This window comes from Salvelinus fontinalis, chromosome 38 (assembly GCF_029448725.1).
Source record: "Salvelinus fontinalis isolate EN_2023a chromosome 38, ASM2944872v1, whole genome shotgun sequence".
Classification (NCBI taxonomy): Eukaryota; Metazoa; Chordata; class Actinopteri; order Salmoniformes; family Salmonidae; genus Salvelinus; species Salvelinus fontinalis.
Genome location: NC_074702.1, coordinates 14,438,364 through 14,582,542, shown reverse-complemented (window position 1 = coordinate 14,582,542; position 144,179 = coordinate 14,438,364). Strand labels below are relative to the sequence as shown.

Here is a 144,179-nt window from a genome sequence, read left to right as displayed (position 1 = left end):
AGACTGGGTCACGGTTACTGAGGGGAGACAGAGGGAATGAAAAACTTAGTTGGTTTCAGGAACTAAGGGAAAGCACTGATAACTTTTAAAGTAAATAAAACACTTAACAGAGAATTGTTGTGTTGATCCAGGGTTGATACAAGGGCGGAGTCAAGTATAAAAGGGGGGATGGTCTAGGATAGGATGTGGCCTATCAGATGTGGCCTATCAGATAATAATAATACATTTTTTTTTTTAAATATATATATAGCGTTCCCAACTTACTTGGCGGAGACGAGTATGGTAACTAAAAAATTAGGTCAAGATATTCTTCCTAGAGTTGGGTTCCTAGGATAATAATGGATGACATTCTAGCTAATCAAAAATAACAGATAGAATGACAGAGGTTCTAGCAGAACACATTAAAAAACTGTTTGTTAACCAAACCTGTATGTCCAAGATTTTATGCTCTACAGGAGAACTACAGGAGGGGATTACCGACATGATTGGACCAGGGGACTGGATCTGGGTCCAATCACCTGAGGAGAATAGGTGGAATGCAGCCCCATTGGGAGGGGCCAGACCAAGCACTCCTTGTGACTGCATTCACAGTGAGAATAACTGAAAAGAGCTACCTGAGGGCATTTCACACTTGTGGGAGGGTAGGACACTGACACTGTCAAACAATCACAGGGGTAGGAGCAGAACCAGAACCAACAGGGTACTGGGGGCTGACTCTTACTGAAGATTCCCTTATACCCGACCTTTCCCCGCTGTGAGCGTTCATAGAAGTGAAGGTGTGGCTTGGCCTCTGGCGGTTGATATGTTCTCTGGGAGAGGGTGGGGCTTTACTGGGGCGCTGATTGGTCTGAGCTGTCTAATTGTGGGAGCCATATTCCTAAATACACCACACCCCACCTGAGTATGCAGAAGGTGGTAACTTGACCCATGGTTTCGATGATGAGAATTTTGTATTAATCAAGCATAAGAGATCCCTTGATCTGGATAGACAGGAAGTTAGAGTGGAGGTTAGGAAGGATGTGTCAATTGAGTTTTATGTAGACCAAAAGGGGTCTCTGACTCCTGGGCAGTCTAGGACTAAGAGCCATTATAGAATTTAGGCTGTGAAGGTCCCCGTGTGGTTCATGGACACATGGACTCTCTCCTCTGCTCTCATCCTTCTAGACCTATCGGCTGCCTTCGATACTGTGAACCATCAGATCCTCCTCTCCACCCTCTCCGAGTTGGGCATCTCCGGCGCGGCCCACGCTTGGATTGCGTCCTACCTGACAGGTCGCTCCTACCAGGTGGCGTGGCAAGAATCTGTCTCCTCACCACGCGCTCTCACCACTGGTGTCCCCCAGGGCTCTGTTCTAGGCCCTCTCCTATTCTCGCTATACACCAAGTCACTTGGCTCTGTCATAACCTCACATGGTCTCTCCTATCATTGCTATGCAGACGACACACAATTAATCTTCTCCTTTCCCCCTTCTGATGACCAGGTGGCGAATCGCATCTCTGCATGTCTGGCACACATATCAGTGTGGATGACGGATCACCACCTCAAGCTGAACCTCGGCAAGACGGAGCTGCTCTTCCTCCCGGGGAAGGACTGCCCGTTCCATGATCTCGCCTACACGGTTGACAACTCCATTGTGTCCTCCTCCCAGAGCGCTAAGAACCTTGGCGTGATCCTGGACAACACCCTGTCGTTCTCAACTAACATCAAGGCGGTGGCCCGTTCCTGTAGGTTCATGCTCTACAACATCCGCAGAGTACGACCCTGCCTCACACAGGAAGCGGCGCAGGTCCTAATCCAGGCACTTGTCATCTCCCGTCTGGATTACTGCAACTCGCTGTTGGCTGGGCTCCCTGCCTGTGCCATTAAACCCCTACAACTCATCCAGAACGCCGCAGCCCGTCTGGTGTTCAACCTCCCCAAGTTCTCTCACGTCACCCCGCTCCTCCGCTCTCTCCACTGGCTTCCAGTTGAAGCTCGCATCCGCTACAAGACCATGGTGCTTGCCTACGGAGCTGTGAGGGGAACGGCACCTCAGTACCTTCAGGCTCTGATCAGGCCCTACACCCAAACAAGGGCACTGCGTTCATCCACCTCTGGCCTGCTCGCCTCCCTACCACTGAGGAAGTACAGTTCCCGCTCAGCCCAGTCAAAACTGTTCGCTGCTCTGGCACCCCAATGGTGGAACAAACTCCCTCACGACGCCAGGACAGCGGAGTCAATCACCACCTTCCGGAGACACCTGAAACCCCACCTCTTCAAGGAATACCTAGGATAGGATAAAGCAATCCTTCTGCCCCCCCCCCCCCCCCCCCCCCCTTAAAAGATCTTGATGCACTATTGTAAAGTGGCTGTTCCACTGGATGTCATAAGGTGAATGCACCAATTTGTAAGTCGCTCTGGATAAGAGCGTCTGCTAAATGACTTAAATGTAAATGTAAATGTAATGTCATAGCTCACACAGAGAGAGAGGGCTATGTAAACCCATACATCCAATTTAGGAACAGATGGAGTATAGTAAGGGTTGGAGTTTCTGACTGTGTTCCCGAGCAGAGGAAGTATTGTATAAAGGTATGAATTAACATTAAAACGGTAAAGTCCCAGGATTTCGGGTTATGGTATGTTGGTTTCGACCAGTTTTCAACTGATACTATGGTACCATTCCAGGTGGCAGAGGTTAGAGCTGGTAAGAAGACTATGGTCGGCCAGAGTTCAATTCATCTCCCTAACGCCACGGACATTCCTAGTATAAACATCCAGGGTAAAGGACCTGTACGAATAGTTCAGACAATTACCTTAGAGAAGTGATAGAGGTGGAGACTGGGTTTGGGGATTCCAACTTTGGTTAAAATGTCTGTGCTACTGCCAAACCACAGCTGACCACCATCTCCTTTCCATTTGATGGAATTGATATACTCAGGGGAATGGCCGGTATGATAAAGCTGTTCATGAAGGCAGGGAAGCCAGACAATGACAGTTGCTTTGATCTGCATAACCTTTATCCCCATGTGCCCATTACCTCCATTCCTCCTTTCACAGTTACAGAAGGACACTATTATTGTAGGGCCTGGCACATTACAAACGGATGGGATGAAGGGGAAGTAAGACCTGACTGGATGGTTTACTTCCGGGGATTTCAGTAAGATAAAAAAGGCCCAGAGTGGATGTCTGGTTGTTATGTGGAGGGATGAGGTTGTGGCCTGACCTGCCTACCAATTGGACCTATAGTATTTATTTAGACATGCTTTTCACCCTTATCTAAAACGAGGACCTAGAACCAGGTAGAAGAGAGAGGAGGAGTGATCCGTCCGGATCTTTTGACAATAGTATTTACATAGGATAGTATTGGATATGTTATCGGCAGAAAAGGGTGGCGTGTGCGTCTTATTTGGAGCAGAATGTTGCACATTTATCCCTGATGATATGGCTCTAGACGGATCAGTGACCTAGGCCCTGATTGGTTTAACCATCTTAGCTCACGAATTGGCAGAAAAGTTTGGGGTCGATAATTCTCTTAAAAATGGATGTGACAGTATGTTTGGGGAATGGAAAATTGTCATAATCACTGTGTCGTGGGCCAATTTCACCTGTATGAGTGTTTTGATTCTGTGTGAATGCTGTTTGATTCTGGGTGTGAAAGGTCTCATTTACAGGACTCTGGAGAAATCAAGGACAATATTGATAGTAAGGATATGAACCGATTCCAAGTTCTGACCAGTGGGAGGATGAATACTGGTTCCCAGACCGAGGATGGATCCAGCTACTTTGAGACATTATAAATATTAGTTCTCATCTTGTGTTGATGCTTTTTATGATTCTGATGTATATATGTATACAATATATATAATATACAATACATATATTGATGTAGTGTAATATGTTGTGGTTGATTTAGGTTGTATTTGGAAAATAATAAATATTTCTAATAAAAATAGAATTGTGCTTTTTAATATTTCTAATAAAACTATAAGTACGATTAAAGGTATAATATTTAGTCATAGGGTAGATATGTTACGGGATTTTTGTGTTTAATGACAAAAATATGTATACATTTGACTTAGAATTATAACTCATAAATGTTGAACGTTATGTGTTCCTTGTTAGAAAGAATGGGTTTATCTTCAGACAGGCTAGAATGATGTCTCTACCCAGGGAGGGGAAAGACCTTGAGTTGGTTGTAGATAATTGAACAGGTGGCAGACAGTAATGAGAACTCCAACTGTATTGCCATTGTATCCGAGAGGAGGTTGGACATTAAGACCTATGACATCATCTTTATTATATAACCTGATGTAAAATGTATTATGATCAGTACTCTCGAGAATAAACGCTATTGATTGATTGATTTTAAGACTGGTATCTGTCCATTTTATGCAGATAATTATCTTACAAATTCTTATTTATGGGCAGAGTGTTTTAATTGAATTGGTAAATAAACAGGAATCAAAATTCCTTTAACACATAGCAAAGGGTCTCAATACTTATGTAAATAAGGTATTTCTGTTTTTTATTTTTAATACATTTGCTAACATTCTTAAAACCTGTTTTCACTTTGCTATTATGGGGTACTGTGTTAAGATTGATGAGGAAAAACATTTATTTAATCCATTTTAGAATAAGGCTGTAACGTAACAAAATATGGAAAAAGTCAAGGGGTCTAATCATTTCCCAGTTAGTTCTGGTAGTTTTCCATAGTTAGGCTTTTATAGATGCCTTTCAATAGAGTGGTCATAAATGTTAGCTGTAGAGATATTGGATTTGAAATTACTTTATTATTTTGGAACTTTTGTGAGTGTAATGTTTAGTGTACATTTTCTATTGTTTCTTTCACTTTTGTTTATGATCTATTTCACTTGCTTTGACAATGTAAACATATGTTTCCCATGCCAATAAAGCCCTTAAATTCCTCTACTCCCTCATGGATGGGAAACAGCCCTCCATGGTGCTTTGAAGTCTCCCACTTTGGCATTGCCTGTCTCCAACAAGGACAGGATGACTAACAGGTCGAGAACATGGGTGCCATCACCTCTCTGTTGGTACTGTCCAATTCTCAATTTTGGTGTCTCTCCTTGCAGTTTCTCTCACACTCCCTCTCTCCTTCCCTGACTCTGTTTGTCTCTCTCTCCCTCTCTCTCTCACTTGCTCCGTTTCTTTCTCTCTCTCTGTCTCCCTGTATCTCTGTCTCTTTCTCTCTTTCCCTTCCTCTCAATGCCTCAGTCTCTCCCACTCTCTCTCTCTCTCTCTCTGCATGCTGGGAGTGTTGGTGCATGCTGGGAATTGTATGAGCGAGTGCGAGTGGTGTCTGGAGTTACACGGCCTGTGTTTTTTTTCTCTGTGGTTTTCCTTCTTTCTATTTATGATTAAGGGTTTTTCCAGTGGTAGAATTAGGTATATTGTATTTCTTGTTGGAATTGCCCTGGTTATGGTGTGGGATGGCGACCCACATTGGGACGCCGTCCCTGTCACTTCGGCCCAGCTTCAGGTGTGTTACTGAAGCTACTGTCACTGTGGAGGAGTTTCTGGTCGTCGTAGGAGTGTAAGGTACTGGGTGTCGGGAGTGTGAAGTCAGGCGCAGGAAAACAGAGAGTTCAATATAATGCTCTTTTAATGCATTCACGGTGAACCACGGCCACCCCACTAAACACTGGGTGCTCAAAAAAAACGAAAACAGTCCAGTACTATACACGAACATAAACAAACATGTACGTCTGAAACAAACACCAGGCTTACAATAATCAATTGGGCAGGCCGGCTGATTAATAAAGCCCAACTAATTACAACAAACTGTAAACAGGTGTAATCAATAAACACATAAGGAGGGGGAGAAAAGAATCAGTGGCAGCTAATAGGCCGGTGTCGACGACCACCGAGCACCACCTGAACGGGAAGGGGAGCCTGCTTCGGTCGGAGTCGTGACAGTACCCCCCACCCTGACGCACGGCTCCCGCAGCGCCGACACCGGCCTCGAGGTCGATCCGGAGGACGAGGCGCAGGGCGATCCGGATGGAGGCGATGGAAATCCCTCAACATTGACGGATCCAAAATGTCCCACACCGGTACCCAGCACCTATCCTCCGGACCGTACCCCTCCCAGTCCACGAGGTACTGCAGGCCCCTCACCCGGCGTCTCGAGTCCAGAATGGCCCGTATCGTATACGCCGGGGACCCCTCGATGTCCAGAGGGGGAGGAGGGACCTCCGGCACCTCACCTTCCTGCAGGGGACCAGCTACCACCGGCCTGAGGAGAGACACATGAAACGAGGGGTTAATACGATAATAAGAAGGGAGTTGTAATCGAGAACACACCTCGTTTATTCTCCTCAGGACTTTGAAGGGCCCTACACACTGCGGCCCCAGCTTCCGGCAGGGCAGGCGGAGGGGCAGGTTTCGGGTCGAGAGCCAGACCCTGTCCCCCGGTACAAACATCGGGGCCTCACTGCGGTGGCGGTCAGCACTCCTTTTCTGCCGTCCACTAGCTTGTTGGAGGGATTCCTGGACGGCCCTCCAGGTCTCCTTGGAGCACTGCACCCATTCTTTCACCGCAGGAGCCTCGGTCTGGCTCGGATGCCATGGTGCCAGAACCGGCTGGTACCCCAACACACACTGAAGGGGGACATGTTAGTAGAGGAGTGGCGTAGTGAGTTCTGGGCCATTTCGGCCCAGGGGATGTATCTCGCTGTTAGGAATTTTGTTAATAAATAGTTAAAACAAATTCTAGCTTTAGATAAAACTATAACTAATTGAACTCTGCATGCCTGGTGAAAAGAGATTTGTGTTGTGGGTCATAAAATAATCAGAAAGGGTCGTTAAACTATGGTTGAACTGACCCAACTTAGCCCTGAGGTGTTAGATAAGGCTGTGGGTAACTTTTTAGGTCTTCCATTATCTTGAGTTGTCTGCTAAAGTGGTAATAAATTATAGTGAGCCTTCAGGATAAATGATTATATTATGTGTCATGTGAGTGCCCTGTGAAGTTGGAATTAACTTTTGAACCTGTTTTCTATTTGTCAGGACAATCAGACTTAATTCTGTAACCTATGACGTCATATCTATCTGTGTTTATGATCAAATGGCAGCGTGCTCCGAGAATGAACACTATTATCTAATTTTAATAAGACTGTATCCTGTCTATTTTATGTTAATAAGTATCTTACAAATTCTTATAAATAGACAGATTGAATTTAATTAATGAGTACATTAGAGGAATTATTTAATTCCACTAACACTCGCCCACTCCCCTGGCCGGTCCTGGCAATACGACCGCAGAAACCTACCCACCTCCTGGTTCACTCTCTCCACCTGCCCATTACTCTCGGGGTGATAACCGGAGGCCAGGCTGACCGAGACCCCCAAACGCTCCATGAACGCCCTCCATACTTGGGACGGGAACTGGGGGCCCCGATCAGAAACGATGTCCTCCGGAATCCCGTAGTGCCGGAAGACGTGGGTGAATAATGCCTCCGCAGTCTGTAGGGCTGTAGGAATACTGGGCAATGGGAGGAGACGACAGGACTTAGAGAACCGATCCACAATCACCAGAACCGTAGTGTTCCCCTGAGACGGGGGAAGATCGGTCAGGAAATCTACGGATAGATGAGACCAAGGCCGTTGTGGAACGGGGAGGGGTTGTAACTTCCCTCTAGGAAGGTGCCTAGGAGCCTTACTCTGGGCGAATACCGAGCAGGAGGAGACATAAACCTTAAAGTCCCTAGCCAAGGTAGGCCACCAATACCTCCCCCGAAGGCTCCCCACTGTTCTCGCCACCCCAGGGTGACCCGAGGAGGGTAGGACGTGAGCCCACCGAATCAATTGGTCCCGAACACCAAGCGGCACGTACTTACGCCCCGCCGGACACTGAGGAGGCGCAGGTTCCGCCCGTAACGCCCGCTCGATGTCCGAGTCCACCTCCCATACCACTGGTGCTATCAGCCTCGAGGCGGGAAGGATGGGAGTAGGTTCGGTGGACCGATCCTCCGTGTCGTAAAGGCGGGACAGTGCGTCCGCCTGTGCGTTACGTTCTGGGAGCCCGGTCTATAAGATAACGTAAACCGGAATCGGGTGAAGAACATGGCCCACCTTGCCTGATGTGGGTTCAGTCTCCTAGCTGCCCGAATATACTCCAGATTTTGGTGGTCGGTCTAGATGAGAAAGGGGTGCTTAGCCCCGTCAAGCCAGTGTCTCCACATCTTCAGAGCACTGACCACCGCTAACAACTCCCGGTCCCCCACATCATAGTTACGCTCCGCTGGGCTGAGCTTCCTCGAGAAGAAAGCGCAGGGGTGGAGTTTTGGTGGCGTACCTGAGCGCTGTGATAGCACGGCACCTACCCCAGCCTCGGACGCGTCCACCTCCACTATGAATGCTAGAGAGGGGTCCGGATGCGCCAACACGGGTGCATCCGTGAACAGCGCCTTCAACCTGTTGAAAGCTCCGTTTGCCTCTGCTGACCACCGCAACCGCACCGGGCCTCCCTTCAGCAGTGAGGTAATGGGAGCTGCTACCTGGCCAAAACCCCGGATAAACCTCCGGTAGTAGTTGGCAAAACCCAAAAACCGCTGCACCTCTTTTACCGTGGTCGGAGTCGGCCAATTACGCACAGCCTTAATGCGGTCACCCTCCATCACCACCCCCGAGGTGAAAAAACATGTATGTCTGAAACAAACACCAGGCTTACAATAATCAATCCCGCACAAAGAAACGGGCGGGCTGGCTGACTAATAAAGCCCAACTAATTACAACAAACTCAAAACAGGTGTAATCAATAAACACATAAGGAGGGGGAGAAAAGAATCAGTGGCAGCTAATAGGCTGGTGATGACAACCACCGAGCGCCAACCGAACGCGAAGGGGAACCTGCTTCGGTCGGAGTCGTGACAAGGAGAGAAGGTAGGCTATGAAAATGTTGCTTATGCGTCGCGATGAATAAAGTGGTGGTGGTTTTTCTTAATGATCTTGTCGATTGGATGGTTGAGCATGGCATACTTCTCAAAGGTACAGTATGTTTATTCAAGTTACGACGCTTTTTTTTTCTGTCAAGAATCTCGACTGTACCGCCTTTTATTTCCAATGAGCTATTGGAGAGCAAGTTATTGCGGTTTGGGAAGTTTGCAAGTTCAATTAAAATTGTCCCGCTGGGTTGCAAACACTCGGCTCTGAAACAGGTTATGTTGTTTCGGCGACAGGTGTTTATGTTTTTGGACCGGAGCAGACTTTGGAGTTATCGTTTAAAGTCAAGAATGAAGTGCCTTAGACTGCTGCTCCCGAGTGCTTGAGGCGTCACTCCAGACACCCTGGTTCAAATCCAGGCTGTATCAAAACTGGCTGTGATTGGGAGTCCCATAGGGCGGTGCCCCTCACACCACATACCCCAGTCAAGCTCATTAGCCTCTTCACTATGTATCTCCTGTAGAAAAACTACAATAAGCCTTTTCTGTTTTATTACTTCTCATACCGAAGCCCTCTTATTCCTGTCCCTTCCCCCAGTAATATTGAGAGAACCTAACCTTAGTACCTCCATATGTAAAAGAGAATGGAAAAACAGAAGAAACCACAAAGAAACCAGACAAAGAGAGAAAATAACCCTATGAGGCATGATAATCATCATTGTTTTAATTTTCTCTTAACCTTACCACGTTTCCCACTACCTTTTGTTGTCATATGTCTCGTGTTTGAGCCGTTGAATTGCAACTCCACTTTGTCTCTATACTGATGCTTTGCTCATTTGATTGCCTTGCGAAGGGGATAGCTACACTCTTTGTATAAGGGTGCCTTGATTAGATCTCGCTTTGCTACCCTCAAGGATATGGATGCTCCTAAGGTCTTTTGTTTTTACCTAGGGCAGTAGACATTGCAACACAAACAGATGGTCTGCTTTCGTTTCCCTGATGGGAAGGTGACCACGGATGATGGTGAGATGCGCCAACATGCTGTGGATTTCTACTCTGCCCTCTATAAGGCAGAGGATTGTGATCCTCTGTGTCCTGAACAGTTGTTACACGGACTTCCTCAATTGGGACCGAAGTGGAGAGCTGCTTCCTGGCATCGATGGTTTACCATCTGATTTCTATTAGCATTTTGGACGTGGACATGGTGGGCATGCTGGAGGGGATGTTGGCAGCGAGACTGAGGGTTGAGTTTGCCTATTAAAAAACTGGTTAATAACATTGGGCTGATTATGAGTATATGGGGTATTCAGAGGTTGTTGTGTTTATTTACAGTGGAGGAAGTTTTGGTGTTGTGTTTTTAATTGATCTTTAACCATGTTTTTGTTTGTTTGAGTGTTTATTGTGTTGTGGGTTCCCAGACCCCAATTTTTTTTAAACTCTCTCTCTCTCTCTCTTTTCCTCTCTCTGTCTCTCTGTCTCTCTCCCTTCCTCTCACTGCCTCTCTCCGTCTCTCTCTTTCTCGCTCTCTTTTCCTCTCTCTGTCTCTCTGTCTCTCTCCCTTCCTCTCACTGCCTCTGTCCGTCTCTCTCTTTCTCGCTCTCTTTTCCTCTCTCTGTCTCTCTGTCTCTCTCCCTTCCTCTCACTGCCTCTGTCCGTCTCTCTCTTTCTCGCTCTCTTTTCCTCTCTCTCTGTCTCTCTCTATTCCACTCGTTGTCTCCTTGTCCTTGTTTCTTTCAATTTCTATTTCGATACAAGGGCTTTATTGGCATGGGAAACATATGTTAACATTTCCAAAGCAAGTGAAGTAGATAATAAACAAAAGTGAAATAAACAATAAAAATGAAGTAAACCTTACACTCCCAAAAGTTTCAAAAGAATAAAGACATTTCAAATGTCATATTATATGCAAACAGTTAAAGTACAAAAGGGAAACTAAATAAACATAAACATGGGTTGTATTTACAAAGATGGTGTGGCAGGTAGCTTAGTGGTTAGAGCGTTGGGCCAGTAACCGAAAGGTTGCTGGATTGAATCCCCAAGCTGATAAGGTAAAACTCTGTTGTTCTGCCCCTGAACAAGGCTGGTAATCCACGGTTCCCTGGGCGCCGAAGACGTGGATGTTGATTAAGGCAGCCCTTCCTTTCCTTTCCAATGGTGTTTGTTCTTCACTGGTTGCCCTTTAATTGTGGAAACAGGTCACAAATCTTGCTGCTGTGATGGCACACTGTGTTATTTCACCCAGTAGATATGGGAGTTTATCAAAATTGGGTTTGTTTTCAAATTCTTTGTGGGTCTTGTAACGGCAGTCTAGCTCTTCCTCCTCCTCAGACGAGGAGAGGCGAGAAGGATCTGAGGACCAATGTGCAGCCTGGTAATTTTCCATGATGAATTTAATAGACAAGACGAACACTGACACGAAATACACTTGAATAGAATACAAAACAACAAAACGACGTAGACAGACCTGAACTAGAGAACTTACATCTAGACACGAAGAACGCACAAACAGGAAAGACTAGCCAAACGAACGAACAAACGAAACAGTCCCGTGTGGTGCAACAGACACAGACACAGGAACAATCACCCACAAACAAACAGTGAGAACAGCCTACCTTAATATGGTTCTCAATCAGAGGAAACGTCAAACACCTGCCTCTAATTGAGAACCATATCAGGCAACACATTTAACCCAACATAGAAACACATAACATAGAATGCCCACCCCAACTCACGCCCTGACCAAATAAACACATACAAAAACAACAGCAAACAGGTCAGGAACGTGACAGGTCTGTGTAATCTGAGGGAAATATGTGTCTCTAATATGGTCATACATTTGGCAGGAGGTTAGGAAGCGCAGCTCAGTTTCCACCTCATTTTGTGGGCAGTCTGCCTATGGGGGCCATTCTTAATAGCAAGGCCATGCTCACTGAGTCTATGCATAGTCAAAGGTTTCCTTAAGTTTCGGTCAGTCACAGTGGTTAATACAAATTAACAGTAAACATTACACATACAGAAGTTTCAAACCAATAAAGACATTACATCTCTCTCTCTCTCTCTCTCTCTCTCTCTCTCTCTCTCTCTCTCTCTCTCTCTCTCTCTCTCTCTCTCTCTCTCTCTCTCTCTCTCTCTCTCTCTCTCTCTCTCTCTCTCTCTCTCTCTCTCTCTCTCTCTCTCTCTCTCTCTCAGGGGCTTTATTGGCATGGGAAACATGTGTTAACATTGCCAAAGCAAGTGAGGTAGACAATACACAAAAGTGAAACAAACAATACAAATTAACAGTAAACATTACACATACAGAAGTTTCAAAACAATAAAGACATTACATCTCTCTCTCTCTCTCTCTCTCTCTCACTCACTCACTCACTCACTCACTCACTCACTCACTCACTCACTCACTCACTCACTCACTCACTCACTCACTCACTCACTCACTCACTCACACACACACACACACACACACACACACACACACACACACACACACACACACACAGTGACCTGTCGACATAATCTATGAAAACACACCTGTTGCTTCCTCCTAATCTCATCTAATGTCTGCATAACCCTTCCCCCTCCCAGCCCAGCCCACTCTCTCTGACAGACATCCACACTGACTGACTCACTTGACTCCAGGTAAAGGTGACAGACAGACAAGTCACACAAATAAGTAATGGATAATATCTATCTGAAGTGCAATATAAAAATGTTTTTGTTCAAGGTGAAAGACACAAGTGTGGTGACTCCCCTCTTTTCTGGAAATGTTCTCACAAGACCCAAGTTTTTTTTTTTTTTTTTTACATTTGGATCTTTTAACATTTGGATAACACATAAGTGTTTATTGAGTCAGCCACTCCTCCATCACCAATACATTGATTTCACAAGACATGCCACTGTTTGTCTTTGCCCCCTTTATTAGTTAATCCACAGTAGAATACATGCTTAAAATACAAATAGTAGAAATAGTTATTCTAGAGGGTGCTAAAATGTTGTACTTATGGTAAGTAATTAACCTCATTCAGGCTATGTAATAATAACTGTTCAAAGTTCAAATAGGGGTGGTTATATTTGTCCTGTTTCACACATGTGTGTAACCTATTCATTGTGTGGTGAAATGGACATGTGGTTTTTGCATATCACACTCCCCCTGAGAAACCGTGGGAGTTGAGTGCCTGGGTTTCCATCAATAATCCCAGCATGGGATCAGCCATTATTGATGGAAACCCAGGCACTCAACTAGCACAATACTGTCACCTACAGCATAATTATCATGGTCACAGCTTGGATGGAAATATATCCTGCATCTTCTGTAGTAGTGAGATCTCATAAAAATAAGCAGCTAACAGCTTCGTCCCCTCAATGTAGTTGTACCTGAGAGAGAAAAACAAGATTCAGTATTTTACTGAAGATGACGTTTGCCATGATTAATCTGCCGTGTAAAAAAATCAAAAACAAATTTATGGGAGAAACGTCTGGAATCGTATCTCTTCTTTTCTCATCTCCTCTTACCTACTGATCTTCTCGTTCTGAGAGTGCTCTCCATCATCATGGCCACCTAGGGGCAGCATCATCACACTCTTGCCTGTCTCCTCCTGGAAGTTCTGAGCGATAGGGATGGTGGAGCCCTCACGGATAACCTCCGGGCCCACTCCAAACACTAGCACAAGGGTAAACCCCATCTTAACTTAAACAATGAAGTTAGACATGGTTTCAAATGAGAGAGGTTATGTAAATGGCCTCTACAACTGACCCTCTCTGACTGCCCTTTGTCCGGCAACGTACTGTGGGTCCTTCAGGTTAGCCACCCATGGTTTAGCCCCAACAGTTGCGGTCACCCTCAGCCTGTTAGGGCTTTTTAGAGTGGAGAAGACCTGCTGAAGGTGCTCCTTCACCTGTGAAACATGGCATTGTGACAAGGGAGAGTTGGACATGGAGGCTTGAAGAGGGTGGCTATGTTAGGATTGGTCTCGGGGTTTTAAATATACACATTGACTCTTAGAGTGACCAAGATAGAGCGAGCCAACTTTTCTATATTGTACACTTACTCAGAGACCAATACATTTACATTTTGGTAATTTAGCAGACGCTCTTATCCAGAGAAACTTATAATCACTTACTACTCACCCACTGGTTACGGGGTTACAGGGTGTTCGTGCTTGTATTTTAATCCTTAAAGGATTTGCTATGGGTATTCTCCTGTCCCAACCCTGGTACACCTGTCATTCAAACCATGACAGGTAGATACTCTGTACCTTCCTCTCCACATCTGGAGGGTCCATGTTGGAGACCTGTCGGATGGAGAACTTCCCTGTGACCTGTTTGGGGATGACAGTTTTGGTGCCTACTTCTGAGAAGGCCCCCTGGATCCCATGGGTGGACAAGGATGGGTTACGCCATCGAGCCATGAGGACTTCCTCCTGTATATATATTAACACACTTTGTTTGTATTTTAAAGATATATATATATTTTACCTTTATTTAACTAGGCAAGTCAGTTAAGAACAAATTCTTATTTTCAATGACGGCCTAGGAACAATGGGTTAACTGCTTTGTTCAGGGGCAGAACGACAGATTTTTACCTTGTCAGCTCGGAAATTCGATCTTGCAACCTTTCGGTTACTAGTCCAATGCTCTAACCACTAGGCTACCTGCCGCCCCATGTTATATAGCTCAGATAGTGTGTATCCCAAAAAAAGTAAGCACACTCTGTCAAACATCGACTTCTACAGTACTCACTGACAAAACATGTCTTCCTCCTCACGCCCAGAGGAGTTTAGTATAGCCAACTCCAATGGTTGTTATGCCAATTTCAATGTTTGGCATGACAATGAAAGCCGCACTCTTCATCTCCTCCAGATCAAAGCTGATGTTGTCATAGAGCTTCCTCTCATCCTCAGTGAGGGGCGCAACATCATCAGTGACCCCAGGAACCAGGATCTTACCTGTGTGATCTAACAGACTTCCGGTTTGGAAGGAATAAGAAATAATGAAAACATTTTGGAATGAAACATGTTTTAACTAGAACTGAGTCAGGGTAAGCACCTTAGCACACATACACATTTATCTTATTTTTTTGCTTGGTGCAGGGACTTCTGACCTGAACTATAACAGAATCATTTTTACTATCAGACAAGAGAGGCCTATCTTTTCTTGACAATTGGATAGAGCTGTCACTCAAACGCCTCTGTATCTCACCCAGTAATGCTATCAGATCTGACATGGGCTCCTGGATAGAACCCCCATACACTCCAGAATGGAAGTCCATTTTAGGGCCATCAACCTGAAACACATAACAGAGGAAGATACTGAACAAATGGTGCCCTGGTAGAGTGTGTCATATTTTTATTTGACCAATCAAATGAGCTATATCATCACCTCCACAAAGAAATAGCTGCTCCCTCTGGTTCCATAGGTCAGGGCTGGGGTTCTGCTCGCCCACACGTTGTCAGAGATCACTATGAAGTCCACATCTGCAAAGAAGCTGTCGTTTCTCTTCCTGGTCAACTCCAACAGGCCGTATGAGCCCACCTCCTCCAGACCCTCAATGATGAGTTTTATATTCACTGGTATCTCCTGAAACCAATAGATCCAGGCAATCCTACCAGTCAGTGACCCTTCTCTCATTCACATACTGTTTGACTCCACTACAATCCCACAAATGGTTTTATATTCAGACTCACAGATTACCCCAAACATTGAGGTAATGATACATACATTACAGAATCCCTTTAATAATCATTGCTATGTAAAGCAACACTGCATGGGTTAGATCAATTCTGAAAACTAACTAGAGACTGCAAGCAGAACATTAAGATTCAGATTTCAGCTGTGCTGTTTCAGGGCAAATCCTAACCTTCTCTGTGGCCTGGTAGGCCTCCACAGCATGAAGCCAGGCCAGGACCGGCTCTTTGTTGTCCGTGGCCCCTCGCCCATACAGGTTACCTAGGGAACCAAAACCATGAGCCACCTTCATCCTCATATTGTCACATTTGTAATACCAGGGTACATTAGCTAGCTGAAGCTGGCCTATGAATAGCAGGCAGGCAACCTGGTTGTGATTATATCATCTAAGGTTTATTAAAAGATCCCGTATGGGAGCAGCAAAACAGTGAGTGGACATTCCTCTTCTCTAAGTAATCAAACTTTGATTTGTTTAAAATATCCCATTTTGGCTCAGCAAAACAGTGAGTGGACATTCCTCTTTTCTCTAAGTAATCAAACTTTGCTTTGTTTAAAAGATCCCATTTTGGCTCAGCAAAACAGTGAGTGGACATTACGTTCACTCAAACTGTACTTTTTTGCCCAGCTCCTGTTATTATTTTGGACATACTTCAAACCTCTCCATTCATGGCATGTGACATGCAGCAATACCTTTGATTTCTGTTAGATTGAAGGGGTCTGTGGTCCAGCGGTCCGCCATCTTGGCTGGCTGGACATCCACATGGCCGTAGATACAGAGAGTAGCTTTCTTTGGGTCCCTCTCAAACTCAGCCAGTATCACAGGTGGAAGCGGCACAGTCTACCCCCTGGGCATCTTATGTGATAGACCTGAAAAGTACATTCTTTAAGACAAACTATTACACCCAATTGTGTGACATTATCTGGAGAATAATAGGCATGACTGATGGTGTGTATTGTAGCCTACCTGATGAGTGCCTACATCTGCAAAATCCACTGTGCCTCCCATCTCTTGGCTCCTCACTGCTGTAATGTTCAGGATACTTTCAACTTCTCCTCATTTTGTGTGATCTCCTGAGTCACTCTGAACAGCAACCCATTCCTTCAGCCTCTGAGTCAGGCACCAACCAGGAAAGGGTCAGACTATTGCATAGATTGTATAATAATAACTAGACACAGCCATAGACTGTCTAGGGCAGGGATACGTGCAGAGAACACTGCAACAGCCCCGCTGACCCACATTCAGAATCATTTTGATGACTTTATCAGAGACCACAGTATTTATCATGAAAGTGTTAAACCCCTTCCCATTTCTCTCTCTCTCGCTCTCTTGCTCTCTCGCTCTCTCGCTCTCTCTCTTTCTCTCTCATTATTTTGCTTCGGTTTCTCTCCTTTCACCTCGCTACAGCACAAGAACATGTATATTTGTATCATTGTACAGTTCAGTAACAGAGAGTAGGTATGAGTCCCAACTCCAAGTAGAATGTCATAATAGTGCTCATTCCTCACCTGAACAAACTGATTTTGGTGGTCATCTATGTATTGAAACAGTGGTTCCAACATGCCTGCAGCTCCAGGAGAAGAGAAAGAGGAGGAAGAAGAGGAAGCCGATGTGTGGAGTAACAGGAACGCAACATCAATGAACTTCGTCTGTGAGGGAGAGTAAGACGCCACAGGAAGCCAGTGATGATAATAACCAAGTAATAACTTACTCCATACTGTACATTCTAGCAATATTTGCCTCAATCTAGTTCTACTGGCTTCTACTTGTCTCTAGCTACTGACTTATATACTTGTAGAGGTGTGGGTGGTTTGGTGAGTGTAGATTTCCATGTTCCTCCTGAGAGTGTGGGGGCATAGAAATAGAATTCCAAAACAACACACAGCAGTGACTTGAATGGAATAGTCTGTTCTAGTAATTCAATGTCTATGGTTGTAGGTAGTCTCTGGTATCTGATTGACTTGATTGGACTCTGCCAGGGCTTGAGGATCAATGATCAGGGTGCAGTATGACACAACACACGACTTAACACTGTCTCAACTGGGATTACTGTTTAACTTTCTAACAGAACTAATACAGAGGATGAAAGATGATAACAGAAGTTACAGTTGGTGATGCCATAATACTGTTTTAACAATATCTAGGCTACAGTACACTACACCAGCAAGCTTAGCTGCTCATGCAAACCCTGTTATGCACACACACTCACGACCCCACTCAGGTCATCATACGATCATATTGATGTTCAATATCACACACACACTTTTCTGTTATGTTACAAGTAATTGCACCCTTCTTCTTCATCATACCATCTATGAACATGCAGCCACTTCTGTTTTTCCATGACACGGTCTTTGTAGTGCACTTAATTAAGGAAGTCCATGAAAAAAATGTATACATGTTTTGCTATAATAGTAAAGACTCACCCTAATGCTGAAGAAAAGAGTGTTTCCATGTGCCAAACATAAGGAGAGAACTGCAATTTTTGCTGCTCTTTGCTTTTGTGGCTGCTCTTATGTCTTGAAGTCAGGGATGGTATTGTGAAACACTTCTTTATGTCTTGAAGTCATGGATGGTATTGTGAAACACTTCTTTATGTCTTGAAGTCAGGGATGGTATTGTGAAACACTTCTTTATGTCTTGAAGTCATGGATGGTATTGTGAAACACTTCTTTATGTCTTGAAGTCAGGGATGATATTGTGAAACACTTCTTTATGTCTTGAAGTCAGGGATGATATTGTGAAACACTTCTTTATGTCTTGAAGTCGGGGATGGTATTGTGAAACACTTTTTTATGTCTTGAAGTCGGGGATGGTATTGGGAAACACTTGTTCTTTATATCTTGGAGTGGTGGATATTGGTTAACACTTGACAATGTTCTTTCTAAAGAATCCCAGATGAAAAGGATTATGAAAACATATAGTGCGTCAAACCAGTTTTATTTGCTGTATCAAGTAGATATTTGTATGTGAATGAGAGAGAAATTGAGAGAGAGAGACATTGAGAGAGAGAGAAAGGAGGAACGTGAGGGAGGAAGAAAGATTCAGAAAGAGAGAGAGGCAGAGTGTTGAGGCTATATCAGATGCCAAGAACTCACAGGGTTTCTGGAATGTTTTGCTTAGAGGGAAAGAAACAAGAAAGGTTATTAAGCCAGACTCCCCTGATGGGATCACATACAAGCTAAACATTATAGAACTGTCTTTCAACAGTGGTGATGAAAAGAGGTGCTCTCAGTCCTTCTTGAGATGGGCCACTTCATGGAGGTACGCGATGAACAACTTGGTCCCCTCTATGTAGTTGTACCTGGGAAAGGAATGGGTGAGAAAAAACATGTCCTCAACCAGTCCTATAAACAGAAATAAGACACGGTTGATACGTCTATGTGTGTGTGTTCGTGTGTGCATGCGTAAAAATCTATAAATGTTCATCGTCATTTTTTAAATACATACTGTATTAGGAGATTGAAGGGCTAACCTGCTCATCTTCTCGTTCTGGGAGTGGAGGCCGTCATCGAAGCCTCCGATGGGCATCATGATGATGCTCTTACCGGTCACGTCCTCAAAGGTCTTAGCGATGGGGATGGTTCCCCCTTCACGGATCAGGTCTGGCTCCACGTTAAACACTAGAGGAAATCAATGACAAGTCTGACTGCGTCATAATGCATTATACCCGCAGTAGAGGAAAACCAACTGTAACCAGTGGGATTAGAAGCCAGGTCTCCTGCTTACCAAGTCAATTTCTTAACCGTTAGACCAAGAGTTCATCTGCAAGGTCAAAGGGTGTCATTTGGGAATACAAGCCTCAGACAGGGCTACCTCTTTGCGAGATTGTCATTCCAAGTCCTTTCTGCTACACAAACATTACAATACCGCTGCACTGTCCTGCCTTAACCACTGATAGGTCTACAATACAACCACAGCACACTGGCTTCTTTTAGTGATAAGGATATGTATCTATGTCTGGTAACTCTAAGGACTACAGATAGGCCTATGACTGTGAAGCTACTGTTGTGCAATAAATGTCCACAGTCAGCTACTATACAGTAATCATTACCCCTATGACCACTGTTCATACAAACACACACACAGACAGCATAAGAAACGTCCTTTGGTTTGTCCAGAGCAGAGTTGTCTAACTGTACCTCTCCACGGCTGCTTTCCCTGCCTCGTACAGGGGGTGCTTGGTGTCTGCTAACCAGGGCTTAGCCCCGATGATCATGGTCACCTTCAGCTTGTTGGGGCTCTTTCTCTTGGCAAACACAGAGTTCAGGTAGTCTGTGACTTACAACAGAACAAATATGTAACAGGCATACATGCAGTCTTCACGTCTATTTCATTAACTGAAACCAAACTGAAATAGTGAATAACTGAATAGTAAATGAACTGAATGAGCAGAATGAGGTACATTATAATAGTGTAACCTGGATGAATGTTTCCTGATCTTGGATGTATTGTATAAAGAGAATCTGAAGGTTAGAACAATTCCAGAAATGTGTGTAACTGCATGTAATTGTGTTGTCATGCAACTGTACAATGCACTGGGTGAGAGGCGTGTACCACCTACCTGTTTCTTGACCACTGCTGGGTCCATGTTGGGGACCTGTCGAATGGAGAACTTGGCAATGACCTTAGCAGGGATGACCGTCTTGGAGCCAGGGCCAGAGAAGCCCCCCTCGATGCCGTGGATGGTAACGGTAGGGTAACGCCAACGATGGGCCAGCAGATCTACCTGAGAACTCAAATTAAACTCTTATTTGTCACATACACAGAGTACAACAAGTGCAGACTTTACCGTGAAATGCTTACTTACGATCCCTTTCCCAACAATGATAGATAAAAGACAAAATAACACAATAAAAAAACATTATAAAAAATAACAATAACGAGGCTATATACATACAGGCTAAACACAGAGAAACAGAGATAGGAGGAGTGAAAACCTAAAAAGAACACATTAAAAACGTTTTTTTTAACGTATTGCTTTTTGGAAAAAAATCCACTCCCCAGTGAATCACCTTGTTGCTGTACATGAGTTGGCTGACGCCAATCTTGGACTTAAAGCTCTCAATGTCAAACTCAATGTCCTGGTACATCTTCCACTCTTCGTCTGATAGTGAGGCGACGGCCTCTCTGATGCCTGGAATGAGGATCTTTCCACTGGGGCTGATCAGTGTGTCTGGGTGTGGGAGAGATAGGTCAACACACAAGCAGTCCTTATGGACACACATTTGTAGGGATATCTATTACTTTATTATTTCTGCCAATAGACAGCTCACACAGACACACGGACGATAGCTTTGCATGCAAACATGAGCCAGAGATACCTATACAGTAGGTGTTAAGATAGTATTACAAACTGTCACTCAAAGAGGTTAAAAACTCACCCAATATGCCGATCAGATCTGTCATAGGCTCTATAACAGTGCCTCCATACACCCCTGAGTGTAGGTCCTGTTTTGGGCCCTCTACCTACCAAACATACAAAGTCACTATGGCTATTCATTAGTGATCTTGAAAAAGTAACGTCCCACAGAACTGGAAATGCCCCCAGCCCATCCTACCTCAGCAAAGAAGTAGCAGTTCCCCCTGGTCCCGTAGGTGAGGGCGGGGCGTCGGCTCAGCCAACCACAGTCTGAGATGATGATGTAATCGACGTCGGAGAAGAACGTGTCTCTCTGCGCCACGATCATGGCGTCCAGGCCATTGGACCCGGTCTCCTCCATCCCCTCGATGACGAACTTCACATTGACTGGCAGGTCCTGCATGGGGAGAGGGCAGGGGGTGGAGAGGAGGAGAAGGGGGAAAAATAAGAATTATTATAACAAAGGAAGGCTCACTAATAATGGTCAGTTAGACTGCAACTTAACTTGTTTCACCACATCTTGTCTCTACATCTCCTATGAGTTCACTCTGATATCTCTTCTTACTGGACACTCACAATGCTGAGGGCCTGATAGACCTCCACTGTATGGATCCAGGCTAAGACAGGGGCCTTGTTGTCAGATGCCCCTCTGCCGTAGAGGTTTCCTTAGGGGTAGAATCAAAGTGTTTATTTTCAAATAAATGTCCATTATGTTCAGCTCACATTGACATTTAACATGCATGTATCAATTGCATCAGTTATATTTCATTGGTTCAAAATATGTATGGTTAAAAATCATCCCACACCCAAGTCCTTGCTTCATTCCTTCACATTAGCTACAATATCTAATGGCTGTTAGTTGTAGATAGATGTTTCTATGCGTTGGGTCGAGAATGGATTACTGTAAAGCACTGTAAAAAATCCTTATAATATATTTGATTGCTGTGACTGTGAATGCCTGGAATCCATAGTTTACAGTTGGAACCCGTAACCTACCCTTGGAAGCTATACCCAACCGTTGGAACCCACAGGCTACCGTTGGATACCATAGACTACTGTTGGAAGCCATAGCCTACCGTTGGATACCACAGCCTACCGTTGGATACCATAGCCTACTGTTGGAACCCATAGCCTACCATTGGAAGCTATACCCAACCGTTGGAACCCACAGTCTACCGTTGGATACCATAGACTACTGTTGGAAGCCATGGCCTACCGTTGATGTCTGTCAGGTTGTAGGGTTCAGTGGCCCAGCCGTCCTCTAGCTTAGCAGGCTGGACATCCACATGTCCGTACACACAGACTGTATGCTTACTGGGGTCACTGCCAAACTGGGCTGTCACCACCTTGGGTAAGGCCACTGTCTTGCCATCAGGCAGCTAAGCATGATGATAAAAGACACGGTAGATGCAGAAAATGACCTGAATACAGTTTGCAAGGCAGGGAGCATTTCTGTTAACACCCAACTTTTAGTATTTATTTCTGCAAACCAGTCTGATCTGCTACCAAAGGACTTTAAAGACTAAGCTAAAAGCAAACAAAAAGATCCTATAACATAATCATTAAGTTGACCACATTTCAGAAAACTGACCTCTTGTACGCCGATGTCCACTAGTTCCACCTTCCCTCCCATGGCTTGTAGTTTCTCAGCCGTCATATCCATCATGCGATGGCAGTCTGGCCTCCTCAAGACATCACTGGAGTCGCTCTCTACAGCAACCCAGTCCCTCAGAGTCTAACACAAACACACACACACACACACACACACACACACACACACACACACACACACACACACACACACACACACACACACACACACACACACACACACACACACACACACACACACACACACACACACACACACACACACACACACACACACACACACACACACACACAGTATTTATTTATAATGAATATTGTATTATCAGATAATAAAACAGACAAAATCATTATTCTGTTTAGAAACTTGCCTGTACATATTCCTCCTGATGGCTGTCAACATACTGGCTCAGCTCATCATACTCAAATAAGTGATGAGGATGAGAAGAGACACTTGATATAACAACAAGGAGCATGGAAGGCAGTTGCCAGATCGTCATCTCTAAAAAGAATAGAAGGATTTATTCACTGAAAATTAAGCAATGATGAAAGCAATTTAAGAAGAGACATTAATAAACAAATTATTACATTCTTAAAAAGCTAATTGTTATATCTCATTATGTCTCACTACTCTTCTGTTCTTCAACTTTTAAACTATAATGACAAATAAAATAAGTCTTACCGTAGCCTTGTAAGTTTGGTACTTCTTTAATGTTGCCCTTGTCTTCAGAACCCACTGGACTGGAGTCTCCGGGGACACACAGGGTTTTTATACCTCCGGTAACTGGCTCACCTCCTGGTGGGAAGGGTCGCGAGGTCAAGCCTTTCCTGGAGAGAAGCCAAGCAAGCTGACAAATGACATTTTCTCGCTGACAAGCACAATTGTGGCACAATTGATCCAACTCCAAGAAAGAATGCATGCTGTGTCCCCTCGACATGAACAACATTAAGTAATGAACAAAATACAGTGAAGGACTTAATAGTCCGGTAATTTGTGGGGCCTTGCCTAAGTAGGCTTTAAAAAACAGATGGCCTAACAGGGGCATTGTAGAAGAACACTTGTTCACCTGCAACACTAGAAGCATAACTTCTGGCAGGGGTTAATAAACGCCTGGGTCTTGATCTGGCCACATTATACAAAACAGAAACGTTATAGAGTAAAACATGTAGGTCTACATTCTGCCTAGCTCCTGACCTAGGCCTTAATATATTCCAGAGTAATGGATTCTATTTCTCACACGTCTAAAATAATTTTCTTTCTAAAGCCTGAGCCTTGGCCGGTGCCTATGATGAGGACGCTCTTGGTGGTGGTGTGAGGATCAGAATGGAGTCTACAAATAAAAATAACAAATAGGACGCAAACAAAAACTGAAATGACCTAATTCAAATCATAATACAATAGGCCTACTCTGGGGCCTCATTTATCAACCATGCGCACATTTTTTACTTAAATTCTGCGTACGTGGAGATGCTAGGATGTACCAGAGGCTACGCATGTTTCCATTGATAAACAGAGCACAGTGGAGTAAGTAAGACAGTGGAGGCTCCTCAGAGGAGGAAGGGGAGGACCATCCTCCTCAGTGAATTTCATAAAAATAGTGAAACATTAACAAATATATCCTTTTTAGATGAAACTCTAAAAACTCTAAAACTATATACAGTGCATTCGAAAAGTATTCAGACTGTGTCACGCCCTGGCCTTAGTATTATTTGTTTTATTTATTATTTTAGTTAGGTCAGGGTGTGACATGGGGTATGTGTGTTTTTTGGGGTATTATATGGTAGAGGGGGTGTTGGTTGTAGTTTATGGTTTTGTGTTGAGTGTATGTATCTAGCTGTGTCTATGGGTGTGTAGTTTTCTTGGAAAGTCTATGGTGGCCGGAATGGGTTCTCAATTAGAGACAGCTGATTTCTGTTGTCTCTAATTGGGAGCCATATTTAAGGCTGCCATAGGCTTTAGCTGTTTGTGGGTCATTGTTTATGTATATGTCGACGTAAGTAGTTAGTGTGTGCACTTACGTTTGAAGTTTCACGATCGTTTTGTTGTTTTGTTAGTGTTGTATAAGTGTTTGGTGATCATCTTCGTCGTGGTAAATAAAGAAGATGTATTCAAATCATGTTGCGCCTTGGTCCTCTCGTTCATGTCAACGCGATCGTGACAGACTGTCACGTTCCTGACCTGTTTTCTGTTGTTTTGTATGTGTTTAGCTGGTCAGGGCATGAGTTGGGGTGGGCATTCTATGTTATGTGTTTCTATGTTGGGTTAAATGTGTTGCCTGATATGGTTCTCAATTAGAGGCAGGTGTTTGACGTTTCCTCTGATTGAGAACCATATTAAGGTAGGCTGTTCTCACTGTTTGTTTGTGGGTGATTGTTCCTGTGTCTGTTGCACCACACGGGACTGTTTCGTGGTTTCATTCGTTTGGTTAGTCTTTCCTGTTCGTGCGTTCTTCGTTATATGTAGTTCTCATGTTCAGGTCAGTCTACGTCGTTTGTTTGTTATTTTTGTAATTATCAAGTGTAGTTCGTGTCAGTGTTCGTCTGGTCTAATCAATTCATTATGTCTACATTCAACGCTGCATTTTGGTCCAACCCTTACTCCTCCTCTTCGTCTGAGGAGGAGAACGACTTAGACAGCCGTTACACAGACCCCTTCCACTTTTCCACATTTTGTTACTTACAGCCTTATTCTAAATTGGATTAATTAAAATAATGTATCTCATCAATCTACACACAATACCCCATAATGACAACACGAAAACAGGTTTTTAGAAATTTCAGCTAAATTATTAAAAATAAAAAACAGATACCTTATTTACATAAGTATTCTATTTCCTTTGTAATGTGACTCGAAATTGAGCTCAGGTGCATCCTGTTTCCATTGATCATCCTTGAGATGTTTCTACAACTTGATTGGAGTACACCTGTGGTAAAATCAATTAATTGGATATGATTTGGAAAGGCACACATCTGTCTAAATAAGGGCCCACAGTTGACTGTGCATGTCAGAGCAAAAACCAAGCCATGATGTCAAGGGAATTGTCTGTAGAGCAATGAGACAGGATTGTGTCGAGGCACACATCTGGGGAAGGGTACAAAAAAATGTCTGCAGCATTGAAGGTCCCCAAGAAACAGTGACCTCCATCATTCTTAAATGGAAGAAGTTTGGAACCACATAGACTCTTCCTAGAGTTGGCCTCCCGGCCACACTGAGCAATCGGGGTGGAAGGGCCTTCACTCTGACAGAGCTCCACAGTTCCTCTGTGGAGATGGAAGAACCTTCCAGAAGGACAACCATCTCTGCAGCACTCCACCAATCAGGCCTTTATGGTAGAGTGGCCAGACAGAAGCCACTCCTCAGTAAAAGGCACATGACAGCCCGCTTGCAGTTTGTTAAAAGGCACCTAAAGACTCTCAGACCATGAGAAAAAATATTATTTGGTCTTATGAAACCAAGTCTGAACTGTTTGGCCTGAAAGCCAAGTGCCACGTCTGGAGAAAACCTGGCACCATCCCTATGTTGAAGCATGGTGGTGGCAGCATCATGCTGTGGGGATGTTTTTCAGCGGCAGGGACTGGAAGACTAGTCAGGATCGAGGGAAAGATGAACGGGGCAAAGTACAGAGAGATCCTTGATGAAAACCTGCTCCAGAGTGCTCAGGACCTCAGACCGGGGCGAAGGTTCACCATCCAAAAGGACAACGACCCTAAGCACATATCCAAGACAACGCAGGAGTGGCTTTGGGACAAATCTCTGAATGTCCTTGAGTGGCCCAGCCAGGACTTGAACCTGATCAAACATCTCTGGAGAGACCTGGAAATAGCTGTGCAGCAACGGTCACCATCCAACCTGACAGAGCTTGAGAGGATCTGCAGAGAATAATGGGAGAAACTCCCCAAATACAGGTGTGCCAAGCTTGAAGCGTCATACCCAAGAAGACTCGAGGCTGTAATTGCTGCCAAAGGTGCTTCAACAAAGTACTGAGTAAAGGGTCTGAATACTTATGTAAATGTGATTATTGGGTATTGTGTGTAGATTGAGGGGGGGAAACTATTTAATCCATTTTAGAATAAGGCTGTAACGTAACCAGGGTTTGGTAGGTTACTTTCTAAATGTAATCTGTTAGTTACAAGTTACCTGTCCAAAATTGTAATCAGTAACGTGACTTTTGGATTACCCAAACTCAGTAGCGTAATCTGATTACATTCCATTACTTTTAGATTACTTTACCCTTAAGAGTCATTAGAAGAAGAAAAAATGTATGTTACCAATTGAACAACGTCTAATGCAGGATAATTCAATGTTAAAGTTTACTTTATGGGTTGGTTATGTAGGCTTCTTCTAACCCATCACTTTCTACTACATATAATAATAAGATTAAATTATATCTTTACATTAAAAACCAAAGTCTATCAGAATTACAGTCATTCCAATAAATGTTATATCCCTTGATCTTGAAGATTAGGACTTGGAAATATGGAAGTATAGATTAGCCAAATTGTTTTACCTGAGCATGACCCCAAAACTAAGAACTTATTAACCAGCCCTACTCTGTTGTTTATGATTTTGTTGTCATGGAGGACTGATTGGGCTCATTGATTCGAGTTGAAAAATAAATGCTGCACTCATGGAATGGCATGCTTTGCCAAGAGTGTGCAAAGCTTTCATCAAGGCAAAGGGTGGCTACTTTGAAGAATCTAAAATCTAAAATATTTTTTGGATTTGTTTAACACATTTTTGTTGCTAAATAATTCTTTGTGTTATTTCATAGTTTTGATTATCTTCACTATTATTCTACAATGTAGAAAATAGTAAAAATAAAGAAAAACCTTTGAATGAGTAGGTGTCGCCATCACACTGCTCACTTCCCTATCCCATCTGGACAAAAAGAATACCTATTTAAGAATGCTGTTCATTGGCTACAGCTCAGCATTCAACACCATAGTACCCTCCAAGCTCATCATCAAGCTGGAGGCCCTGGGTCTCAACCCCGCCATGTGCAACTGGGTCCAGGACTTTCTGATGGGCCGTCCCCAGTTGGTGAATGTAGGAAACAACATCTCCACTTTGCTGACCCTTAAAACTGGGGCCCCACAAAGGTTTGTATTCAAACAAAGGAGATGATTGTGGACTTCAGGAAACAGCAGAGGGAGCACTCCCCTATCCACATCGAAGGGACAGCAGTGGAGAAGGTGGAAAGTTTCAAGTTCATTGAACTACACATCACAGACTAACTGAAATGGTCCACCCACACAGACAGTGTGGTGATGAAGGCGCAATAGTGCCTCTTCAACCTCAGGAGGCTGAAGAAATTTGGCTTGTCACCCAAAACCCTGACAAACTTTTACAGATGCACAATTGAGAGCATCCTGTTGGGCTGAATCACAGCCTGGTACGGCAACTGCACCATCCTCAACCGCAAGGCTCTCCAGAGGGTGATGCGTGGTGCACAATGCAATGTCGGAACTAGAAGCACATGCATTTTTCTACACTCACATTAACATCTGCTAACCATGTGTATGTGACTAATAACATTTGATTTCATTTTATTTGATGTGAGATGTGTCCAAACTTTTGACTGGTGCAGTATATATGATGTATACGTCCAAAAATAGATAGCAATACAGACCGCCCCTTTAAGTCTATCAAAAGTGTGCAAGTTTGAGCAGGTGTCCATTAGGCTTATGGATTTTATTTTTCAGCGTGAATAAGATTGAACAATGAAAGCCCCACTATTATTCCATAGGCTGGAATCTGCACTATGCAGCTGTTGCAAGACCACATTTTTCACTGGCTGTCCACTTGTTTCAAAAACAATGATGTATAGGCAGCTTAAACTTCTTGAATTAAAAAATTATTGGGTTCAAATACACATTTAGATTTGTGAACAGCCATCTGCAACAACCGCAATACATAAGGCGCAAATAGCTAAACGAGAGAGCAGCAGTGTGATTCACATCAATGCGTTTGTAGATATCATGAATAATTGATATCCGTATGTCGTAGACTACACCACTACTGTCATCCTTACCTTCAAGCGTTTATTAAAATTGGATAATCTTTGGATGCCGACAGCAGTCGCACCATTGGAAGACATAGATTGGACTGTAGCCTACAAAAGCCTACTTCTGCTCTTTTCCCGAGATCCATCAAACACAATTGGCGTGTTGTCATAGTTGTCTCAGGTGGAACAAACTTAAACTTGCGCCTTTTTTCAATGCTGATTCTATGTAGTTTTTCAAAAGTATCGGTAATCTGATTACAATATTTTTGCTGGTAACATAACGGATTACAGTTACTGTTTTTGTAATACCTTACATGTAACGGATTACATGTAATCTGTTACTCCCCAACCCTGAATGTAACAGAATGTGGAAAAAGACAAAGGGTCTGAATACTTTCCGAATGCACTGTACATGTCACCAAATAATTCATGAAAAAAAACTGTTTTGCAGTGAAAGTCTACAGTAGCCTCAGCAGCACTCTGTAGGGTAGCACCATGGTGTTGACCAGTGTTACTCATAATTTTTTGTAAGGGGACCACTTTGGGTTGAGACAATCATTCAGAGTGCCGCACATATCTTTAATTTGTTGTACTTTTTCTTCCAATATTATCAATTATCAATTGAGAGCAAATTCAGTGCAATAGAGTACATGCAATTGATTTGATGTACAGCATATCACAAATATATACATACACACATCAAATAGGCTACATCACATGTATAAGACCAATATTCAGGGTTACCTCAGTAGCTGGATGAGCGAAAATGTCCCTTCTGCTCCTTGACTGAATTCCTTCTAAATGCTTAGTCTGTTGTTGCTATCCTTGTGAGGCAATCCAAGTGTGCATTGATCAGTCTGTTTCTCTGTTTTTGTTTCACAATGCTCATTGTTGAAAATGTTGTGCCACATGAAAAAGTGCTGACAAAAAATGTCACCTTTTGCACATACTGCTTCAGAAGTGGATACTCTGTGTCTGACACAAGGCTCCAGAAATGGGTAACACCAGATCTTAGTAATTTGCCTGCAGCTCCACTATCTTACTCTCTATTCCAGCACTGTCAGGACAGAGTGCTGTGATAACTGGAGTCAGAAATGACATTGACAGATGAAAGGGGTTCTCAGTGATGTGGTAACTGCTCTTAGTTTTGGGAAATAAACAAACTGTCTGTCAGGTATGAACAGTGTGGTGATTTAATTTGAAATGCTGTGACCACACGCAGCATTTTTGCCCGTAGTTTTAGCTTTCCCTCTTCCTAGCTAGTTTCCGTCCTCCTCTGGGTACATTGACTTCAATATAAAACCTAGGACGCTCATGGTTCTCACCCCATTCCATAGACTTACACAGTAATTATGACAACTTCCAGAGGACGTGCTCCAACCTACCAGAGCTTTTGCAGCATGAACTGACATGTTGTACACCCAATCAAAGGATCAGAGAATGAATATAGTACTGAAATCAGAAGATACAGCTAGCTAGCACTGCAATGCATAAAATGTGGTGAGTAGTTGACTCAAAGAAAGAGAAAGACAATAGATTAACAGTTTTGAACAAATTCGTTTATTTAAAAATGAAGGAGAAGCAAGAGAAAAAGAGAGCGAGATAGCTATATTTCGTTGTATTCTTCTCCCACGTTCACTTAGCTAGTGAATGCAGCTAGCTAGTTTAGTCTACTCAAACAACTGGCTTAAACAGAAAGGGAAGCTATGTTAGCTAACTGGCTATCCAACACTGGAACTCTTCCAAGTCAAGGTAAGATTTTGGTTTTATTAATGTATTGCCATTGGGGCCTGCCAGTGTAACTGCTAAACGGCTGGCAGCCTACACTGTACTGCATGATTGTAGCGGGTTTACCAACACATTAGTTCTAGTAGCTACGATTATGCAGGTAGGCTGATTAGCGGTTAGTGGTTATGATATGTAGGTTTGGCTTGGAAAGTAATTTTTTGTCTGGTCACAGACAGCTGATCTGTTGTACAATGAAGTCCACAAGCAAAGGGAAAAGGTGAGAGAAGCACAGGATCTAGATGCGAGTGTCACGCCCTGACCTTAGTTATATATGTTTTCTGTATTATTTTGGTCAGGTCAGGGTGTGACGAGGGTGGGTATGCGTGTTTTGTGTTGTCTAGGGTTTTTGTAGATCTATGGGGTTTTTGTAAGTCTAGGTGTTTGTAGGTCTATGGTGGCCTGAATTGGTTCCCAATCAGAGGCAGCTGTTTATCGTTGTCTCTGATTGGGGATCCTATTTAGGTTGCCATTTTCCATTTAGGTATTGTGGGTTATTGTCTATGTGTAGTTGCATGTCAGCACTCAGTTATTTATAGCTTCACGTTCGTTTTGTTGTTTTGTTAGTTTGTTTCGTTTTTCATTCGTTAATAAAAATAAAATAATGTATTCACATCACCCTGCGCCTTGGTCTCATCGTTACGACGAGCGTGACAGAATAACCCACCAAACCAGGACCAATCAGCGTGAAAAGGAGCAACAGCGCTTAATGGGAAAATGGACCTGGGAGGAAATATTGGATGGAGCAGGACCCTGGATGCAGCCGGGGGAGTATCGCCGTCCTAAGGAGGAGATAGAGGCAGCTAAAGCGGAACGGCGATACTACGAGGAGAAATACCGGAGAATAGAGGAACGGCGACGATATGAGGGTACACGGCTAGCACGGAAGCCCGAGAGGCAGCCCCAATAAAACATTTTGGGGGGGGCACACGAGGAGAGTGCATGAGTCAGGTCGGAGACCTGAGCCAACTCCTCGTGCTTACTGTGGGGAGCGTGTTACTGGTCAGGCACTGTGTTATGCAGAGATGCGCACGGTGTCTCCAGTGCGCTATTCCAGCTCCTCGCATTGGCCGGGCTAGAATGGGCATCCAGCCAGGAAGGAAGGTGCCGGCTCAGCGCTCCTGGTCTCCAGTATACCTCCTTGGACCAGGATATCCTGCGCCGGCTCTGCGTACTATGTCTCCGGTGAGTCTGCACAGCCCAGTGCGTCCTGTGCCAGCGCCCTGCATTTGCAGGGTGAAAATAAACATCCAGCCAGGACGGGTTGTGTCAGCTCTACATTCCAGACCTCCAGTGCGCCTCCAGGGTCCAGTACACTCTATTCCTGCTCCTCGCACTCGTCCTGAGGTTCGTGTCCCCAGCCCGGTACCACCAGTTCCGGGACCACGCACCAGGCCTACAGTGCGCCTCGGCAGTACAGAGCCTCCGGCGACAGTACCCATTCCAGAGCTTCCGGCGACAGTTCACAGACCGGAACCTCCAACGACGAGCCACAGACCGGAACCTCCAACGACGGGCCACAGTCCGGAACCTCCAACGACGGGCCACAGTCCGGAACCTCCAACGACGGTCCACAGTCCAGAACCTCCAACGACAGGCCACAGTCCGGAACCTCCGGCGACGGTCCCCAGCCCGGGGTCTCCGGCGATGATCCACGGTCCAGAGCATCTGGCGATGAGCCGCGGTTCAGCTCAACAAAGGCGGAGGGACCAGGGTAAAGATGGGGGGCGGCGTCCAGAACCAAAGCCGCTACTGAGGGTAGATGCCCACCCGGACCCTCCCCTATAAGTTCAGGTTTGCGGTTGGGAGTCCGCACCTTTGGGGGGGGGGGGGTACTGTCACGTATGTGTGTTTTGTGTCGTCTAGGGTTTTTGTAGATCTATGGGGTTTTTGTAAGTCTAGGTGTTTGTAGGTCTATGGTGGCCTGAATTGGTTCCCAATCAGAGGCAGCTGTTTATCGTTGTCTCTGATTGGGGATCCTATTTAGGTTGCCTTTTTCAATTTCGGTATTGTGGGTTATTGTCTATGTGTAGTTGCATGTCAGCGCTCAGTTATTTATAGCGTCACGTTCGTTTTGTTGTTTTGTTAGTTTGTTTAGTGTTTCATTCGTTAATTTAAAAAAATGTATTCACATCACGCTGCGCCTTGGTCTCATCGTTACGACGAACGTGACAGCGAGAAGGAATTCTACAACTAGCGAAATGATCATGCTGTTTGTATGTGATCAGGGGTGTATTCATTCCACCGATTCTGTTGAAAAATATTTCTTAAACTGAAGCAAATGGAACAAATCAGGGCTGAACATACCTGAATTTGCCCAATAGAAATTCTTGTTTGTAACTTACATTACTCATATCACATGTATATACTGTATTTTTCACCATCTATTGCATCTTGCCTATGCCGCTCGGTCATGTCACGTTCCTGACCTTGTTTTCCTTTTGTATAGTTGTGTTTAGTGGGTCAGGACGTGAGCTGGGTGGGCAGTCTGTGTTGTTTGTTCTATGTTAAGTGTCAGGTTTAATTGACCTTGTATGGCTCTCAATCAGAGGCAGGTGTTTTACGTTTTCCTCTGATTGAGAACCATATATAGGGAGGTTGTTTCACATTGTTTGTTGTGGGTGGTTGTCTTCCGTGTCTGTATGTATGTTCGTACCACACGGGACTGTAGCGTTGGTTTGTAGTCTGTACCTGTTCGTGCGTTCTTCGTGTATTTGTAAGTTCCCATGTTTTAGGTCAGTCTACGTCGTTTTGTTGTTTTGTAATTTTCCAAGTGTTTTCATGTTCGTCTTCGTCTTTAAATAAATTCATTATGTATTCACAACCCGCTGCATTTTGGTCTGATCCCTACTCCTCCTCTTCAGACGAGAAACCGTTACAGGTCATTGCTCATCCATATATTTATATGTACATATTCTTATGCCATCCCTTTACTTAAATTGTGTGTATTAGGTAGTTGTTGTGGAATTGTTAGATTACTTGTTAGACATTGCTGCACTGTCAGAACTAGAAGCACAAGCATTTTGCTACACTCGCAAAAACATCTGCTAACCATGTGTATGTGACCAATAAAATGTGATTTGACTACACCCTTGATTAGCTAGATGCAGACAAGAGTATGCAAGGCGGTATTGAATATGTCACTGTCTGTGAGGACTCACATTTTTCTCTCGTTTACAACCTACGTGGTAAACGTACATTCATAAGCTTGGTTGCAGCAACCTCATGATGGGTATAGGGAAAATTTGAGTGTCATGTAGTAGCCTGAACCTATCGATGCTACATTGAGCTGGGTATGACAGTCATCTAATATGCTATAATAGAAATAAGGCCATACTCATAAGAAATGTATCGTCCTCCCTCATCTTAAATGTCACCGGCACAGTAGAGCCATTTTATAAACTACAGTCTTATTTTTCATCACTCATCAACATTAGAATTAGAATTCTTAAAACCAGGTCTCAAGCATGGATTACACTTGAGGCCCATGAGATTTCCACAGAGTTGGGTATGGATGCCTTTTCCTGTTACGCTCCTTGCCTATGGAATAGCCTCCAGACTAAACTTAAACTTGAGACTCTTGTCCCCCTTGCCCATTTTAAACATTTATTGGATGATTTTTCTTTTTGTATTGCTTGTAACTGCTTCGGGTAATGCAAGTTCTTGTGCTGTTAGGGGAATAACCTATGTGTAAATGTAACAATCTGCTACTGTATTTTTTTGTTTTATCTGTGATCGTTTTTTTGTCTTGTGTAGTTTCTTAATCATTGTACCTAAACTGTATGTGTAAACATGTATACGCAGGGCCCAGCTGTAAAAGAGACCTTGGTCTCAGTCTGTGTTCCTTGTTGAAATAAAGGTATAATATTTGTGCATCATGGAAAACGCCCTCCATTCACCTTTTATAATAACAAAAACACCTTAATTTGCTGCATGATTTGGAGATGTTGGAATTGGGCCATGATAGTTCCTAAAAGAAAGTGCAATGGTGTGGGCAGAATGTTGCAGTGACAAAAAATGCATGCCACCTAGCAAGTACCAAACACTGGCCATGCATTGTACAAGATTGATTGTCCAATTTAAAAGTAAATTCTACAGCCCACACATCTATGTAAAATACAAATTGTTGTTCAAAATGGATAAATACCAACCTTTGTGGGAAAACTGGCCCATGCAACGTTTAGTCTTTTTTTTTGTGCATGCACATATGATAAATGAGGCCAGCCTGGTCTCATGGACTAGACGTGACATAGTAAATGAGTGATATGTTACGTTTGGTATGGTTACATAAGACAGATGGTTACTTAAGGCAAAAATGAAGGTGGGGTGGTTGGTCGGGGTGGATCGGTGAGTGTCTAACGCAATTATCTAGCAACCCAAGTTTGAATCTCATTGGGTTTGCGTATAACACGAACATCAAGCAAGCCGAAGGTTGTGAGGTCAAATTTCATTGGGTGGGCGTATAACACAAACATCTAGCAACCCAAAGGTTGTGAGTTTGAATCTCTCATCACAGACAACTTTAGAATTTTTACTAATTAGTACTTACTACTTTTTTAGCTACTTTAAAACTGCTTAGCATATTAGCTAACCCTTCCCCTAACCCTAACCTTAACCCTTTTAGCTAACCCTAACCTTAACCCTTTAAGCTAACCCTTCCCATAACCCTAACCTTGACCCTTTCACCTTTCACCTAACTCCTAAACTTAACCCTAACCCCTAACCCCTAGCCTAGCTAACATTAGCCAATTAGCCACCAAGCTAGAATTCGTAACATATAATACGTTTGGCTAATTCAAGTGCACCTTTGCTAAATGAGGCCTCTGGCCTAAATAATGCCTGAACCTACATCAACTTCACAATGTCTCCCTTCTGTCCTCAGGACAGAAATAAAGTCGCTTAAATGTCCTTCTAACGTGGCCTTCACCTGGACCACACCAGTATTGATCAATTAGAAACGTCCCCACCCAACACCAATGATAATTGGTGCTTCCGAGATGCAGCTTTTTCTGAAATTCAAACCCCCTACCCCCTACCTAAGCACAGCAGAGGAATAAACAATTCACCTCTTCAATTCTGACAATATACATTACAGATAAGTTTGCAGACATTTCTTGTTATTGTACTGCTTGAATCTTTTTCAAACAATATATACCTAACAATAAGACTAAATATTTGATATCATTGTAAAATGTATGGATTCCATTTTATATATATATATTTAGTTTTTTATTTAACCTTTATTTAACTAGGCAAGTCAAATTATACAAGGCAAAACCATAAGTTACAAGGCATCACTGGTATTAAGACATTCATAATCTAGGCATGATCAGAGAGGGAGAGAGAGACAAAGAAATCATGGCTCATACAGTAGCACAAGGAGGGGCCTTTCTTCTTTTGTTCTCTATTTCTCCTCTATTGTACCTCAAGCAAGGGGGAGGCGAATGACGTCATGGATTCCCATCTGACCATATCCTTGAACTTCGCAGTTATGTCTAATAAACTTTGTTTTCACCCTTTAGTGTGTGTACTTACTGTATTTATACTTGGAATACCCTTTTTAGTAACAATTTATTTTGAGGGTCCCTAATAAACTATTTATAAGGCATTTATAAAGTGTTTTCACCATTTATTAATCTTTACTCCCACATTTATGAACCATTTACTAATCATTAGTATTTTTGCAGTCCCTAATGTAAAGTGACAGCTATTTATGCTTTATACATGTTTTGAGTGACCAATGTAATTTCTCACTAAAAGAGGGGCATGCCATTGGTAGACGTTCCACCAGTATCTACAAAATGTAAATAGCGGTCTAATTACCAAAACATCTGCTCTTCGTACATTCGTATTGGTAACATTTATTTGACAAAAGGCAAGATAGCAAGTGCTAATATTAACAGAGCAACAAACTGTTGGTGTCCAACTAGGCTGCAATCTCCTCTAACAGAGCCGAGTCCCAATTTAAGATTTCTGTGCATGAATTGGATTTTAGCACAAATCTATCATTGATGTCAATAATGTAACTTTTGCATAACTGTATTGCCTGTTGATTCAGAATAATCACCACCAATAATGGCCGACATGAAGGGAATCACGAGGGAATCGGGAATCGCTGTGCGCACAGTTTGGACACTAATTAAGAAACCAACTAATAGGAAAACCAAGTATAATCCCATTATCCTGCATGACCATTGGACAATTTGTGATTTTAAAAATAGGTACATTGCTTCCTGCTCTTTTGTGTCTCTGTAGTCCTCCCAGTATGAAAGGTAGAGCCCAAAGCCAACTTTATAGATGTTTCCCTGTAGCCTATCCCAGACAACACTACAGACGTCACAGATACTGTGTTTACACAGCCACCCTGAGAACTCAATTCAGATTTCTTTTCCATATCCAATATTTTTTTCTGACTGTCTACACTCAGTTTTACATGGCTGCATTTAGCAGCAGGCCAATTCTGATATTTTTCCCACTAATTGCTCTTTTGACCAATCACATTAATATCTTTTCACATCAAATATTTTTCAGATCTGATTGACCAAAAAACAATTAGTGAAAAAAATATCAGAATTGGGCTGCCTGTGTAAACAGCATATTTGACCCATATCAGATTGGCACATGCACACTGATGTAGCCTCTGAAGTAGTACACAGATGCAATGCTCATTTCCTGTTATTGTTCCTTTGAATGTGGGAGTAGTTGTCTTAGTAATTCCAGGTCATGTGCAAAAAAACTAACACTTCAGAGCAAAAAGTCTGAGCATCTGGAGTAGATCAAATATGAACTCAAAATATCAGATTCCATGTTTTTTGTTGTTGTTGCTGTTTACACATTAAGGAAAAGATCAGATAGATATCAGATATGACAAATAATTCAATAGGGTCTGGCTCCTTTATATACCTTATCAGGACACAGAATGCGTAAGACCCGCGAGCTGAGAAAGGATGTTGAATGGTGCCAGAGAGCTATCTTCTAGCTAGCTAGTGTAGCCAATTTGTCAAGGTGACAGCTAAAGCTTGGTTTAGACTCATTGTAGTGATTTTCACCAAAAAGTACAAGTATGGTATTAACATTGCATGACAAAATGAAAATAATCCTGAACAATCAGCTCACTCTCCCAATTTTGACCTCTATGATATTAACACTGACACCTAACTAACGTTCGCCACAGATTTGTAATATATTATACAAATTGTAGGGACAGCTACAAGTGCAGACATATCATAGAAAATTCACATACAGTTGAAGTCGGAAGTTTACATACATTTAGGTTGGAGTCATTAAAACTCGTTTTTCAACCACTCCACAAAATTCTTGTCAACAAACTATAGTTTTGGCAAGTCGGTTAGGGCATCTACTTTGTGCATGACACAAGGAATTTTTATTTCACTTATATTGTATCACAATTCCAGTGGGTGAGAAGTTTACATACACTAAGTTGACTGTGCCTTTAAACAGCTTGGAAAATTCCAGAAAATGATGTCATGGCTTTAAAAGCTTCTGATAGGCTAATTGACATAATTTGAGTCAATTGGAGGTGTACCTGTGGATGTATTTCAAGGTCTACCTTCAAACTCAGTGCCTCTTTGCTTGACATCATGGGAAAATCAAAAGAAATCAGAAAAGAATTGGTTGATCCTTGGGAGCAATTTCCAAATGCCTGAAGTTCCCACGTTTATCTGTACAAACAATAGTACCCAAAGTATAAACACCATGGGACCACGCAGCTCAAAAAGGGGAGGCTTGCAATCCGAAGAACACAATCCCAACCATGAAGCACGGGGGTGGCAGCATCAGGTTGTGGGGGTGCTTTGCTGCAGAAGGGACAGGTGCGCTTCACAAAATAGATGACTTCATGAGAAAGGAAAATTAGTTTGAAAAATGGACGCAACATCTCAAGACATCAGTTAGGAAGTTAAAGCTTGGTCGCAAATGGGTCTTCCAAATGGACAATGACCCCAAGCATACTTCCAAAGTTGTGGCAAAATGGCTTAAGGACAACAAAGTCAAGGTATTGGAGTGGCCATCACAAAGCCCTAACCTCAATCCCATAGAAAATTTGTGGGCAGAACTGAAAAAGCGTGTGCGAGCAAGGAGGCCTACAAGCCTGACTCAGTTACACCAGCTCTGTCAGGAGGAATGGGACAAAATTCACCCAACTTATTGTGGGAAGCTTGTGGAAGGCTACCCGAAACGTTTGACCCAAGTTAAACAATTTAAAGGCAATGCTACCAAATACTAATTGAGTGTATGTAAACTTCTGACCCACTGGGAATGCGATGAAAGAAATAAAAGCTGAAATAAATCATTCTCTCTACTATTATTCTGACATTTCACATTCTTAAAATAAAGTGGTGATTTTAGCTGAACTAAGACAGGGAATTTTGACTAGGGTTAAATGTCAGGAATTGTGAAAACTGAGTTTAAATGTATTTGGCTAAGGTGTATGTAAACTTCCAACTTCAACTGTATGTGAAATGGAATGATACAAGAAAACGTCTACTATGTTACGGCTCAAGTTCAGGTTGTGCACGAACATACCTTTGGAGACGACGACCTCAATCACGACCTCAATCAGCCTGACTAACCGGTGTCTGTATGTAGCCTTGCTACTGTATATAGCCTGCTACATAGCCTGTCTTTTTACTGTTGTTTTATTTCTTTACTTACCTATTGTTCACCTAACACCTTTTTTTTACACTATTGGTTAGAGCCTGTAAGTAAGAATTTCACTGTAAGTTCTACACCTGTTGTATTCGGCGCACGTTACAAATAAACTTTGATTTGATTTCATTTGAAAAACACCATCTGAGACGCACGCGCATGCACTTTGATATTCACAGACTAGATAGCTTTAGCCAACATAATCAACCCCACCACTTGTGCCATGTCATATTATACCTGGACCCCCTGTTAAGATGCGCCTTTTGTTAAGTAAATCAGGTGATAAATGAGGTGAAAAGGAGCCTGGAGTGAGTCTTTAAATGAAAATGCATAACAATATTACACTTGTAGAAACAAGTTGTAGAGTGTTTCTATAGAAACAGATTAAGCGCATTCCTTTGAGATTAAACGCTAGGAAATAAAGCATGCACCTCATCACTACTTTATTTACTTTATTTACCCTTTAAAACTGACATACAAGACATTTACTTATCCTAAAAGGTTGGAAAATAAGGGTTTACTTTTCGTTAAAAGTCTGGATTTTTAACCAGAAAACTGTTTGATTTGGCCTACTTTGCCCTGTATCGTACTTTGTGTTTCTTAGTTCTTTCTCTCCCCTTTTCTATTGTTTCTTTATCTCTGATTCAAGGTCAACAAAACACATAGGCCTACCTAGCCAGAATGGGTCCTACTTGAGGTTCAGTGGTAAATTCAATTTTCTCCTTCAAGTCGAAACGATTCCATGCAATTTGTTGGCACTCGGGTGACGAATGAAGGATATGGCTTGAAAGCTTACCTTATTCCAGCTTACCTTTATCCCAGTTGCGAAATCAAGAATATTTAAATACTTCTAGTTCAAAAATATTAATTATAATCTAATAATAATAGATTGTTGTGACATAGATGAAGATCAGATCAAATTTGATGACCAATTTATGCAGAAATCCAGGTAATTCCAAAGGGTTCACATACTTTTTCTTGCCACTGTAAACACAAATAAATCAAGTTGCAACAGGGAGACACCATCCAGCACAGAAGCAGAGAACATGTCTAACTGGCCTCTTGGAGACAGACCCTTTATCTTCTAATCAGGCAGCACCAAATGTTCTAGAAACACCAGCCTGAGGAGTTGTAGGACGTCAAAACAAAAAGCGGTGACTTTGTCAGCTGCTACAGAATCACACAGTGTCCACAGAATGTCATCAATACAATACAACAGTGAATAATCAGTGTGTCCTGAGTTCTTCAGATCTCCAGTCTGACATCAATCACGATCAACAAATCCATAACAATGAGACAAATCCATAACAATGTTCCAGGTTCGCTTGTCATTATTCCCGTACCAAACACTAGATACACTAGACTACTGCAACACTGTTTCCCCTGCCATGAACCCTCAAGGAACTCAGCAATACTTTTTAGCTAATATTCTATAGGAGGTGCAGGAACTCATGCAGTAGAAATATGTTGATGCCGGTAGTCAATTACTCCTGCCCAAGTCAAGCACTGCAAATCCAATGGAATATTAGCTAAAAAGTATTGCTGAGTTCCTTCACCTAAATAAACAGTACCAGAACACAAAATTAGTACTAGCACCTATTTCAGTCCAACTTAAGCACTGATCAAATCAAATCCCATTGTATTTGTCACATGCGCCGAATACAACAGGACAACACCTTACAGTGAAATGCTTACGTGCAAGCCCTTAAACAACAATGCAGCAAAAACAATACAGAAAAAATAAGAATAAGAAATAAAAGTAATAAATAATTAAAGAGCAGCAGTAAAAATAACAATAGTGTCACGCCCTGGCCATAGAGAGGCTTTTATTCTCTATTTTGGTTAGGTCAGGGTGTGACTAGGGTGGGCATTCTAGTTTCTTTATTTCTATGTTTTGTATTTCTATGTTTTGGCCGGGTATGGTTCTCAATCAGGGACAGCTGTCTATCGTTGTCTCTGATTGGGAATCATACTTAGGCAGCCTTTTTTCCTTTGGTGTTTGTGGGTAGTTATCTTTGTTAGTGGCACTATAGTCCTGTTAAGCTTCACGGTTATTTCTTTGTTTCTTGTTTTGTTGGCAACATTTACAATAATAAAAGAAAATGTACGCTGACCACGCTGTACCTTGGTCTCCTTCCGACGACGGCTGTGACAAATAGCGAGGCTATATACAGGGGGTACCAGTGCAGAGTCAATGTGCGGGGGCACAGGTTAGTCGAGGTAAATGAGGTAATATGTACATGTAGGTAGAGTTATTAAAGTGACTATGCAAAGATAATAACAGAGAGTAGCAGCAGCGTAAAAGAGGGGGTGGGGGGGCAATGCAAATAGTCTGGGTAGCCATTTGATTAGACGTTCAGGAGTCTTATGACTTGGGGGTAGAAGCTCTTTAGAAGTCTCTTGGTCCTAGACTTGGCGCTCGGTACCGCTTGCCGTACGGTAGCAGAGAGAACAGTCTATGACTGGGGTGGCTGGAGGCTTTGACAAATTTTAGGGCCTTCCTCTGACAACGCCTAGTATAGAGTTCTTGGATGGCAGGAAGCTTGGCCCCAGTGATGTATTGGGCCGTACGCACTACCCTCTGTAGTGCATTGCGGTCGGAGGCCGAGCAGTTTCCATACCAGGCTGTGATGGAACCCGTCAGGATGCTCTCGATGGTGCAGCTGTAGATTCTTTTGAGGATCTGAGGACCCATACCAAATCTTTTCAGTCTCCTCAGGGGGAATAGGTTTTGTCGTGCCCTCTTCACTACTGTCTTGGTGTGCTTGGACCATGTTAGTACGTTGGTGATGTGGACACCAAATAACTTTTCAACCTGCTCCACTACAGCCCCGTCAATGAGAATGGTGGCGTGTTCAGACCTCCTTTTCCTGAAGTCCACAATCATGTCCTTTGTCTTGATTATGTTGAGGGAGAGGTTGTTGTCCTTGCACCACAGAGCCAGGTCTCTGACCACCTCCCTATAGGCTGTCTCGTCGTTGTCGGTGATCAGGCTTACCACTGTTGTGTCATCGGCAAACTTGATGATGGTGTTGGAGTCGTGCCTGGCCATGCAGTCATGAGTGAACAGGGAGTACAGGAGGGGACTGAGCATGCACACCTGAGGGACCCCCATGTTAGAGTAAGCGTTGCGGATGTGTTGTTACCTACCCTTACCACCTGGGGGCGGCTCGTCAGGAAGTCCAGGATCCAGCTGCAGAGGGAGGTGTTTAGTCCCAGGGTCCTTAACTTAGTGATGACCTTTGAGGGCACTATGGTGTTGAACGCTGAGCTGTAGTCAATGAATAGCATTCTCACGCAGGTGTTCCTTTTGTCTAGTTGGGAAAGGGCAGTGTTGAGTGCAATAGAGATTGCATCATGCATGTTAACATTAGAAGCCTCCTCCCTAAGTTGGTTTTATTCACTGCTTTTGCACACTCTGCCAACCCGAATGTCCTAGTCGTGTCTGAATCCTGGCTAAGGAAGACCACCAAAACCCCTGAAATTTTCATCCCTAACTATAAAATTTTCCGACAAGATAGAACTGCCAAAGGGGGGGGTGGGTGTTGCAATCTACTGCAGAGATAGCCTGCAGAGTTCTGTCTTACTATCCAGGTCTGTACCCAAACAATTCGAGCTTCTACTTTTAAAAATCCAGCTTTCCAGAAACAAGTCTCTCACCGTTGCCGCTTGCTATAGACCACCCTCTGCCCCCAGCTGTGCCCTGGATGCCATATGTGAATAGATTGCCCCCCATCTATCTTCAGAATTCATGCTGCTAGGCTACCTAAACTGGGACATGCTTAACACCCCGGCCATCCTACAATCTAAGCTTGATTCCCTCAATCTCACACAAATGAACAATGACCCCAACAGGTACAACCCCAAATCCGTAAACAAGGTTACCCTCATAGATATCATCCTAACCAACTTGCCCTCCAAATACACCCCTGCTATTTTCAACCAAGATCTCAGCGATCACTGCCTCATTGCCTGCATCCGTAATGGGTCTGCGGTCAAACAACCACCCCTCATCACTGTCAAACGCTCCCTAAAACACTTCAGCAAGCAGGCCTTTCTAATAGACCTGGCCCGGGTATCCTGGAAGGATATTGACCTCATCCCATCAGTAGAGGATGCCTGGTTATTCTTTAAAAGTGCTTTCCTCACCATCTTAAATAACCATGCCCCATTCAAAAAATGTAGAACCAGGAACAGATATAGTCCTTGGTTCTCTCCAGACCTGACTGCCCTTGACCACCACAAAAACATCCTGTGGCGTTCTGCATTAGCATCGAATAGCCCCCGGGATATGCAACTTTCCAGGGAAGTTAGAAACCAATATACTCAGGCAGTTAGGAGAGCTAAGGCTATAACCCCACCCACTTTGCCAAAGCACAGCCCCCACACCACTAGAGGGATATCTTCAACCACTAGAGGGATATCTTCAACCACCAACTTACCATCCTGAGACAAGGCCGAGTATAAACCACGAAGATCTCCGCCACGGCACAACGCAAGGAGGGGCGCCAACCCAGACAGGAAGATCACGTCAGTGACTCAACCCACTCAAGTGATGCACCCCTCCTAGGGGACGAAATGGAAGAGTACCAGTAAGCCAGTGACTCAGCCCATGTAATAGGGTTAGAGGCAGAGAATCCCAGTGGAGAGAGGGGAACCGGCCAGGCAGAGACAGCAAGGGCGGTTTGTTGCTCCAGTGCCTTTCTGTTCACCTTCACACTCCTGGGCCAGACTACACTCAATCATAGGACCTACTGAAGAGATGAATCTTCAATAAAGACTTAAAGGTTGAGACCGAGTCTGCGTCTCTCACATGGATAGGCAGACCAGTCCATAAAAATGGAGCTCTATAGGAGAAAGCCCTGCCTCCAGCTGTTTACTCAGAAATTCTAGAGACAGTAAGGAGGCCTGAATCTTGTGACCGTAGCGTACTTGTAGGTATGTACGGCAGGATCAAATCGGACAGATAGGTAGGAGCAGGCCCATGTAATGCTTTGTAGGTTAGCAGTAAAACCTTGAAATCAGCCCTTGCCTTAACAGGAAGCCAGTGTAGAGAGAATAGCACTGGAGTAATATGATCACATTTTTTGGTTCTAGTCAAGATTCTAGCAGCCATGTTTAGCACTAGCACTAAGTTTATTTAGTGCTTTATCCGGGTAGCCGGAAAGTAGAACATCGCAGCAGTCTAACCTAGAAGTGACAAAAGCATGGATGAATTTTTCTGCATCATTTTTGTACAGAAAGTTTCTGATTTTTGCAATGTTACGTAGAAAAAAAGCTGTTCTTGAAACAGTCTTGACATGTTCGTCAAAAGACAGATCAGGGTGCTGAGTACCCCCGAGGTCCTTCACAGTTTTATTTGAGACGACTGTAGAACCATCAAGATTAATTGTCAGATTCAACAGAAGATCTCTTTGTTTCTTGGGACATAGAACGAGCATCTCTGTTTTGTTTGACTTTAAAAGTAGAACATTTGCCATCTACTTCCGTATGTCTGAAACACAGGCTTCCAGGGAGGGCAATTTTGGGGCTTCACCATGTTTCATTAAAATGTACAGCTGTGTGTCATACGCATAACAGTGAAAGTTAACATTATGTTTCCGAATGTCATCACCAAGAGGTAAAATATATAGTGAAAACAATAGTGGTGTTAAAATGGAGCCTTGAGGAACACCGAAATTTACAGTTGATTTGTCAGAGGACAAACCATCCACAGAGACAAACTGATATCTTTCCGACAGATAAGACTTAAACCAGGCCAGAATTTGTCTGTGTAGACCAATTTGGGTTTCCAATCTCTCCAAAAGAATGTGGTGATCGATGGTTTCAAAAGCAGCCCTAAGGTCTAGGAGCACGAGGACAGATGCAGAGCCTCGGTCTGACGCCATTAAAAGGTCATTTACCACCTTCACAAGTGCAGTCTCAGTGCTATGATGGGATCGAAAACCAGACTGAAGCATTTCATTATACATTGTTTGTCAGCAGGAAGGCTCGGGTATTTTCTGTATACCAGGGAGCTAGTTTCTTCTGACAAATGTTTTTTGTTTTTAGGGGTGCGACTGCATCTAGGGTATTGCGCAAGGTTAAAATGAGTTCCTCAGTTAGGTGGTTAACTGATATTTGTACTCTGACGTCCTTGAGTAGGCGGAGGGAGTCTGGAAGGGCATCTAGGAATCTTTGGGTTGTCTGAAAATTTATATCACAACTTTTGATGATCCTTGATTGGGGTCTGAGCAGATTATTTGTTGCGATTGCAATCGTAATAAAATGGTGGACCGATAGTCCAGGATTATGAGGAAAAACATTAAGATCCACAACATTTATTCCACGGGACAAAACTAGGTCCAGAGTATAACTGTGGCAGTGAGACATAGGTCTGGAGACATGTTGGACCAAAAGGCTCCGAATGCCTTTTGGAGTGGGTCTGTGGACCTTTCCATGTGAATATTAAAGTCACCAAAAATGTGAATATTATCTGCCATGACTACTAGGTCCGATAGGAATTCAGGGAACTCAGTGAGGAACGCTGTATATGGCCCAGAAGGCCTGTAAACAGTAGCTATAAAAAGTGATTGAGTAGGTTGCATATATTCCATGACTAGAAGCTCAAAAGACGAAAATATCCGGGGGGGTTTTGTAAATTGAAATTTGCTATCGCAAATGTTAGCAACATCTCCGCCTTTGTAGGATGCGCTGGGGATATGGTCACTAGTGTAACCAGGAGGTGAGCCATGTTTCAGTCAGGCCAATCACATCAAGATTATGATCAGTGATTAGTTCATTGACTATAACTGCCTTGGAAGTGAGGGATCTAACATTAAGTAGCCCTATTTTGAGATGTGAGGTATCACAATCTCTTTCAATAATAGCAGGAATGGAGGAGGTCTTTATTCCAGTGAGATTGCTAAGGCGAACACCGCCATGTTTAATTTTGCCCAACCTAGGTCAAAGGCACAGACACGGCCTCAATGGGGTTAGCTGAGCTGACTACACTGACTGTGCTAGTGGCAGACTCCACTAAGCAGGCAGGCTGGCTGGCAGGCTGGCTAACAGCCTGCTGCCTGGCCTGCACCCTATCTCATTGTGGAGCTAGGGGAGTTAGAGCCCTGTCTATGTTCGTAGATAAGATGAGAGCACCCCTCCAGCTAGGATGGAGTCCGTCACTCCTCAACAGGCCATGTTTGATCCTGCGTGTGGGTGAGTCCCAGAAAGAGGGCCAATTATCTACAAATTGTCACGTTCCTGACCTGTTTTCTGTTGTTTGGTATGTGTTTAATTGGTCAGGGCGTGAGTTTGGGTGGGTAGTCTATGTTATGTGTTTTCTATGTTGGGTTAATGGGTTGCCTGGTATGGCTCTCAATTAGAGGCAGGTGTTTGGCGTTTCCTCTGATTGAGAGACATATTAAGGTAGGTTGTTCTCACTGTTTGTTTGTGGGTGATTGTTCCTGTGTCTGTGTAATCCACATGGGACTGTTTCGTTTGTTCGTTCGTTTTAGGTAATCTGTTCCTGTTCTTGCGTCCTTCGTCTAATTGTAAGTCCGTTTGTTTCAGGTCTGTTGCCTTCGTTTATTGTTTTGTAGTTTGTTCTAGTGTTTTGTCAGTGTTCCGTCTGTTTGTAATAAATCGTTATGTATTCAACACCCGCTGCGCCTTGGTCCGTTCATACACCACCAGACGAACGTTACAGAATCACCCACCAAACCCGGATCAAGCAGCGGGTTAACGGACAGCGCACGAAGCAGGATTTCTGGTCTTGGGAGGAAATCATGGAAGGAAAAGGACCATGGGCTAAAGTTGAAGTGAATCGCAGCCCATGGAAACAACTGGAGGCAGCTCGGAGAGAGGAGGAAACCGGAGAGAGGAACCGGCGTTATGAGGGAACGGGTCTAGCACGGAAGCCCGAAAAGCCCGCAAGTACAACCCAAACATTTCTTGGGGGGTGGCTAAGAGGTAGTGGGTCTAGGGCAGGTAGGAGACCTGCGCCCACTTCCCAGGCTAACCGTGGAGAGCGGGAGTATGGGCAGACACCGTGTTACACAGTAGAGCGCACGGTGTCTCCTGTACGTGTGCATAGCCCGGTGCGGGTTATTCCACCTCCCCGCACTGGTAGGGCTAGATTGAGCATTGAGCCAAGTGCCATGAAGCCGGCTCTACATATCTGGCCACCAGTACGTCTCCTTGGGCCGGCTTACATGGCACCAGCCTTACGCATGGTGTCCCCGGTTCGCCTACATAGCCCGGTGCGGGTTATTCCACCTCCCCGCACTGGGCGGGCTACGGGGAGCATTCAAGCCTCCTGTGCGTCTCCAGAGCCCTGTACGCACTGTTCCTTCTCCCCGCACTCACCCTGAGGTGCGTGCCCTCAGCCCGGTACCTCCAGTTCCGGTACCACGCACCAGGCGCATCGAGAGTCCAGTGTGCCCTGTTCCTGCTCCCCACACTCGCCCTGAGGTGCGTGTCTCCAGTCCGGTACCACCAGTTCCGGCACCACGCACCAGGCCTACTGTGCGCCTCAGCAGGTCAGAGTCGGCTGTCTGCCCAACGCCGCCTGCACTGCTCGTCTGCTCAGCACCATCTGAGCCATCTGTCTGCCCAGCACCGTCTGAGCCATCCGTCTGCCCAGCGCCGTCTGAGCCATCCGTCTGCCCAGCGCCGTCTGAGCCATCCGTCTGCCCAGCGCCGTCTGAGCCATCCGTCTGCCCAGCGCCGTCTGAGCCATCCGTCTGCCCAGCGCCGTCTGAGCCATCCGTCTGCCCAGCACCGTCTGAGCCATCCGTCTGCCCAGCGCCGTCTGAGCCATCCGTCTGCCCAGCGCCGTCTGAGCCATCCGTCTGCCCAGCGCCGTCTGAGCCATCCGTCTGCCCAGCGCCTTCTGAGCCATCCGTCTGCCCAGCGCCTTCTGAGCCATCCGTCTGCCACGAGCCATTAGAGCCGCCCGTCTGTCCCGAGCCATTAGAGCCGCCCGTCTGTCAGGAGCCGCTAGAGCCGTCCGTCAGTCAGGAGCTGCCAGAGCCGCCAGCCAGTCAGAAGCTGCCAGAGCTGCCCTACAGTCATGAGCTGCCCTACAGTCATGAGCTGCCCTACAGTCATGAGCTGCCCTACAGTCATGAGCTGCCCTTCAGTCATGAGCTGCCCTTCAGTCATGAGCTGCCCTTCAGTCATGAGCTGCCCTCCAGTCATGAGCTGCCCTCCAGTCTGGAGCTGCCACCCAGTCCGGAGCTGCCACCGAGTCCGGAGCTGCCACCCAGTCCGGAGCTGCCACTCAATCCGGAGCAGCCATTAGTACAGAGTTGTCCCTCTGTCCTAAGCTACCTCTCTGTCCTTAGCTACCGCTCTGTCCTGAGCTACCTCTCTGGCCTGAGCTACCTCTCGTTCCTGAGTTGTCTCCTCTATGTAGGAGGGGCCTTAGTGAAGGTTGCTGGACCATGGTCGGGGGTGAGGGTCGCCACTCAAAGGATGCTAAGGAGGGGGACAAAGACAGTGGTGGAGTGGTGTCCTCGTCCACCGCCGGAGCCGCCACCGCGGACAGATGCCCACCCAGACCCTCCCCTTGAGTTTTAGGGGTGCGCCCGGAGTTCGCACCTTGAGGGGGGGGGGTTCTGTCACGTTCCTGACCTGTTTTCTGTTGTTTGGTATGTGTTTAATTTGTCAGGGCGTGAGTTTGGGTGGGTAGTCTATGTTATGTGTTTTCTATGTTGGGTTAATGGGTTGCCTGGTATGGCTCTCAATTAGAGGCAGGTGTTTGGCGTTTCCTCTGATTGAGAGCCATATTAAGGTAGGTTGTTCTCACTGTTTGTTTGTGGGTGATTGTTCCTGTGTCTGTGTAATCCACATGGGACTGTTTCGTTTGTTCGTTCGTTTAAGGTAGTCTGTTCCTGTTCTTGCGTCCTTCGTCTAGTTGTAAGTCCGTTTGTTTCAGGTCTGTTGCCTTCGTTTATTGTTTTGTAGTTTGTTCTAGTGTTTTGTCAGTGTTCCGTCTGTTTGTAATAAATCGTTATGTATTCAACACCCGCTGCGCCTTGGTCCGTTCATACACCACCAGACGAACGTTACACAAATTCTATCTTTTGGGAGGGGCAGAAAACTGTTTTCAACCAGCGATAGAGTTGTGAGACTTAGCTGTAGAGCTCATCACTCCCCCGAACTGGGAGGGGGCCAGAGACAATTACTCAATGCCGACACATCTTTCTAGCTGATTTACACACTGAAGCTATGTTGCGCTTGGTGACCTCTGACTGTTTCATCCTAACATCGTTGATGCCGACGTGGATAACAATATCCCTATACTCTCTACACTCACCAGTTTTAGCTTTAGCCAGCACCATCTTCAAATTAGCCTTAACGCAGGTAGCCCTGCCCCCTGGTAAACAGTGTATGATTGCTGGATAACTTGTTTTAAGTCTAATACTGCGGGAAATGGAGTTGCCAATGACTAGGGTTTTCAATTTGTCAGAGCTAATGGTGGGAGGCTTCGGCGTCTCAGACCCCGTAACGAGAGGAGTATAGACCAGAGAAGGCTCAGCCTCTGACTCCGACTCGCTGCTTAATGGGGAGAACCGGTTGAAAGTTTCTGTCGGCTGAATGGATGACACCGGTTGATAATTCCTACAGCATTTCCTTCCAGAAGCCATGAGAAAATTGTCCGGCTGCAGTGACTGTGCGAGGGGATTTATACTACTATTTGTACTTATTGGTGGCACAGACGCCGTTTCATCCTTTCCTACACTGAAATTACCCTTGCCTGACGATTGCGTCTGTGTCACACCCTGACCTAACTAAAATAATTAAGAAAACAAAGAATACTAAGGCCAGGGCGTGACAGTCTGAAGCTGGGCTTTCAGCACAGCTATCCTCGCCATAAGGCGATTGTTCTCCTGTATATTATGAGTACAGCGACTGCAATTTGAAGGCATCATGTTAATGTTACAACTTAGCTTCGGCTGGTGGAGGTCCTGACGAACCACGTCCGGGATTAATTTTTTTAAATGAAAAAAGTCGAGCGAGAGAAAAAATAAAAATATAAACGGTAATTACAAAATAAAAAACGTAAAGTTGGCAGGTAGCAAAGTAAGGTTAGCAACAAACCGCACAGCAGCACGTAAACAAGTCTACAACTTGGTTGGCTGGAGTCTTTGACAATTTTGGGGGCCTTCCTTCCTGACATCGCCTGGTATAGAGGTCCTGAATGGCAGGGTGCTTGGCCACAGTAATGTACTGGGCTGTACGCACTACCCTCTGTAGCGCCAACTGCCAAGAAGTTGCCATACCAAGCGGTGATGCAGCCAGCCAAGATGCTCTCAATGGTGCAGCTGTAGAACTTTTTGAGGATCTGAGGATCCATGCCAAAACTTTTCAGCCTCCTGAGGGGGAAGTGGTGTTGTCATTCACGCGGCACAACTGTATTGGTGTGTTCTGACCATGATAGGTCCTTAGTGATGTGGACACGAGGAACTTGAAGCTCTCAACCCACTCCACTACAGCATCACAAAGCCCCATTTGCCAGCTCTGCGAACATTATGTCAAAATACGTGCGGTGCTCACCAAAATATGGAGTTTCGCAGAGCAACTATAGACATGTCGTTACGCACGGTGTGTACAGTTCTTGCAAAAAAGTACTGGTTTAAGTGTTATCAACTATTTTGTAGTGAGAAGCGCTATTGGCTCCTTGATCTGTTGCTAGAAGTCACTAGATGACATTTTGCCATTACCGCAACGACGCCACAGCACCAATTTGCCTTTCTGCGGCACAGTTGTGGTCCCATTGCTGTTGCAGACAGCTTCTCACAATCGGCAGAGTTGAGTGGGAAAAGTCCCTAAATGCTATTAAAACCATAGAAAATCTCTGTGGCAAAACTCCCCAAAGGTAGCCTGAAAAGTAGCTAGTCTCTTTTACCAATAAAAGTTGCTGGAGGGGTATGAAAACAAAGTCGCTAAATTGGCAACACTGGACTAGGTACTGTGGTGGGAAAAGTATTCAATTGTCATACTTGATACCTTAGTAGAAAATGATTCAAGTAAAAGTGAAAGTCACTCAGTAAAACACTGCTTGAGTAAAAGTCTAAAAGTATTTGGTTTTAAATATACTTGAGTATTAAAAGTAAATGTAATTGCTGAAATATACTTAAGTATCAAAAGTAAAAGGATCAATGATTTCAAATTCCTTAAGCAAGCCAGACGGCACAATTTTATATATTTTTTTATTGACGGATAGCCAGGGCACACTCCAACACTTAGACATAATTTACAAACAAAGAATTTGTGTTTAATGAGTCTGCCAGATCAGAGGCAGTAGGGATGACCAGGGATGTTCTCTTGATAAGTGTGTGAATCGGACAATTTTCCTGTCAAAATGTAATGAGTACTTTTGGGTAAATGTATGGAGTAAAAAGTACATTATTTTCTTTAGGAATGAAGTGGAGTAAAAGTAAGAGTTGGGAAAAATATAAATACAGATACCCCAAAAAATGTCTTTAGTACTTTAAAGTATTTTAACTTAAGTACTTTACACCACTGAATAGGTATCTGGCGGTTTCTCTTCTTACTCACAAACTGCTAGCTAAAACATTCTATGCTAATTTTTTATGCCATAGCACCCTCTAGGGGAACTACAATGTTTTGATTTAGGCAAAACAAATTATACACTGTTGCTGCTTCCATTTTGTATCATGACTCAGGATATGACTCAGATGCAGACAACGGAGACGGATAGTACAGTTCTCAGATAATTTATTATAAACACGGGGCATGCAAAGGGCAGGTCGAGGGCAGGCAGACGTTCGTGATCAGGTCAGAGTCAGGCAGGTACAGGGCAGCAGGCAGGCTCAGGGTCAGGGCGGGCAAAGGTTCACAATCAGGTCAGAGTCAGGCAGGTACAGGACGGCAGGCAGGCTCGGGGTTAGGGCAGGCAGAATAGTCAGAACCAGGAAAAACTAGGAAACAGAACTTGAGAAACAGGAAGACATGCTGGTAAGACCTGACAAGACAAGACGAACTGGCAACAGACAAACAGAGAACACAGGTATAAATACACAGGGGATAATGGTGCAGATGGGCGACACCTGGAGGGGGGTGGAGACAAGCACAAAGACATGTGAAACAGATCAGGGTGTGACATTTTGTCTTTCAGGAACTGAAAGCATGGGACCTTTAAGACATTCTGTTCCTCGCCAAAGGCATTTGCTAAAATCACAGAGATAACCAAGTGGAAGTTGTGTTGATCTTCTTGAAAATATAGGCCTATTGTTTAAAAGCATTACTTATTACATTTATATTAGCTAAAGTTTCAATGCATATTCAATGTATGACTAGTAATTCTATAATTTGTATTTTGCGTTTCATTTTTCTGTGCTTTTGTACACTAATGACATGTTTTTACAGGTGTTTCCCAGCAGTTTGTCATATGTTACGGTATTCTTGTAAGGGGTAGCCACCCATGCTCTCAGAGACCCACAGAGTGAACAGGCTTCATGCTCAAGCCCTGTTCTACCACACCCGATTCTACTAATCAGCTTATTCGTAGAAACATGTAGAACTGTGCTTGAACAAAGGCTTGCACAAAGGCTTGCACACCATGTGGCTCCTTAAAAGAAGGTTGGACCATCCCTGATTAATAAGTACTAGTTTATATGTCTGATGATTGTAAGTTTGGCTGTAAATAGTGTATTTTATGATAACTCACTGTTTTTACAGGTATTTGAAAGTACTGTACATGTTCATGTAAATATACTGAACTAAAATATAAACACAACATGCAGAAATTTCAACAATTTTACTGAGTTACAGTTCATATAAGGAAATCAGTCAATTGAAATAAATTCATTAGGCCCTAATCTATGGATTTCACATGACTGGGCAGGGGCGCAGCCAGGCCAAACCAATCAGATTGAGTTTTTCCCCACAAAAGGGCTTTATTACACACAGAAATACTCCTCAGTTTCATCAGCTGTCTGGGTGGCTGGTCTCAGACGATCCCGCAGGTGAAAAGCCAAATGTGGAGGTCCCGGGCTGACGTGATCCATCTGAGGCTGCAGCCTCAGGTGGATCAGGACAGGATTCAGCCCCCTGAACAGCTTTCACAAGTGCTGCAGAGGCTGCTGTACGGGGGCGGTGCTCCCTTCTTTGAATGTGTGGGGTTACAAGTGCCTTTCCCAGCTGCTCCAGGAACACCCTCTTCTTGTTCCGATAATCAGGCATCCAGGTAGGGTTGATCTTGTTCCATATCACGAAGGTATTGTATGAGGACACATCAATGATGTTATGGAAGATGACCAGGGGCCAGCAGGCAGTCATCTTCCTGCAGCTGTAAGTTCCAATCACCTTGTCCAGGTTGTCCACGCCTCCTTTGTTGTGGTTGTAGTCCAGGATGATGGCTGGCTTCCTGTCCTCACGATCACTGATCTCAGCCGTTTTGTGCAGTGTGCTCAGGAGGACCAGGTTATTGTTCCTCTTTGGCAGGTAAGAAACTAGAGTGGTGGTGGGTTGAAGGCAAACTATGATGAGAAGGCCTCTCTCCCCCTTGTTGCGAGCAGTGCAAGGGGGAGCTCAGGCCTGTTCTTTCTAACTGTGCCAACCATGGTGATCTTCCTCCTCAGGAGCTGCTGCCTGAGTTCAATCAGTAGCACACATAATCTCAATTTCTCGTGTGTGTATCTTTGTGGTTTTTGTGGTGTGTAAATAATTGTATAACTGCCGGGTCAAAAATGACCCTAAGACAATCTTTGTACACTGATGGTGTACAGCTTTCATGGAAATATGAACAAAGGCGATGTTTAACTTTTTCTAATGATGGTGTCACTCTAGGAAAAGTCATCAAATTTCAAATTGAAAAATATCATTTAGGGGGTTTTCTCTGCTGTTAAACATAGTAGCGGGTCATTTTTTACCTTTAAAACTTCTTAAGGCTCGACAACATCCGCTGAAATGGAAGAGCGCCAAATTCAAATTCACAAATTCATGCGATTTTCAACTCAGCTCCTATTGAAGATACAGTGGGATATTTGTAATGTTGCATTTCCTAAGGCTTCCACTAGATGTCAACAGTCGTTAGAACCTTGTCTGATGCTTCTACTGTGACGTGGGGCCGAAGGAGAGAGGAATGAGTCAGGTCTATCATGACCTGAACATGCCCTGACCATGCACGTTCACGTGAGAGCGAGCTCTGTTCCATCGCACTTCTGAAGACAATGAAATACTCCGGTTGGAACATTATTGAAGAATTATGATAAAAACATCCTAAATATTGATTCAATACTTCGTTTGTCGTGTTTTTACGGAGTGTAATATTACTTGTTTTACTTTTCGTTGGTACTTTCCGCTGGACCTGCCCGCGCGTCGTGAGTTTGGAAAGTCTACTGAACGCTAGAACAACAAGGAGGAATTTGGACATAAATGATGGACATTATCGAACAAAACAAACATTTATTGTAGAACTGGGATTCCTGGGAGTGCATTCTGATGAAGATCATCAAAGGTACGTGAATGTTTATAATGTTACTTCTGACTTCTGTTGACTGCATAATATGGCGGATATATTTGTGTCTTGATTGGGCTCTGAGCGCCGACTCAGATTATTGCATGGTTTGCTTTTTCGTCAAGCTTTTTTAAAATCTGACACAGCGGTTGCATTAAGGAGAAGTGCATCTAAAATTCCATGCATAACAGTTGTATCCTTTAGCAATGTTTATTATGAGTATTACTGTAAATTGATGTGGCACTGCAAAATCAAAGGATGTTTTGGAACTTCTGAACGCCAATGTAAACTCAGATTTTTGGATATAAATATGAACTTTAACGAACAAAACATACATGTATTGTGTAAAATGCAGTCCTATGAGTGTCATCTGATGAAGCTCATCAAAGGTTAGTGATTAATTGTATCTCTATTTCTGCTTTTTGTGAATCCTCTCTTTGGCTGGAAAAATGGCTGTGTTATTCTGTGAATAGGCACTCACCGAACATAGTCGTTTGGTTTGCTTTCGTTGTAAAGCCTTTTTGAAATCAGACACTGTGGCTGGATTTACAACAAGTGTATCTTTAAAATTGTGTAAAATACATGTATGTTTGAGGAATTTTAATTATGGGATTTCTGTTGTTTTGAATTTGGCGCCCTGCAGTTTCACTGGCTGTTGAATAGGTGGGACGCTAGCGTCTCACGTACCCTAGAGAGGTTAACTTCTTGTTAATCTAGCCATCGTTTCCGATTTCAAAAAGGCTTTACAGCGATAGCACACCATACGATTATGTTAGGTCAGCGCCTAGTCACGTACAGCCATTTTCCAGCCAAAGAGAGGAGTCACAAAAAACAGAAAGAGAGATCAAATGAATCACTAACCTTTGATGATCTTCATCAGATGGCACTCATAGGACTTCATGTTACACAATACATGTATGTTTTGTTCGATAAAGTTCATATTTATATCCAAAACTCTCAGTTTACATTGGCACATTATGTTCAGTAATGTTGTGCCTCGAAAACATTAATTTACAGAAATACTCATCATAAACTTTGATAAAAGATACAAGTGTTATGCATAGAATTAAAGATATACTTCTTCTTAATGCAACCGCTGTGTCAGATTTCAAAAAAGCACACCATGCAATATTCGGAGTACAGCGCTCAGCCACAAAAACAAGCCATACAGATACCCGTCATGTTGTGGAGTCAGTAAAAGTCAGAAATAGCGTTATAAATATTCACTTACCTTTGATGATCTTCATCAGAATGCACTCCCAGGAATCCCAGTTCCACAACAAACGTTTGTTCTGTTCGATAAAGTTCATCTTTCTGTCCAAATACCTCCTTTTTGTTCACACGTTTAGTCCAGTAATCCAAAATGCACAAGGTGCAGGCACTAGGTCCAGACACAGTCAAAAAGCTCCATTACAGTTCGTAGAAACATGTCAAACAATGTATATAATCAATCTTTAGGATGTTTTTATCATAAATCTTCAATAATATTACAACCGGACAATTCCTTTGTCTTTAGAAAGGAAAAGGAATGGAGCTCGTGCTCACGGCCGTGCACATGACTAAACTAATGGGATTCTGCCAGACCGCTGATTCAAACAGCTCTTATTCGCTCCCCCTTCACAGTAGAAGCCTGAAACAACATTTTAAAGACTGTTGACATCTAGTGGAAGCCTTAGGAAGTGCAATATGACCCCATTTACACTGTATATTGGATAGGCAATCCCTTGAAAAACTACAAACCTCAGATTTCCCACTTCCTGGTTGGATTTTTCTCAGGTTTCCGCCTGCCTTATGAGTTCTGTTATACTCACAGACATCATTCAAACAGCTTTAGAAACGTCAGAGTGTTTTCTATCCAAATCTGCTAATAATATGCATATATTAGCTTCTGAGCCTGAGTAGCAGGCAGTTTACTCTGGGCAGGCTTTTCATCCGAACGTGAAAATACTGCCCCCTATCCCAAACAGGTTTTCAGACAACAAAGGGTTAATCATGTTAATTTTCTTATATCTATGGTAGCTGCACTGCAATTCAGTGTTATTGTAAACTGCCAAAGTGCTCCATTGTTGCACATGTATTTGTGTAAATAAAACCTATATATCTGATATGCAAATATTTGGATTTAAGCTGATTTTCCACTCTTAAACTGCATTTACACAGGCAGCACAATTCTGATACTTTTTTCACTAATTGGTCTTTTGACCAATCACATTAGAACTTTCACATCAGATATTTTTCATACTTGATCTGATTGGTCAAAAGACAAATTAGTGAAAAAAAATCATAATTGGGCTGCCTGTCCAAACGCAGCCTTAGAGGGCCACAATAATAGCAATGACGGCCTTGGGGGTGTAAACTCCATGGATTTGGATACTAGTGGTGCTCCTGAGTGAAATTGACTCCCTTTTACCATGACACAATGTACAGGAAATTGTGTGTAGTGAAATATGAATGACAGAACATTGTGTATAGTTCATTATACATTATACATTATTGGTTAAAACCACATTCCAACCGGTGTCTATTCCATAAGTAATCACCGGCTAAATCTAGGACATTAAAATGCCCATTTTCTCTGTTCCATCTGACTGCTTAATCCACTGTCTCATCAGCCCAGCCAGGCAATTTATAAACTTGATCTCCACTATAAAAAGCATCTAAACATTACAGTGGCTTGCGAAAGTATTCACCCCTGTCACAATCGTCGTCAGGGTGGAAATGACCGGACCAAGGTGCAGCATGGTGAACGTACATTTCTTTTTATTTTGAATGTCGCCAACAAAAACAAGAAACAACAAAAGAACTAACGTGAAGCTGACTAGGGCTATACAGGCCACCAACACAGACAACCTCTCCCGCAACAAAGCTAACGGTAGTTGGGCTAGCCTTGCAAAGTTGCACTCAAACATTATCTCCATTCACATGAATATACAGTATATTCCTATAAACAGTAATGCAACACTAAATCAGTGACGATATAACTTTTGCTTGTCTTTTCTTGTGAATTTGTGAACATTTGTGAACATGTGCATTCAAAAGACCAGAGCATACATAACACCTACTTCTCCTCATCACGCTCTGAGCAAACTGAGGAGTAAGAGCATGGCTCCCGTTGATGACATCACAGCATTAACACAATTTAGAAAATAAATACTATAAAATATTCACTCTTGAAAGTAATGTAATCTAAGGTTATCTTAAAATAACCTTAAAATAATCAATTAAAATAGATATGAGGTATTTTTGGTGAAATACATAAAGTATATTTTACGCCTGTTACACTGCTACCACCATACTTCACTGTGGGGATGGTGTTCTCGGGTGATGATAGGTGTTGGGTTTGCACCAGACATAGCGTTTTCCTTGATGGCCAAAAAGCTAAATTCTAGTCTAATCTGACCAGAGTACCTTCTTCCATATGTTTGGGGAGTCTCCCACATGCCTTTTGGCGAACACCAAACTTGTTTGCTTATTGACTGACTGTATGTTTGTTTATTCCATGTGTAACTCTGTGTTATTGGTTGTGTCGCACTGCTTTGCTTTATCTTGGCCAGGTTTCAGTTGTAAATGAGAAGTTGTTCTCAACTAGCCTACCTGGTTAAATAAAAGTGAAATAAAATAAAATGAAAATAAAAATGTTTCTTTAAGCAATGGCTTTTTTTCTGGCCACTCTTCCGTAAAGCCCAGCTCTGTGGAGTGTACGACTTATACTGTCCTATGAACAGATACTCCATTCTCCGCTGTGGAGCTTTGCAAATCCTTCAGGGTTATCTTAGGTCTCTTTGTTGCCTCTCTGATTAATGCCATCCTTGCCTGGTCCATGAGTTTTGGTGGGCGGCCCTCTCTTGGCAGGTTTGTTGTTGTGCCATATTCTTTCAATTTTTTAATACTGGATTTAATGGTGCTCTGTGGGATGTTCAATGTTTCAGATATTTTTTTATAACCCAACCGTGATCTGTACTTCTCCACAACTTTGCCTGACCTGTTTGGAGAGCTCCTTGGTCTTCATGGTGCTGCTTGCTTGGTGGTGCCCCTTGCTTAGTGGTGTTGCAGACTCTGGGGCCTTTCGGAACAGGTGTATATATACTCAGATCATGTGACAGATTGCACACAGGTGGACTTTATTTAACTAATTATGTGACTTCTGAAGGTAATTGGTTGCACCAGATCTTATTTATGGGCTTCATAGCAAAGGATGAATACATATGCACACACCACTTTTCTGTTTAAAAAAATAAGTAATTTTTTTCATTTCACTTCACCAATTTGTAATGCAATAAAATAGAAAAAACGCCAAGGGGGATGAATACTTTTGAAAGGCACTGTATCTCACATTTATTTTAGACTAGCATTTAGTTTTCAACAGTGGAGCTTTGTATAAACCTTGCTGTCTGTCTCTCCGACATTTACAACATTGTTTCAATATTCAACACCAGTGCTAATATATCTTCCAAACACCCGCTTCTCGGGCATCATCACTTAAATAATAATGGACCAAATAACAATGGGACAAAAAAAAAGATTTAAAAAAGTGTATTATTATTATTATTACTATAATGATATCATTATTATTGTTATTAATACTATTGTTAATATAAGCATTATAAATAAAGTTATGTTATTTGTTTAACTGTTGTTACCATAATAACTTTATAGTAATCATTACTCTTATTGCTGTTAACAGTATTGTCAATGCTATAATATTATTTGTGCTATTAAGGCTATTCATAATTATATTTTTAGTCTGCTTCCTAATAACATTTTACGAATTTCGACCATTTGTATTTTTCCTTACGATCTTCATTGCGGGTATTATATTTAGAATGGAAATAGAATGCCGAAATTTATTCTTGCCAGGTCTGGTTTATTCTTGCTGGTATCTCAGTAGCGCAGGGGTGTCGTCGTCCGTGGCGGTTCCATTGTTTCATTGTGTTTATTGGTTGTTGTGTCGCCTCGCCTGATCAGGGGAACACGGCCTCTGTCACGTAGCATACCCGTGCAGTTCTGCAGCACCCCAAATGATGGTGAGGTTCACGTATACAGTTTACAGAAGACAAGACTGACAAATTAGGGGTGATAAACAAATGTTTTCTACTGCCTATTATCACTCAGCCACGCACCACTATCGACATGAAAACACACAATAAGAGTTGGAATGATAACCTCTGCGTGAACCAGTGTTAGACAGTTTTTTAAATTAATAGGTTTCAAAATCATTGATTCATTGGGGTTGCGTTGTACAAAGTTTCTTAATTACCACAGCACTACGCTCTCTTGCCCTAGTTGACAGCATAGACTAGCTAACTAGTTTATTAATCTAGCCTACATTCGCGATTATCAACTGATATAGCCTCCTACCCACCCCAGGAGAGGTTCTAGCAAAGAAGTAACACCATCAAATGTCTGTGCACGGCCCTCAGCTGAACATATTATTTCAGTTATCTTCTCCTTTTCAACTCAATGTTTGGTATCGTCAACTGCGCTCTCAGCTCCTTTCCTACTGAAATGCGTCCCCTAAAAGTTATTTTGTCATCTAAATTGTGATTAGATTTATAAACCCCTTAACCCTTCAACAAAGTTAAGCTCTTTATTACTACTTATTCTTTACAGTCATGTTAGATAATAACAAAAGTAAACTCTATGTTTCAACATTTCATATACAGTGGGGTCCGGAATGATTGGATCCCTTGATAAAGATGACGAAAAAAATACTGTAGAAAACAAATAATACAAATACTGAGCTTTATTGTATGCTTTTAAACCACAGGTTTTCAATGAGATTCAAATCCGGAGACTGAGATGGCCATTGCAAAACGTTGATTTTATGGACAATTAACCATTTCTTTGTGGATTCTGATTAGTGCTTGGGGTTATTGTCTTGCTGGAAGATTAATGTGGGTGATGAATTTCCACATGAAAGTCCCCTGACTCAGATTGCTACTCATTCCACTGTGACAGAAACCCCACCCACTGAGCAGCCACTGAGGTAGGGTTAGATACAGCCTGGTTACAGTACCACAAGCTATATAGCTGTCCCCACACCTTTATTAGAGTGATGGGTGAAAGTGAAGCAAATAGAAAAACACGTGAAGATTCTGTTTGATAAGTGATGATGGTGTTGCTGGTTAGTTTCCATGGAAGCCTGTTGATGCATTCTGACTGAACCTGCCTTCTGGTTCCCATTTTTTTTGCAATGGATTGAGTTGGGGGGTCTGAGTCTCACTACTCTCTCTCCCTAGAGTTAAATTGGTGGACAGAGCTGTCTACCCTACCTGACAATTATTTTGTATTATGGCGGAAACAGCATCCATAGTAATTTCATGCAATTTGGCAATATAAATACATATTTTAAATGTTTTTTATTTGGTTGTATTGCATGTTTTAGTTTTAATGCTAGAATCCTTATTTGCTACCTACATTGATTCCTGAATAATGTAGCTTAAAAATGCTTCATGAGCTTAGTTCAACCCCATCAGAACTAAAAAATAAGCTTGTTTTTACTCCAGGGTTCGTAAACAATGTAAATGTAAACAAACACTATATAGTCTCAAAACATGGTAAAACTATAATTTTGATAGAATTAATAGTTTGTCCCTGCATCCATAGTTCTGTCTATGAATTTGAAAGTGCTTGAATTTCTCTAGGCCAATCCCTCAGCTTTTTACCAAAACAGAGGAGGGGTGTCCACATTGTTATTGTTTAAATTAAAGTCCCAGCTTTAATGTGACTGACATACAAGTGACAGAAAGTCATACAAGTGACAGAATGTGGGTTGGCTGTGGTTCAGATTCATGCCAACCACAGAGCGGTGCAAATTTAAAGGGCAAAGTGTTGAACTGACCGGCAGTGGGACACTGACTGCATTAGCGGGAATATCACAAGCTGGTTGATCCCCTAACTCAAAAGCATTGTTTTACTTTTTAACAATGTTAAAGGGTTCTTCACACACACACTTTGACCCTTTACTTTGACATTTCTGTGGAAAAATGGAAGTTAAGTTTCTTAACCCAGTCAAAAGACCGCTTTGTGAATGAGGGCACTGATATTAATGTGTATGCCCTGAATTTTAACTGAGTTTTATGATTGTTTTTATATTAATACAGTTACATAAAACCCTCTTGCTGAGATGTTCCCTCTCAGCATGTCCCCTGCAGATAAGGCTGGCTCTCCTCTTTTTCCCTTAATTCCCATGGCACAATGCTGTCTTGCCCCCTTCATGTATCAATGCTGCACTCCATACTACGGGAAAATGGTGTCGTTATGGCCTATAAAAGACATAAAAAGGTCTGCAGATGTACTGATATAAAATGTGATCGTTTTGATAGGTGATGGTGATCTCATGCTGATGTTAAGACATTAAAAAAAATATGAAAATGTATGCACTGACTACTCCCAAATGACTAAATTGTAAATGAAGAGGCTAACCAGGTCCAAAGGGCAGTAAAGCTGATCTATTCTGGTGGATACTGACGCAAGTCACTACAGTCCACTAAGAGAGAGGATTTTTAGAAGACTAACAAAGAGTATGCAATTCTTTATATTGGACCTCCCGAACAACGCAGCAGTCTAAGGCATTGCATCGCAGTGCTAGAGGCGTCACTACAGACCTGGGTTCGATCCCAGGCTGTATCACAACCGGCTGTGATCGGCAGTCCCATAGGTCGGCACACAATTGGCCCAGCGTCGTCCGAGTTAAGGGAGTGTTTGGCTGGGGGGGGTCTTTACTTGGTTTATTGCGCTCTAGCGACTCCTTGTGGTGGGCCGGGCGCCTGCAGGCTGAGCTCGGTCGTCAGTTGAACAGTGACACATTGCTTCCGGGTTAAGCGGGCGGGTGTTAAGAAGCGAGGTTTGGTGGGTCATGTGACTCGACCTTCGCCTCCCGAGCCTGTTGGGGAGTTGCAGCGATGAGACAAGATCGAAATTATAATAATAATTACAAATGAAAAAATGCAAATACTGAAAAAAATATATAAACCAAACATGCAACAATTTCAAAGAGGAGATCAGTCAATTGACATACATTCATTAAGCCCTAATCTATGGATTTCACATGGCAGGGATTACAGATATGCATCTGTTTGTCACTAATACCTTAAAAATGGGTGTCAGGATTTCATCACGGTATTTTTGTGCATTCAAATTGCCATCGATAAAATGCAATTGTGTTCGTTGTCTGTAGCTTATGCCTGCCCATACCATAACACCACCGCCACCATGTGTCACTCTGTTCACAACGTTGACATCAGCAAACTGCTCTCCCACATGACGCCATACAGATAGTCTGCGGTTGTGAGGCAGGTTGGACGTACTGCCAAATTCTCGAAAAAGATGTAGCAGTTAACCACAGTGGTTAGAGCGTTGGGCCAGTAACCGGAACGTTGTTGGATTGAATCCCCGAGTTGACAAGGTATAAATCTGTTGTTCTGCCCCTGAGCAAGGCAGTTAACCCACTGTTCCCCGGGCGCCGAAGATGTGGATGTTGATTAAGGCAGCCCCCTGCACCACTCTGATTCAGAGAGGTTGGGTTAAATGCGGAAGACACATTTCAGTTGAATACATTCAGTTGGACAACTGACTAGGTATTTCCCTTTCCACTTATGGTAGAGAAATTAACATTAAATTCTCTGGCAACAACTCTGGTGGATATTCCTGCAGTCAGCATGCCAATTGCACGCTCCCTCAAAATTTGAGACATCTGTGGTATTGTGTTGTGTGACAAAACTGCACATTTTAGAGTGGCCTTTTATTGTCCCCAGCACAAGATGCACCTGTGTAATGATCATGCTGTTTAAACAGATTCTTGATATGACACACCTATCAGGTGGATGGATTATCTTGGCAAAGGGGAAATGCTCACTAACAGGGATTTAAACAAATTTTTGCACAAGATTTGAGAGAAATAAGCTTTTTGTGTGTATGGAACATTTCTGGGATAATTTACTTCAGCTCATGAAACCAAGTGGACCAACACTTTACATGTTGCATTTATATTTTTGTTCAGTGTATAAAAAGCTTTACATAAGGTTTGCCTAACAAACTAGATCATTTCTCAAGAACTAATTAGTCTTGAAAAATTCATCTAGCCTACATTAGCGATGATTAGCTGATATAGCCTCCTACCCACCCCAGGAGTGGTTCTAGCAAAATAAGTATCCCCATCAAAGGTCTGTGCACAGCCCTCAGCTGAACATATTATTTCAGTTATCTTCTCCTCTTCAACTCGATGTTTGTGTCACGACTTCCGCCGAAGTTGGTCCCTCTCCTTGTTCGGGCGGCGTTCGGCGGTCGAAGTCACCGACCTTCTAGCCATCGCTGATCCTCTTTTCATTTTCCTTTGGTTTTGTCTTGTATCACACCTGGTTCCAATCTCATTCATTATATGTTGTGTATTTAACCCTCTGTTCCCCCTCATTGTCCTTGTCGGTCATTGTTTGTTTGTGAGCTATGTGCAAGTTATGTTCTGGTGTGCAATGGGTGTTGTACCCAGTTGTATTATTTTGTATATTTTGGTTTTCAGAGTTTTTGAGCACTTATTAAACTGCTCCGTTTATACCAAGTTCGATCTCCTGCGCCTGACTTCCCTGCCACCAGCACGCACCCCCTTACAGTTAGGTATCGTCAACTGAGCTCTCAATACCTTTCCTACTGAAATGTGTCCCCTAAAAGTTATTTTGTAATCTAGGTTATGAATAGATTTATAAACCCCTTAAACCTCCAACAAAGTATGATTCTTTATTATTACTTATTATTTATCATTAATTTGATCAGCTATGATTACAGTCATGTTAGGTAATAACAACAGTATAATCTATATGTTTCCACAATTCATATAGATATACAATTAAATTGACCCCCAAGCATTAACTCAATCATTGGTAAACATGTTGGGGGAAAGTAAACTGCGGTTGCTCTCATATTTCAAAATACTGTATGGTTAGTTCTAAATGGGAAAATGACGCATGCATCGGCCTACTTAATTTCTTTGGAAGCCCCTTACCTCTGTGATCCTGAGAAGTGTAGAGTAGCATTTTCCCACAGAGTGACTCTCTGCTGCATGCAACCTAGCAGTATGTAGGTCAGTGGAAGAAGCCTCTCTGACATCTCAACATCATTCATTAACTCAGTTGACTCTGAAGGTTTTAAGTAATATCACTACCATCAAGCATAAAACCCTCTTTTATTCTGCATTACATCAGACAATGCACCACTGAGTCATAGAAAGACACTAAAGTTCGATCTTGCAGTGACATAATATTATTGCTCGATATAGACAGAACTTTAACAGAGGGAGGAGGGGAAGAGAGAGAGATAAAGGGAGAGAGAGATGTGGTATTGATGAATTACAATCTATTTGAACAGTCTGTAGTGAAGTTGGATTCGTTTCTTGTTCTCATTGCCCTCTCATCTATTAAATTCTGTTTCAGATAATGACCATATGATAAACACTAACAGCATGAGGAGAATATGTTGTCCCCATTCTACCCAGGCCTCTTCCCAAAAATTTACAAACTTTACTTGCCAACAGTACAATAATAATAATAATAATACATGGGATTTAATGCACCTTTTTGAAAAACCCACAGACACTCACTGTACAGCAAAGAGTATAGAACAAAAACAAGAATAAGACAATAAGATGAATACAAGCTACTTAGACATCCTTTTTTCCAGACCAAACTGGTTCAGCGAGCTTTGAGATTTGGCTTGGTCATAAACACATTTATTCATCTTGTGAAATGCTCTGATGCTATGTACCCCCCCCCCCCCCCCCCCCCCCCCCCCCCACACACACACTACATATGCCCACACACAACATGCACACACATGCATACTGCCACCACAAACCCACTCATACACACTTTCACATTCACCACATATGCTGCTGCTACTGTCTATTGTCTATCTGTTAACTAGTCACATTATCCCTACCATCAAGGAACACCTGCTCTTTCCATGACATAGACTGACCAGATGAACCCAGGTGAAAGATATGATCCCTTGTTGATGTCACTGGTTAAATCCACTTCAATCAGTGTAGATGACGGGGAGGAGACAGGTTAAAGAAAGATTTTTAAGCATTGAGACAATTGAGACATGGATTGTGTATGTGCGCCATTTAGAGGGTGAATGGGCAAGAAAAAATATTTAAGTGCCTTAGAACAGGGTATGGTAGTAGGTACCAGGTGCACCGGGTTTGAGGGTGTTAAGAATTGGGTTTTTCACACTCAACAGTTTCCCGTGTTTATCAAGAATGATCCCCCACCCAAAAGCTTGACACAACTATGGGAAGCATTGGAGTGAACATGGGCCAGCTTCCCTGTGGAACGCTTTCGACACCTTGTAGAGTCCATGACCCAACGAATTACGGCTGTTCTAAGGGCAAAAGGGTGTGCAACTCAATATTAGGAAGGTGTTCCTAATGTTTAGTGCACTCAATGTATGTAATTACATAGCTACTTAAATTATCTCGTACCAATGGACATTGACTCGGTACTGGTACTCCCTGTACATAGCCATGTTATTTTTACTAGTTTTTGTTATTCGTTATTACCTGTGTATTTTTTCCTCATGTCACTATTTATACACTGCTCAAAAAAATAAAGGGAACACTTAAACAACACAATGTAACTCCAAGTCAATCACACTTCTGTGAAATCAAACTGTCCACTTAGGAAGCAACACTGATTGACAATACATTTCACATGCTGTTGTGCAAATGGAACAGACAAAAGGTGGAAATTATAGGCAATTAGCAAGACACCCCCCAAAACAGGAGTGATTCTGCAGGTGGTGACCACAGACCACTTCTCAGTTCCTATGCTTCCTGGCTGATGTTTTGGTCACTTTTGAATGCTGGCGGTGCTCTCACTCTAGTGGTAGCATGAGACGGAGTCTACAACCCACACAAGTGGTTCAGGTAGTGCAGTTCATCCAGGATGGCACATCAATGCGAACTGTGGCAAAAAGGTTTGCTGTGTCTGTCAGCGTAGTGCCCAGAGCATGCAGGCGCTACCAGGAGACTGGCCAGTACATCAGGAGACGTGGAGGAGGCCGTAGGAGGGCAACAACCCAGCAGCAGGACCGCTACCTCCGCCTTTGTGCAAGGAGGTGCACTGCCAGCGCCCTGCAAAATGACCTCCAGCAGGCCACAAATATGCATGTGTCTGCTCAAACGGTCAGAAACAGACTCCATGAGGGTGGTATGAGGGCCCGACGTCCACAGGTGGGGGTTGTGCTTACAGCCCAACACCGTGCAGGACGTTTGGCATTTGCCAGAGAACACCAAGATTGGCAAATTCGCCACTGGCGCCCTGTGCTCTTCACAGATGAAAGCAGGTTCATACTGAGCACATGAGCACATGTGACAGACGTGACAGAGTCTGGAGACGCCGTGGAGAACGTTCTGCTGCCTGCAACATCCTCCAGCATGACCGGTTTGGCGATGGGTCAGTCATGGTGTGGGGTGGCATTTCTTTGTGGGGCCGCACAGCCCTCCATGTGCTCGCCAGAGGTAGCCTGACTGCCATTAGGTACCGAGATGAGATCCTCAGACCCCTTGTGAGACCATATGCTGACACATGCACATTTGTGGCCTGCTGGAGGTCATTTTGCAGGGCTCTGGCAGTGCACCTCCTTGCACTAAGGCGGAGGTAGCGGTCCTGCTGCTGGGTTGTTGCCCTCCTACGGCCTCCTCCACGTCTCCTGATGTACTGGCCTGTCTCCTGGTAGCGCCTGCATGCTCTGGACACTACGCTGACAGACACAGCAAACCTTTTTGCCACAGTTCGCATTGATGGGCCATCCTGGATGAACTGCACTACCTGAGCCACTTGTGTGGGTTGTAGACTCCGTCTCATGCTACCACTAGAGTGAGAGCACCGCCAGCATTCAAAAGTGACCAAAACATCAGCCAGGAAGCATAGGAACTGAGAAGTGGTCTGTGGTCACCACCTACAGAATCACTCCTGTTTTGGGGGGTGTCTTGCTAATTGCCTATAATTTCCACCTTTTGTCTATTCCATTTGCACAACAGCATGTGAAATTTATTGTCAATCAGTGTTGCTTCCTAAGTGGACAGTTTGATTTCACAGAAGTGTGATTGACTTGGAGTTACATTGTGTTGTTTAAGTGTTCCCTTTATTTTTTTGAGCAGTGTATATATGAAGCATGTGACAAATACAAGTAGATTTGATGCTGACTGCAGCAGACTTGCTTTTCCATGGGAACAGTTTGCTGTGGTTTAGTGTATGAAGGGAAGAAATACAGGTGTCAGATCTTAATTTGACCAGTTTCGTCACAGGAGTAAAATAATCCTGCAGCAGGAGGACTTGATTATTTAAAAAATATATTTTCTATTGGGAAATTAGTCTTGGATAGGCTACAGTAGGCTATAGTTTAGGTGTAGCCTACAGCTGCATTTCATATACACTTGTATGGCGTAGTGGAGAACAATATCTATCTTGTGTTATTAAGCTATATAAAACAACGGTTGTTGAAATGCATGTACATTTGAATGTCACAGCAGTAGGACCTACAGTAGTAGGACATTTATTATGTCTGGTTCTTTAGCGTTTGAGCGAGCGAAAGAGAAAGAAACCTGCAGTTTTCAGTAAATATATGTAAATCAAGAGGCACATTTGAATTTCCTCAAGTGCAGGAAAATTCTCTGTGACCACAGAGTGATCAAATTAAGATAATACATCTGTACTTGCCTGGTTGAACCAGAATGAACACTGCCCACCATTATTCTACCTCTTTACTTATCAAGTCTGGTTCAACCAGCCAGGCAAAAGGAATACAGTATTGCCAAGTTTATTTACACAGCCACCTGAATCTACTCTACATCATGGTCATTTTGTGTCAACTCTCTTATTCAAGAACTGCTGAAAGTGGTTGGATCTCTCATTGAGACATGTAGTATATTGTCATTTGTATGAGTTTAAGGTAACCAGGTCAGGAGGATGTGGCTTCTATTGTTGTCGTTTTACTGCTGCTCTGTGGGGCCTAGGACACTAGGCATACAGTTCAATGTCACTCAAAATTAACTGGTTCAACTCAACAAGTTCTTCTCTTGTGCCTTATAGCAGGACAGGTGAGGGTGACTCCTCTCTATAATGGGCCCAGAGTTGACTTGGTAATGACAAATGTTCCACTGCTGCAGCAAACCCGAGAAATAGACACATAGAACTACAGCATGTACAAGCTAAACTATATTTAGGCCGACTGAAGAAAAAATACAAACTTAACACTTGGCCCAAATGTTCAACTTTTTGCATACGCTCTAAATGGGTACTGATCCCAAAGCAAAAGGATACGCATGAAAATCAGAGATAGAGTTATGCATGTTTAGCTGCCAATAAAATGCATTTGTTACTGCATGTAGTTCGTTTGACTGGACTGGAACCTCTGGCTGGTGAAGGAGCCAAGCAGTTAGTGTTGGGACAGTAACCGGAAGGTTGCTTGTTCGAAACCCAGAGCCAGCAATGTGGAAAAATCTGTCTTTCCGCCCTTGACCAAGGCAGTTAACCCCAACAACAACTGCTCCCCGGGCACCGATGACATATATTAAGGCAGGCCCTGCACCTCTCTGATTCAGAGGGTTTGGGTTAAATGAGGAAGACACATTTCGGTTGAATGCATTCAGTTGTGCAACTGAGAAGATATCCCCTTTCCCTAATGGGTGGCTTGTAACAGAATGAAATTTCTAAACTGAGATAAATAAGGAAAGTATCAGTTTTCATCTCATACAACTGAATGCAGTCATTGTTTGTATTTGACAGTTGAATTGCTGTGTGCTTTTAGGTGGATAGTGCTTCTGCATTTCATTCAATCCTCATAAAATGGGTATATAGGAGGAAGAGACAACTCCGTATCAGAGGATGATAAATATAGTAGTAAAGTTTTGTTTTACAGTAAGGCGGTTCCTCTTTCTCAACATCTGTGAGTGAACAGGTGAACATCAGGCGTCCATCTTTAAAGAGGGCTGACACCTGCAGCTTTGCCCTTTACCAGTGAATGCTGTTTACTCTTTCAAAACCTTTTGAAAGGTCAATATTCTCCTCACAATTTTGTTTTCACATGGTAGCCTAGTAAGCCTATTAGTTCTCTGACACCTCTGTAGAGTCTGTGACCTGTGTGTGAACCCTACTGTAGCGCTCCCATCCCAAATCAACTGTTATTCGTCACATACACAGTTTACAGCAGGTAAGATTAACTGACGCAGGTTAGGGGTGATAGACAAATGTTTTCTACTGCCTATTACCACTCAGATACGCACCACTATTGACATGAAAACACACAATATGGAATGATAACATCTGTGTGAAACAGTAAGTTTTTTGAATCAATGGGTTTCATAGATTGGGGTTGCGCTATACAAAGTTTCAGTGGTTCTTACATATAATATCCCTAGGTCCAGTCAAAGTCTCTGTGATAATGGTCTGATGAAGTGTCAAACTCTGTTTGTATTCTGGATGATAATTCCTCATCCTTCTACTCTATTGTTTTTGATAGAGGGCCTGCCACAGGGTCTACAGCAGTCTACCACAGCAAACCAAACTAAAGAGATACCATGGCCTTCTTCCCCATCCCCCATCTAAATATACACATTTTGCTTAAATACTTATTGCCTGATTTGCATTTTGTACACGATCCCATAGTGGCCATTCAATTAGTTGCATTTAGTAGTTAAATGCACTAAGGATGCATTTAGCATGTCCAGGTCCATGTGGGATTTTCCCATGACTCATCTGGAACATGCTGAGGCAGAGAGCGGATTTGCATGAATTGGAGAAAGTTGCCAAGTGAAAGTTGTCTAACAGGTACAGTACAAACTGTAACTATTAAGCAATTATCCTGGAAAGGGCACACACTATACCAGATTGATAGCTCAGTCTGCATATTTTTTTTTTTATATACAGTAGGTACCAGTAGATTACAGTAGATATTTAACTCACTACTGTCTATTGGATGTGATTCATGTTTTTCACTCATGGAAAAGTTGCCCATTTGTATTTAACGCAATAAAATACATTTCACATAGTCATGTAAATGTGCAACACCATCGACCCTCCATGTGTGTCTGTATAATCAGCCCCCACACAGTGTGATATGGATTTCTTCCATCCTACGGTTGGCTACTGTTGTGTAACCTCTTGGCCTCCTCTGTGACCCCTGGCTTTCTTTTAGACAGAGTTTCCAATCTGCTCCGTACCCCTTCCTCTTGACACTAACTCTTGGAGATTTGAAGACTCTGTACAGGGTCTGGATAGGTATAGGCAATGTAGTGAAATAAACTTGATAAAATAAACTTGATTTGGAGGAGCTTCCACCTTACAGATCTGCACACCTTGAAGGGTAAAGTGAAGTGGTAGGGAGTCAATTGGGACTGGCTGTGTTTCACACAGTAGAGTGTAGATTACAATAAAACAAAAGTATCAGGAAGAGAGAGAGATAGAGAAAGACAGTGTCTGTCAGCCAGACCTTTATTTGTTTGGAAATTAGCGTCTCTACGACAGTGAATTGACACTGTCATTTTCTGACCCAGATTCAGCCAAGGGAGGCCTACTGTAGCAAGTCAAGATAATGTGTCACAGAGGCTATCTAAAGCCATTGTGAAATCCTCCATGTCAGGCGGCCTTGAAGGACTTTAAGGGGGGGTTTTATGGTGAAAGGGGCTTATCTAAGGGAACGCTGACGTATAAGATGCCTGATGGTTGAGATGGGGTGGACATGCTGTTAAAGAACTAGCTGGGGTAGACAGACAATCCTCTCTCATTTTCACCATATCATCCTTTCTTCGTCACCTCCTTTTTCATCTCCTGCACCTCCTTTCTACCCCAGCTACTATTCAGCATGGGAGTCAATTACAGCTTTGAAGAGTAAGTCACAATACTTACTATGGATACCAAACCTGGACGCTTGATTTGGAGAAATAAGGGTTTTGTAAAGATGAATCTTGCCCTTTCTTTGCTAGGTTAAAAATTTAATTTAACAAGGGCAGTAGGAGGGATTTTGATATTGCAGCTTTTGGGGGTTTTCTTGATCAGGGAAATAGCTAGGCCTATGTCAGCTTCAGCTCCAGCCTCTTCAGGTCTTATGGGTGCTTTAGTCATTATTCATGCAGACCAGAATGCATGTGGGTGGTGAGCCACAAATGGAGGCTATGTATGATCTGATAGTGGCATTCCAATGGGCTGTAGTCATGTATTTGCACCCTAAATTAGCTTTTTCCTGTAAGAGCTATTTCTGAAAAGTAGCTGAAAGACTTGTTTTTTCATGCAGAAATTGGTTCACTTTAGGTTTGTTTAAAGATTTCTGGCTTGTGTTTGCGAGATTAGATTGTGTTTCAGTCATATTGTAGAGGGGTTTGTAGAGGGGTTTTGGTGAAATGTATTACATAATTTAAAGTAGATAAACAATATATTGATGTGTGTGATTGCATCCTCAGGTTTGAACAGATCCACACCAAGGACAATAACACGAGACGCCACAAGCATCGCTGCTGTCTGGTAGTGGAGAAATTCCAGCTAGCTGTGCTGTGCTGCTCTACTGCCATAAACTGGGAGGTGAGTTCTGATTCAAGGATCTAAAGATGTGGCATTGCATTCAACCACTTCTATCTCTAAAACAATGAGAGCCGTTTCTCATTATAAAGAATGGATTAGACAAATGAAACAAGTATGAAATAGATTTAAGCAAGTTTGAAACGATTTTTATTTGACATTTATATATCTAGGTTAGGTTTGTTGTGATGAAATATCTATGAAATATTGTAGCTTTAAGGCACATATTTGTTAGCCTGGGTACCAGTCTTCTTCTCCTAACATTCCACTCCTTGCCACTTCTTCTCATATGCTAAACATGTTTGGCAAATGGCACGGAGTACAAGGAGTGGAAGGTTAGGAGACACAGACTAGTACCCAGGCTACAGAATTGTTGGCTCACTGCCATGAGTGCAACAATGAGATATTTTGACAGTTAGCTCAAACCTGCCGGACACCCCATATATGGGCATATGCCCTGTAATTCAGTTTACTACAAGTGCCATCCTGTTTTTCGAGAAAGGAATCTGAAACACAAAAGGTGGCCAATATGGTTTCCACAAGCAGGTCTGCTATCAGCCAATGAGATTTAGGGGGATGGAAGTTGAATGAAGTAAGAGAGAGCATTTGATGGTTGGGTACAGGTTATCAGTTTACACTCTTGCCTGTGCCTGTGGTACATACAGTATCATATACTGAGGCAACTGTGTTACATTATTAGTATACATGAGTTGTGTTTGGGGTGAATAAGAGGAATATTAGTAGACATGAGACCAATGCAGGAGAACATCAAGGTGCTTTACTTTGCAAACAAATGTCTGGAGCCATATGTAGAGGTGGGTTGCTAACTATACTCTGATTTTTGTGAATTAAAATGTTTAGTGTGAGATAATGTACTAGTATGCATGCCATTTTATTTGTATTTTTGAAATACCTTTAGTATGACCCAAATATGTGAAGAGTAGTTTATTTATTGGTGAAGGGTTGAAGAAATTATTGTATTTTGTCTTTTATCAACCACCCTGACTCACTAGTACTGATTGTGGGTGTAATTTCATGTTTTATTGTGTTTGTGTTTGTGTTTGAGTCAGTTAATTACTCAGCCTTGTTTTACAATATCAGTGTGGTTAAGAAACTCACAGCAGAGAGAAAAAGAGAGTGTGTTTTAACAGAGATGTGGCTGAGAAACTCACAGGGAAAAAGAGTGTGTTTTAACAGAGATGTGGCTGAGAAACTCACAGCAGAGAAAGAGTGTGTTTTAACAGAGATGTGGCTGAGAAAATCACAGAAAGAAAAAGAGAATGTGTTTTAACAGAGATGTGGCTTAGAAACTCCCAGAGAGAAAAGGAGAATGTGTTTTAACAGAGTTGTGATTTCATGTCCAAATCATCCCAAAGTGTCTGAAATGGATTTTGTACCGTAATACTTTAAGATAATTTGAACATGAAAGCGAAAAATTATAATATCTGGGACATATAAGTCATTTTGTAATTTTGGTGAACTTTCCCCTTAACAGAGTTTGTGGTTATTTCCTTGCAGATCATCACAGGGAAGGATTCAATAAAGCCTCGATGGAGCGTGTGCAGGTCAGAGGAGGGTAAACGCTCTGAGGACGAGGAGCCTGAGGACATACTTCCTGTTCTCCGAAATCACAGCCAGCTCCTCAACGGCCAACACATCGAGAGTGTGAGTTACTGTTAAACTACACTACAACAAAACACTGTGGCTAATACAGTCAATTCTGGCACGTTTACAGAAATGTTGATGAAGGAGCTTTGTATCTGTCAAATAAACCCAATGAAGTAAAGGAAAAGTAAAGTAATCATCTCACAGCACTATATAGGCTACACTGCCAGTTCATGGGAGGAACTTAGTGCTTTGGTTTGTTTGATATGTACAAAGCTAAATATGGGACTTTTTTTTGGTTATTCAATTTATACTGTGTTCCGGGAAAATAAAGTGCACATACTCATCTCAGCATTACACAGCTTTGACATGTGAATTTAAATGGGACATTTTCTCATCATCCATCTCATCCTCTGTTTCTGAAACCCACAGCTAGCCAATCACATACCAGTGAGGACACGGGGGTATCCATGGAACCTGGTCTACAGCACAGCCATTCATGGCACCAGCCTGAAGACTCTGTACAGGCAAATGGCCCACATCGACAGTCCTGTGCTTCTGGTCATCAAAGACATGGACAAAAAGGTAGACATCTCAACAACACACTGTTCTATATGACTGACATCTAACGTACTGTTACATCCATGTACTGCTATTACAATGTTATTACATTATGAATGGGTCATACGATCCCAGTAAAATGCTAATAGGTTTGTTTTCCTCTCTCTCAGGTGTTTGGTGCCTTCTCCTCCCATCCCTTCAAAGTGAGTGACTGTTGCTATGGAACAGGAGAGACTTTTGTCTACAGCTTCGACCCTGCATTCAAGGTAACACTGCATACTGTTGTGTGCACGGCTTTGTCCAAAATGGCATCCTATTCACTATATACCCAATTCTACATTTGACCAGAGCTTACCTTTGTACTATAGGGAATAGGGTGTCATTTCAGATACAGCCCCTGTCGTTGTAGTTAATAGGCTGTCTCTTGACTGTTGTGATGGGTGGAGTTAATCTGACACCTCTCTCTTCACACAGGCCTACAGGTGGAGTGGTGAGAACTCATACTTCATCAGGGGCCATATGGACTCTCTACAGATTGGTGGAGGAGGGTAAGTGTTCAGAATTTTCTATATCAGAAATACCGAAGCCTTTATCATCTAAAAGTAAATCTAGTTAGCTTCCACAAACTCATTGATGTCTTCAGATCAGATAGGCTAAACCACATCCTTTGGCTCTGGTCTGATATATGTTTCTCTTGTTGACCTCTAGGGGGCTTTTTGGCCTGTGGCTGGATGCTGATCTGTACTACGGTGCCAGCTTCCCATGTCACACCTTCAACAACCAGCCCCTGTCCACCCAGCAAGACTTCACAGTGCAGGACCTGGAGGTCTGGACTGTCCAGTAAACAGAGCGAGAAGCTGAGAGACTCAGAAGCGGAAAAGAGAGAGAGAAAAAAGCCAGAGCCATGTCTATCTATGGTTTACACCATGACTTTACTTGTGTTCAGTGAGGTTTAGCCTGTGTTCAAGCTGTTAAAGTACAGTAAGCTTAATACAGTAAGCTTTTTTTTGTCCAATGACTGTATATATGAATGTACAATGCCATTGATCACGTGACACCAGTCATTCCTATGTGAAAACTCAATAGTGCATTTGAAGCCAAGGATGTCCGTTAAGATGGCGTCTCATGTGGGAGATTTACGTAGGCATTACATGCTTAGTTTGAGCTACTCCAGGATGTGACGTTGCAGGCTAGCTCAGTGCTGCCCCCTCTCATTGAGTATTTCACGTTAAAGGCAGAATGGGGCATGCTGCCATTAGCTACTAAATTATGATAATAATCTGTGTGCGATTTTAAAACAATCGGTTCAAGCACATACATCTGGGGTAATAGAAGCAATTCTTAGTACAATTTTTTGTTTTTATTTGTTATTATATTTATATGAAGATTGACCATGAAGATTGTCATCTTCCCATTCACTGTAATGGGGATCCTGTGTTCTGCAAATAATGCCTGCAGTACTGTGGTTGGCCTTGAATGAGAGGGGGCAGTCATTCTCCCCTGGGTTTGTCCTGTGTAAAACCTGGTCTAGTGACTTTTAGGCTGGTTTTACCTGTGTTTTACCAGTGTGTAACCTATAATACCAGCATTAACTCGGGTTGTATCTGTGTTTAGCCTGGTTAACTGAGGACTGTATTGTGTAGAGATAGACAGGCTGTTTTACAGTGTCCTGCTGTTTGCTGCTCAATACCTGCTACTGAACAAGCTCTGTCCAATACGAGCATTACAACTGGTTCTAGATATCTAAGCTGTAAACCCTCCATCAATCCTTTGTTATGGACAGCATTTACAAACCAAAGCCCATTTTAGAGTAAGATCCTATACTCATTACAATTCCATCATAAGCTTTGAACTTTATAGAGGCTAAGATGAACACACTACTGTACTACCCAACTATTTTGTATTTATTTCTGTGTCTGTGTTACAAGGGTACAACATCAGATGCCCCGTAGGGATTCCTCACACACACAACACTCAGGTCTAGAAACAGCCACGGTAATGGTTTGTACTAAAGGTATGGGTTTAAATCCATGTTAAATGTTTTCTTACATTTCTAAAAGAGAATAAGGAAATTTGTTTAAAAGAACGAAACAGGATATAAGATGGACCAATTGTTTTAATTTGGCGTCTTTTTCACATTCCTTTGGTGTTTTTTATATTTGCTATAAAAATATATATATAGATATATTTAAAGAATGTTATCCAGGGAAGTATTTTGTTTTGTTTTTCTGTATGTGTGCTGTACAGTGCTGGCACTGTTAATGGCTCCTTATTAAAATTCTGCATTTCCAGGTGACAAAAAATGTGCTTTAAACTTGTGTGATTATGTGACTGATTGTTATAAGATCAATAAGCACCATTGCCTGAAATAGTAATACTAATATTAATGATAACAACAAAAGGACATTTGACATGTTTTAGATTAACCCAGTATTTTGAAATATCATGCTAGATGCCCAGTCATTTCTGTATGTTGAAATTAAGCTAGCAATAGGTAGCCTAAGGCCACCTCAGTAATCACACATACATCAGTCGTTGTACAACTATTGGTTTTGAAAGAAATTATAAAATGTCACAGCATTGATTTACATGTTGCTGTACTGTCAAAGAAAGTATGTTAGATTAATGAAAATGACACCTGCGATCTCAAAAGCAAGGCCTACATAGGATGCAGCCTAATGTACTTACGCAACAGCTAATGGGGATCCTAATAAAATACAAAATACCTAATTTGAGCACATCTTTAGTAATGTAAATAGTAAGGAGAAGTTAGATAAACAATAGTCTATGAACAGTAAAAAATAAATCAAGAAGTTAATCTTTATCGTTCTTTTCCTAGGTCACGAAAATGGCTTTAAAAAAAACATCTTTAAATAATTTTGGCAAATACAACAATGCAATATAACCGTAGCATTGACTTATAAATGTTGAAGACGTGGCAGAAAATAGAAAAGCATATCTGTTAAATGTCTAAAATGTAAATATTTTATCTAGACGATTCAGTGTGAGACGTGTTTCACTGCCACCTTCGGGTGGACATTCGTGCGCACTGCCAAGTTGGGTAATTGTTTGCTTTACACTTCGACTCACCGACGATAACCGCTTGATCCACTTGTATTCCTTCGTTGATTATAGGTCACAGTCTCACCGACAATATGATTTCCACTTATTACCACAGCCACAACGTTAAATTGGCTAGGCATAAGGTTAGCAGTGTGGTTAAGGTTAGAGATAAGGTTAGCAGTGTGGTTAAGGTTAGATATAAGGTTAGGTTTAAAATCGCATTTTAAGAAAATAAATTGTAGAAATAGGCGGGGTTTATGACTTTGTGGCTGTGGCAACTAGTGACGACCAATAAATATGGCAACCAACGAGGGTTCTGAACGTGCAAATGTAGATATTTCTAAAATAAAAGTAGGTCAGGGCGAAGGATACGACAAGAAATGCATATTCTGCAAGGTTGTCAACAATGAGATGGGCACGGAGATTCTTCATGTTGTAAGTATGAGTGAATTATTGACACTAACCTAGCTAGCTAGGCTAACGTTACGTTAACTAACGTCGTTAGCTGGCTAGGTTAGCTGTCAGAAAACAGCGACGATGATGACCACTGACAGTTAACGACAGGTCTTTTGAGCTAATCCATTATCCCCTTTGTTCCATTATCATTTTTCCATAGCTATGTGGAAACAATATACATTAATGATCCTAAAAAATAGTTTTTAGGCAGGTTAGCTTCCAAACTGAAAACAATGCTGATTGTGATGGACGTCCTAGCTGAACCAACTAGTGACCACCCCATGTGTTTGACTTCGTGCGCTTGACAGGACGAGGAGGTCTCTTGCTTCAGGGACATCAAGCCTGGAGCTCCCCATCATTACCTGGTTGTGCCCACGAGACATGTTGGAAACTGTAAATCCCTCAGTAAAGAGCATGTGTCATTAGGTATGCAACTTTAAAGGTCTGTGTGTGTGTGTGTGTGTGTGTGTGTGTGTGTGTCTAACTGATTATCCTGCTGTGTGTGTGATCAGTAGAGAAGATGGTGGAGATAGGGATGGAGATCCTTCAGAAGAACAATGTCTTAGACCTCAGTGATGTTAGGTATGACCACAACATTCTCTCCAGTCAATGTCACATGATTCAAATGAAGGAGCGTTTTTCAATCTTCAGATGTTATTAGGGCTGTGACAATACCAGTATCGAGATATGTTTTCTATGGCAAAAAAAAATAAATAGAAAGCAGACAACTCGTTTGTTCTTTAAAAACCTGCTGTATGCAAACTATTGTGTGATCTAGCCTGAAAAATGAACAAATGTGACTAGATGATGACATAATGATGTCTGTTTCCAACATTAGGGCTGTTTTCCAAAGTAAGTTAAAGCCGTGTTGTGTGTTTGTTTCTTTGCCACGATACTGACGAGAGTCGCTATACTGGTATCGTCCCGGCCCTTTTAACAAGTAGCTCCAACTTGTATAGGCCAATTTATTTATTTTTGCTATGCATGCATAGTTGATTGGTTTGGCTTAATGAAATGACATACAATGGCAAATCACATTCAGCAGTCTGTAGAATTTTGCATTATGAACATGTTGCTGTTGTCACAGCAGGTCATGCAGAGACAAAGAAGCAGACATTGTTTAAAAAGAAAATGTATCGACAGGTTTGGCTTCCACTGGCCCCCATTCTGTTCTGTTTCTCACCTGCACCTCCATGTGTTGGCACCTGCCAGTCAGATGGGCTTAATGTCCCGCCTCTTCTACAGACCCAACTCTTATTGGTTTGTCACGGTAAGTCTCTTTCAAATGGCCATTGTAGTACAGTAGCTGTCAGAATTTGTGTGATAAATGTTTAACTATTCCCCCCCACATTGTCTGTTCTGTGATAATATTATCCACCTATTGAGTTCAGTGTTCAGTGTTCATACAGTACCAAAGTCTGGATAGAACAATTTCCCTTGCCCTGCTGCCTTGACAGCACCTGGACACCAACACATCAACTCCACTTAGACTTGTCAGAGTAGCTTGTTAGCATTGCGTTTGGGAAAGAGGGCTCTTTTTTTTAAACGTATAGTTAGACAGTCTAGATTGGCAGCTGATGAATAGCTCCATTGTTCCTCACTGTTCTAGCAGCTCTTTTATTTAACTCTGGCTGTTGTGTTGTCATCTGTTACGAGCCAGTCAGCCAACACTGATCTATCACTGCCAGCTTTCATGGTCGATTAACTCCATGTAAGGTGACTAAACCCCCAAATATACTGGACTAGGAAACCTGTTTTTACCTGTGTCTGCCTTCAGTGTGTATATGGGTCTTCCCAGGTTAAAGGGTGGCCATCTATACAGTATGTCAGGGACACTCACCTCTATCAGTCTATTCCCATCAGGTTGGTTTGCAGGCAGGCACCTCATGCAAGAGCCTTTGTTTTTCTACCTTTTGATACAATACATGAGCGTGACAATGGATTGGCAATTTAGTCATCAAAAAGCCATGAAGAAGCCATGAATTGTCTTGTATTTATTCTTGTACTATTTGTGTTTGTCTCCTGCAGGCTGACCAGTTGATTCAGCAGCTGAACTCTAAGGGAGAGACCACCTGAGCGGTGGGTTGCAGTCTGGGCTGGTTCAGTGAGAAACGGGGTTACCTTACTAGTAGTGGTGGGCAGGTCAGGACTGGTCTGGTCTCCCTCCGTGGTTCTCTGTGAGTGTACTGTACTCCCCAGCAGGTTACAGTGAGACTAGTGATGAGGTTTTTAATTCTAGTATCAAGCTGAACAGCCAAATCAGAAATTAAGCCAAATATTTTTTCCTTACCTACTGTAAGTCTCATTGCAGGATACCTTTGATAAAGATGAGTAATACATGTGCATTGTGCCTCTGGCTGGCATCCCAAATGGCACCTTTTCCTATAGGGCTCAAAAGTAGTGTAATGAATAGGGCGCCATTTGCGATGCAGTCGCTGTCAACAGTATCCCGTATTATGAGGTATAATAACTGAAAGCAGAGAAATATAATGAGAAGTATGAGCTCTTTTAGGACTCAGTCAAGTGGTCAGAAAAGCAACTGTTTTGCATGAATGGTAATCAATCATATACGATCAAAGGGTAAAATGGAAGAGTAGACTGGATTGTGGAGGTTTAATATAGTCACTGAATAATACCTACATTACTAATTCTCAGTCATCCATAAACAATTGTTTCTTGAGTCACACATTCTTTTAACACAATACTCTACATTAATTGTGTTATTTTATTATGAATGTTGGAGAGTGATTCTTGATTTTGTTATGCACTACAGCCCAATGGAACACTCAACGAAGTAATGTATGTTTAGTGTATGCTGCTGCATGAAATTGAGAGCGTCATGTGTTTGTATTTATTGGTTGACGTGTCCCTGTAAAATAATAATGGTTGTTCATGGTTAAATAAATGATGCATTGCTGCCTCCACAAGGGTTTCAGATTTCCTTCCTGGTCTCTTATTAATGGGAAACATCATTCAGTAACACTTACTGTAAAGTATGCCGTTATTAGACAATGTAACTTCATATAACCATTTATGACCCTTTCTAATGCCTTATTTTAAAGTATTATATGTTATGCAGGTTTTAAATAGTGTTACCTGTCATTCTAATGCAATTTAACATGAATTAGCAGTCAGTTTTGGTGATCTTTTGGAAGACTTTATTGATAAACATCAGTGCTTTCCTTTGTAAACATAAACACGTTTGGAATACAGTATATTAGTTGGTGACCAAAATATTTTTTTTTCAAATGAGTAAAGTGTTACAGTACATTTCATCATATTGTGTTATGGGTGCAAGTAACTGCAAAAACATTCCTCAAACAACCCTTGTTAGGTTGAAAAATGCATTTAGTACAGTGTGAATTCCACAAATGCCAGTCGACCAAAAAGTGATGTGCTATTTCTCCTGAATGTAAATAGAATTGTGATGCATTTTGCTACATTGTCAACCATGTATGCAGTTTCATAGCCTCCTTCCAGCATTTCTAACATAAGCCTACAGTGTCAGTGTTGTATTTTTGCCATTAATAAGTACACCTTTCCTCTGTGTCTAATTACAAAGGTTGCTAAAGAACATTGTAAGCGCTATGTAGATTACAGTGTAGTGGTGTAACTGGGAATGCAAAAAAGTCCAGTCAGGCCAATAAGCTCAGGTTCATCCTACAATGCATGTAATGCATGTCACTGCTGCCACAGGTTGGTTCTCTTGGGCCCTGCCCAGAAACAACTACCCCTGTTAGGTGCAGGTGTAAATCTGAAAGAATTGGATAGGTGCTGTTGCTGCACCTTCCCACCTAATGTAATTTTCACCATATTGCTTAGACCTAGCCAATCCTTTCACAACTACACAAATGCCTAGAGGGCTAGGGGATATTTCTGGACAGGGCCTAGGTTACTGTCTTGTACTTCGGCTGCATCAACCTGGTCACTGAAGCAGCATAATGGTGACCCTGTTATTTCATCCTGGTCACTGTAGCAGTGTGATGAGGACCTGGTCATCCTGCCCCTGCCACAGCATCTCCCCTTCAAAGCTGACCAGGCCTTGTTTTCTGGCCCTCAGCAGGATCCCCACCACCTTGTTGGAGATGTTCACATAGTGCTCAAACAGCTTCCCAAACTCCACCGTCACCACAGGTCTCTCCTCGCTGCCTCCGTCCCCACCGCCACGGCTCTCCCCGATGTCCCTGATCACCTGGCAGAGCTCCTCCACCTCCCGGCTGATGTGGACGTGGGCGTCCCGGCCCCTCTGCTCTGTCAACGAGCCCTCTAGGGGCCTCCCGTAGCCATCCTGGTCCCGTTGGAGCCTCTGCTGCTGGGCAGTCACACTCACCATAGCCCCCCGGTCGTTACTGAAGGGATTGTGTTTCTGGTACTCCTGGTGCTTGTTGGACCATCTCTGCCAGTTCTCCTTTAACCCTTTCACTGACGTCACACACACTGTCCTGTCATCGTTAAACTCGACAGGTGCATCGTTGTTCTCCATGGTGGTGTTTCAGATGTCTTGTACGTATTAAGTGGTTTGTCCACTTTTAGGCATAGTTCATTTTCTGTGGGTGTAATAAAAGTTTCAATGAACAACTGTTGAGAGCACAATTACATGTCTGTATGGTAGCCTAGGCCTATTTCTAATTTATATATACAGTACCAGTCAAAAGTTTGGACACACCTACTAATTTCACGTTTTTTCTTTATTTTTTTAAATGTTCTACATTGTAGAAAAATAGTGAAGACATCAACACTATGAAATAACACATGGAATTATGTACTAACCAAAAAAGTGTTAAACAAATCAAAATGTATGTTATATTTGAGATTCTTCAAAGTAGCCACCCTTTGCCTTGATGACAACTTTGCACACTCTTGACATTCTCTCAACCAGCTTCATGAGGTAGTCACCTGGAATGCATTTCAATTAACAGGTGTGCATTGTTAAATGGTAATTTGCGGAATTTCTTTCCTTCTTAATGTGTTGAGCCAATCAGTTGTGTTGTGACAAGGTAGTGGTTGTATACAGAATATACAAACCTATGTGATAAAAGACCAATTCCATAATATGGCAAGAACAGCTCAAATAAGCAAAGAGAAACGACAGTCCATCATTACTTTAAGACATGAAGGTCAGTTAGTGCGGAATATTTGAAGAACTTTGAAAGTTTCTTCACGTGCAGCTGCAAAAACCATCAAGTGCTATGATGAAACTGGCTCTCATGAGGACCGCCACAGGAAAGGAAGACCCAGAGTTACCTCTGCTGCAGAGGATAAGTTCATTAGAGTTACCAGCCTCAGAAATTGCAGCCCAAATAAATGCTTCACAGAGTTCAACAGACACATCTCAACATCAACTGTTCAGAGGAGACTGTGAATCAGGCCTTCGTGGTCGAATTGCTGCAAAGAAACCACAACTAAAGGTTACCCAGAAGAAGAAGAGTCTTGCTTGGGCCAAGAAACACAAGCAATGGACATTAGACTGGTGGAAATCTGTCCTTTGGTCTGAGTAGTCCAAATTAGAGATTTTTGGTTCCAACTGCCGTGTCTTTGTGAGACGGTGAACGGATGATCTCAGCATGTGTAGTTCCCACCATGAAACATAGAGGAGGAGGTGTGATGGTATGGAGGTGCTTTGCTGGTGACACTGTCAGTGATTTATTTAGAATTCAATGCACCAGCATGGCTACCACAGCATTCTGCAGCAATACACCATTCCATCTGGTTTGCTCTTAGTGGGACTGTCATTTGTTTTTCAACAGGACAATGACCCAACACACACTCCAGGCTGTGTAAGGGCTATTTGACCAAGAAGCAGAGCGATGGAGTGCTGCATCAGATGACCTGGCCTACACAATCACCCAACCTCAACCCGATTGATATGGTTTGGGATCAGTTGGAACGCAGAGTGAAGGAAAAGCAGCCAAAAAGTGCTCAACATGTGTGGGAACTCCTTCAAGACTGTTAGAAAAGCATTCCAGGTGAAGCTGGTTGAGAGAATGTCAAGATTGTGCAAAGCTGTCATCAAGGCAAAGGGTAGCTACTTTGAAGAATCTCAAATATAAAATCTATTTTGATTTGTTTAACACTTTTTTGGGTTACCACATGTGTTATTTCATAGTTTTGATGTCTTCACTATTATTCTACAATGTAGAAAATAGTCAAATTAAAGAAAAACCCTTGAATGAGTAGGTGTGTCCAAACCTTTGACTTGTACTGTACCTCTTAGTGAGAATTTCTCCTTTCTCCATTTCATAGCATAAGCTATGGACAACTAACACAATTGCATTTTATTGGTGGCAATTTGAATGTACAGTGATACCGTGACGAAATCCTGAGGCCCATTGTGTCATTCATCCGTCGCCATCACCTCATGTTTCAGCATGATAATGCATGGCCCCATGACGCAAAGATCTGTACACAATTTCTGGAAGCTGAAAATGTCCCAGTTCTTCCATGGCCTGCATACTCACCAGACATGTCACCCACTGAGCATGTTTGGGATGCTCTGGATTGATGTGTATGACAGTGTGTTTCAGTTCCCGCCAATATCCATCAACCTCGCACAGCCATTGAAGAGGAGTGGGACAACATTCCACAGGCCACAATCTGCCTGATCAACTCTATAAGAAGGAGATGTGTTGCGCTGCATGAGGCAAATGGTGGTCACACCAGATACTGATTGGTTTTCTGATCCACGCCCCTACTTTTATTTTTAAGGTATCAATGACTAGTAACTCAGTAAAATCTTTGTAATGGTTGCATGTTGTGTTTATATTTTTATTCAGTGTATATATATAATTAACTTTTTTTGTTAAATCTTTTGTTGTTTCTCTATAATACTACTAGCCACCTACTGTAGCAATTTTATGAAGTTGGCTTTAGCTAGTCCAGATAGGTTCCCAATCTCCCAACCTCATACCTAGCTACCAATAAGCCATTTCAGGCTATTTATCAGGTTAGAGTAGCTAGCTTGTCTAACTATCTTAGTTGGCATGCCTGCTGGCAAGTTTGGTAGTCTTTAGAAAAGCTAGCAATTACTAAATGTACTGAATAAGACTCACATTCCTTTTAATATTTTACCTAGACTTTAGAAGAGATGCAGAGAAGCATATTTAGTTTCTTTGAAAAAAATAAGCACCAGTCAGGAGAATACAGAGAGCTCAAGAGGTATGCTTAGATATGCAGAAAAATATACATATTTTTTTAATAGAATTAAGCATAGTGATTATGGCTCTAGATTGCAGGAAAAAGCTGCTTCAGATGTTTGAAAAATGCTAAATTTGCCCATTTCAGGAAGGGGACCACCCCCCTGCCAACTTCACATACTTTGTGCCCCCTCAGATTGTTAGGGTACATGATGCCCCTGTTCCAGATTGATTTAAAAATGAAAAACATTTAATTTATCTCGCACAAATAAATGTCACATTACAAGAAATATAGGAATGCAAGGTGAGCACACATCTGTAAACTGAAAGTGACATACATACGGTAAGGTGACAAGTGTCACTGCTACAATGTCAAAATCGATGTATTGCTTATTCCGAGATTTTATTCTTCTGTCCGTGTCGACCCGTTGTGAATAGCTGACATTGGTCCTGATATTTGATTTTAGGTACCTTACACTTCTTGTCACGAACACTGACATAGCCTGAGGAACGTGTGTCTGTTAGCAACATTGTATCCATGCTATGGAACTTTACATTAGGACAGTGCTGAATCGGATTATTTTTCTACCCGCAGTGAAAAACACTGATCGGCATCCAAAGTAGCCAATGACAATGTGGTGATGACGCAGGTAGCTAAATGTTGGTGTCACGTGCCATGTCAGTGAGCAATGTTCTGAAGTAAAGCTGCTTAACTTTGGGATATGTTTAGTTGGTGGATCATTAGCTCTCTCGACAGTAAAATGATTCACCCTAATTTATGAAGCAGTTATGTAGCAGCTATACATAATAATAAGCACACAATTATTTGGACGTTAATGACAAAACTGAAACATACTCATTTTAATTTTGCGTTTCCAAAATACATGCATTTAATGCACATTCATTGCTGGTAAAGTGGTATTTATTTTGAAACTGACAGGAACCACTATTTGCGGGGACGTGGTTCCTAGCCGGATGTATTTTGCGTGGGAACTCGAACATGGCGATCCACTGTAGCAGAACATGCCTACAATATTTGATACATCTGGCCCACGACAATGTTGACTTCAGGCTACCGGTATGCATATCAATGTCGTACCTCTCTGTCAAACTGTAAATGTTGTGTTATTTCTCTCCATCTCTAAAGATCTGGGTGTCTCATTACGGCATGTATCCCCATACATTAGCTTGCTAAGCTAGTAACGTTACAAGCTGCAAGCTGTCATGTTTGAATTCTTCAGAAATGTTCAGATTTTATTTCTTGTACATCGTAACATTACAGGAGATTAGGTCGCTGCTGTCCCTCAGGGGCAAACCGTTTGATCCAGGTGAAAACTTCAAAGAAAAGGTAAAATAAGTTAGTGTCCATATGTATTATTTGCCTGATAGCCATACCATTTAAAAAAAATGTATTTAACCTTTATTTAACTAGGCAAGTCAGTTAAGAACAAATTCTTATTTACAATGACGGCCTACCAAAAGGCCTCATGCAGGGACAGGGTCCTGGGATTAAAAATACAAATAAATACAATATAAATATAAGCCAAAACACACATCACAACAAGAGAGACACTACATAAAGATAGACCTAAGACAACAACATAGCAAGGCAACAACACATGACAACACAACATGGTAGCAACACAACATGGTAGCAGCACAAAACATGGTACAAACATTATTGGGTACAGACAACAGCACAGAGGGCAAGAAGGTAGAGACAACAATTCATCACACAAAGCAGCCACACCTGTCAATAAGAGTGTCCATGATTGAGTCTTTGAATGAAGAGATTGAGAAAAAACTGTCCAGTTTGAGTGTTTGTTGCAGCTAATTCCAGTTGCTAGCTGCAGCGAACTGAAAAGAGGAGCGACCCAGGGATGTGTGTGATTTGGGAACCTTTAACAGAATGTGACTGGCAGAACGGGTGTTGTATGTGGAGGAGGAGGGCTGCAGTAGATAGGGGGGGAGTGAAGCCTAAGAGGGTTTTATAAATAAGCATCAACCAGTGGGTCTTGCGGCGGGTATACAGAGATGACCAGTTTACAGATGAGTATAGAGCGCAGTGATGAGTCCTATAAGGAGCATTGGTGGCAAATCTGATGGCCAAATGGTAAACAACATCTAGCCGCTCGAGAGCACCCTTACCTGCCGATCTATAAATTATGTCTCCGTAATCTAGCATGGGTAGGATTGTCATCTGAATCTGGGTTAGTTTGGCAGCTGGGGTGAAAGAGGAGCGAGTACGATAGAGGAAACCAAGTCTAGATTTAACCTTAGCCTGCAGCTTGGATATGTGCTAAGAGATGGACAGTGTACCGTCTAGCCATACTCCCAAGTACTTGTATTAGGTGACTACCTCAAGCTCTAAACACTTAGAGGTAGTATTAACATCTGTGGGAAGAGGTGAATTCTTTTTACCAAACCACATTACCTTTGTGGGTAGAGAAAGCTTGTTGGACACTGGGAAAGCTTTGCGTTTAACACAAAATTAATCTGCATATACATGGATGTGAGGGCTTCCTACTGCCTGAGCTATGTTGTTGATGTAAATTGGGAAGAGCGTGGGGCCTAGGATTGAGCCTTGGGGTGCTCCCTTGGTGACAGGCAGTGGCTGAGACAGCAGATTTTCTGACTTTATACACTGCGCTCTTTGAGAGGTAGTTAGCAAACCAGGCCAAAGACCCCTCAGAGACACCAATAATCCTTAGCCGGCCCACAATGAAGGGAGAAGTTGGCCATGTGTTCATGCATAGGCTACTCAAATCCTAAAATCTGCTGTTCTTCTCCCCAGTCTCCATTCTGGCGCCTGAATGGCTTGTCAGAGGAAGATGTCAACAGCATCATGGCCAGAACTGTTTGTGCAAAGTAAGTGAGACAGATCAACAATGGAGTTGCAACGAAAAGAGCTAGATGGGTACTGCAGCATTGCTCATCAGCCCTTCTCTTCTGAGGTGATTCTCAACTTGAATGTCACAGTAATTGTAATTACCTTTTTGTGGTTATTTGTTTATTACCTAGGTCTGCATTTGAGCTGTGGGGTCATGGCAGAACACACATTGAACTCAGGACCTCGCTCTTGAAATATCCAACAGAGAACATGGTTTGTGAGAAATTACATTACTATCTAAATAGAGGGCAAACCACTCCACTAATGTGGAGTATCTAATGTGTGTAACTTTACCCCTCCCAACAGTCACCCTTCCTACAAAAAGACTCCACATACAAAATCAACGTCTACACTTTCAACAAGACTCTAGAGTTCGAAGATAGAATTAAGAAGATAGATGTGAGTATGATACACTTGACTTGGTCCCAGTAATTTGTACTTAAGATTGAGCCCAAAAAAGTAAATTTACTCTACCTTTTGTACTGCACTATTGTGTTAAAGGCAGGCACTGATATGCAGTATGCACCATGACACCTGGACAAGTTACCCTGTGGTCTTCCTCCCCAAGGCAATGGAATATCTCTCCTTTGAGGGAAGGGTCAATCTAAGGAACCCTAAACACATCTTCTGTCTTTTGGAGGACTATGGAACTGACCCTAACAACATCCCAGACGAGCCTCTCTACATCTACTTTGGGAGATGGGTGAGGCTGTGTGCTCCTTCATTTCTGTGTCATTATACAAATGAGTAATGACTATTACTCATTAATGTTGTTTACCCCAGTGGTTGTTAACCTTCTTTGGTTCCCAATCACATTTTGGTCTGCCTGAAGTATTCCCTCTTGTGAAACTTATCATGAGGCCTACGTCCTTATGAGTCTTCCCAAGTCCCCTGTGTATAAGCCAGGTACCAGGTTGAGAAGCACTGTTTCATTTAATGATAAAGGTAAGCCTATATCTGATCTTGTCTTATCAACTGTATGTTCCTTAGATTGCAGATGGCCAGCGTGAGTTGATTCGCTCTCACAGTGTGAAGAACAGGCACTTCATAGGTAACACCAGTATGGACGCTGGGTTGTCTTTTATCATGGCCAACCATGCCAGGGTCAAAGCTTACGACCTGGTCTACGACCCCTTCGTTGGGACTGGTAAGAGAAAAGTTGCTTTTGGTCTTTGAACTGACACTTGCAGAAATAAACTGCATCTTAGCTGAACCCAAGGCTAGTCTGTGCTTATTGGATATTTTTTCTCTCTCTCAGGTAGCCTCCTGGTTGCATGCTCTCATTTTGGTGCATATGTCTGTGGAACAGATATTGATTACAACACCATCCATGGGATAGGTAATGTCCTAGAAATGGCCTTGTTTACTTTCTCTTATTTTGGAACCCAGAGCTAAATATCTTTTGCTTTGGCAAGCGAGTTAATCCATTTATATGATGAACATTATGTTGGTTATGCTCTTTCTATCATCTTTTTAAATACTTCAATTTTTCCTGTGCTCATATTCATGCTTAAATCCAATTGTATTGTCCTATAGGCCTAACACTTGATACGTGATATGATTACAACTAGGACCGGGACGATAACCACAATCTCAATATTCTTTCCATGGCAAAGAAATCAAGAAGTAGATCAAACTCTACTGGTCCTTTTACACCTGTGTGCATGTAAAATATTTTGTGCTATAGCTTGGAAAATAAATAAATATGAATCTGGATGACAATATAATGTTTCCAACATTTAGGGCTGTTTTCCTAAAGAAGTTAAAACCGCTTTGTACTTTGTTTCCTTGCCACAATACTAAGGAGTATCGCGATACTGGTATTGTCCCAGCCCTAATTACAACCCAGTGCGTTGCTGTATAATAGTATTTTGGTTTATTTTTCAGGCAAAGCGAGTCGTAAGAACCAGAAGTGGAGGGGTCCAGATGAGAACATCCGAGCCAACCTGCGTCAGTACGGCTCAGAGAAGCTGTATGTGGACGTCCTTGTGTCTGACGCCTCCAAGCCTATCTGGAGGGACGGAGTGCTCTTTGACGCCATCATCACTGACCGTACGTTCTTATCCTAGAGCTCTGTGTGTGCTCTTCCCTAGTAGGGTCCTCCATCCTGTAATGTCTCCTGTACAGCCATGCACGAGTAAAACGTATTAGTCTGTTGAAGTCCACATTCTTTGTGATTTGTTCAGATTTAAATCTGTTCAAATTTCTTGTTTCATTTTTGTGTTTGTTTAATTCTCAGCCCCCTATGGGATTCGGGAGTCAACCAGGAGAACAGGCTCTCAGAAGGACAGTGTAAACAGTGTGAAGTCATCTGAAGACTAGTACGTCTTCATCTTCCTCTTGAGTCTGTGTTGTTTATAGTGCTTTGTATATTTGCTCAGTTTTGAAAAAGACGGCCTATAAAACTTGAAAAAAATAGATACACTAGAGATATATAAAGTCCTCTCAGATGATGTTAAATCTGTGTAAAGGCATCTTCACTGCAGTAACAGACTCTTTATCTTTCATCCAGTGTTGGGGACAGCCATGTCCCCGTTTCCATGGCCTACCACCTGAGTGACATCTTCACTGACCTGTTAAACTTCTCAGCTCACCACCTGGTCATCGGGGGGCGGCTAGTCTACTGGCTACCAATCTACAGGCCAGAGTGAGTATTATTGTGTTTCTTTATTTGTCAGGGACCATTCACAACAACCCCAGTATTGCACCAGAGTTATCTACATACAGGAGCATGGTTAATATCCATCTGTGGTCCCTGGATACAGCACTTCCTGTTAAAGCTCTATAGTCTGAATTGGTAAAATATTCCCATCTGGTGTTGTTCAGTCTAATGTATCGTCATGGTGTTTACATGGGTTTGAGCTCACAGATGTATCATCTACACAGTCTCCCTCTTCTCTATGTGTAAACCAAATAGCACTGTCATCAACTGTTGTGATGTCGAATAGATACAAACAGCATTTGATAAGACCTTATTGCACACAGGGTCAACCTCACCAGTCAGCTGTTTTTCCTGCTGATAGATGCTGTTATTTTTTCCCTTTACCCTGTTAGACCTTATCCTACTCCTCTTCTGTTCCTCTAGGGATGTAGATGTTAACCCAGGCCCTGCAACGCCTAGCTCCACTCCCATTCCCCAGGCGCTCTCATTTGTTGACTTCTGTAACCGTAAAAGCCTTGGTTTCATGCATGTTAACATTAGAAGCCTCCTCCCTAAGTTTGTTTCATTCACTGCTTTCATTCACTCCGTCATCCCGGATGTCCTAGCCGTGTCTGAATCCTGGATTAGGAAGGCCACCAAAAATACAGAAATGTTCATCCCTAACTATAACATTTTCCAACAAGATAGAACTGCGAAGGGGCGGAGTTGCAATGTACTGCAGAGATATAACTCTTCAGGATGTCATACTATCCAGGTCTGTGCCCAAACAATTCAAGCTTCTACTTTTAAAAATCCACCTTTCCAGAAACAAGTCTCTCACTGTTGCCGCTTGTTATAGACCCCCTTCAGCCCCCAGCTGTGCCCTTAACACCCCGGCCGTCCTACAATGTAAGCTAGATGCCCTCAATCTCACACAAATTATCAAGGAACCTACCAGGTACAACCCTAAATCCGTAACCATGGACACCCTCTTAGAGATCATCCTGTCCAACTTGCCCTCTAAATACACCTCTGCTGTCTTCAACCAGGATCTCAGCAATCATTTCCTGCATGCGTAATGGGTCCGCGGTCAAACAACCACCCCTCATCACTGTGAAACGCCCCCTAAAACACTTCAGTGAGCAGGCCTTTCTAATCGACCTGGTCCGGGTATCCTGGAAGGACATTGACTTCATCCCGTCAGTAGAGGATGTCTGGTTGCTCTTCAAAAGTGCAGCATTCCCCATTCAAAAAATGTAGAACTAAGAACAGATATAGCCCTTGGTTCACCCCAGACTTGACTGCCCTTGACCAGCACAAAAACATCCTGTGGTGTTCTGCATTAGCATCAAATAGCCCCTGCGATATGCAACTTTTCGGGTAAGTCAGGAACCAATATACTCAGTCAGTTAGGAAAGCTAAGGCTAGCTTTTTCAAACAGAAATTTGCATCCTGTAGCACCAATTCCAAAATGTTTTGGGACACTGTAAAGTCCATGGAGAATAAGAGCACCTCCTCCCAGCTGCCCACTGCACTGAGGATAGGAAACATTGTCACCACCGATAAATCTACGATAATCGATCATTTCAATAAGCATTTTTCTATGGCTGGCCATGCTTTCCACCTGGCTTCCCCTACCCCGGCCAACATCTCAGCACCCCCTGCAGCAACTTGCCCAAGCCCCCCCCCCTGCTTCTCCTTCACCCAAATCCAGACAGCTGATGTTCTGAAAGAGCTGCAAAATCTGTATCACTACAACTCAGCTGGGCTAGACAATCTGGACTCTCTCTTTATAAAATTATCCACCGAAATTGTTGTGACCCCTATTTACTAGCCTATTCAACCTCTCTTTCGTATCGTCTGAGATCCCTAAAGATTGGAAAGCTGCCGCGTTCATCCCCCTCTTCAAAGTGGGAGACACTCTAGACACAAACTGTTATAGACCTATATCCATCCTGCCCTACCTTTCTAAAATCTCCGAAAGCCAAGTTAAAAATCATCTTTGTCATCTTTGTCTCCCGGGTGGCGCAGTGGTCTAGGGCACTGCATCGCAGTGCTAGCTGCGCCACCAGAGTCTCTGGGTTCGCGCCCAGGCTGGGCTGGGTTCGCGCCCAGGCTCTGTCGCAGCCGGCCGCAACCGGGAGGTCCGTGGGGCGACGCACAATTGGCATAGCGTCGTCCGGGTTAGGGAGGGTTTGGCCGGTAGGGATATCCTTGTCTCAGTATGTAAAAATGTAATAAAATGTATGCACTCTACTGTAAGTCGCTCTGGATAAGAGCGTCTGCTAAATGACTAAAATGTAAATGTAAAAAAACAGATCCCCGACCATTTCGAATCCCACCGTACCTTCTGCAATCTGGTTTCCGAGCTGGACATGGGTGCACCTCAGCCACGCTAAAGGTCCTAAACGATATCATAACCGCCATAGATAAAAGACAGTACTGTGCAGCCGTCTTCATCGACCTGGCCAAGGCTTTCAACTTTGTCAATCACCGCATTCTTATCTGCAGACTCAATAGCCTTGGCTTCTCAAATGAATGCCTCGCCTGGTTCACCAACTACTTTGCAGACAGAGTTCAGTGTGTCAAATCGGAGGGCCAGTTGTCCAGACTTCTGGCAGTCTCTGGGGGTGCCACAGGGTTCAATTCTCAGGCCGACTCTTTTCACAGTATATATCAATGATGTCGCTCTTGCTGCTGGTGATTCTCTGATCCATCTCTACGTAGACGACACCATTCTGTATACATCCGGCCCTTCTTTGAACACTGCTAACAAACCTCCAAACGAGCTTCAATGCCATAACACTCCTTCCGAGGCCTCCAACTGATTTTAAATGCAAGTAAAATGAATGCATGCTCTTCAACCGATTGCTGCCTGCACCTGCCTGCCAGCCTAGCATCACTACTATGGACGGTTCTGACTTAGAATATGTGACAACTACAAATACCAAGGTGTCTGGTTAGACTGTAAACTCTCCTTCCAGACTCACATTAAGCATCTCCAATCCAAAATCAAATCTAGAATCGGCTTCCTATTTCGCAACAAAGCCTCCTTTACTCATGCTGCCAAACAGACCCTCGTAAAACTGACTATCCTATCGATCCTTGACTTCGGCGATGTCATTTACAAAATAGCCTCCAACACTCTACTCAGCAAACTGGATGTAGTTTATCACAATGCCATCCGTTTTGTGACCAAAGCCCCATATACTACCTTCCACTGCAACCTGTATGATCTCGTTGGCTGGCCCTCACTACATATTCGTCACCAAACCCACTGGCTCCAGGTCATCTTTAAGTCTATGCTTGGTAAAGCCCGGCTTATTTCAGCTCACTGGTCACCATAGCAAAACCCACCCGTAACACACGCTCCAGCAGGTATATTTACTGGTCATCCCCAAAGCCAACACTTCCTTTGGCCGCCTTTCCTTCCAGTTCTCTGCTGCCAATGACTGGAACGAATTGTAAAAATCACTGAAGCTGGAGTCTCATATCTCCCTCTCTAACTTTAAGCATCAGCTGTCAGAGCAGCCTACCAATTACTGTACCTGTACACAGCCAATCTGTAAATAGCACACCCAACTACCTCATCCCCATATTGTTACTTATCCTCTTGCTCTTTTGCACCCCAGTATCTCTACTTGCACATCTATCTTTCCAGTGTTAATGCTAAATTGTAATTATTTTGCCACAATGGCCTATTTTATAGCCTTATCTTCCTACTCTTCTACATCTGCACACACTGTACATAGATTTGTCTATTGTGTTATTGACTGTATGTTTGTTTATGTGTAACTCTGTGTTGCTGTTTTTGTAGCACTGCTTTGCTTTTTCTTGGCCAGGTCGCAGTTGTAAATGAGAACTTGTTCTCAACTGGCCTACCTGGTTAAATAATGGTGAAATTAAAATAATTGTAAAAAACAATAGAAGGCAACAGTCACAGCCTACACCCTGATGAAGTGTTGCTACTGTACTAGATCTGCTTAACGAAGCATTCTAGTTTAGATACAGGCTTTTCTCCCTGCACCTCTTCCCCTCATAAGCATCATATTCTCTGTCAGGACCAGGGGTTTATTCCCGTCAGAACATCTCATTCTCTGTCCCATAAAGTCTTCAGGCCTGGGGTTAGTGGTGTTCTGGTCAGTGTGCAGGTGTCCTGGGGTATATTGGGTGTATTGTTCCATACAGCTGGGTTACTGTGTGGACAGGATACAGGCCCCTGGGCCCTAGGACTCGTGGCCACTGATTACAGGGCAAGGTCTGAGCATCAGGAAGATGAGATCAGACCATGCACCACAGCCCTGTGAAGTTTCTATTACACCTCCCGCTCACCTCCAGCAGTTCCCCCTGACTGTCTGTGACACACACACTGGAGTTCCCCACACTGACTGGCTGAGACAAGGAAAGGGAGAGAGGGCTACAGCCCTTAGCATTGATGGTTGAGGGAGAGAGAGAGTGTGTGTGTGTGTCTGTGTGCCTCTGTCTGACTGACTGACTGTGTGCCTCTGTGTGTGCATGTGCTCTGCTCCTCACTCGGGGTGTGTAACTACCTAACAGTTCCTGACCCTGTCTCATTCAGGGCAGCGTGCGAAAATATACCCATGAGGCCAGTCATGCTAATTGGCTGACACTGACCAAACACAGCCTGTCTCCAGGTCCTTATCTGTTCAACACTGTTGAAACATTAATGGTAGATGTCTAAGCTGGTTAGATTTAGGTGGTTCTAAGTCTGTCCTGAGAGAGCGATCTATACTACACCACTAGATGTCACCATTTACCAATGACTGTTACTGCAGAGGACCTTTGACATAGAACAGGGTGACTAAATGGTCCAAGGGGACAGGGCTGTGTAGCAACATGCTTGTTTGTAAACACTGGTGTCACAAAGGGGAGTTGCAGTGCAGCTGCTGTAGGAAAAAACGATTTGCTGTGTTGTGTTACTGTTATGTTGGGCTGGGGTGGGACCAGACGCAGGCCAATACGGGGTCCCCTAACACTGGTCACAGGCCTGAGTGATGAGGTCCCCCAAGCTGGCCAATTAAAACATTTCCGCGGTCATCATGACGAGCACTGCCTTGCCCCGTGCCTCAGCTGCCTTTCAGTGTTTCAATTAAATCTGTGGCTTTTCAAGCTCATTAGTCACTCTCTTTCTCCCCCCTCTGATGCTGTGTTTAAGTTTGAACTAGTTCATAACTTTTCCAGTCGCGGCGTGGTCTGTTGCCATTTCCTCTGCTGCAACGCCTTGGCAGGAACCAGACCCATTATCTCTGAGGCTAAAGCATAGAGATAGATAGAGGACTTATCTTTATATCTGTGAAATTATGGCATCTGTGACAGCATGGGCAACGCCATTGAGGCTACAATCCATAGGAATCGCCTCCGAGTTGACTACTTTAAAATAACCGAAGCATGGTGGAAGCCCTCAATGGCGCTGCCCATGCTAAAATGACCTTTTGGTCACTCGAGGTTTCTATAATTCTCTATGGGTTAAAGTCATAAGGCAGACGGCGCTAATGAAGCAGAGTGCAAAGCTAGCAGGAAGCTGATGGGGTTTGAACCCCCATGGTTGGTTTAAGGGGTTATCGACTTCCTTTTGTCTACAACACTCCTGCTGCTGCCTTACTGAGAGACAGATCCTTGTGCTTAATGCCGGTGTCTATCTGACCTACAGTATACCATCAGGGCTCTACAGTGCGACCATTTTAATCGCATATGTGCCTAAATATTTTGCTGTGCGACCTGACATTTTTTATTTAGAGCACCAGAGCGGCAAAAAATGAATTAATAATAATAAGATAATTGTTGCAAGTATTACTTCACTGTGCGGCAGCCCCTGAGTGGCATGGAGAATACACGGAGTGCAGATTCATGACCGTCACCCTTGCACCATTACTACAAAGAAAACGGCTTGTTACGTCAAATATATTTCATTGTGCTCCTAAATTTCTTTGTGTGCTCCTACATTTTTCACCTTAGGCGTACACATGCCCCTTGTCAACAACAAAAAAGTCAGTTTAGAGCCCTGACCAGGAAATAAAGGTAGAAGACATGAGCTAGTCTACTGCACCTCAGCCTACTTGGCTTAAATGGCCTCTAACCTGACCCCTAGTCTGCCTGCTATCACATGAGGTTGATGGCACCTTAATTGGGGAGGACAGGCTCGTGGTAATGGCTGGAGCGGAATTATTTGAATCGTATCAAATACATCAAACACATGGTTTCCATTGATTCTGTGCCGGTGCACCCTGTGTATAGCCTCGCCATTGTTATTTTACTGCTGCTCTTTAATTATTTGTTACTTTTATTTCTTATTTTTTGGGGGGGGTGAGGGGTTTATTTATATACTGCATTGTTGGTTAAGGGCTTGTAAGTAAACATTTCACTGTAAGGTCTACACCTGTTGTACACCTGTTGTATTTGGCGCATGTGACATACATTTTGATTTGATATGTTTGATGCCATTCCATTTGCTCCCTTCCGGGCATTATTATGATCCGTTCTCCCCTCAGCAGCCTCCTGTGCTGCTTATAAGCATCTGCACAGAGGTTTCAACTCTATTTGTCTGAGGATGGAAAAAGCTGTATTGAAAGTGAAAGGCGCAGCCCCACCCATCTTTAAATGAAACTGCCAATATGGCAGATCCAGCTTCCTAGTAATAAGAGGGGATTGGCAGGATGAATTAACGCCCGCTTTGTTCAGGGTGCTCACCGAAGCGCGCACGCACACACCACAATACATTAGATGCCTGTATTCCACAGTGGCCATGGCAACCCAGGAGACAAACAGTAGGGTGAAAATCTGGCCCAGCGTCAGTGTGGTGCTGGTAGGAGAAAGTGCTAAATATGCAAACAAACACTCTCTCGTAATCTACCTGTACTCATAATAACGGGTACACTGCAGTCATCCATTTAGTAAGTTGCTTACTGTTACAACTGCAGCTCCTGATCCTAATCTCTCCAAACCAGTTGTTCTGTAAACACTAGCGAGAATCTCACAAAATTAGGAACCACCCGTGTCCAGTTTGACGTCAATACTATTCATAATAACGTAGTCCTTCGCCCTGTCTAGTGCATAGAAATTAACTAAACCAAACATTTTGCTGTGTTACATTCTACCCCCCATAAACTGTTAACTAAGGTATAGTGCAGTGTGTTACATTCTACCACTCATAAACTGTTAACTAAGGTATAGTGCAGTGTGTTACATTCTACCACTCATAAACTGTTAACTAAGGTATAGTGCAGTGTGTTACATTCTACCGCTCAAGTGTTAACTAAGTCTAACGTCCATAAAGGTGGTAAAACGGCCCATGTGTAAGGTCCAGCTACCCAGTAATAAGATGTGATTGGCAGGTAGAAGGAACGCCTTGCTTTGATCACAGTGCTAACAAACACAAACCACACACAAGAGGCCTGTATTCTACAGGCACTTGCATTCAATAGCATCTATTAATCACATGTATTATTATGAATAGTACTGATGTCAAACTGGAGAGCCAAGGACACAGGTGGTTCCTAATTTTGTGAGATTCTATCTAGTGTTTACAGAACAACTGGTTCTGAGACGTTAGGATCAGAAGTTGCAGTTGTAACCGTAAGCAACTGTATCAAAATGGATGACTGTAGTGGAGCCATTTGAGTACATGTTGCATGGATTGCCAAGGCAAAAGAATATGAAAGTGTGTATTCTTATTTTTAATTGATGTAGTTCTGTACCTGTCGATTTAATGTTCTGTATTATGTAATTTTAGGTAGTTCTGTCCTTCAGCTGTCTATTAATGTCAAGTTTCATGGACCCCAGGAAGAGTAGCTACAGCTTTGACCCTAGCTAATGGGGATCCTAATAAACACCGTACCTTGCCCTGGACAGCTTTAGTTGTGGTGCTTGGCCGACATGCGCGCAAACACACACACACACACACATGCATACACACACACACACACACACACACACACACAGAGCGCTCCTGACAAGACTACGTTTTTCCCGATATCTTAAATCTAATCTAGTTCACCTTTTTCACAGTGGCTTTTGTCAACTTCAGTCAGATCATGACATGGTCAGTAAAGGCCTGGAGCTGAGAGAGAAATGGCCTAGAGTTGGGAGCGGGAAAGAGGATAGAGAGTGAGCGAGAGGGAGGGAGGGAGGAGAGAGCTGATCTGGGTTGAGTTTAATGGAGAGAGAGCTGACTTGGCCTGGATGTAGTGTAATTTTGAGGGGATTACAGGGAGGCTAAGGCTGGTCTACTCTGCAGGTGAGTGTATGGTGAGATGCAGATATTGTGGTTTGGAGGATCATTTGGGCCCATCAACCCTTTAGACTTATTGGTTCATGCTACAGTACAAGACCAGCTGTTTAAAAATGTACTCAACCATGATGATTCACCAGTAGAGTGTGTGTTTGTAGGTACTGTGAAGAGATGGTGCCCCTGAATGCCTGTCTCAGACTGGTCAGTAACTGTGAACAGACCCTTTCCAGCCACACCTCCAGACGTCTCATCACCATGGAGAAGATCAAGGAACCAGAGGTGGGTGTCTGTCTGTCCTTCCATCTGTATGTGTCTGTCTGTGTGTGTGTGTGTGTGTGCTTTTCCTTTTGTACTACCCTGTGTGTGTGCATCTGGCCTCTATGTGACTGTGCTGTTAGGAGCGTGTGTATGCATTTGAGTGGAACGTCACTCATTTCGAAAGGGTAGATGGATCCCTTTGTGAATATGATTGCAACACCATATAATTGTAGGTTTTTGTGTTGCGCTTACTATGAATTACATACATGTATCTAAAGAGTAAAGTACCCGAGTTTGTGCCGTGTTTGTATGTACGAGCATGCAAAAAAAGAAACTTCCCTTTTTCAGGACCCTGTCTTAAAAAGATAATTTGTAAAAATCCAAATAACCACAGATCTTCATTGTAAAGGGTTTAAACACCGTTTCCCATGCTTGTTCAATCAACCATAAACCATTTGTATTTAATTTTATTTATTTCACCTTTATTTAACCAGGTAGGCCAGTTACAACTGCGATCCGGCCAAGATAAAGCAAAGCAGTGCGACAAAAACAACACAGAGATGGGATGAACAAACATACAGTCAATAACACAATAGAAAAGTCTATATACAGTGTGTGCAAATGTAGTAAGGTTAGGGAGGTAAGGCAATAAATAGGCCACAGAGGCGAGATAATTACAATTTAGCATTAACACTGGAGTGATAGATGAGCAGATGATGATGTGCAAGTAGAGATACTGGGGTGCAAAAGAGCAACAAATAAATAATAGTATGGGGATGAGGTAGTTGAGTGTGCTATTTACAAATGGGCTGTGTACAGTGATCGGTAAGCTGCTCTGACAGCTGATGCTTAAATTAGTGAGGGAGATATAAGTCTCCAGTTTCAGTAATTATTGCAATTTGTTCCAGTCATTGGCAGCAGAGAACTAGAAGGAAAGGCGGCCAAAGGAAGTGTTGGCTTTGGGGATGACCAGTGAAATATACCTGCTGCAGCGTGTGCTATGGGTGGGTGTTAATATGGTGATCAGTGAGTCGAGATAAGGCGGGGCTTTACCTAGCGAAGACTTATAGATGACCTGGAGCCAGTGGGATTGGCGACGAATATGTAGCGAGGGCCAGCCAACGAGAGCATACAGGTCGCAGTGGTGGGTAGTATATGGGGCTTTGGTGACAAAACAGATGGCACTGTCATATACTACATTCAGTTTGCTGAGTAGAGTGTTGGAGGCTATTTTGTAAATGACTTCGCTGAAGTCGAGGATGGATAGGATAGTCAGTTTTACGAGGGTATGTTTGGCAGCATAAGTGAAGGAGGCTTTGTTGCGAAATAGGAAGCCGATTCTAGATTTAATTTTGGATTGGAGATGTTTAATGTGAGTCTGGAAGGAGAGATTACAGTCTAACCAGACACCTAGGTAGTTGTCCACATATTCTAAGTCAAAACCGTCCAGCGTAGTGATGCTGGGCAGGCAGGCAGTTGCGGGCAGCAATTGGTTGAAGAGCATGCATTTAAGAGCATCTGCTAAATGACTTAAATGTAATGTAAATATAGTTTCACTAGCATTTAAGAGCAGTTGGAGGCCACGGAAGGAGTGTTGTATGGCATTGAAGCTCGTTTGGAGGTTTGTTAACAGCGTCTGCGTAGAGGTGGATCAGAGAATCACCACCAGCAAGAGCCCGAGAATTTAACCTTGTGGTACCCCCATAGAGACTGCCAGAGGTCCGGACAACAGGCCCTCCGATTTGACACACTGAACTCTGAGAAGTAGTTGGTGAACCAGGCGAGGCAGTCATTTGACAAACCAAGGCTATTGAGTCTGCTGATAAGAATGCGGTGATTGACAGAATCGAAAGCCTTGACCAGGTCGATGAAGACGGTTGCACAGTGCTGTCTTTTTTTTTCTTCTTTTTTTTTACACCCTTTTCTCCCCAATTTCGTGGTATCCAATTGTTAGTAATTACTATCTTGTCTCATCGCTACAACTCCCGTACGTGCTCGGGAGAGACTAAGGTCGAACGCCATGCGTCCTCCGAAACACAACCCAACCAAGCCGCCCTGCTTCTTAACACAGTGCGCCTCCAACCCGGAAGCCAGCCGCACCAATGTGTCGGGAGGAAAACACCGTGCACCTGGCTACCTTAGTTAGCGCGCACTACGCCCGGCCCGCCACAGGAGTCGCTGGTGCGTGATGAGACAAGGATATCCCTACCGGCCAAACCCTCCCTAACCCGGACGACGCTAGGCCAATTGTGCGTCGCCCCACGGACCTCCCGGTCGCGGCCGGCTGCGACAGAGCCTGGGCCCGAACCCAGAGTCTCTGGTGGCACAGCTAGCGCTGCGATGCAGTGCCCTAGACCACTGCGCCACCCGGGAGGCCACAGTGCTGTCTTTTATCTATGGCGGTTATGATGTCATTTGGGACCTTGAGCGTTGCTGAGGTGCACCCTTGTCCAGCTCGGAAGTCAGATTGCATAGTGGAGAAGGTATGGTGCGATTCGAAATGGTTGGTGATCTGTTTGTTAACTTGGCTTTCGAAGACTTTAGAAATACAGGGCAGGATGCATATAGGTCTGAAACAGTTTAGGTCTAGAGTATCTCCCCCTTTTAAAGAGGGGGATGACTGGGGCTGCTTTCCAATCTTTAGGGATCTCAGACGATACGAAAGAGAGGTTTAATAGGCTAGTAATAGGGGTTGCAACAATTTCAGCGGGTAATTTTAGAAAGAGGGTCCAGATTGTCTAGCCCAGCTGATTTGTAGGGATCCAGATTTTGCAGCTCTTTCAGAACATCAGCTATCTGGGTTTGAGTGAAGGAGAAGCGGGGAGAGCCTTGTGCAAGTTGCTGCGGGGGGTGCAGAGCTGTTGGCCGGGGTAGGGGTAGCCAGGTGGAAAGCATGGCCGGCCATAGAAAAATGCTTATTGAAATGATCGATTATCGGTGGTGACAGTGTTTCCTAGCCTCAGTGCAGTGGGCAACTGGGAGGAGGTGCTCTTATTCTCCATGGACTTTACGGTGTCCCAAAACATTTTGAAATTGGTGCTACAGGATGCAAATTTCTGTTTGAAAAAGCTAGCCTTAGCTTTCCTAACTGACTGAGTATATTGGTTCCTGACTTCCCTGAAAAGTTGCATATGGCGGGGGCTATTCGATGCTAATGCAGAACGCCACAGGATGTTTTTGTGCTGGTCCAGGGCAGTCAAGTCTGGAGTGAACCAAGGGCTACATCTGTTCTTAGTTCTACATTTTTTTGAATGGGGAATGCTTATTTAAGATGGTGTGGAAAGCACTTTTAAAGAATAACCAGGCATCCTCTACTGACGGGATGAGGTCAATATCCTTCCAGGATACTCGGTCCAGGTCGATTAGAAAGGCCTGCTCGCTGATGTGTTTTAGGGAGCTTTTGACAGTGATGAGGGATGGTCGTTTGATCACTGGCCCATTACGGACGCATGCAATGAGGCAGTGATCGCTGACATCCTGTTTGAAGACAGCATAGGTGTATTTAGAGGGCAAGTTGGTCAGGATGCTTGCTATGAGGGTGCTCATGTTTACGGATTTAATGTTGTACCTGGTAGGTTCCTTGATAATTTGTGTGAGATTGAGGGCATCTAGCTTTAGATTGTTGGACGGCCGGGGGGCTAAACATATCCCAGTTTAGGTCACCTAATAGTACGAACTCTGAAGATTGATGGGGGGCAATCAGTTCACATATGGTGTACAGGGCACAGCTGAGGGGGTTCTATAACAAGCGGCAACAGTGAGAGACTTATTTCTGGAAAGGTGGATTTTTAACAGTAGAAGCTCGAACTGTTTGGGCACGGACCTAGCTAGAACTCTGCAGGCTGTCATACTATCTCTGCAGCAGATTGCAACTTCGCCCCCTTTGGCAGTTCTATCTTGATGGAAAATGTTGTAGTTGGGAATGGAAATTTCAGATTTTTTGGTGGCCTTCCTAAACCAGGATTCAGACACGGCTAGGACATCAGGGTTGGCGGAGGTTGCTAAAGCAGTGAATGAAACAAACTCAGGTAGGAGGCTTCTGATGTTAACATGCATGATACCAAGGCTTTTACGGTTACAGAAGTCAACAAATGAGAGTGCCTGTGGAATAGGTGTGATGCTGGGGGCTACAGGGCCTGGGCTAACCTCTACATCACCAGAGGAGGAGTAGGATAAGGGTACGGCTAAAGGCTATAAGAACTGGTCATCTAGTGCGTTGGGAACAGAGAATAAAATGGGCTGATTTCTGGGTGTGGTAGAATAGATTCAGGGCATAATGTACAGACAAGGGTATGGTAGGATGTGAGTCCAGTGGAGGTAAACCTTGGCATTGAGTGACGATGAGATAGCTTGCATCTCTGGAGACACCAGCTAAGACAGGTGAGGTCTCCCCATGTGTGGGGTGTGTGACAAAAGAGCTATCTAAGGCATGTTGAGCTGGACTAGGGGCTCTACAGTGAAATAAAACAATAACTAACCGAAACAACAGAAGACAGGGCATATTGACATTAGAGAGACGGATGTGTAGCCGAGGGATCATAGGGTCCAATGAGCAGCAATAGGTGAGTCCGGGAGCCGTTCGGTAGTCGCTACCACTTTACCAAGTGGGCTTAGCAGTTCAGACGTATTTTTCCGTGTTGTCGTGTCGTGTCCTGTATATATATATATTTACACCTTTTCTTCACATATCTTTTATTTATTTTATTATCCAAGAACTCAACTACAAAAGCTTCCCTGCAAAAGCTTTCCTGCAACCCGCTTCACCAATTACAATAAGTACTATTTACCTCAATCTGAAATCCATCGTGGAAGATAGCCAGGGGCTAAATCAGAAGCTAGCCTGAAAGCTAATCCAGAAGCTACTCCGATAGCTAGCCAGAAGCTAATCTGTAGCTGCCCCGAAATTAGCCGGTTTGCTGGCTAGCGTTGGTGTTTCAGCTGCCCACGTTTTGCGGTCATCAGCTATTCCTCTAGCTCGATAATCTACCGGCACTTTTGTGCAACGCGACTCGGACCGGAGCATTCCGGGACTTTTTTTCTCTCAGTTTCCCCGGATTCCAACCGCAGCCTCTGGACACTTGCACCTTGATTTCGCAGCTAGCTAGCTGCATACCGTGTGACTATTGGCTTACGTCGACCCCGGAGCTAACTCAAATCATGCTGGAGCTAGCCAGCTGAGGAGTTCCATCACCATCCGGACCCGTTTCTTTGTTGCTGCTGCAGATACGGAACCCCACCGGGCCTTCACGACTGACTGCCGACGTTATCTGCCCGAGGGATTTATCCAACCGGCACCTCCGTCCCGGCGTTACCTGAACGCTCATCTGAGGCCCGCTAATCGTTAGCTGTCTTATCGGCTGCTATCTGAACAAAACCCCACTACACGGAACCTACCGACGGAAATGCACGAGGTATCTACAAACAGACCTCCATCCTATGCTGCTACCGATAGCCATATACCCGGCCAGCTGTCTGGATCGCCACGACCCCAACCAACCTCTACTCACTGGACCCTTATTTATCACTCGATTAAGCTTGCCTCTCCTTAATGTAAATATGCCTTGTCCATTGCTGTTCTGGTTAGTGTTTATTGGCTTATTTCACTGTAGAGATTCTAGCCCTGCTCTCTATACCATATCCAACCCTGCAGTTCCACCACCCACATATGCGATGACATCACCTGGTTTCAATGATGTTTCTAGAGACAAGATCTCTCTCATCATCACTCAATACCTAGGTTTACCTCCACTGTATTCACATCCTACCATACCTTTGTCTGTACATTATTCCTTTAAACTATTTTATCGCCCCCAGAAACTTCCTTTTACTCTCTGCTCTGGTAGCTCTAGGCGACCAATTCTCATAGCTTTTAGCCGTACCATTATCCTACTTCTCCTCTGTTCCTCTGGTGATGTAGAGGTGAATCCAGGCCCTGCAGTACCTGGCTCCACTCCTATTCCCCAGGCGCTCTCTTTTGATGACTTCTGTAACCGTAATAGCCTTGGCTTCATGCATGTTAACATTAGGAGCCTCCTCCCTAAGTTTGTTTTGTTCACTGCTTTAGCACACTCTACCAACCCGGATGTTTTAGCCGTGTCTGAATCCTGGCTTAGAAAGACCACCAAAAATTCAGACATTTTTATCCCCAATTACAATATTTTCAGACAAGATAGAACGGCCAAAGGGGGCGGTGTTGCAATCTACTGCAAAGACTGCCTGCAGAGTTCTGTTATACTATCCAGGTCTGTTCCCAAACAATTTGAACTTCTACTTTTAAAAATCCACCTCTCTAAAAACAAGTCTCTCACCGTTGCCGCCTGCTATAGACCACCCTCTGCCCCCAGCTGTGCTCTGGACACTATATGTGAACTGATTGCCCCCCATCTATCTTCAGAGCTCGTGCTGCTAGGCGACCTAAATTTGAACATGCTCAACACCCCAGCCACCCTACAATCTAAGCTTGATGCTCTCAATCTCACACAAATTATTAATGAACCTACCAGGTACCACCCCAATTCCGTAAACACGGGTACCCTCATAGATATCATCCTAACAAACTTGCCCTCCAAATACACCTCTGCTGTTTTTAACCAAGATCTCAGCGATCACTGCCTCATTGCCTGCATCCGTAATGGGTCAGCGGTCAAACGACCTCCACTCATCACTGTCAAACGCTCCCTGAAACACTTCAGCGAGCAGGCCTTCCTAATTGACCTGGCCGGGGTATCCTGGAAGGATATTGATCTCATCCCGTCAGTAGAGGATGCCTGGTCATTTTTTAAAAATGCCTTCCTCACCATCTTGAATAAGCATGCCCCATTCAAGAAATTTAGAACCAGGAACAGATATAGCCCTTGGTTCTCTCCTGACCTGACTGCCCTTAACCAACAGAAAAACATCCTATGGCGTTCTGCATTAGCATCGAACAGCCCCCGTGATATGCAACTTTTCAGGGAAGCCAGAAACCAATATACACAGGCAGTTAGAACAGCCAAGGCTAGCTTTTTCAAGCAGAAATTTGCTTCCTGCAACACAAATTCAAAAAAGTTCTGGGACACCGTAAAGTCCATGGAGAATAAGAACACCTCCTCCCAGCTTCCAACCGCCCTGAAGATAGGAAACACTGTCACCACCGACAAATCCACTATAATTGAGAATTTCAATAAGCATTTTTCTACGGCTGGCCATGCTTTCCACCTGGCTACCCCTACCCGGGACAACAGCACTGCCATCCCCTCTGCTACTCGCCCAAGCCTTCCCCATTTCTCTTTCTCCCAAATACAGTCAGCTGATGTTCTTAATGAGCTGCAAAATCTGGACCCTTACAAATCAGCCGGCCTAGATAATCTGGACCCTTTCTTTCTAAAACTATCTGCTGAAATTGTTGCCACCCCTATTACTAGCCTCTTCAACCTCTCTTTCGTGTCGTCTGAGATCCCCAAAGATTGGAAAGCAGCTGCGGTTATCCCCCTCTTCAAAGGGGGGGACACCCTTGACCCTAACTGCTACAGACCTATATCTATCCTACCCTGCCTTTCTAAGGTCTTCGAAAGCCAAGTCAACAAACAGATTACCGACCATTTCGAATCACACCACACCTTCTCCGCTATGCAATCTGGTTTCAGAGCTGGTCATGGGTGCACCTCAGCCACGCTCAAGGTCATAAACGATATCGTAACCGCCATCGATAGGAAACAATACTGTGCAGCCGTATTCATTGACCTGGCCAAGGCTTTTGACTCTGTCAATCACCACATCCTCATTGGCAGACTCGACAGCCTTGGTTTCTCTAATGATTGCCTCGCCTGGTTCACCAACTACTTCTCTGATCGAGTTCAGTGTGTCAAATCGGAGGGTCTGTTGTCCGGGCCTCTGGCAGTCTCTATGGGGGTGCCACAGGGTTCAATTCTTGGACCGACTCTCTTCTCTGTTTACATCAATGATGTCGCTCTTGCTGCTGGTGATTCTCTGATCCACCTCTACGCAGACGACACTATTCTGTATACTTCTGGCCCTTCTTTTGACACTGTGTTAACAACCCTCCAGGCGAGCTTCAATGCCATACAACTCTCCTTCCGTGGCCTCCAACTGCTCTTAAATACAAGTAAAACCAAATGCATGCTCTTCAACCGATCGCTGCCTGCTCCTGCCCGCCTGTCCAACATCACTACTTTGGACGGCTCTGACTTAGAATATGTGGACAACTACAAATACCTAGGTGTCTGGTTAGACTGTAAACTCTCCTTCCAGACCCACATCAAACATCTCCAATCCAAAGTCAAATCTAGAATTGGCTTCCTATTCCGCAACAAAGCATCCTTTACTCATGCTGCCAAACATACCCTTGTAAAACTGACCATCCTACCAATCCTCGACTTCGGTGATGTCATTTACAAAATAGCCTCCAAAACCCTACTCAATAAATTGGATGCAGTCTATCACAGTGCCATCCGTTTTGTCACCAAAGCCCCATATACTACCCACCACTGCGACCTGTACACTCTCGTTGGCTGGCCCTCGCTTCATACTCGTCGCCAAACCCATTGGTTCCAGGTCATCTACAAGACCCTGCTAGGTAAAGTCCCCCCTTATCTCAGCTCGCTGGTCACCATAGCAGCACCTACCCGTAGCACGCGCTCCAGCAGGTATATCTCTCTAGTCACCCCCAAAACCAATTCTTCCTTTGGACGCCTCTCCTTCCAGTTCTCTGCTGCCAATGACTGGAACGAACTACAAAAATCTCTGAAACTGGAAACACCTATCTCCCTCACTAGCTTTAAGCACCAGCTGTCAGAGCAGCTCATAGATTACTGCACCTGTACATAACCCATCTACAATTTAGCCCAAACAACTACCTCTTTACCTACTGTATTTATTTATTAATTTATTTTGCTCCTTTGCACCCCATTATTTCTGTCTCTACTTTGCACTTTCTTCCAATGCAAACCAACCATTCCAGTGTTTTTTTTAGTTTTTATTTTACTTGCTGTGTTGTACTCACTTCGCCTCCATGGCCTTTTTATATTTTTATTTATTTATACATATATCTGTTTGCCTTCACCTCCCTTATCTCACCTCACTTGCTCACATTGTATATAGACTTATTTTTTTTTCTATTTTTTTTTTTTTTTCACTGTATTATTGACTATATGTTTGTTTTTACTCCATGTGTAACTATGTGTTGTTGTATGTGTCGAACTGCTTTGCTTTATCTTGGCCAGGTCGCAATTGTAAATGAGAACGTGTTCTCAATTTGCCTACCTGGTTAAATAAAGGTTAAATAAAAAAATAAATAAAATAAATAAATAAATAAATACTATGCTAGGCGAGTGGGAGGTACGATGCTCAGAAAGCTAGCGGTCCGGGGCTAGCAGATGGGTCTTCGGCGACAACACAACGGAAAAGCCTTTTGGAAACCTCGTCGGACGATTACGTCGTCAGACCAGTCATGATGGATCGGCGGGACTCCGTGTCGGCAATAAAGGGTCCAGGCCAATTGGCAAAAGAAGTATTGTAGCCCACGAATTAGCGGGTATAATTCTTCAGGCTAGCCGGAGATGGGCCTAGCTCGAGGCTAGCTCAAGGCCAACTGGTGCTTGCTGCAGGACAGAGGCGTTAGCCAGCAGTAGCCAGCTAGCTGTGATGATCCGGTGTAATTGCCCAGAGCTTGCGGCAGGAATCCAGTGATGTGGTGGAGAAAATGTGTCCGATATGCTCTGGGTTGATATCGCGCTGTGCAGACTGGCAGGTATTGATCGAGCTGAAGCTGTCTGGTGTCCGAGCTAAAGGTGAAGACCGCTAACCGTGGCTAACAGTGACTACTAACTAGTAGCTAGTTAGCTAGCTAGCTGCTGATGGAGGTTCCAGTTATAACATATAAAAATAGCAGATCCGTAGTACATTGTGTGAGGCGTGTTGCAGGAAAGTATATTTAGATCGTAGGTGGAAAGTGAGATTAAAATATATACGGGGGGAAAACGATGAAACCAACTATTTACATGGGACAAGACAAACACACGTCCGACTGCTACGCCATCTTGGATTGTGATTAATGAACATGCACCTGTGAAATGGTCGTTAAGAGACTAACAGCTTACAGACGGTAGGCAATTAAGGTCACAGTTAAGAAAACTTAGGACACTAAAGAGGCCTTTCTACTGACTCTGGAAAAACACCAAAAGAAAGATGCCCAGGGTCCATGCTCACCTGCGTGAACGTGCCTTAGGCATGCTGCAAGGAGGCATGAGGACTGCAGATGTGGCCAGGGCAATAAATTACAATATCCGTACTGTGAGACACCTAAGACAGCGCTACAGGGAGACAGGATGGACAGCTGATCATCCTCGCAGTGGCAGACCACGTGTAACAACACCTACACAGGATCGATAAATCCAAACATCACACCTGCGGGACAGGTACAGGATGGCAACAACAACTGCCCAAGTTACACCAGGAACGCACAATCCCTCCATCAGTGCTCAGACTGTCCGCAATAGGCTGAGAGAGGCTGGACTGAGGGCTTGTAGGCCTGTTGTAAGGCAGGTCCTCACCAGACATCACCGGCAACATTGTCGCCTATGGGCACAAACCCACCGTCGCTGGACCAGACAGGACTGGCAAAAAGTGCTCTTCACTGACGAGTTGTGGTTTTTGTCTCACCAGGGGTGATGGTCGGATTTGCGTTTATCGTTGAAGGAATGAGCGTTACACCGATGCTTGTACTCTGTAGCGGGATCAATTTGGAGGTGGAGGGTCCGACGTGGTCTGGGGCGGTGTGTCACAGCATCATCGGGCTGAGCTTGTCATTGCAGGCAGTCTCAACACTGTGCGTTACAGGGAAGACATCCTCCTCCCTCATGTGGTACCCTTCCTCCAGGCTCACCCTGACATGACCCTCCAGCATGACAATGCCATACTGCTCGTTCTGTGCGTGAGTTCCTGCAATACAGGAATGTCAGTGTTCTGCAATGGCCAGCAAAGAGCCCTGATCTCAATCCCATTGAGCACGTCTGGGACCTGTTGGATCGGAGGGTGAGGGCTAGGGCCATTCCCCCCAGAAATGTCCGGGAACTTGCAGGTGCCTTGGTGGAAGAGTGGGGTAACGTCACACAGTAAGAACTGGCACATCTGGTGCAGTCCATGAGGAGGAGATGCACTGCAGTACTTAATGCAGCTGGTGGCCACACCAGATACCGACTGTTACTTTTGATTTTGACCCCCCCTTTATTCAATTTCTGTTAGTCACATGTCTGTGGAACTTGTTCGGTTTATGTTTCAGTTGTTGAATGTTGTTATGTTAATACAAATATTTACACATGTTAAGTGTGTTAACACATGCTGAAAATAAATGCAGTTGACAGTGAGGTCGTTTCTTTTTTTAATGTTTACTATGAGTTGTCTGTGTGTGTTCTTTAAACGTACACGCGCAATACAACACAGTTACAGTTAAGGGGGATGTCGATGGTGCTTCTCTCGAGGTCTGCAGTAAACCTCAGCATCTGGCTATGATTGGCTTTCTTTATATACAGCACTTAAATGACTTAATCACACATTTTATGGAAAAGAATCCATCTTTGGATTTGACAACCTCTTCACTTCAAAACACCAAATTGTTCCCATAAAGGAAAGCCCTGTGCGAATCACCGCATGCACGCACACACACACACTCACTCACTCTCTGGAATCTGACTCTGACTCCCAGTGTCCCAAACCTTAAACATATATATCATAGCATGCTACTATATATAGATACAGTTCAACAAATCAACAAAAGAAACAAATATATACACTGCTCAAAAAAATAAAGGGAACACTTAAATAACACAATGTAACTCCAAGTCAATCACACTTCTGTGAAATCAAACTGTCCACTTAGGAAGCAACACTGATTGACAATAAATTTCACATGCTGTTGTGCAAATGGAATAGACAAACGGTGGAAATTATAGGCAATTAGCAAGACACCCCCAAAAACTGAGTGATTCTGCAGGTGGTGTCCACAGACCACTTCTCAGTTCCTATGCTTCCTGGCTGATGTTTTGGTCACTTTTGAATGCTGGCGGTGCTCTCACTCTAGTGGTAGCATGAGACAGAGTCTACAACCCACACAAGTGGCTCAGGTAGTGCAGTTCATCCAGGATGGCACATCAATGCGAGCTGTGGCAAAAAGGTTTGCTGTGTCTGTCAGCGTAGTGTCCAGAGCATGGAGGCGCTACCAGGAGACAGGCCAGTACATCAGGAGACGTGGAGGAGGCCGTAGGAGGGCAACAACCCAGCAGCAGGACCGCTACCTCCGCCTTTGTGCAAGGAGGTGCACTGCCAGCGCCCTGCAAAATGACCTCCAGCAGGCCACAAATGTGCATGTGTCTGCTCAAACGGTCAGAAACAGACTCCATGAGGGTGGTATGAGGGCCCGACGTCCACAGGTGGGGGTTGTGCTTACAGCCCAGCACCGTGCAGGACGTTTGGCATTTGCCAGAGAACACCAAGATTGGCAAATTCGCCACTGGCGCCCTGTGCTCTTCACAGATGAAAGCAGGTTCACACTGAGCACATGAGCACATGTGACAGACGTGACAGAGTCTGGAGACGCCGTGGAGAACGTTCTGCTGCCTGCAACATCCTCCAGCATGACCGGTTTGGCGATGGGTCAGTCATGGTGTGGGGTGGCATTTCTTTGTGGGGCCGCACAGCCCTCCATGTGCTCGCCAGAGGTAGCCTGACTGCCAATAGGTACCGAGATGAGATCCTCAGACCCCTTGTGAGACCATATGCTGACACATGCACATTTGTGGCCTGCTGGAGGTCATTTTGTAGGGCTCTGGCAGTGCACCTCCTTGCACAAAGGCGGAGGTAGCGGTCCTGCTGCTGGGTTGTTGCCCTCCTATGGCCTCCTTCACGTCTCCTGATGTACTGGCCTGTCTCCTGGTAGCGCCTCCATGCTCTGGACACTACGCTGACAGACACAGCAAACCTTTTTGCCACAGCTCGCATTGATGTGCCATCCTGGATGAACTGCACTACCTGAGCCACTTGTGTGGGTTGTAGACTCTGTCTCATGCTACCACTAGAGTGAGAGCACCGCCAGCATTCAAAAGTGACCAAAACATCAGCCAGGAAGAATAGGAACTGAGAAGTGGTCTGTGGTCACCACCTGCAGAATCACTCCTTTTTTGGGGGTGTCTTGCTAATTGCCTATAATTTCCACCTTTTGTCTATTCCATTTGCACAACAGCATGTGAAATTTATTGTCAATCAGTGTTGCTTCCTAAGTGGACAGTTTGATTTCACAGAAGTGTGATTGACTTGGAGTTACATTGTGTTGTTTAAGTGTTCCCTTTATTTTTTGAGCAGTGTATATATTTATGAGATATTATTTTCTTCAAAGTAGTCACACTTTGCCTTGATGACAGCTTTGTACACTCTTGGCATTCTCTCAACAAGCTTCATGAGGTAGTCACCTTGGAATGCATTTCAATTAACAGATGTGCCTTGTTAATTTGTGGAATTTGTTTCCTTAATGCGTTTGAGCCAATCAGTTGTGTTGTGACAAGGTAGGGGTGGTATGCAGAAGATAGCCCTATTTGGTAACATACCAAGTCCATATTATGGCAAGAACAGCTCAAATAATCAAAGAGAAACGACAGTCCATCATTACTAAGACATGAAGGTCAGTCAATCCATAACACTTGAAGAACTTTGAAAGTTTCTTCAAGTGCAGTCGCAAAAACCATCAAGCGCTATGATGAAACTGGCTCTCATGAGGACCGCCACAGGAAAGGAAGACCCAGAGTTACCTCTGCTGTGGAGGATCTGTTCCTTAGAGTTACCAGCCTCAGAAATTGCTGCCCAAATAAATGCTTAACAGGGTTCAAGTAACAGACACATCTCAACATCAACTGTTCAGAGGAGACTGTGTGAATTGAATTGCTGAAAATAAACCACTATTAAAGGACACTAACAAGAAGAAGATTCTTGCTTGGGCCAAGAAACACGAGCAATGGACATTAGACTGGTGAAAATCTGTACTTTTGGTCCACATTTCAGATGTTTGGTTCCAACCGCTGTGTCTTTGTGAGATGCTGAGTAGGTGAACGAATGATCTCCGCATGTGTGGTTCCCACCGTGAAGGTGTGATGGTATTGGTGTGCTTTGCTAGTGACACTGTCAGTGATTTATTTAGAATTCATGGCACACTTAACCAGCATGTCTACCACAGCATTCTGCAGCGATACGCCATCCCATTTGGTTTGTGCTTCGTCGGACTATCATTTGTTTTTCAACAGGACAATGACCCAACACACCTCCAGGCTGTGTAAGGGCTATTTGACCAAGAAGCAGAGTGATGGAGCGCTGCATCAGATTACCTGTCCTCGACAATCACCTGACCTGGTTTGGGATGAGTTGGACTGCAAAGTGAAGGAAAACAGCCAACAAGTGCTCAGAATATGTGGGAACTCCTTTGTTGGAAAAGCATTCCAGGTGAAGCTGGTTGAGAGAATGCCAAGATTGTGCAAAGCTGTCAAGGCAAAGGGTAGCTACTTTGAAGAATTTCAATATAAAATATATTTTGATTTGTTTAACATTTTGTTTTTGGTTACCATATGATTCCATATGTGTTATTTCCTCGTTTTGATGTCTTCACTATTATTCTACAATGTATAAAATAGTAAAAATATTTTGAGTAGGTGTGTCCATCCCTTTGCTAAGACACTCCAAATTGAGTTCAGGTGCATCCAATTACCTTTGATCATCATTGATGTCACTACAACTTGATTGGAGTCCACCTGTGGCCAATTCAATTATTTATACATGATTTTGAAAGAAACACCTGTTTATATAATGTCGCTCAGTTGACGGTGTATGCCAGAGCAGAAACTATACCATAAAGTCCAAAGAACTGTCCGTAGAGCTATATACCTGGGGAAGTAAATCAAATCAAATCAAATCAAATTTTATTAGTCACATACACATGGTTAGCAGATGTTAATGCGAGTGTAGCGAAATGCTTGTGCTTCTAGTTCCGACAATGCAGTAATAACAACAAGTAATCTAACCTAACAATTCCACAACTACTACCTTATACACGCAAGTGTAAAGGGATAAAGAATATGTACATAAAGATATATGAATGAGTGATGGTACAGAACGGCATAGGCAAGATGCAGTAGATGGTATAGAGTACGGTATATACATATGAGATGAGTACTGTAGGGTATGTAAACATAAAGTGGCATAGTTTAAAGTGGCTAGTGGTACATGTATTACATAAAGATGGCAAGATGCAGTAGATGATATAGAGTACAGTATATACATATACATATGAGATGGGTAATGTAGGGTATGTAAACATTATATTAAGTGGCATTGTTTAAAGTGGCTAGTGGTACATTTTTACATAATTTCCATCAATTCCCATTTTTAAAGTGGCTGGAGTTGAGTCAGTATGTTGGCAGCGGCCGCTAAATGTTAGTGGTGGCTGTTTAACAGTCTGATGGCCTTGAGATAGAAGCTGTTTTTCAGTCTCTCGGTCCCTGCTTTGATGCACCTGTACTGACCTCGCCTTCTGGATGATAGCGGGGTGAACAGGCAGTGGCTTGGGTGGTTGTTGTCCTTGATGATCTTTATGGCCTTCCTGTGACATCGGGTGGTGTAGGTGTCCTGGAGGGCAGGTAGTTTGCCCCCGGTGATGCGTTCTGCAGACCTCACTACCCTCTGGAGAGCCTTACGGTTGTGGGTGGAGCAGTTGCCGTACCAGGCGGTGATACAGCCCGACAGGATGCTCTCGATTGTGCATCTGTAGAAGTTTGTGAGTGCTTTTGGTGACAAGCCGAATTTCTTCAGCCTCCTGAGGTTGAAGAGGCGCTGCTGCGCCTTCTTCACAACGCTGTCTGTGTGGGTGGACCAATTCAGTTTGTCCGTGATGTGTACACCGAGGAACTTAAAACTTTCCACCTTCTCCACTACTGACCCGTCGATGTGGATAGGGGGGTGCTCCCTCTGCTGTTTCCTGAAGTCCACAATCATCTCCTTTGTTTTGTTGACGTTGAGTGTGAGGTTATTTTCCTGACACCACACTCCGAGGGCCCTCACCTCCTCCCTGTAGGCCGTCTCGTCGTTGTTGGTAATCAAGCCTACCACTGTAGTGTCATCCGCAAACTTGATGATTGAGTTGGAGGCGTGCATGGCCACGCAGTCGTGGGTGAACAGGGAGTACAGGAGAGGGCTCAGAACGCACCCTTGTGGGGCCCCAGTGTTGAGGATCAGCGGGGTGGAGATGTTGTTACCTACCCTCACCACCTGGGGGCGGCCCGTCAGGAAGTCCAGGACCCAGTTGCACAGGGCGGGGTCGAGACCCAGGGTCTCGAGCTTGATGACGAGTTTGGAGGGTACTATGGTGTTAAATGCTGAGCTGTAGTCGATGAACAGCATTCTCACATAGGTATTCCTCTTGTCCAGATGGGTTAGGGCAGTGTGCAGTGTGGTTGCGATTGCGTCGTCTGTGGACCTATTGGGTCGGTAAGCAAATTGGAGGTAAGTATAAAACGTTTTCTAGAGTACAGTGGTCTCCATTGGGAAATTGAAAAAATATGGAACTAGAGCTGGCCGTCTGACCAAACTGAGCAAGAAGGACCTTGGTCAGGGAGGTGACGAAGAACCCGATGACCACTGACTGAACTACAGAGTTCCTTGGCTAAGATGGGAAAACTTGCCAGAAGAACATGCCAAAGGTGCTTCTACAAAAGTATTGACTCCGGGGTGTGAATACTTATGTAAATTATATATTTCTTTATTTCATTTTCAATACATTTGCTACATTTTCTAAAAAACATTGTTTGTTATTATGGGGTACTGTGTGTATGATGGGTCAGACAAATAAATCAGGCTTTAACACAACAAAATGTGGACTAAGTCAAGGGGCGTAAATACCTTCTGATGACACTGTATTCAGTGGTGTCAAATTATTGACACCCTTGATAAAGATGAGCAATAATGACTGTATAAAAGAAATAATTCAAATACTGAGCCTCTAAAATGACACAATACATTATTTACAATTAATTATGTTGTGCACAAAATAATCTGAAACAATCAAAAGTAACAGCAAATGCTTTGAAGTTTGGAGTATTTGAAAAATGTATTTTATACAGTCATTGTTTTTTTTATCAAGGGTGTCAATTTGGACCCCAACTGTTTATCACATTTCCGTAGTCTCCTCCTGGCAAGCTGTATCCAGCAATGCTGCTCAACCCAGTCTTCAAAGGCTTCTGCTTTAGAGGCTGAAGTGGTAAAAATCGAATCAAGACAGGCTTTACTGACTGGGCCGTGAACCTGGCCCTTCTCCCCGTCCTCCATATATTGTGATGCGATGTTGGCTCAAAGTTCAGTCTAAAACTGAAATGACTATTTATCCAATCAGAGGTAAGGATTTGCAATAGCTAGAAAGCTGGAGAATGTAGGCTACCATTCATATTGAGATCAAATCCATGTTTATTGTTTGCGTACACAGTTTAGCAGATGTTATAGCGGGTGCAGCGAAATGGTTATGTTACCAGCTCCTTACAATAAAATAAATGCTAAGATTCTTCTATTGGTTCTTAAATCAATTAATGATTGTCCACCTTAATACATGTCAGACATGCTTTTTAGTTATGTAACCAATAGGTCCCTCTGGCACTGGCCTTTTAACTGTTCCAAAGCTTAGGACCAAGACTATGCCCCCAGCATCTGGAATAGCCTGCCAGAGAATATTTTAAAGGGATCTTAAAACACACATTTTTAGCTCAGCTTTTCCTTAGGGTGCTTTTTAGTCTTTCAGTTTCTATCGTTATTACTTAGTTTTCTATCCTTTGATTTTTGCTAATCTATAAAATATGTAAAACTGAAAATTTTAGATAAGTATTCAGACCCTTTACTCAGTACTTTGTTGAAGCACTTTTGGCAGCGAATACAGCCTCGAATCTTCTTGGGTATGAAGCTACAAGCTTGGCACACCTGTATTTGTGGAGTTTCTCCCATTCTTCTCTGCAGATATTCTCAAACTCTTTCAGGTTGGATGGGGAGCATTGTTATCACAGCTATTTTCAGGTCTCTCCAGAGATGTTCGATCAGGTTTAAGTCCAGGCTCTGGCTGGGCCACTCAAGGACATTCAGAAACTTCTCCAGAAGCCACTCCTGTGTTGTTTTGGATGTGTGCTTAGGGTCATTGTCCTGTTGGAAGGTAAACCTTCGCTCCAGTCTGAGGTCCTGAGCGCTCTGGAGCAGGTTTTCATCAAGGATCTGTCTGTACTTTGCTCCGTTCATCGTTGCCTCGATCCTGAGTAGTCTCCCCGTCCCTGCTACTGAAAAACATCCCCACAGCATGATACTGCCACCACCATGCTTCACCGTAGGGATGGTGCCAGATGTGAGGCTTGGCATTCAGGCCAAAGAGTTCAATCTTGGTTTCATCAGACCAAAGAATCTTCTTTCTCATGGTCTTAGAGTCCTTTTATGTGCCTTTTGGAAAACTCCAAGCGGGCTGTCATGTGCCTTTACTGAGAAGTGTTTTCCGTCTGGCCACTTCCATAAAGGCCTGACTGGTGGAGTGCAGCAAAGATGGTTGTCCTTCTGGAAGGTTCTTCCATCTCCACAGAGGAACTCTGGAGCTCTGTCAGAGTGACCATCGGGTTCTTGGTCACCTCTCTGACCAAGGCCCTTCTCACCCGATTGCTCAGTTTGGCCGGGCGGCCGGCCAGCTCTAAGAAGAGTCTTGGTGGTTCCAAACTTCTTCCATTTAAGAATGATGGAGGCTACTGTGTTCTCGGGGACCTTCAATGCTACAAATGTTTTGGTACCCTTCCACAGACATGTGCCTCGACACAATCCTGTCTCGGAGCTTTACGGACAATTCCTTTGACCGCATGGCTTAGTTTTTGCTCTGACATGAACTGTCAACTGTGGGACCTTATATAGATGTGTGTGCCTTTCCAAATCATGTCCAATCAATTGAAAATAGCACAGGTAGACTCCAATCAAGTTGTAGCAACATCTCAAGGATGATCAATGGAAACAGGATGCACCTGAGCTTCATTTCAAGTCTCATAGCAAAGGGTCTGAATACTTATGTAAATAAAGTATTTCTGTAAATTTGCACAATTTTTTTAATAAAAAATAAATAAATAATCTTTTCGCTTTGTCATTGTGGGTTATTGTGTGTAGATTGCTGAGGATATTTTTTTACATTTTAAATCCATTTCAGAATAAAGCTGTAACGTAGCAAAGTGGAAAAAAATTAAGGGGTCTGAATACTTTCCGAAGGCACTGTATGTATACACCGGAACAATTTACCCAAGATGTACTAAGAATGACGTATACAGCAGTAAATATATTAGTGAGCTATGTCAATAATCCAGTGTGTAAATACGATATGCTGTGGGTATAAACAGTCACTAAATACAAAGTACAGTAGTAGAATTATTAGAATGAGCTATGATGGAAATAGAGTATTTAAATACTCAGTGGGAAATGGGAAGTGTCCAGTGGTTCAATGTCTCTATGACATGGGACAGCAGCGTTGGGTGTGTGTGAGAGAGTTTGCAGTGTCAGTTTGTGTGAATTTAACTGCTTCCATTCAGAAGTGATGTTTGTGTTTTTAACTCCTACCACGGAGCACTTTGAAGTTAGTTGCTGAGCTTTCCTATTCTGTGTTGAATGGTTTGGTGTATGGTCGTGTTGGGAAATGTTCAGATTTGGGACAGGTGTGTGAACTCTAGGCCTATCAATGACTACCAGATAGAAAAGAAAACCTGGAAAACTTTGACCCTCTGTGGTTATTGAATAGCCCTGCTCTAAGGAAGTATTAGGAGCTTCATATCTGGGATTGCTCTTTAAGCTCTTGGATGTGGTGGAGACTGAAGGAAACCATCTCTAGGTCCATGACAGGTTGCCTGGCAGTGGTAACCAAGGCCGACAGAGAGAGGAGGTTGCGTTGACGAATGGCATGCCAGCTGTGGAGTCATCCCTGCTAGCACTCTGCATCCCCGACACCTCGTTACTCCTCATCCCTCTCACCATCCCTCCCGCTCCATCCAACTGTCCGTCCGCCCCGGCACATTCTTGCCTGCTGGCCTGCCAAACACTGCCTAACAACCTGTCCAAAGCCCTAACCAGGACAATATGAGGAACTTAACACTCTGCTAACATTTATTATTGTTACACTGAGCTTGTGACGGCAAGGAGAGGAATACAAGGTGAACATTTTATCCTGTGGTTGTTTGGTTAGTTTAATGGGATACCTGGCAGAGGTCTGATATCATGTGGTTTCTTTCTTCCTTCACCTGTGTTCAAAGGCATTTTTATGACGCTAAATTTGTTTAGTTAACTGATGTTGTAGGTGAATTGGTTCCACTTTGTGAAGGCAAACCCTCACACTTTTTTTTGCAAATTTAAGAGGTATAATTGTACTAAGAACTTTCTGTCATTGGTATATGGGGCTAAATTGTATTTTCTCTCTCTATAGGAGACAGATGCGCTGGCCCACCTGTCAGACCCTCACTTTAGCCCGTACCAAGGCCACAACGCCTTCAGGGAAAAGTACTTCAGCGGCATCAGCAAGAGGACATTGACAGGAAAGGAGGAGACCAACAAGATGGCCACCAACGGTGGGGAGTGATGTAAGGATCATAGGATGGCCCAATTCCAAATGGACCCCTAAGCCAGTATGCAATTGTGGAGAGGATTTGACCGGTGCAATCGATATGGTAATAACTCCACCTTGCTGTTTGATAGGCTAGGTGAAAGTTTCACCATATTGCATATACAAATCGAATCCTCAGAGATCTGCACAAAAGCATTAGGTGAAGGTTCTAGGGGTCCATTTAGGATTGGGCTGACACCTGCCTATGGTTTACAATGGACTCCATGGGGACATAGGGCTCCCTGTTTTAAATGTCTCATTTTCTATTCAAATATGTTTTTTATTGTTTGATGTTTATTGCCCTTTGTGTAATAATGAGTGTGAATTGTGAACGAATAAACACCATTTTAAAATATGTATTTATTTATTTATTGGATGCAGGAGATTTAAGGGCTCTCAATGTTCTATATCTTTCTGTGTTATTTTTTTTGTCTTATCCCAGCAAGCACATTATCAGACTTGATTCAAGAGGGACCTAAGTGTCTAGAGAACTGTTAAAGGGCTTTACTTTCAGGCAGCTGTATCCATGTACCAGAGGGCATTTAGATAACAGTTTGACAGTATCCCTGCAAGATTCCAGACGAGACGAGGGACAAACTTGTTTCTCACAAGTCGTTTCTCAAGCTTTTATATCCGGACATTTAAAGAAACTAACGGTTCCTTATTGTAAAGGCACAGAATACGTTTCTGAAGTGCCAGCCATGGTTGGTTTGTTGTTTTGCCATCATTGGCAGAATCTGGGACATGCTCAACTGTGTGTTCTTTCAGTGAAGGTGTTGTTTATCTAATGTTGGCTCTGAGAAGTAATGCCATCATCTTGGCCACCCTGCATGGTCCAAGCATTGGGGGTGTTGTGTGAAGTGATGTCTGTGTGACTGAAGGAATTACTTTTGTGGAGGGGGCCTGGTATTTGTGGGGGGCAGTGAGGACGGTGGGTATGTCTTAAATGGCACACACTTTCCTATACTGTTTAGTGCTCTACATTTGACCAGAGCCCTATGAGCGTTTTATATAGGAAATAGGATGCCATTTGGGACGCAGCCTGTATCATACCAGTCTACCTTTGACAATATGGATAGAGTGAGAAGCAACCTGTATCATACCAGTCTACCTTTGACAATATGGATAGAGTGAGAAGCAACCTGTATCATACCAGTCTACCTTTGACAATATGGATAGAGTGAGAAGCAGCCTGTATCATACCAGTCTACCTTTGACAATATGGATAGAGTGAGAAGCAGCCTGTATCATACCAGTCTACCTTTGACAATATGGATAGAGTGAGAAGCAACCTGTATCATACCAGTCTACCTTTGACAATATGGATAGAGTGAGAAGCAACCTGTATCATACCAGTCTACCTTTGACAATATGGATAGAGTGAGAAGCAGCCTAACATAATACAAAGTTATTACAGGGTTTTTATGGTCATTAAAAGTAATGGAATTTTATAATGGTGTTTCCGAAGCCTAGAAAAGTCATGGAAATGTATTTCATAATATGTTAAAATGTATTTAGGCACAGTTTTTACATATTTTATCATTCCCCCCCAAAAATCTGCATATCGCCAAGATCGGAATGTGAATCAAAATAATTTTGTGAATCTGGAACAGTAATTTTAGGAAAAAAATATTAGATGTTGCCTTTTGGATTATTTGGATTCAAAACTAGTTTTGTAGATACTTCCAGTTGATTTGGGCATCCAGTGTATAGGACATTGCAACTCAATAGATGCTAGTCAGCAGGGGCGGACTGGGACCAGAAATCGTCCCTGGCGTTTGTAAAACATCAGCAATTTTTTTCCCATGAGGCCCCCAAACCGGCCCGTTTTCTTCCCTTGAGGCCCCCATTATTAGTCCAGATAATTATAATTTTTTTCACAAAAGAAACAACTAGTTAGGCAGGCCAACTAGGCTAAACATGGACCAGCCCTTCTAGCAGATAACTAGTCAGCCTGCAAAGTAAACACTTCTAAGGTAGCTAAGATAAATATGAGTAAACTACAAAAGGTACTTTCCTGAAGATAAGTTAATGTAAAAAGATGTATAGCCTACCATAGCCATTTGCTCTTTGATATATTAAATCAGTGAATGTATTTTATATGTTATACATCAAGGGTGGTCAACCATCCTCCAGGAGAGCTAGTGCGTGTGCAGGCTTTTATTACAGTCCCCATTTAACAAACCACATTTTGGAAATTAGCTGCTCAGCCGAGCCTTGATAACCTGGCTCTGATGTGATTGAACAGGGCTTGATCAAATGCCTGCACACCCAGTATCTCTACAAACTGAGGGTTGACCATGTGTTTTTTTTAATTGCCTATCTGGTATTTTACTTTGGGGGGTTAAGTGCTTGCACAACTACAGGAGATTGTAAATGGGATCAGAGAGCAGCCTGCCAGTGTCAATACCACATTACACTTACTTTTTTTCTACATTATGTACATAGAGACACTGCTAATGGTTGGTAATGGAAGTTTGGTTTTAAAGTCATGAAAAAGTCTTGAAATTCCATGTGTCAAAATGTGTATGAACCACAGGAGGCTTATAATAATGACCGGAACGGCTCAAATGGAAAGGCATCAAACATGTAAACAATGTATTTGATGCCATTCCACGGATTCCGCTCCAGCCATTACCACGAGCCTGTCACCCCAATTGAGGTTCCACCTGGGTATGAACCCTGTTATTACTATACCACAAATCAATCAGGGATCTTATTTTGAACGGGCTGGGTTGGCACCTTCCTGTAATAAAGATGGAATACTACTACCCTGTCTGTTGGTGAACTGTGACCTTTGAACTGAGACAGATGAATAAACCCATGACCTGAGAGGCTAAGCTCTCTCTCAGTGCTGGTGGTAAGATGGAGGCCAAGTGTCTAGGGCTTGTTAGGGGGGTAGGGGATAGGTTTTGTTTCTGGACAGGGCCTGTCAGCATGTTGTGCTAAAATACCATTACTCTGGAGCCCTGAGAGTGGCATTTTGAGGGCAGCATCAGTCCACTGACCAACCTCTAGTCCAGTAGGACACCTGTTGTTAATCTGTTTCCAAGGTGATATAGTTATGCTTGTTTATTTGATCTTTTTTTAATGATGTGTTGATTTGCACTAATGGTTGTAGAATGGTTCTGAGTATGATACCTGTCAACCCAGTAAAAGACACACACATTTACTCGAGCTATGAACCCAATGAGATATGATTTCTAGTTCCTGAGCAGATTAAATGCCATCTGTATTGAGGTCACTTGAAGACTTAGGAAAACTCCTCAGATTGAAGTGTTTCTTTATCCTCTGTAAGGAAAGTAAGTAATAATAAACTGCAGTCAGTGAACTAATTTCCTGTGTTTTTAAATGAGGTGTGTTGTTTAAATAGGGTGCCCACGAACAGACCTTTAAACTGATAAAGAGCAAAAACAATAACAGCAACAGGTCTCTATTTCACAGCAGGGCTATTTTGGATGGAAGGAGGAAGGTGATGAGCACTTATTTATGTGATATAGATGGTGGCAAAAAATACAGCCCTGGTTGGTGGGGTGGTTGGTATACCCAGACTAAAGAGGACATGTTTAGATGAGTGAGGCACTCTCAGTCAGGCAGCCCAGGCCCAGAGCAAATAACAGGGCGCCCCCACTTTTTACCCCACTGCAGTTAGTCAGCAGCTTTCTGTGTTTTCCGACCACAGTTTACATGTGGCTGGGTCATTTTTCATCTTCAAAGCCTGCGTAGCAACCATTTATATACTTTACTCCTCAGCCTGTTTATCAACGGGGTTCAGCTGCGCCCATAATTCCCCCCAATTTCCCCAGAGGAAAAAGGGCAAAAACATGATCACACGATCACCAGTTGCATCGTTTGTGGTGCATATCGTTTAGATTTCCCAACATGCCTTGGCCCATCAGGGGAAACTCTACCCTACCACACGACACACAGACCTCCCATCTTCCCTCTATCCCCCCAAACTCCTCCTCACCCCTTCATCACGTGTAAACAAACAATTCCTATGAAGAAACAGAAGAGCTTTTCAGGCTTGTTATTTTTACTGGTCTCTCTATGGAGTGTTGCCACCACGTAGTGAGAAAAAGTTTACTCAAACTTCCAGTGTGTGGCTGGAGACTATAATTAGGAGGGGGTTCCTTCTTTCTTTGGATGTGTGGTGTACAGCACACACACTCTCACTCTCTCTCACTTTCGCTCTCTCTAATGCTGTCCAGACACAAGTAGATACAGGGTTGTTCCACCTCAAAAAGCACAAGAAAGAGGATTTTGACACCCACCATCTCAGATTGTTCTGAAATCGTTTCTGTTGTTAGAAAGATTAGCATTCCTGAAACATTATTTTGTTAAAATGTAATTTTTAATTAAGCTAATTGATTGAACCCAAATTGGCCATTTTAATATATAGGGTTCATATAATATTCAATACATACAGTACCTAACATCTGATTTTGACCAGACTTTTTTCTAACAATGAGTTAGTCATGAGGAATCCCAACAACGGGTATATACTATCAGTTCTCTATGTTTGACAAGTAGTATGGTGCATGGAATATTTTTTTCTTCATCCTATGTAATGTATTTTTGTATTTGTATTTATTGAGGATCCCCATTTTCAGTGAATTTGGTGATGTTTTGTTCCTCTGTTCAGAGAAATCAGTGATTGACGTGGTCACGTTCTGACCTATGTTCTTTTGTTATTTCTTTGTTTTAGTATGGTCAGGGCGTGAGTTGGGTGGGTTATCTATGTTTGTGTTTCTATGTTGGGTTTTTCGTTTGGCCTGATATGGTTCTCAATCAGAGGCAGGTGTTAGTCAATGTCTCTGATTGGGAACCATATTTAGGTAGCCTGTTTTCTGTTGTGTTTTGTGGGTGGTTGTCTTCCGTGTCTGTGTGTTCCACACGGAACTGTTTCGGTTTTCAGTAGTTCACTTTATTGTTTTGTATCTCAGTGTTCAGTTTGTTCTATTAAAGATTCATCATGAACACTTACTACGCTGCGCTTTGGTCCTCCTCTCTTTCTCCCAACGAAGATCGTTACAGTTGTTGAGTTTATGTCCCATCCTACATTCTGATATTACCGAAAAATTAACCTAAGAACTTCAATGACGGGAAAAAAACATCACCAAATTCACTGAGAATACATTAGATAGGATGAAGAAACAATTCTGTGAGCCGCAGCTCCATGCTACCTGTCAAACAGAGAACTGATGCTATATTCTCATTGTTCGGGTGGGATTGACGTGGGGAGTCCATAGAGGGTTTTTGACCACTTCTTTGTCTTACTCATTGTTAGGAAAAAGTTTGGTCCAAATCTGATATCATTTTTCATTAGGGTGAACTATCCCTTTAAAAAATGGGGGGGAACAATACTCTGAGCTGCTCCTTAGTACTTGTAATTATTGAATATTATATGAATCCTATAAATTAAAATGGCCAATTTGGGTGCAATAAATTAGCTTAAATTCACAGAGATGAAATTATATTTAAAGCATTCCAGAAATTGTATTTTGTTTATCTTATGTTTCTAACAACAGAAAATATTTCAGAACAATCTGAGATTGTGGGTGTCATGGCTTGCAGAAATGACTTGGAATGACCCTGCAGTGGATTTTGTTGTTTCCTTTCTCTTAGACCAGAAGGGAATTTTGTGTCTTCACTCTTCTTGCATACAGTCATATCTTTGTTGTGCATATTGTCTATTGGGAATAGATGATTGTGTTGATTCATTGTCTGTACTGTCTGCCACTCTAAAATATCCTCTAAAATGTGATAATTTGCAGGATGCTGTGGGATTGTCTATATAACCTGATAGAGATATTGTTGAAGTGGCAGGAAACACAAAGGTCAAAGGTACTACCATTACAAGTCACATACCCTGTGAGACCAGAAAGTCCATGTCCATGCCATTATATCAGTCAAGGCATCTCCTCTGCATCCCTAGATCCTGGAGGCCTGACTGCTAGCCTGGGGGAGGGGTTGGAAGCTAGCCGCCCCTCCAGGCCCGCTGTTCCAGAACACTGCTTACTCCTGATTACTTTCTCCAGCGTGTGAAAGTGCCCTCTAAACTGCTGAGTCAGTCGAGGTAACCAGACTGCGATTAGCATCATTTGCCAGCAAGCAAGAGGAGGAGGAGGTAGAAATGAGCAGTATCACCCCCCCCAGAGATTTCGGGAGTCCAGGTCTAGGGAGAAGAAGACATTCATGATGGTGATGTCTCTTACCAAGTCAGATAGACTGTCCCACAACTGTTTGTTGTTGACTGATGACGTGTGTTGGGGGAGAGAGGTGTTTTATGCTGTAACACAAGGCATCACGCACTCACAAATTCACACACACACACACACACACACACACACACACACACACACACACACACACACACACACACACACACACACACACACACACACACACACACACACACACACACACACACACACACACACAATAACACTATATTGTTGTCCGTGTGTATGTATTTGCATTGCGGATGTTGGAATGCGAATGAGTGTGGGTTTGATTGAGCATATGTGGTGCAGGTGCAGTACACTTGTCCCTAGCCAGAGGAGTTAGCAGCGCACACACACATGCAGGTTCCCCACACACCTCTAACTTCTGCCCCCAGGTCACCCCAATGCCCCTTCCACCCCACATTGACCTGGCCTCCCCTCCTCTACCCTCCACTCCTCTGGCAGTCAGCTGGGGAGCCACAAAAAAAAGATTTGTAGAGCCACAAATCACTGCAGGAGACCATGGCTTGTTTTTATACAGCTGTGTGAAACTAAAACCACTGTAGGCTAATGCCTCAACATTAAGGACAGGCTACAGCTCTCAAACTATCTGTCTAACCTTTAAACAAGTAAAAGAGTGTATATATTTTTTTAAATAAACCACTAGGTGACAGCCTTGAGTAAAGGATACACCAACCAACATGTCCTGCTGTATGGGCCTCGCCCTGGATGGTGGATAGTCTAGATGAGTTGCTTTTGAAAAAAGGCAGATGACCACTGAACACACGCCATGCTGTTAAAGATACACCCCTGGACGTGGAGCGGGTCAGTGACCTGGAAGTACAAGAGGGCACTGACCGCCCTGTCACCAAACTCACCCTCCACCCCCCCACCCCCCCTTCCCTCAGTGCCTTTTATTAAGGCCTAGGGTGCATCCCAAATGGCACCCTATTTCCTTTATAGTGTACTAAATAATCCGTTTGTTAACCTGGTTCAACATGAATAATATTTAATTACACAACTATTAAAAAGTGAATCACTGCCATTATACAACTGTGGCCCCAGAATATGAGACTGTGGAAAGAGCCTTCAATGGCCCCTTTGCTCACCCTAGTAAAGACTGCATTCATGACTGTTTGGTCATTTGCATGCAGTGTGTTAATAGGGTCATCACTTTATTTGACAGGTTTCTACAGACAAAGTGTAATATACAGAGCAACTGGGAGAAGAACCAGAGTGAAGTGGAGGGTGAGCTCAGCTAGGGAGGGGGTTGGAGAGAGAGATAAGGATAGGGGGGAGAGAAGAGAGAGAGTGATGTAGAAAGAGAGAGATTGAGAGAGAAAGAGATGGGAGCGAGAGCAATGAAGAGAGAGAAGGACTCAGAAAGAGGAAAAAGTGGGTAAACTTTCAGTTTGCTCCATGCTTCTCAGCTCCTGGTTCGTTAACAAGGCAAACCTCCGCCGGGCCCAGCCCTTGTATAATGAGTCTGAGGTGCCAAGTGGACAACCAGGGCGGCGGTGACACCATCCACAACACATTTCCTTTTCCAGTCCGTCAGGGGTCTCAAGAAGAGAAGTGCTAATGTTTTTTAACAAAGCAAATTGGAATGTATACTATAGGCAGAGTCGCATTTCAGTCAGGGCTTCTTGTGTGTGGAATAAGTAGATGTTTTCTTCAAATCAGAAAGCCTCTTCAGTCCTTATGCTTTATATCAAGATGGCAATGCACCGTGTTTGTTCAAATAGTTGGCGTGTGAGTTTGGTATGCAACAGTTGCAAGACTGAATCGGTTAAATGTTTTCAAAATAGATTTCATAACAGATATTGTGAGTATTATAGTCTTCAACCTTAAGGCTTCCCTTTGTTTTGTGAAAATAGGGCCTACAGTGGAAGGATCCTCTCTGATTGAAACAATAGAATCAATAGAATATATTAGAATATAATCTATTAGAATAAAGTGGAATCAATTAATTTGATAGAATCAAATTAATCTGTTAGAGTTCAGGCAACAGTACTTAAATTGCTTCTAACTTCAACTCCTGTCTGAACCATATGTACCTCCATCCCTGCCTACACGGTGTTTGCAGCCCTCACACTCATCTCACTCTGAGGACATATTACATCTTTCAGGATGAGATGTTCTGCCTCTTGTCTCTCCAGGAACTGGAGTGTTGCCTGTAAGGGTCGTTGGGTTTGAATTTCGGTGATGCGCCTGAGTGCGCGTGGGGAGGGTGTGATTGGGGTGTGAGGGTGTGTGTGTGGAGAGGGAAGTTGGGGGCGTGGGGGGGGGGGGGGGGGGGGGGGGCTCTCACGGCTGCCTTGATCACTGGAATGTGTTTTTCCATGGGGGTCTACGTTAGCAGGGTCCAGGAAATAAGCATGGTGCTGAAATGTTGTTTTCTCTGCCTGCCTGGGACCTTGGAGACAGTCACCCCTATTGGGGCGGATAGAGGAATCTGTGCCGGCTGATGGGTATTGGGTGTTAAGGAGCTATAGGTACAGGTAGAGTTAGGCCCTGGCTGCCAGCACACCTGTCTGCTGGTGTACAGGTGAGCCTGCTGAATGCCTCCCTCCCTCAGTTGCTCCTCAACTCAGGTACAGCCTTAGCCCAGGCTGATCCAACTGTAACACTGGCTGCCAATGACTGGATGGAGCTCAGCTCATACCCAATGAGCCCAGCAAAGACAGTTGTGTCATTTACTGTTGTAATCCATGGTGTATGTTAGATCAAACCTCCATTAAACTGGTGAGGGGCTATGTGTACTGTATATATGCACATTGCCTGGACATGATGGTGATTGTGAACATGATGATAAAGTACCATGGGCTTTCAGTATCAAACATCATGTAGCTGTACGAGCCAGAAAATAAAACAAAGTTACTGCTATGTGCTCTGAGGTTTACTGTACTGTAGCTTGTAACTGAACTTGTTGCGAGTTAGGTTGCTGAATCTGTGGAATATGAGTGGTTCTGAACCACAGGCCTTCAGTGCAGCTTCTCTGTGGAGAAAAGGTTCAATGTGGCAATGTAGCAAGTTTATCAGACAGCCTTTGGAAAAGGAGGGAATCTTTTTCTCTTCCAGCCCCTCTCCTTCCATTAATTTACTTTATCTGCAATTCGATCTGTCTCTTTCTCTCTAATAAACATTTTTGGATGTTGCTGATAAGGAAAACCACAGCGCTGTATTTTCCTCTCTAGAGACAGAAGGAAAAGTAGCTACTTCAGGCACTGTAAATGGCTTGTGTAAAATCAAGTGTTATGGGCAGGTTAACAAGTTTACTTTTACAACTGATTTCAAGCTACTGCCAGAAATTATGTTTATTTTTGCTCTTTTCAGTTTTACTGTTATTAAACAATGTTGCCATGCTACCCCTTTTTGCTATTAAAGGATAAACCACAAAGAAGCAGCGAGGCCTAGCCTGCAGTGCTGCTGGAGGTTGTCAGGTCTGGGTCTGGGTGGTTGGGAATAGGTTGTACACTGGATGTGTACAGTAGCTACCCTCCTGGTACAAACTCACCGTGCTCAAAGACAGCTTTCATCTGGGCTGTGTGTGAATATTTGTTATGTTTATGGGGGTGATTGGGTTAAATTTGTGGATGTGTGTGGATTGTTTGAGGCAAATAGTTTTTTGGCGTGTGTGTTTGTGCTTGCGTACATGGGTGCATCAGTTTGTGTATGTGTGTGTGTGCGGTGCATGCGTTTGTGTGTTTGTGTTTTATGAGATTGAGAGAGATTAACATATCTTTGCGGTTATGTGTCAAGGTGGGGTTTTCCAAAACCTGTGCTTGATACTTTTTTCTTGCCCACACTGAAATGTGCTTCTCTTTTCTCTCTTGATGACTATCTAGTTTCACCTCTGAAAGTAATATAGTGAATCAGCACAGACAGTGATACATAAAACCCCACTGTAGTTGAGGTGGGACCTTTGTTCCTCTGGGATTTTGTGGATGTTTTTGTTGGTTGGATCGTCCATTCAGGAGAAATCCTATAGAAAGGTGTTTGATCAGAAGAAACATTTACAGTAACTACAACGTAACTACTCTGCAGAGTTCAGTAATACTGGCCTACCTTGAATTAGGTATTTCATTCAAACCTGAGACCATCTGAACCCAAGCTTCCAAAAACCAAACCTACGATACAGTACATAGTGTAGTGGAGGTGATTTGGAAACACGCTCTCATGCTCTGAGATATTGAGCATCAACGTTTTCACATCCCAGGTTGTGATCGCAGAACTGTTTTGTAGTGAATTCTTCTTTCATAACCCAGGGTCCTCACCTTAAAAAAAATCCTAAGACATTTGTAAATCAGTGTTTTGGGGGGTGCAATCGCAGATAGAATTGTCAGTCTGGATTCAGCCATAAGGTCATATGGCACACAATGTTAAAATAATTTCAATAGAAACGTACAGACATTTAATAATGAAATAAAGAGAATACACTTCCTTCTTTCTAATCACATAATGAAATATATTCATTTATGTTCCTCACACATTTGTTAAAGCGATAGTTCCCTAAAATGACAAATACTCTACAGTGCATTCAGAAAGTATTCAGACCCCTTGACTTGTTCCACATTTTGTTACGTTACATGGATAAAAAAAAATCTTCATCAATCTACACAAATATACCCCATAATGACAAAGCAAAAACAGGTTCTTAGAAATGTTTGCAAATGTATTAAAAAAACAAAACAGAAATACCTTATTTATATAGTATTTAGACCCTTTGCTATGAGACTCGAAATTGAACAGGTGAATCATGTTTCCATTAATTATCCTTGAGATATTTCTACAACTTGATTGGAGTCCACCTGTTGTAGATTCAATTGATTGGACATGATTTGGAAAGGCACAAACCTGTCTATGCTCTGGCACTGTCAGAGCAAAAACCAAGCCATGAGGTTGAAGGAATTGTCCGTGAAGCTCAGAGACAGGATTGTGTCGATGCACAGATCTGGGGAAGGGTACAACCATCTGTGCAGCACTCCACCAATCAGGCCATTATGGTGGAGTGGCAAGACTGAAGCCACTCCTCAGTAAAAGGCACATGACACCCCGCTTGGAGTTTGCCAAAAGGCACCTAAAGGACTCTTAAACCATGAGAAACAGAATTCTCTGGTCTAGATTGAACTCTTTGGCCTGAATGCCAACCGTCACGTCTTGAGGAAACCTGGCACCATCCCTATGGTGACGCATGGTAGTGGCAGAATCATGTTGTGGGGATGTTTTTCAGCGGCAGGGACTGGGAAACTAGTCAGGATAGAGGGAAAGATGAATGGAGCAAAGTACAGAGAGATTCTTGATAAAAAACTGCTCCAGAGGGTTCAGGACCTCAGACTAGGGTGAAGGTTGACCTTCCAACAGGACAACGAGTGGCTTCAAGACAAGTCTCTGAATGTCCTTAAGTGGCCCAGCCAGAGCCCGGACTTGAACCTGATCTAACATCTCTGGAGAGACCTGAAAATAGCTGTGCAGTGTAGCTCCCCATCCAACCTGACAGAGCTTGAGAGGACTTGAAGAGAAGAATGGGAGAAACTCCTCAAATACAGGTGTGCCAAGCTTGTAGCGTCATACCCAAGAAGATTCTAGGCTGTAATCGCTGCCAAAGGTGTTTCAACAAAGTACTGAGTAAAGGTGCAAAAAAATGTAACCACCTGTTTTTGCTTTTTTACATTATGGGATATTGTGTGTAGATTGATGAGGACAAAAAACAATTTCATCCATCTGAGAATAAGGTTGTAATGTTACACAATTTGGTAAAAGTCAAGGGGTCTGAATACTTTCAGAAAGCACCTTATATCCTATGGATAACTAGCAACATTGCTGAAGCTTGGCTCTGGATATGTCACGTTCCTGACCTGTTTTCTCTTGTTTTGTATGTCTTTATTGGTCAGGGCGTGAGTGTTGGGTGGGTAGTCTATGTTTTGTATTTCTAGGTTGGGTTTTGTGTTCGGCCTGGTATGATTCTCAATTAGAGACAGGTGTGTATCGTTTGTCTCTAATTGAGAGTCATACTAAGGCAGCCAGGGTTTCACTGGGGTTTTGTGGGTGTTTGTTCCTGTGTCCCTCACAGGACGGTTGAAGGTTAGTCACATTTGTTGTTTTGTAGTTTTGTAGTGTCTTGTTTGCTGTTGTCATTAAAAGATGGCTTATTTCCCTCAATCCGCATCTTGGTCCTATCCATGCTCCTCCTCGTCTAAGGGGGAGAACAACATTGACTGCCTTTACAGAAACACCCACCACAACAGGACCAAGCGGATTGAGGAGAGAGAAAAGGAACTAAAGCAATGGAAAGAAGAGGAATGGAGTTGGGAACAAATATTCAACGGAGAAGGACCCTGGGCTAAGGTTGGTGTGAATCGCCGCTCGCGGGAGGTGAAGAAGGCAGCCACAGCCCAGGAGCGCTGGTATAAGGAGGCAGCACGTATGAGAGGCTGGAAGCCCGAGAGGCTCACCCAAAAATTTCTTGGGGGGGGGGGGGCTAAAGGGGAGTGTGGCGAAGCCGGGTTGGATACCTGAGCCAACTCCCCGGGCTTGCCGTGGAGTAAGAGGGCGTCGTACTGGTCAGACACCGTGTTATGCGGTAAAGCGCACGGTGTCCCCAGTACGCGTGCTTAGCCCAGTGCGGGCTATTCCACCTTGCCGCACTGGGAGGGCTAGGTTGGGCATCGAGCCGAGTGCCATGAAGCCGGCCCAACGTATCTGGTCTCCAGTACGTCTCCTCGGGCCGGCGTACATGGCACCAGCCTTACAGGTGGTGTCCCCGGTTCGCCTGCATAGCCCAGTGCGGGCTATTCCACCTCGCCGCACTGGCAGGGCTACGGGGACCATTCAACCTGGTAAGGTTGGGGAGGCTCGGTGCTCAAGAGCACGTGTCCTCCTTCACGGTCCGGTATATCCGGCGCCACCTTCCCACCCCAGCTCAGTACCACCAGTGCCTACACCACGCACCAGGCTTCCAGTGCATCTCCAGAGCCCTGTTCCTCTTCCACGCACTCTCCCTATGGTGCGTGTCTCCAGCCCGGTACCTCCAGTTCCGGTACCACGCACCAGGCCTAGAGTGCGCCACGAGAGTCCAGTGTGCCCAGTTCCTGTTCCCCGCACTCGCCCTGAGGTGCGTGCCCTCAGCCCGGTACCTCCAGTTCCGGTACCACGCACCAGACCTATAGTGCGTCTCAGTCAGCCAGAGCCGTCCGGCCATGACCAGCCAGAGCCGTCCTGCCATGACCAGCCAGAGCCGTCCTGCCATGACCTGCCAGAGCCGTCCTGCCATGACCTGCCAGAGCCGTCCAGCCAGGACCTGCCAGAGCCGTCCAGCCAGGACCTGCCAGAGCCGTCCAGCCAGGACCTGCCAGAGCCGTCCAGCCAGGACCTGCCAGAGCCGTCCAGCCAGGACCTGCCAGAGCCGTCCAGCCAGGACCTGCCGGAGTCCCTCAGCCCGGACCTGCCGGAGTCCCTCAGCCCGGACCTGCCGGAGTCCCTCAGCCCGGACCTGCCGGAGTCCCTCAGCCCGGACCTGCCGGAGTCCCTCAGCCCGGACCTGCCGGAGTCCCTCAGCCCGGACCTGCCGGAGTCCCTCAGCCCGGACCTGCCGGAGTCCCTACGCCCGGACCTGCCGGAGTCCCTCAGCCAGGACCTGCCGGAGTCCCTCAGCCAGGACCTGCCGGAGTCCCTCAGCCAGGACCTGCCGGAGTCCCTCAGCCAGGACCTGCCGGAGTCCCTCAGCCAGGACCTGCCGGAGTCCCTCAGCCAGGACCTGCCGGAGTCCCTCAGCCAGGACCTGCCGGAGTCCCTCAGCCAGGACCTGCCGCCCCTTATCCCGGTGCTGCCCCTTATCCCGGTGCTGCCCCTTATCCCGGTGCTGCCCCTTATCCCGGTGCTGCCCCTTCATTTAGGTGGTGTTAGTGGGAGGGTGGTCATTGGGAGGGGGATAAAGAAGCGGGGATTGATTATGGTGGGGTGGGGACCTCGCCCTCAGCCTGAGCCACCACCGTGGACAGACGCCCACCCAGACCCTCCCCTAGACTTTGTGCTGGTGCGCCCGGAGTTCGCACCTTAAGGGGGGGGGTTCTGTCACGTTCCTGACCTGTTTTCTCTTGTTTTGTATGTCTTTATTGGTCAGGGCGTGAGTGTTGGGTGGGTAGTCTATGTTTTGTATTTCTAGGTTGGGTTTTGTGTTCGGCCTGGTATGATTCTCAATTAGAGACAGGTGTGTATCGTTTGTCTCTAATTGAGAGTCATACTAAGGCAGCCAGGGTTTCACTGGGGTTTTGTGGGTGTTTGTTCCTGTGTCCCTCACAGGACGGTTGAAGGTTAGTCACATTTGTTGTTTTGTAGTTTTGTAGTGTCTTGTTTGCTGTTGTCATTAAAAGATGGCTTATTTCCCTCAATCCGCATCTTGGTCCTATCCATGCTCCTCCTCGTCTAAGGGGGAGAACAACATTGACTGCCTTTACAGGATAAGTAAACTGATGTATCTTTCTGGTCTCTGACACCCAAAGTCAGTAAAATACTTGCTATTAATCATTAAATGTGGTAAGATTGTAATGTTTGTGAAATACCCCCTTCCAAGTAGGTTTCCGTATTGATATAGAACAAGACAAAAACAACAATGCCTCTCCTAAGGGCCTAAAACATGTTCTAAGGAACCTGTATTGATTTGCTTTTACCATAAAGAGCTGACATTATAGCCATTCTTCTGAAAAAGTGGTGAAAAAAAATGTCATGAATTGAAAAAGATGACCAGAACCTATGATACGAATTATCAAGGACTTGGGACTATAAAGTTCTAACTGCAAAATGTATAGTTTTGAGATAATGAGTATGTTTCAAGTCCCAGATCTCAGAACTGCTTTGTGATGTCTTCCTCTTTCATGACTCAATAAGTGTATCACCTTACATACAATTATTTTTGATTGACAACCCAGCATTGTGTGATTGGATTGCAGATAGAACCTTATAGCACCAAGTTCAAAGGTGTTTGCGCAGATAGAACTTTCAGATGTTTCATTTTTTTCATCGTTCTGAAAAATTTAAAGGACCAAATATGTAAAGGAACAACTAAAGAGTAACTCTATGGGCCCGATTCCAAATTAGGAAGTTACATATTTCTTACACACACCTTTCCTACGCACTTCTCAGTAGTTGCTATTCAGACTTACCTTATGAAGGTGCATAGCAGGCTTTGCAGGCATGGTTCCCTTGCGTGCGCTGCATAAATGTAATTCAACCGCTGAAAAACTTTCCTCTTGCTAACCAACAGATTTTCTTGTGGACTTTTCATTCATTAGGGTTTCGAGTACGTTTATCAAAAGCCATCCTTTTAAATACGGTGTACCTTGTAGTTATAATTTTGTCGACAGACTCACTAGAATACATCAAGAGAACAGGTTCAGAATATTAGGGATCAATGAAAGAAAGCCATCTAAATATATGCATATTATTCTCTGTTTCAGCACCAATTGGTAGATCACTTTTTTTATTACATAAGGTAAGAAAAGTATTTATGAATCATAAAAAAACAGGTTTGGATAGCCTTTATGCACAAAAGACAGAAAACCGGTTTGATTCATTCTGAATATTCCGACATTCAGTTCTTCCACCCATGATAATGTTGGCAGGTTAGTTTACATATAATTATAATAGGGAAAATAGTGTACAATAGTAGGCTGTCCTCTCGTCTATTGCCTGCACTAACCATGTATCGAGTTCAAACTCTTAGGCTTGGTCTCCACTCCACTTCATAACGATTTATTTAGCCTTCATGTCTTTTTAAATATTATCAACTGTTTCTAATGATCCTCAGAAACAACCACATGGCCGAGATGGCGTTTACAGAGGAAGCAAATGAAGGTTAACAAAACAATGTAATTAAATGGAATGATAATGTAGGCTATACCAACTGAAGGAACTAGCAGTAAATTGGCAGTTGAATATGTGTGGTTATTAGGCCTACTGACGGTCAATACTGATAGTGGCTAATATTTAACATGATAGAAATAAGAGAGAGAGAGATAGTTGGGGTAGCCTATAATTAGGACTTTCGAGAGTGCCCATCCCTGTTAAAAGGCCGTAGAATTTAAATTCTGCATAAATGCACAGCAGTTCATAAACTTTACTGTGGAAAAAAGTGACTGGTTTCACATTTGTCTCCGGCGATTATAAGGTAAAATAGATCTGAAACAAGTAGCATTTATATTTAGGCTACAATTCCCTTATCCAAACGGATTACACATTTATCTAGCTCTTATCGATAGCGCTTGTCTATTTGTAAATTACAGAGAATGGTGTTATTTCTATCAGAAAAATTAAGTAGGCCTAAATGTTTTTCCTCTTGAAACTGGTAGGTTTGCTAGACGTTATTCTAGGTTTCCTCGCGCATAAAGGAGGTGGAATTATTAGGGAATTAAGTCAAAGTCATAATATGCCGTTTCTGTAGACACAACTCTGCCACACCTTCATTTATTTGAGCTCCACCCTAAACAAGCAGCATGTGAATAGTACAATATTCTCATGCTTCAGTTCAAGGTCAAGGAAAAATGCATAAAAACTGAATTAGGTTCCATTTACGCTCGCTTAACTCGGGTCGGAATCGGGGCCTTAGTGAATATATAATTTAAAAAAAAATGTCAGATAGAACTTTATAGCCTAGCATATTTATCCACCCAGGCTTCCCAAACCTACAAGCGTGTTTATCCCTCTCTCTCCACCCATACAGTCTGGTGTTTACAGCTCGGCTGTGTGAAGCGCTTCCCTGCGGCTCCATGCTCTCCACACATCACATGATTTGACATGGATCACAGGCCTGAGCCAGAGCTATAGAACCAGTGCCAGGAACTCAGTGGGAAACCAAGAGAGACAAAGGTTATCCAGGAACAGATCAGATAAGAATACAGTTAAGGAGAGATAAAGAAAGGTATAGATAGATTCACATTGTCATACCCATACGTCCTTGTCTGAAACCTTGGTGGCTAGGTTCAGAAGAGCATAGCTATAGATTTATAGTGTTGGTAGGGTTGGGATACCTCTACCGCTGCTGCTCAGTTGTTATGATAGTGCCCATATTCAACTGATCTCATGTGCAGTAGCAATATTGTAGGCATAATGAGTATCGAGGCCAAAACTGCAAGGGGTAGATGAACAATCTCTGGAAAACAAATCTGAAACACTAATATTTATTCAAGAATTTCTCATTTGGAAGCACTGAAGGAAAGAGAAGAAAGCTTGTTATAAAGTTCAGGGTGCTTTGAAAAAGGGTATTTTATCCACTCTTCAGAGGATGTTATAGAAGGCCTGATCCGTTTCACATCAGTTGGTGAATTTACAGTACTTCATTCCCATTTAGCGGGATGGCCAGTGGGCAGTCTTGGTGAGGTATTAAAGGAGAAATGTCCTGATTTAAGGAGTGTTGATCTGCCTTTATTAGACACTTAGCACCTCATCAGCCGACCTTCAGACGGGGGTAGTTAACATGGAGTTTGGAGCTGCTCCAAATTTTTCTGCTGGTGGCGTAGCTACCATCCTGACACAGGACCACAGGCAGCAGCCATGCAGTCATCCTCACCTAGTTGGTTGTAAGGCTGATTCATCCTTGGGGTGAGTCTACTGTACTGTACTGGTCTACTGTACTGGTCTACTGTACTGGTCTACTGTACTGGTCTACTGTACTGGTCTACTGTACTGGTCTACTGTAATGGTCTACTGTAATGGTCTACTGGTGTACTAGTGTGGGTCTGCTAGTGTGTGTGTGTGTTTTACTGTAGCTGTCTAGAAAAGGATTTAATATCCTTGTCGGTCAACCCCCCCCCCCCCCCCCCCTCCCCACTCCCCCCCAGTGGTGTCCAGTGGTGAAATACAGTGTGTGCTTCCAACAGTCATTTATCACAAATAACTTATTTCCAAAAAATAATGGTTTGTGTAATGAAAGTTGAAAAAACAAAACGTAGCAAAACGAGTTCAACCTGTAATAAAAAACAGACATGCCAAGCAGCATGAGGAGGCGGAGAGGCTGTTTCATTCGCTGCCAGGGTTCCCCTGAGGTGGGGGAGCTGCTTGGTGGGGAAACTTTACATTATAAGGAATTCATTACGGCTTGAATGCAGCAAGGCAGTTAGATGCTCCTAATTGTTATGGGGCCCTATCAAAACCCATAATCCCCCACCACCACCCCACCACCCAGTTCAAACCCAATTGGTCACATGAGAACATGGAGAGTGGAGGGACATAGATATCTAGATATGACCCATTTTTCACCCTGACTGCTGCCCCACACTGACCTTCTGTATACCAGCTCCACCTTAATTAAATTAACAATAAAATATGGATATTAAAACAACCATTGAATTATATTGGCTCATGGAAAAGTTTTTAATAATCTGGTCTTTTTCTCAACACCTTTGTAGCAGAACATCTGATCTGACGCATATTTGTCCATGAAGTCTGTCTGATTTACCGTCCAGCTAACTGACACTAATGGAACGGAATTAATCGGTCCTGTTATTTATTGAGCATTATACATTCTAGAGTTGCAAGTTCACCTCTGGCAGCCTCTTTTCTCTGTATCTGCATGAGTTGATGTAATGCTTGTTAGCTGCGTCCTCCTCCAAGCCCCACTCTGATCCTAAACTTCAGAGCCCTGGCTTGCCTCATTGGCTGGGGAAAAAATAAAAACGATAAATTAAAATGTTTGGAATTGTTCCTTTTCAATGTCAAAGGAATCAAAGTAAAAAGTGAGAAACTATTGTCACATACACTACCATTCAAAAGTTTGGGGTCACAGAAATGTCCTTGTTTTTTAAAGAAAAGCATGTTTTTTTGTCCATTAAAATAACATCAAAATGATCAGAAATACAGTGTAGACATTGTTAATGTTGTAAATGACTATTGTAGCTGGAAATGGCAGATTTTTAATGGAATATCTACATAGGCGCATAGAGGCCTATTATCAGCAACCATCACTCCTCTGTTTCAATGGCACGTACAGTTGAAGTCGGAAGTTTACATACATCTTAGCCAAATATATTTAATCTCAGTTTTTCACAATTCCTGACATTTAATCCCAGTAAAAATTCCCTGCCTTAGGTCAGTTAGGATCACCACTTTATTTTAAGAATGTGAAATGTCAGAATAATAGTAGATAAGTTGAGTGAATTTTTGCCCATTCCTCCTGACAGAGCTGATGTAACTGAGTCAGGTTTGTAGGCCTCCTTGCTCGCACATGCTTTTTCAGTTCTCCCCACACATTTTCTATGGGATTGAGGTCAGGGCTTTGTGATGGCCACTCCAATACCTTGATTTTGTTGTCCTTAAGACATTTTGCCACAACTTTGGAAGTATGCTTGGGGTCATTGTCCATTAAAAAGACACATTTACGACCAAGCTTTAACTTCCTGACTGACGTATTGATGTTGCTTCAATATATCCACATCATTTTCCTTTCTCATCATGCCACCTATTTTGTGAAGTGCACCAGTCCCTCCTGCAGCAAAGCACCCCCACAGCGTGATGCTGTCACCCCCTGTAACGACCGTCTGAAGAAGAGGGAGTGGACCAAAGCACAGCGTGGAAGGTGTTCATCTTTTTCTTTATTAAAACTGAACACTAAATAACAAAAACAACAAAGAGAATGAACGAAAATGAAACAGTTCTGTCTGGTGCAGACACAAAACAGAAAACAACTACCCACAAAACACAGGTGGGAAAAGGCTACCTAAGTATGGTTCTCAATCAGAGACAACGATAGACAGCTGCCTCTGATTGAGAACCACACCCGGCCAAACACATAGAAATAGACAACATAGAACAAAAACATAGAATGCCCACCCCAACTCACGCCCTGACCAACCAAAATAGAGACATAAAAAGGATCTCTAGGGTCAGGGCGTGACACCCCCGTGCTTCACGGTTGGGATGGTGTTCTTTGGCTTGCAAGCCTCCCCTTTTCCTCCAAACATAACGATGGTCATTATGGCCAAACAGTTCTATTTTTGTTTCATCAGACCAGAGGACATTTCTACAAAAGTATGATCTTTGTCCCCATGTGCAGTTGCAAACCGTAGTCTGGCTTTTCAATGGCGGTTTTGGAGCAGTGGCTTCTTCCTTGCTGAGCGGCCTTTCAGGTTATGTCAATATAGGACTTGTTTTACTGTGGATATAGATACTTTTGTACCTGTTTCCTCCAGCATCTTCACAAGGTCTTTTACTGTTGTTCTGGGATTGATTTGCACTTTTCGCACCAAAGTACGTTCATCTCTAGGAGACAGAACGCGTCTCCTTCCTGAGCGGTATGACGGCTGCTTGGTCCCATGGTGTTTATACTTGCGTACTATTGTATTCACAGATGAACGTGCTACCTTCAGGAGTTTGGACATTGCTCCCAAGGATGATCCAGATTTGTGGAGGTCTACATTTTTTTCTGAGGTCTTGGTTGATTTCTTTTGATTTTCCCATGATGTCAAGCAAAGAGGCACTGAGTTTGAAGGTAGGCCTTGAAATATACCTCTGTGTTGCGTTCCCCAGTTTCTGTGTTGTTGTGGGTTTGTATGTGTGTGTTTCAGGATGGTTTCCTGGATTCCAAGCAGCTGATTAGTTGGCCCCACTGCAGATTGGAGCTCTGACCCCGCCCTCTTGCCAGGGGAAACAGCTGGCTCATCAATTACCAACACCTTCTGCAGCTTGAAAAGCCAGTGTTCCATTGTTAGGAGAGAGCTTCTTTGAATGTCCTGTGTTGGTTGTTGGTCTGGTAAATTTGTTAAAATGTTTTGTAGCCGCTCCTTTAAAGGTATGTGTATGCCAAAGTACCTAGTGTTTTTGGTTTATTTAAATTGTTCACTAAGTTTTAATTATAGTGTTTAATTTGTTCCCAGGGGGGAAGGGGAAGGCACCTTGGGAGTGTTTAGGCAAGAGGCCTGTGGGCATACATATACCCGTAGTATTTACTATATCTATGCACACTAGGTAAGACCTGGGCGAACCACCCCCTGTATTTTGGAATAGGTAACCAGTGGGTAGGTAGGATAGGGGGAACTTTAACTTTAACTTTCTTTGCTTTGGTTCCGTCCAGCCCCTTTTCCTCAAGAAGGAAGAATAAATTCCCTGTAAACAGTAATATTCTCTGCCTCTGTCATCATTACCCGCATCATCACCCCCCCCCCCCCCCCCCCTAGTTTGTTAACAAGAAATTTGTGGAGTGGTTGAAAACGAGTTTTAATGACTCCAACCTAAGTGTATGTAAACTTCCGACTTAAAGGCTATTCCATGCGAGAAATTGCCAAGAAACTGAAGATCTCGTACAACGCGGTGTACTACTCCCTTTACAGAACAGCGCAAACTGTCTCTAACCAGAATAGAAAGAGGATTGGGAGGCCCCGGTGCACAACTGAGCAAGAGGACAAGGCATTTGCAACACAGGATTGCTATCATTTACTTTGAACTGGAGGCTGTAGCTCTGATTGGCTATAGTGCACCGGTCTGCATAGACTCCGGTCCTGGATGAGACAGATGTCTTTACTAGGTTTTATTTACTGCAGTGTCTATTAATTGCCCAAATGCACGGCCACTGTCCTACTTTATATTGCTATAGAATTTTGACAAATGCCTTAGTATACGTAATTGCCAAACATTCTAAGAATTTATGAAAATGTGAAAATGACCATATCTAAGTGCTCGCTACATATTTTTAAAAGTGTCATATTCTTCCTGGGGGTGTATATGAACAGATTGTTTTATTAGATCTCCTGTTGCTAAAATTCTGTCAGTTCCACTTTCAAACAATACCAAAGCGTTGTCCATCACTGTTTTGGTAAAACGTGTGGGGATGCGGCTAGAGAAATGTAACCACTCTCAACCACTTTGGGTTCTGATGGGGTACGCCAGTTGAACTAAGCTCATTATCCATTTATAAGTTATATTTTTGAAGAATCAATGGTTATATGCAGTATAATTAATTTATAAGTCCAAGCATTGATGTAGTAACTGCTGATTGCCACTTTAAATTCTTTTTGTTGGACTTTATGAGCTGACTCATACACACACACACACACACACACACACACACACACACACACACACACACACACACACACACACACACACACACACACACACACACACACACACACACACACACACACACACACACACACACAGAAGCAAGGGCAAGGCCCTGCTGTTCTAAAGGTTTTAGAATGGATGAGTTTTGCCCTTTCCCTCTCCAGAGGGAGAGCAGGCACTGTGTCAGCACCAGGCAGGGGGCTCAGACAGTACCCTTTACACAGTCTAGGGCAACAAGGTGGTCTCTATCTGCACGCTGTGGGACCTCACTCATAGTTAAAGAGGTCAATTATCAAGTGAAACTACTGTGGTTAGATACTGTAGTCTCTTTCCCCAGTCATGCAAGGGAGTTAAGTAGTTAGACAATGAAGGGGTGGGCAATAATGGTATATAGAGAGCGAGAGAGCAAGAGAGAGAGCAAGAGAGAACAGGAGAGAGCGTGCAAGAGAGAGTGAGAGAGAGAAAGAGAGCATGAGAGATTGAGAGAGAGAGAGCCCCCTAAGCAAGCTTGTACTGGGGCTCTGTTCACAAACAGGCCCCACAGAGCCCCAAGACAGCAACACAATTAGACCCAACCAAATCATGAGAAAACAAAAAGATAATTACTTGACACATTGGAAAGAATTAACAAAAAAGCAGAGCTAACTGAATGCTATTTGGCCCTAAACTGAGAGTACAGAGTGGCAGAATAACTGACCACTGTGACTGACCCAAACTTAAGGAAAGCTTTGACTATGTGCAGACTCAGTGAGCATAGCCTTGCTATTCAGAAAGGCCGCCATAGGCAGACATGGCTCTCAAGAGAAGACGGGCTATGTGCACACTGCCCACAAAATGAGGTGGAAACTGAACTGCACTTCCTAACCTCCTGAAAATTGTATGACCATATTAGAGAGACATATTTCCTTCACATTACACAGACCCACAAAGAATTCGAAAACAAATCCAATTTTGATGAACTCCCATATCTATTGGGTGAAATACCACAGTGTGCCATCACAGGAGCAAGATTTGTGATGTGTTGCCACAAGGCCAACCAGTGAAGAACAAACACCACTGTAAATACAACCCATATTTATGTTTATTTATTTTCCCTTTTGTACTTAAAGTACATTTGAAATGTCTTTATTCTTTTGGAACTTTTGTGAGTGTTATGTTTACTGTTCATGTTTTTGTTTTGTTTCTTATCTATTTCACTGAACATATGTTTCACATGGCAATAAAGCCCTTAAATTGAATTGAATTGAGAGAGAGCAAGAGAGGGATAGAGAGAGAGAGAGAGAAAAAGAGAGAGAGAGAAAGCTGGCATATCTCATACAGTATACGCACATACACACACACCATCCATCATATCAAATCATCCATGTGGAACATTAGAGAAATAACAAGCAGATTGAGATGACATCACTCCTTTGGTTTAGGAGAAGAAAAGGCTTCTGTTCTGTGGGTGTGAAAGTAAGGATGGAAAATAAAGAAAACTATGTAAACTCACATCCCTCCACACAGTAACACAACACACTGAAGAAACACCATCAATACCACTGCCCTGGAAAAGCCAAGGCAGTTTTGGATCTGGGGCGACAGTACTGTACGTCTAGGTCTCAGAAAGGCAGTAATGATGCATTTTAATTTTAGAAGGAGCAGTATTACCAGTTTGTCTGTAGCTTACAGAAGTTTGTGTTTTTCCATTTCATTCATGTCCCGGTTTGATATTGTCAGTTCGGTTGACCAGCAAGTCCATAAGTCTGAGGTTCATATCTTTGACATTGCAGTATTAGCAGAGTGAGGGTTCACTGCATCTTACCTCTCACATATTTTACGAGTTGAAGAATGTTGGATGTGTCTTTTTGAGACAGATAATCAGTTACAGTAGATTAATCAAAATGACCCTTTTTCAGGTTGAATCCGTCTAAGGTTTGACCTAAAGAAGTTTACCTTGGCTTGGTTCAGCAGGTGTTCCTTGGCATCAACCAACCGACTGTAGCTCTATGAAAGTTTGTAGCCGATCTACACTACCTGGTTTAAAGAGGTGAGGTTGGTGTCCCAAGGGAAAAGGAGAATGGATCTTCAATGCACTAAGGTGCTCAGAACGCATACACTGACAGGTATCGAGACTAGGGTTGCAAAGGGAGGTTATAATATATTACTGGAAACTTTGTGCATTTACCAGTAAACTACCAGAATGTTGGTATCGTTCAAGGATTGTATGTAATCAATCATATCTAGTGGCCCTTTTCTGTACGTCAGATTATCATGTAAAATATATGAAATAATGAAATTAGATGATTAAAAATATATGTTGTATATAGAATGACAAAGCTGTAAAACATTATCCTAAATATAAACCA

General features: G+C 43.4%; 5 protein-coding genes across 11 annotated transcripts; 3 read left to right on the top strand and 2 right to left on the bottom strand.

The window, feature by feature from the left end:
• Nucleotides 1–18,483: 18,483 nt before the first annotated feature.
• On the bottom strand, nucleotides 18,484–23,316 carry LOC129837422 (cytosolic non-specific dipeptidase-like). Of its 2 annotated transcripts, XM_055903573.1 has the most exons (12): nucleotides 23,215–23,316; nucleotides 22,904–23,034; nucleotides 22,516–22,659; nucleotides 22,141–22,303; nucleotides 21,501–21,589; nucleotides 21,124–21,321; nucleotides 20,947–21,031; nucleotides 20,578–20,738; nucleotides 20,120–20,291; nucleotides 19,700–19,837; nucleotides 19,038–19,185; nucleotides 18,484–18,866 (listed from the first exon to the last, which is right to left on the bottom strand). In XM_055903573.1, the coding sequence occupies exons 2-12, from the start codon at nucleotides 23,030–23,032 to the stop codon at nucleotides 18,794–18,796; spliced, it is 1,500 nt and encodes a 499-aa protein (XP_055759548.1). In that variant the 5' UTR covers nucleotides 23,033–23,034; nucleotides 23,215–23,316; the 3' UTR covers nucleotides 18,484–18,793. The 2 variants fall into 2 exon arrangements, 1 of the variants encoding a protein (XP_055759548.1); XR_008756714.1 differs by having other exon boundaries at nucleotides 19,705–20,291.
• A 49,366-nt stretch (nucleotides 23,317–72,682) lies between these two features.
• Nucleotides 72,683–76,353, top strand: LOC129837807 (nuclear receptor coactivator 7-like). Its single transcript, XM_055904253.1, has 6 exons — nucleotides 72,683–72,837; nucleotides 73,541–73,687; nucleotides 74,060–74,212; nucleotides 74,359–74,454; nucleotides 74,663–74,736; nucleotides 74,897–76,353. The coding sequence occupies exons 1-6, from the start codon at nucleotides 72,769–72,771 to the stop codon at nucleotides 75,030–75,032; spliced, it is 675 nt and encodes a 224-aa protein (XP_055760228.1). The 5' UTR covers nucleotides 72,683–72,768; the 3' UTR covers nucleotides 75,033–76,353.
• Nucleotides 76,354–77,309: 956 nt separating this feature from the next.
• LOC129837385 (adenosine 5'-monophosphoramidase HINT3-like) lies at nucleotides 77,310–80,642 on the top strand. Of its 2 annotated transcripts, none has more exons than XM_055903514.1 (5): nucleotides 77,310–77,686; nucleotides 78,016–78,133; nucleotides 78,223–78,289; nucleotides 78,851–78,977; nucleotides 79,736–80,642. In XM_055903514.1, the coding sequence occupies exons 1-5, from the start codon at nucleotides 77,549–77,551 to the stop codon at nucleotides 79,781–79,783; spliced, it is 498 nt and encodes a 165-aa protein (XP_055759489.1). In that variant the 5' UTR covers nucleotides 77,310–77,548; the 3' UTR covers nucleotides 79,784–80,642. The 2 variants fall into 2 exon arrangements, with proteins under 2 accessions (XP_055759489.1, XP_055759487.1); XM_055903512.1 differs by having other exon boundaries at nucleotides 77,316–77,686; nucleotides 78,220–78,289.
• Nucleotides 80,643–80,848: 206 nt separating this feature from the next.
• LOC129837384 (actin-binding Rho-activating protein-like) lies at nucleotides 80,849–85,470 on the bottom strand. Of its 3 annotated transcripts, none has more exons than XM_055903510.1 (2): nucleotides 85,179–85,470; nucleotides 80,849–82,254 (listed from the first exon to the last, which is right to left on the bottom strand). In XM_055903510.1, exon 2 carries the CDS (start codon nucleotides 82,188–82,190, stop codon nucleotides 81,675–81,677), a length of 516 nt encoding a protein of 171 aa, XP_055759485.1. In that variant the 5' UTR covers nucleotides 82,191–82,254; nucleotides 85,179–85,470; the 3' UTR covers nucleotides 80,849–81,674. The 3 variants fall into 3 exon arrangements, with proteins under 3 accessions (XP_055759485.1, XP_055759484.1, XP_055759486.1); XM_055903509.1 differs by having other exon boundaries at nucleotides 85,183–85,470; XM_055903511.1 differs by lacking the exon at nucleotides 85,179–85,470 and adding an exon at nucleotides 84,166–85,168.
• Nucleotides 85,471–85,618: 148 nt separating this feature from the next.
• LOC129837392 (tRNA (guanine(10)-N2)-methyltransferase homolog) lies at nucleotides 85,619–119,909 on the top strand. 3 transcript variants are annotated; one of them, XM_055903522.1, is made up of 13 exons: nucleotides 85,620–85,918; nucleotides 86,123–86,188; nucleotides 87,635–87,708; nucleotides 87,862–87,943; nucleotides 88,037–88,129; nucleotides 88,299–88,433; nucleotides 88,721–88,877; nucleotides 88,989–89,069; nucleotides 89,618–89,782; nucleotides 89,970–90,051; nucleotides 90,243–90,377; nucleotides 98,778–98,898; nucleotides 119,378–119,909. In XM_055903522.1, exons 1-13 carry the CDS (start codon nucleotides 85,841–85,843, stop codon nucleotides 119,528–119,530), a joined length of 1,422 nt encoding a protein of 473 aa, XP_055759497.1. In that variant the 5' UTR covers nucleotides 85,620–85,840; the 3' UTR covers nucleotides 119,531–119,909. The 3 variants fall into 3 exon arrangements, with proteins under 3 accessions (XP_055759498.1, XP_055759497.1, XP_055759499.1); XM_055903523.1 differs by lacking the exon at nucleotides 86,123–86,188 and having other exon boundaries at nucleotides 85,619–85,918; XM_055903524.1 differs by lacking the exons at nucleotides 85,620–85,918; nucleotides 86,123–86,188; nucleotides 87,635–87,708; nucleotides 87,862–87,943 and having other exon boundaries at nucleotides 88,041–88,129; nucleotides 88,232–88,433.
• The last annotated feature ends 24,270 nt before the right edge of the window (nucleotides 119,910–144,179 follow it).

Bases quoted from the DNA above. Each gene is read 5' to 3' on its own strand.
- LOC129837385 (XM_055903512.1), top strand. From the start codon at position 77,549: ATGGCAACCAACGAGGGTTCTGAACGTGCAAATGTAGATATTTCTAAA. The intron at 77,687-78,015 runs GTAAGTATGAGT...TGCGCTTGACAG, and splicing joins GCACGGAGATTCTTCATGTT to GACGAGGAGGTCTCTTGCTT. The intron at 78,134-78,219 runs GTATGCAACTTT...GTGTGTGATCAG, and splicing joins TAAAGAGCATGTGTCATTAG to TAGAGAAGATGGTGGAGATA.
- LOC129837422 (XM_055903573.1), bottom strand. From the start codon at position 23,032: ATGACGATCTGGCAACTGCCTTCCATGCTCCTTGTTGTTATATCAAGT. The intron at 22,660-22,903 runs GCAAGTTTCTAA...TGTTTGTGTTAG, and splicing joins ATCAGGAGGAATATGTACAG to ACTCTGAGGGACTGGGTTGC. The intron at 19,186-19,699 runs GTTAGACAACTC...GATTTCCTCTAG, and splicing joins AGCAGCCGTGGAGAGGTACA to TGTTTAACGTGGAGCCAGAC.
- LOC129837807 (XM_055904253.1), top strand. From the start codon at position 72,769: ATGAGACCAATGCAGGAGAACATCAAGGTGCTTTACTTTGCAAACAAA. The intron at 72,838-73,540 runs GTGGGTTGCTAA...ATTTCCTTGCAG, and splicing joins GTCTGGAGCCATATGTAGAG to ATCATCACAGGGAAGGATTC. The intron at 74,455-74,662 runs GTAACACTGCAT...CTCTTCACACAG, and splicing joins GCTTCGACCCTGCATTCAAG to GCCTACAGGTGGAGTGGTGA.
- LOC129837384 (XM_055903510.1), bottom strand. From the start codon at position 82,190: ATGGAGAACAACGATGCACCTGTCGAGTTTAACGATGACAGGACAGTG.
- LOC129837392 (XM_055903522.1), top strand. From the start codon at position 85,841: ATGGCGATCCACTGTAGCAGAACATGCCTACAATATTTGATACATCTG. The intron at 87,709-87,861 runs GTAAGTGAGACA...TTTATTACCTAG, and splicing joins GCCAGAACTGTTTGTGCAAA to GTCTGCATTTGAGCTGTGGG. The intron at 88,878-88,988 runs GTAAGAGAAAAG...TCTCTCTCTCAG, and splicing joins CGACCCCTTCGTTGGGACTG to GTAGCCTCCTGGTTGCATGC.